The sequence below is a fragment of the Sciurus carolinensis genome, chromosome 4 (assembly GCF_902686445.1).
Source record: "Sciurus carolinensis chromosome 4, mSciCar1.2, whole genome shotgun sequence".
NCBI classification, from domain to species: Eukaryota; Metazoa; Chordata; class Mammalia; order Rodentia; family Sciuridae; genus Sciurus; species Sciurus carolinensis.
The window spans coordinates 36,756,666-36,900,844 of NC_062216.1; the positions used below are offsets into that span (position 1 = coordinate 36,756,666).

Sequence of the window (144,179 nt, forward strand, 5' to 3'; positions counted from 1 at the left end):
TGAAGAGTGCCTAACGTTAACACCTTGTGGTGCACATTTATCAAGGCCTTACTGGAGTTTTGAGATGAAATTCGATTCACTGTTTCTGCTGCCAGGTGGGGTCTGCACCAGCTGCAGCCTCTGTAGTCGACAAATGTTGCAGCTCTTAATGGCGGGCCATGACCTGGACCCCGGCAGCTCGCCATCAATTTCTTCTTCTTTCAGAGTTCTTGTCTCATGAATTTGAAGAATGAAATCCACAGACCAGGATGGGTCAGTGTAAGAGCAGGATCTATTGAAGAATAGAAATAGAACCAGAACTCTTGCAGAGTAAGAAGCAACTCAATAGCAGATTTTCACCCACGGAGTGTGCTAGACTAGGGGTTTATATAGCAATTGGGTCACTGCTCTTGGTTTAAACTTAGGCTAATTAGGGTTTGGAAACAAACTAGTGCTATTGGTCCAAGTTTATGCTAATTAGAGTTTGGAAATGTAGCAATGTTATTGGTCAACTTTCCAGTCCTGACTTCCACACAGGTGTGTCCCACTTTGATTTTCTCTCAGCAGGTTGGGAAGTGGGAGGTTAAGGATGTCAGATGGTCTATGCTTGCAAGTTCTGGGCTGCCACACTCGACAGAATGGGCTTCTGCAGCAGGTGTGTGTGTCCCATGTCTAGGCCTGGCCTAGGGTGATAGGTTGTAGCGCTTTTGCTTTGACATGCAGCACCTCAGGACCACCAGGCCTGCGTGGTACCCACCCAGGCTGCCAGTTCACCACACCAGTGCTCCATTGCTGCTTCTCAACAGGGCCCAATAGGCCAGCTGCACGGCTTGGTCACCAGGGAGTCACGTTACTACTTTTTGAAATGCACCAGGCATGAAATGATCAATTAAGTGACTTCTTCCATCCCATTTTGAATTGCAAATGGCATTATTTTCAGTCTTAGGAAGTGGAGTTGCTTTTTTCCATTATACATAGCACCATTTTACACTCTATACAGTTTGCTAAGTAATGGCTCTGTGGTGGTCTCCTCCCATTAGATTGTGGACTCCTTCATGACTGAAGCTTTTGTTCTTGTGGTTGTGATATGACTTTGCTTTTAAATTTTTGTATCCCAGTACTTATAACCATAGCAGGTGCCCTGTGAATATTAGTTCAATAAACTAAACAGCCTTTGTTCTTGAGGAGCTCATGAACCAGGAGGGCAGGCAGATGTTTTTCTATGGCATAACCTTGTACACCGAGGTAATGGAAGAGCACCTATTGTTGTATAAACAGACCAAGGACTTTTAATTGCAGGGAAATAGGAGTGCAAAGAAAGGAAGAGGGAAAATCTTTGGAGAACTGACCTTATTTTGAGTCTTGGAGGATGAATAAGGGTTTTCTAGGAGGCCCAGGAGGCAGTAGGCATCTCACGGAAACAGGGCAGCTTCCAAGAAGATTCGAGACAGGAAATGATACTATTGAGGAATGGGCCTCACTCTGTGTTTTTATATGTTGCAGCAAGTGCCCAAGATGGTTTTTGGGGCATCAGAGGAAGATGTGAGAACTTGATTTGTAGTAATTTTTTTAAGTAAAAACTACAAAAGAAATGGAAGCCTTAAAAATGGATATCTGAATGGATACTGGGTGGGCGAATCTTGTGGCTACATGTTCCACAGGGGAGTCTGGATGTATCAGTCAGGTAAAGGTGATTTCTGTGTGGTCCTAGGCCATGCTTTACTTTAGTATATTGCTTCCTATTGCAGTTTATCTGTGCTCATTAAGTGAATTTGCTTTCATGATTTTGTAATGAGGAGAGTAAACTTGGAAAAAAAAATCTCTACCACACAAAAGTCCACACTGATTGTGGCAAAATATGTTAAGGATCTGTTCAAATGAGATATGCATTTTTCTTTGTACAATGATGACAATTACATTTTTGCATACCTGTTTTGAATACAAAACATTGGTAGTGTCATGATCGTCTGAGGAACCCAGCTTTGTGATGTTAGGTGGACTTTGGGGGTCTTAGAAGGAGTGGTGTGAAGAAGCTCATGAAGACGTTGTGGCGAAGGTCCCATTTTACCTCCTGAAGTTTAGCAGTAGAAGCAAAAGTTAACCATGGTTATTTACACGCTGTAGACCTGAGATGCACATGGAAAATCCAAAAATGTACTTAATGGATTGTTAAAATTGTCAGACATGTAAATCAGGCAACTTAATGCCTACTTCCCCCTTTCAACTTGTGAAGTTTGTTGACTCTCAGCAAGTATTATTTCATTCAGAGGCTTATTTGATTTTATGAGAGGAAGCCTGGTATTTGTCTGTGTTTAGATGGACATGGGGTTTGTTCTCTCGGTGAGAGGACCTGCTTGCTCCTGGTTTTATTAATGATAATATTTTGGTGCTATTTTTGTCTGAAGACTGGTGATTATAACTTTAGGTTCTTCAAAATGAAGAAATACGGTGGCAGTATATGCTAATTTGCAAAGACTGTGTTTTAGAATGAGACACAGTTGGAAAGGCTGGTTGCGGAGTTGAACTTATGGGCCACACACTGGGAATGTGGTGGACTGGCTTCTTTTAGTTAGGTGAACAGCCAGATCATGGATTCTTCTTGTTTTAGAGAAAATATTTTAGCCATTTTGGAGACATGAAAGCTTGATAAAAGAGCCTCTTGGATATTTTTCTCCAAGAGGAAGGCAAAGATTTTATTAAATACCAGCATATGCAAAATAAATAGCGTCTGCTGCTCACTTCCAGTAACAAGGCTTATTGGCAGAAGTAAGTGGCTTCATCGTCAGTGTCCAACCTTGTCAGAGAAGATGTTTTAGTGTTTTTCATTATTCCCAACAGCGTCCACATATGAATTGGGGCTTCTCCATACCAGTTAATATAAAAACTGAAACATATAATCTTATCACACAGCCTGATCTTTGCCTTAAAGTGTTCAATAATGAACCCAGTGACTGATTCTCAAGTTCCTTTTTTTTAATTGAAATGCTTGTTTTGAAGTAAGCAGTTTTTATTTGTTCTAATTAGTTATAAATGACAGTAGAATGCACTTTGACACATCATACATAAATGGAGTATAACACTTCTCCTTCTCCTTCTTCTGATTATACATCAGTCCTACAGTCATATATGTATATAGTGTAATAATGTCTAATTCATTCTACTTCTCCTTCCCATGTCCCCTCCCCTCCCTTCACTAATCCCAATTAAGCACTTTTTAAAAAAAATTTTTATTTGCTCTAATTGGTTGTACCTGACAGTAGAATGCATTTATACATTATGATTTTGATAGATCATACATAAATGGAGTGTAATCTCTCATTTTTCTGATTATACACATTGTAGGATCACATCAGTCATGCAGTCATATATGTACACAAGGTAATAATGTCTGTTTCACTCTATTATCCTTCCTTCCCCCATACTCCTTCCACTCCCTTCACTCCCCTCTACCTAATATAAAGTAACTCTGTTCTTCCCTATCCCCACCACCGTCCCCACCCTATTGTGAATTAGCATCCATATATCAGAGAAAACATTCAGCCTTTGGTTTTTTGGATTTGGCTTATTTTGCTTAGCATGATATTCTCTAACTCTATCCATTTACCAATAAATGCCATAATTTCATTCTTCTTTAAAGCTGAGTAATAGTCCATCATATATATATATATATATATATATATATATATATATATGTGTGTGTGTGTGTGTGTGTGTGTGTACACACACACCACATTTTCTTTATCCATTCATCTGTTGAAGGGAATCTAGGTTGGTTCCATTTAGGTATATGATTATATGTAGTTTGTCATATATTTTGTTACAATTTTTAATATTTTAATTTTGTAGCATAGTCTGATTTCATTGAAGTTTTTGTTACTTTTTAATGTATCTTTGGTTAGCAGTGCTGATTTTCTGGCTAGGGGATCCCTCTCCTACCCCAGTGCCTTGGCTCAGGCCTTTAGGATATAGGAAGATGACAGAAACAGTCTGGTGACAGATTGAGTGGAGTGATGTCTCAGGAGACTGGATGGCGGGAATGTGCTAATCACCACATCTGGAAACATGTGCCGAGACCCAGAGATTGGAAGAGTGAGGGTAAGGTGATGAATGTCATGTAATGAGCAGCTTGAGTTTGATTGTTCATGGAGTATTCTGGGAAAGCTTACAATTGACAGAAGGAAATAAGAATTTGGAGATTCAGAGGAAAGGTCTGGGATAGTAAGAGGTATTTGGAAATCATCCACTAACGGAGGTGAAACAAAGCAGTGGATGTTGGACTTGGCTAGTGGGTTGCAAATGGGAAGAAAGGGTGATTGGAGATGCAACCCAGAGAACACCCAGTACTGAATGGGCAGAGGCATAATCAAGAAGTAGGAGAGGCAGTGGAGAGAGGCAATAAACAAGACCAGGAGGGGAAAGTTTTAAGACGAGAGAGTGGGGGTCAGCATCAGCAAGAAACCAAAAGAGGACCCAAGTTCTGCATGGATTTGGAACTAGACAAATTCTAGGTTATGTTAGCAAGAAGAAAAAAGTGAGCATATGTAATTAGGAATTACTTAACACCAAAAAGTTACGGTGAGAACAAGGGCCGAAGTCAGTAGCATGAATGATAAGGACTGCAAAGTTCGGAAGGGAGATCAAAATTAAAATGACTTCTCAGTTTCTGTGTGTGGAGTCACCCAGCCATCAAGACTGGAGATCTCTCCAACCTGTGTCCTCCCTGACCCTGCTCCCACCCCAGTGTGCTCAGCTGTCAAGGTCAGCAGGCTCTAGCTTGGCCGTACTTCCTGTCCATTCTCCTCCATTCTGTGGCTGGAATTCAAATCCAGACTCGCCTCATCTGTGGTACCGCTGTGTTTTCTATGTTAGTCTCCACACTGTGACTTGGTAACTTTTTCTTAAACAGCTCTATTGAGGCACAAGTATCATGACACTTATCATAAAACTCATCCATTTTTAAGTGTGCAGTTTGATGTGTTTTAACAGATTTATGCGATTGGGCATCCATCACCAAAATTCAGTTTTACAGCATTTGCTTCACCCCAGAGTTCCCTAGTGCCTGCATGCAGCCAATTCTCATTGGATTAAAATTTTAAATGCATGTCCAATTATGTCCCTCCTTTGCCTCGCAGTGCCCCCTTTCCTTTCTCATTATGCCCTGATTAGGTGGAAGCTTCAATGTGAGAAAGAATAAAATTGTAAAATAAGCGCCTCTCCTGAGACTTTAGAAGCCATTAAGAGATGATGGGCTAGTTTTGCTATCCAAAAACAAGGCAAACACTTCTTTCTTCCTGCCTGTGGTGAGCTCTAGGTCAGATAGGAAGCAGACACAGCCTACTCAGGATACTGTGCCCCTAAGTGATGAGACCTCAAGCCGTGGAGGAGAAAACCTCACGTGGCGGGGTGCAAGTGTCCCCAATTGGCTTCCATTCTTTTCACTGTTCCTCTTACTTTTTTTTCCCTCTTGCTATTCATATTCCAGAAGAGCAGTCTTTGAATTTTACGAGGTGCCCTAGATACTGTCCTGCTCACCACACCCCTGTGCTCTCTTGTATTCCATGCCAAGCCCCAGTGTAGGGAAATCTGGGTCATTACTGAAGCATGTGGTAAGGGGACCTCCTTGTCCCACACAAAGGAGATCTGGGAATTGCCCTGCACCCAACATAGCTGTACATCTTCAGCTCTGAGAGGGGTAAGGCCTGGACCAGAAGTGGAGCTTTGGGGACATGGATGATTCCAGGCTGTGCAGAGGACTGCTCTCTCTTCTTCAGGTCACAGCTCACGGCAGGTCATAGGTCACAGGACGAGACACACTTACGGGTATCTTTATTCAACTGGAAATGTGATAAGGTGCAGATTGGGCCAGCAAAAGTACACACGGTCCCATCTGCAAGTTGGCAGTTAGGATTTGATCAAATGTGAAGTGAAGTTTGTGTCAGGTCTTTAAAATAAATTTAATAATGTAGATTTGGCTTTAATTCAGCTTTAAAAAGTATGAGTTTATTAAATAAGAAGGGGATGTTTTTCATTTCATTTGTTAATGTATTTCTTAATGTAAAATTTAAAGAGCAATAATGTCAATGTCTATAAAGTTAAAAAAATACTTAAAACATTTTTCTACAGATCTTTTACAAATTCATTTTCTGGTACCAGTTGGGTGGAACCTGACCATGTTGGTTTGCCTTTGAGCTTCTTTTGTATTTATGAGCTGATACTAGGCTTTGCTTTTAGGCATAATAAGGGAAAGGACATGGGCCCCCAGTGTGTGCCAGTAAGGCTCAAAGAACAATTCACAACTCATCCTCCATACCATGCTCATCCCAAGCCCTTCTTGACTGCGACTTTGTTGCTTGGACTCTATTCTTATTTTTCTACTTCTGCTGAAATATACATGCATAATACTTACCATCTTCAACACACATTTTGTGGCGTTAAGTACATTTGCATCATTGTGCAACAGTCAGCCCCAGCCATCTCCAGAACTTCCCAACGGGATGTTCTGTAATCATCCTATATGAACTCCCCATCCCTGGAACCTGGTAGGGCTCTTTCTCCTTTGCATCTCTGAATTTGATTACTCTGGGCTCCGCATGGAAGTGGACTCATGCAACATTTGTCCTTTTGTGACCAGTTTATTTCACCTAGAAGAGTGACTTGCAGGTTCATCCATGTTGTAGCAATGTCGGAATTTTCTTCCTTTTGAAGGCTGAATAATGTTCCATTTTATACCACTGTGTGTATGTGTGTGTGTGTGTGTGTGTGAGTTGCTGGGGATGGAACCCAGGGTCTCACTGCATACTAGGCAAGCATTCTATCACTGAGCTACATTAAGCCCTATACCACTTTTTCTTGATCCATTTATCCATCAGTGGACATTTGGCTAGTTTTCACCTTTTCTAGACTCCATTCTTGATCCCTACTGAATGCCACAGCTGCTGAGCACACTCCAGCTAGCCTGGGTTTTACTTTCTTCTTTCTTTTTCTAAACCAAGCTTATGGATACTGTGTCTTTCAGCTTCCTAACTTAGCAGTACACGTAGTGTTAGTGTTACTAACTGGCAGCATCTCTGCATATCACTGGGATTTAGCCTGTTTAGTTATATAATATGACCATGGTTCACGGGTGACCTGAAGGATCTAGAAAGGATTCAGATTTTTAAAATGCTCCTTATCCTCTTAGAACTTGATTAGTATTTCACGGGGCAAGATTTACAATGTGCTCAGAGAGGTCCAGCAGGCCTGTTTTAACCTTAAAATATTTTCCAAATTTACTTGACAATAAACTCTCTTTTCAAGTCACATCTGTTACCAAGTCTTGGACAAGCATTCCCTGCAGCACATCTTTGGGAGGTGCACAGATAAATGCTAACCGTGTGACCACAATCAAGGTGTACACGTGGGGGTCCACAAGAGGAGAGAGTGTCTTCCGGGAAAGACTGTAAAGTGCTGGAATTTTCTGATGTTCTAACTGGGACTTGGGACCCAAAATCATACCTTTCAAATGTGCCTCAGGGACAAAACCTTGGTCATCTACCTTTCTGAGCTGCCTTAGAGGACATACATATGTGAATGTGGATATATGGGTGCAGATATTCATCTTGTAAGAGGTTCCCCACCTCACAAGCCTGTGAAAGCCCGGGTCTTCCAGGGGCTGGCTCTTTATCAGATGTCCTCTGTTTCATAACCTGGGCCACACAACCACCTAACAGCAAGGTATATATGTGTATGTCTTTATTTTCTGGGTTACTCAGTGTATTTGTAAAATTAAACTGCTAAATTTTTTTTTTTTTTTTTTTTTTGCAATTTGTGTTTCAGGAAGAAGCATAAGCATAAATTACTCTCAGATTCAGGACTCGGATTTTTATTCAACAAATATTTGAATCACAAAGTTCCATGCTTATGTAAATGCATTTATGCCTTTTTGCATGCTTAAGTCGTGTTACTGCATCAAAGCCATGCTTTGCCAGAGAAAAGGCCAGGGGCAATTTGGTTTCAGTTTCAACAGAATGTACTTGAAAATTCCAATTTGATGAATCTAATGCACTAATGGAAGTTGCCAGTACTGTATCCGTGAGCTTCCATGTATCCAGGGTGATGTGTGTTTGGAAGGTCCTGTACTGACATTTCATCTTCTGTGGGCTACATGTTCAAGGATCATCTCTATTACATTTATATGCTTACATTTATTTATTTATTTATTTTTACTCAAATCCACCTTTAAAAAAAAAAAAAAACTTCAGTAGTTCAGTTTTTTTCTGATCTATTTTATCCTATAGTTTTCAGTCGGTGTGGACTTTTCATTGAGGTAGGGAATCTATATACAGCAAAAATGTTTACAGATATTTAGACCATTAATTAATGTTCCATATATTAGTGATCCAAATTCAAATATTAAGGATTCCTTTACTAGTAACAAAATACCTGAGATATCAAATTAAAAAAATAATTTTTTTTTGGCTCACAAAATTTAGAGGTTTCCAAAATGTGGTTATTTTTTAAATAAGAAAAATAAAAACCATAACTCTTTAAAAAAAACATTTGATCAACTCAAATTGAAGACTAAATTCCCTTTATTCAACCATTAGCTCTATTTAGAAACACAATGAAATACATTCCCTTCAATACTTAATTTCACCTGTAAATTTGGTATTTTAATTTTTAAAATTTATTATTTTTATCAAGGAGTTTATGATTTTAATTACTTTAAGTATACATTTAGCAAAATTAAATGAATCCAGAACATTAGCATCTATCACCACCATCCATCTCCACAACTTTCTCCACCTCGTAAGATTCATACTTTCTACTCAACTCCCCGCAGCCACTTCCCGAGTCCTAACAAATGTCATTCTACTCTTGAGTCTCTTGATTTTGACTATTTGAGTCTTCATATATGTGGAATTATACATGATTAGTCTTTTTTTTTTTTTTTTTCTTTTTTTGACTAGGATTGAACCTAGAGACACGTAGCCACTGAGCCACATCCCCAACCCTTTTTATTATTATTTTTTTTTATTTTGGGACAGGGTCTCACTAAGTTGCTTAAGGCCTTGCTAAGTTGCTGAGGCTGGTCTTGATCTTGTAATCCTCCTGTTGCAGCCTACCAAGTCACTGGGATTGCATGCTTGTGTATTTGTCTTTTTGTGACTGATTCATTTCACTTAGCATAATGTCCTCAGGGCTCATCCATGTTGTAGCATGTATCAGAATTTCCTTCCTTTTGAAGGCTGAATGATATTCCATCGTATGTATGTACTGCATTTTATTTATCATCCATCCATTGATGAACACTTGGATTGCTTCCACATTTTAGGTATTGTGAATAATGCAGTTAGGAACATTGGTGTATAAATATATTTTTGATATTTTGCTTTCATTTTTGGGAGTAAATATCCAGAAGTAGAATTGCTAGATCATCTAGTAACTCTATTTTTAATTTTTGAGCAATCACAGCACAGTTTTCCCTGGCTGCTCTACTATCTTGCATTCCTTCTGTCCACGTCCAAGGGCCTGGTTTTCCCACATCACTGCCAGGCTTGTTGTTTTCTGTGTTGTTGATAGTAGCCATCCTAATGGGCGTGAGGTGGTGCTTTATTATAGTTTTAATCTGCACTTCTCTAATAATAAATGATGCTGAGCATTTTTCATGTGCTTTTTGGCCATTTGTGTATCTTCTTTGAAGAAATATCTTCTCAAGTTCTTTGCCCATTTTGGAATTGGATTATTTGCATATTTATTGCTGTTGCTGAGCTTTAGGCCTCCTCTCTATAGTCTGGATATCCATCATTTATGTTTACGATTTGCAAATATTTTCTCCCCTTCTGTGTCTTGCCTTTTTTCTGTTTCTGGTGAAAAGTGATGCACACAATTTCAAAATTTTCATTAAGTTCAATTCATCTGTTTTTTCTTCTGTTCTTAAAAGTTATACTCTTAGTATGTTTAATTTTTAAAAAGCAGTTGCTGTATCTGGGAAGCCTTCAATCCAAGTCTTCCCCAGTGTTTAACAGGCCCTACTTAATCACTCCCAGGTATTGCTAGCCACTGGAGCAATAATTATGAATAAAATAAGCACAAGGAGCAACAATGCCTAGAACAAACTCTTACTTTTGTGGAGTTCACATTTTTATATCTCTTAAATTCACTCAACTGTTACAAGCGTCATAAAGTTTTAAGTGAAGAGAATTTCAAAGTCAAAGTTCTTACACCTTTGGATTTAAGATTACAACTCGAAAATCAATTATACAATTGAATTAGAATCACAACGCTCATCATTAGTGTTGCTAATATGTCTGATATCTAAATATCAAATATACAAAAATTGTCCTTAAGCCTGATTAAATTATATTATTCTATAAAACCAATTTGCTTTATCATTTCTTTATTTAATGCTCAACTTTCCTGATAGTGAATACTGAGGTTGCAAAACTGAGCTTGCTTGATGGACAGCCAAACGTCCCAGATACAGGATTGGCTCAGGTAGACCAAGAGAGGTGAAACTGGGACTAAGGACGTAGAGGTTACGTATGACCAAAGTGAATCTTTTCCACATCGGAGATGGACACAGCGAGCTTAATTTTGACAGTGGCCACAAGTGTCCATTCTCTTCAGATACGACTCATTTCACAATATACTGCTTGCCAGATCAAAGCCTTCTATTTTAAATTACCTGATTAGATGAATGAATTACCTAACTGCCCCTCCTCTCCTACTTTACCTTCTGATGTGATTTAGCAAACCCAGCATATGACTGTCGGATTCTCCCGTCTCAGGTCGCTTGGCCGTGGCCACTGGATGATATGGCTCCTCTACCAGCTCTGCTTTCAGAGGTGGCTAAATGGAGCTGTAGCCCTCCTCCCCAAATATCCATCAGCCCACCCCCAGTTTCTCATATGAACAAGTTAATATTTTTGTAGTTGCAAGTCAAATGTGATTCATACTTTCTGGAAAATTCCTAGCTGATTCCTTCCTTCAAACAGACCCCCTTCCCTAAGCCCCTTCTGTATAGAAATCCTAAAACTATTGTTTTTTCTTTGGTTCACATTACACTTAAAGACTAGAGTACAAACCTCTAACATGGCCTGCAAGTCCTTGCATGATCTGACTCTCCCCTCCTTCATGATCTCATCACACGCCTCTCTTTCACTCCAATTCCAGCCACATTGGCCTTCTTTCACTTCTTCCAACAGTAGCTAAAACTCTTTCTACCTCAGGGCTTTTGCATGGGCTGTTCCCATGTTTGCAAACATCATTTCACCCACTCTTTGCTTAGGTAGTTCCTTATGCTGTAGGTCTCAGCCCAACTGTAATTTCCCAGAGGTTATTTTTTCTTCATAAAATTTATTGTATCTCTCAACACCCATCACAGTGCTAGCTAGCGTATACAAGAGAGTCAATAATTATTTGCTCAGTGAATGAATATCACAGTTGCCAAAGCTATCACCATTAACCTTAAATCAAACTATTAATAGCCATTCATATAACCACTTTTGGTTCATGGGAGGTACTAACTGTCAAATAGAGATATCTAAAGGTCAGTATCTTCTGCACTCATTAATGCAATTATTTTTATTATCCTTTTGGTTCTTTACACATTTAGCCTATAACTTCTAAAGCTGTAGTCTTTATGCTCTTAGAAGTTCTCTTACATTAAAGGAGACTTTTAGCAAAATGTGGCTTTTGGAGAACTATCCTAACTTTAAAATAAAATGTCACTGAGCATTAGCTAATTGGTTTACAGTTAATAAATACTGATTAGTGTAAATATAAGATCCATAAGAGACTTAGTGGTCATTTATTTACCCCTGGTATCCCAAGAGATAGATTATACTGGCCGCAGATTACAGAGGGCAGCCTTGACATACTGAAGGATGGGAGCTCTAGTTCTAGATTCTATAATGCCTCTGCCTGGTTTTCTAAGAATCTTGTTCCCTCCCAAAGAATTCAAGCCTTGGAATAGCACCAGATTGTGCTAGAACTTCCTGAATCTTAACCATTTAAAATCCGCTGGCTTTAGCACAGCATCAGCCTACAAAGCATATCCCTAGATTTATATCCTTGTCCCTGCACCTTGGCACCTGTGAATGTGACACAACAGCATAAAAAAGATTTTGAACGTTGCATTGTCACAGATGAAAAGAATACTCTAACCTGAAATAAAATACAACGTTAAAAGGGAAATCATTTACTTTTGTTGTTGTCCATAGCACGAAAGCATTTTTTGCAAAGCCAAATGGGGGCGTTTTGGAGAAGATGGCAGTAGCGGAGCGTGGTGGGGGTTCGCGGCGGTGTGACCGGGCGCCTTTAACTCGGCGTGACCTGGGCGTCCGGGGCCCAGAGCCCCGGCCCGGGCGGCGCATCGCCCCCTCCTCCCCTCGCGCGCCGCGCGCATTGTTGTCCTATACCGATTGGTTGTTGGACCAGAAACAGCTGTGCAGACCGTGCGGTGCACAGGGGCTGTGGACCCGGGTACAGCCCAGGCGGCTGGCAGTGACTTACACCGGGGATCCTGGGGGAGAGAGGAAGAAGCCGAGGCCACGGGCACTGCGCTTTCCAGGCGGCGTGAACCAAGGCCTCCGCGTTTGCCGCGGTCGGAGGAGCTCGCGCTGGCGCCCCCTCCCTCTGGCTCTGGCTTACTTCGGGGTTGGCGCAGGTGGGCAAGGCAGGGCACCGCAGCTCTTCTGTTCCCACGAAGCCTCGCTCTCCCTGCGAGCGGGAGGGACCATCCTGAAAATATGTAAATATCCTAGCGCTGTCTTAGGCTGGGGCACCAGCCAAGGTCCCCGCGCCGCCGCAGGGTGTTTTACATGAAAATGAGAAGCCTGACAGGATCTGTGCTTAACTCGGGGCAGCTTGGTGATTAGCATGAGACTGGGCGGCTGTCCTGCTTCCTGCCCTTCAATAACCGCTCTGCGTGCTCGCTTCTGAGCCGCGGTGCCAACGCGCGGGGTCGATCGGCGGGCTCGGCATCCTTGGCAGCCATGGCTCCCGTCGCCGCCTGGGCCAGTAAGTAGGAGCATGCCTGTGGAGGGGGGCACATGCGTGTCGCCGCGCACACCCACCCACCCACTCACCCACACCCACACGCGCGCACACCACCCCGAGCCTCGGAAGGAGGAAGATTGACGAGGCGCCGCAGTCGCCGGGACAACTGGGCTCTTCCTGGATTCCGCAGGAGCCCGCCTGCCTTGCCGCAGCTGCTGTCTGCAGAGCCTGCCGCGATCCCCGTGCTCACGCGCCCCCCGTTCGAGCCACGGTAATGAAGACTGCCTCCCAAAGACTGCAGGGGAGGCAGAGCCAGCCTACGCCGGGGACTGCGGGCCGCACGGCGGATAGGCCCGGGGGGACACGACTCGGACACTGTCATCCCCACGCCTCGCGCTGAGTCGCCGGGTGCGGCGGGGCTTCCCGGGAGCCCGCGCCCGGGTCAGCCTCGGAGGCCTGGGCTTCCTCGTTTGTTTGGGTCTTTTGTGCCGTGGCTCACAGTTGGCTAAGCACTCCTGCGCTGAATCGGGCCATTGTCTGCGCTCCCATTGCTTTCACGCTGCAAGTCTCGGCGCCCCCACCCCGCCCGCCCCCTCCCCGCCTCCTCCTGGCCAGGGAGCCTCCTAACGTGCCTTTCCCCCCAGGAATCTGGAAGCTATAAGCCGGGCGGATTGCAAATGAAGTGTAATGCATTGTGGGACGTGTGTAAAATCGGAGCCTTCGCCGTGGGGGTGTGGGGGGGTGTGGGGAGGGCCGGACCCGCCGCTGGCGGTGTAGACGCCGACGAGGAGGGGCTGGGAAAATGTGCGCAGAGTCCGCCCGGGTCGTGCCCGCCTTAGACGGATGAAGCAGCGCGCTGCGCCCCGGCGCTGAGGCCCCGAGGATCGGGGCAGCAGGTCGCCCTCCCCACCATGAAGAAGACCCGGAGCACAACATTGCGGCGAGCCTGGCCTAGCTCGGATTTCTCGGACCGGGCCTCGGACCGCATGAGGTCCCGCAGCGAGAAGGACTACCGCCTGCACAAGCGCTTCCCCGCGGCCTTCGCGCCCCAGGCTTCGCGGGGCTACATGACATCAGGTTGGTAACCGCGTTTCTGCCCCCGGGCCGGGTTCGCGGGGCGTGCTCAGTGCGCGGCCGCCGGGGTCCTTCCAGCAGAGGACCGGCGGTGATGGATGCGATAAGTTATGGGGAAAGCAGGGAAAAATTAGCTCACATCCACCATTTTGTACCTCCGTAGGATCCACAGCAGGCCCTCTCAATATGGGGTTTGGGAGCTATTAGTTAGGTAAAATCAGGGAGGGGGTACGAGCCGGGCGTTTTGGTTGCAGGGAGATAAATGACTGCAAGCTCCGGCGCTGCAGCCTCCTTGAGCTTTGTGAAAGAGCTTGCGTCCAGTGTTGTCCGCAGGACCAGGCTGGCTTGCTCCTGCATTGTGGCCAGTTCCCTTAGTGGGTATTTAAACGGCCCCTTTTTCTTCAAAGGGAACAGGTTCGCTGCGCCGTTCTGGATGGTTCGAGTCGGGGGAGAGCTCTGCATACATACGTCTCAGGCTTCTCCGAATTGCACGCAGGGAACTATGTTGGAGCTCATTGAGTGCATTCTGTGGGGTAATGGTGTGTATGCGGATTGAATACTCACATGATTCTGCGTGGATTTAACATATGTTGCTTTGAATTGGGTTGCATGGAAAGAATGGAGGCACTATCATGTATTTGCATGTCAGACAGGAGGACAAACAAAACGGTAAATGGAAGTGAAGCCTTCAAAATAGGTTTCATCTTAAAATGCCATGCGTTAAAAGCATTTCTGAATGAGCTGGTTCTTTGGAAATAGGATGGAATGGCTTTGGTTTGTGATTTGGGAACCCAGGAATGATATACTTGAGATGCTGAAGGAGGAAAATCCTGGAAATCTTTCTTTGCTCTCTCCTTACTTGTTGTTAACCACTTGTATGTAATGTTGTGTAAGACACCAATTTTTATTTATTTTTCATGTTGAAAAGAATTAATTTGCTTCTAAACACAGTGCAATGGAAAAAATCAGGATTTTATTTTAAACCACATACTATACCATCCTAAGCCTTGTCTTAAGTGGGAAGATTGTTTTAAGCTTGTGGTTGATACTTATAGTCCAGCTTTACTATCTTTCTCCTAAAACAGCAAGTCCTTTTAAACTGGGATCAGTATCTCATGCTTTAAAAATGTCTTGTGACCACATTTCCATGCATATAAAACCTAAATAAATAACTATCTTTTTTATTGCAAAATCAGGCTACATAAGGATGTTGTAGTACTTTTGGCAATAAGACCCCCATGATTTTCTCTTTCATGAAAAGCCAAATTTGTAAAGGAAGTAACAACTACAGTTTATACTTCAGTAATTTGAAAGTCACTGCTGTGGTTGCTGTATTCTTCAGACTTGTGGCAGAAAAAAATTGAAATACACCTAGATCCAAATCTAACCTCAAAACACAAACGTATATAAACCCTAGACTGTTCAGATAATCCTGGCTTTCATATTCTTAGTGTTTGAATGTCTTCATTCCACATTTAGCAGGCCCCTCTTTTCTGCCTGTCCTAAGGAAAGATTTAATTGTGAAGGTACAGGAGGGCAGGTGGCCCTAATTTCTTCAACAAACCTTCAAGACTCCAAAAATCTCAGGCTCATTCCGTGGAGACTATTTTTTATCTATTTTGGCATTGCTTCATTATTATCATCACATTGATACTTTTTGCAAAAGAACTTCTTTGCTATTGCCAGGACTACAAGACATTTTTGAGGGCAGGAGGAAAGAAACTTTTAATTTGATAGGATTTCATTTCTTGACCTGCAGCAGGTAAGATGGTCTTATGGTGATAAGGAAAGGTAGCCTGTTTCAGGTTGGTGGTGTTTTGCCCAGATTGTTCAGTTACAGATCACAAGAAGAGCTGTGTCATTCATTCAGCATTTTATGGAGTGCCTCCTAAGGGCAGAATGTCTTTCTGATTCTCATGGGTTATAGAGTTGGGTAAGATGGAATTTCTGCCCAGGGAGGGAGAGCTGTTATTTATTCTTTTATTTTAAATGTTAACTAATGCATGGAATAAAAAGCAGGTGTTGGTGCTAATGGGAAGAAACAGTAAATATTAAGACAGACACCTACAGTGAACATTGAGAGTAGGTAAAGTCTTTGCTCCTATGCAACTTTTTGGCAGGGTGAGGGGGAGTTGAGAGAGGGAGAGTCTTATCTATTTCCTTTCCAAATATGGCTCCTTTAACATGAGAGTGCTGATAGAAACAGATGCTATATTGAAACTCTTTGAGATCATTTGTAAGAAGTTCTCTTCCCTTTAGGAAATGTAAAGGAAATCCACTTGTATCCAGTCAGTTGCTCTGGCTACAAACAGGATTTGCCACATAAAATAGAAATAGAAAAGGAAGTAGCTTAGATACACGTGTGACTTTTCACATTTCTTTTTTCTATTTGTCCAGTCCTTTGCTTTAATTACTACTCATCATATTTCATTTTTAGTAAAAAGAGTTTTTGGTGTGGGTAAATTACTTGGGTTCAAAGGACAAGATATGCCTCCTTAGATATGTACTAAATAACTTAAAATAGCTTCAGCTATGAGACTATTTTTAGAACTCCCCCAGCAAATATTCTTGAAAAATAAGGGATTGTTTTTTTTTAAACTTTGGGAAATTAGGGATCCCTAGAAATTTTTAGAAGTAGATGTTACTGGCGGTCCTTTTGGTCTAGCATACTTATTGAGCACACAGTGGGTGCTTCAAGCAGAATCGTAGGCTTCTGTGATGGCTTTCTAATGAGGCAGCACCATTTCTAACCGGTAACAAGTAATTACCAGTGTGGAACGTGATTTATAGCAGTGGATTTGACATTTAGCCTTGGCCTTTCGTATCTCTTCAAGATAACCACATTTAAGAGGTTAGATTAGGCACACATAAAACTGAGTAGGTTTTGCAAAAGGACAGTTTTGGAAGATTCTGAAACTTTTAATCTTGAACACCATGGTTTCTATGACTGTTTTAAACTCCCAGTTCATACTACCCAGTCTAAAGTAATCCTAAGAATTCACAGGCCTCCTAGCAACCAGGAAGTTCACAGGCCAGGAGATGGGTTCATTGTTCCCCTTGCATATTAATTTCCCATTGGTAGTTTCTGAGCAGAAGGGGGAAAATCATGCCTTTTGTTCAAATCAAGACAAATAATAAAATGCACTGGGCATTATCTGAAGAAGAAAGGGTGTTGAATAAAACTGGATGTGGGATCATCCTTTTGCATGTTCTAAAACTAGAACTTGTGATATTGTCTAGAGATAGAAAACTCCCCTTGAAGAAGGCAATCTGTATAATGTTGAATATTTCATATATGCAAGCATGCTCATGTACTGCTGTGAAATGGTTTTGAAGGCCCCAAACCTGTTGTGGATGAAGCCATTAGAACCTTCTCTGTTACAACTGTGTGAACTATGACCTCTTTGTCCAAATGGTGCTAACTTTGAATTTCCTTCACTCTCTCTCTTTTAGCAGCATTGGGGATGAGTGCGACTTCATATTCTGTATATAGTACCACCAAAGTTTAGGGATCATTCTTATTGATCAAAATTGCAAAGTAAATTTTTTTTTTTTTTAACTTTACGAGTTCTACATGTTCATAAAAGGCTTTGTTGGTGAATGAGAAAGCAGAGTCGTGGCATATTTTGATTTGATACTTGTCATTTTAAACAGCATCTTCAAGGAATGAAGTGAATGTTTTTAATACTATGGTTTTAAAGGATTTGAAAAGAAATAAGACAAAAGCACCAAATTGACATCTTAAGGAAATTTAGATCAGTTTTGTCTGCCGATTTAATGAATATAATCAGTGGGAAGGAATGGCCAACATATCACTTGATTAGTTTACTAGTTTCCATTTTATAGAAACTAATTCTGGGGCACATTTGACTGTGTGTTCCAGTTCCTTATGCTCTGTTATTTTAAGAGACGTGAGAGTTTTTTGGGAACGGAGGATGGACGCTGGAGGTTCTAATCTGGGCCTGCCAGGAACCAGCTGTGTCCCCGGCGAGTAATATGACCTCCCTCCATCTGTAATGAGTCCTCTGTTTCCACACTTCCATTACAGAATTGGGCTCCACAGTGGCTCTGTAATGAACAAGTGCAAGACTTCTAAACACTAGCACAAAAATTGTTAGAAAAACCCTTTGCCCTTTTCTACTTATTGGAGTCATGTGCTTTTATGTGTGAGAATAGTGCTCAGGTTGCAGTGAAATCCTGTTTCATGTCATCTTCAAACCTTACATTAAATGATCGCATCTCAGGGCTCACCCTGGTGACCAGAACAGTGGGGAGAGGATGACAGATGAAGACCTGGCAGGTTATAACCATACTCAAGTTTTAATAAACAGCATCCCGTCACCTCGTTCCCCACTCTGCATAGATCCATTTTCATCTTAGTTGCTTCAACTGTGTTTTAATTTGAAACTATCTGTGTTGATTCCTTTCATCAGGCATGTGAAAGTGAGGAATATTGCACTTGGTGGTGAATGACTTTATTCTTTATTTCCCTAGAGAACATGAATGTGCTTACCAAAGGTCACCTCTCTTGGTATTTCAATATCTTGTATACTCTTGTGAAGGTTTTTATTTGAAAAAAGGAATATGAGTATATTGTATAAAAATCTTATAATTTTTACACCTCCAGAGCAATCCAGGCTTTTAATTCTTTGCACCCCAGAGATGATGGACAGTTCAGACGATATTATGTTTTTTGGTTCAGGATGGCTTATGTTGAATTCATGTAACCAGGGAGAAAAATCTGGTTAAGATCCTTGCCAGTGGCACAGTGCACTAACTTTTGAGTTTAGGACAAGCTTTTGTAGATCAGTCATAGAAACTGCCTAATCTATAAGGAATCAAGCAAAAGCTCTTGTAGTTTGTGAGAAGATAACTACAGTCAACTCTAAATTAACTTTAGCAATAATAACACAGAAATGAAATGACATGGGTAATTTTTAAAGTAGGTAATAAACTTTTCCTCAAGTAATAAATCCCTAGACTATTTTTATTTGACATTGGAATGCACAACCAGTCGGCCAGAAAATCCTGTTGATTTCTACCACCTAATTTTTTCCAAAATAGGTCTCTTCCTCTTCATCCCTGCTGTTTAAATCTTCTTCTGTTCTGTTAAAACATCTTCCAAACTGACCTCTTCCCCAGTCTAACCCATCTTCCATGTGTCCCAGAAGAATTTTTTGTTTTGTTTTGTTTTTGTTATTTTTGATCTTTCCTAAAGCAAAATTGATGTATGTGACGAGTGTCTGGGAGACCTGCTGGGAGGTGGTTGGGGGGCCCCTGTGGTGATCGCAAAGTAAGATGATGCGAGACCATCATGGAATCATGTTCCCCAACACTACTGGGCATTAGCATGCCATCCTGAAGATTTTTTTTTTTTAAATCATGCCCACATGCATGGTTTTACAGTGCCTCTGATGCATATGAAGTCACAGACTATGAAGTCTTCATGGTACGACTTCCTCTACCACTTCCACGTCTTCCTCTGTTCCTTCTCCCATCACCCTGTGTGTGCCCCAGGCTCTGGGGGCTCTTAACCTTCAGCTATACTTGCTGCCATTGTGTACCTTTGATACTTTATGTGCCCCTGCTTAGAACATACTCCCCTTCTCCTAGGTCTGATGGAATCCCATTTAACCTTCCAGAACCAGCACAGCCCTGGCCCCCTCTTTCAGTCTTTCTCCCGATCCTTTCTGGAGTGAATCACTCATGACATTTGTTTTTACTGGGTGTTATAGTAACACGGTCATGTGTTGTACCAGCTGTTTTACCTGCACACCTCCCGTCCGGGACAGTGAGCTCCTGGTGGCGTAGCTATTTTATTCACATCTCTATTTTTGCCAGCAACCACAGAGCTTGGCACTGTTCAGGACTCAGTAAATGTTTATTGGATGAATGATTAAAACATGAGTTCTCTTGAAAAGTTGGATGAAGAGATATCTTGAAGTCTTAATATGAGTCTTTTTGAAATAACCGTGTAAGTTAGAGATATATAGCTTACCCTAGGATCTGACCCTTGAAGAATCTCCTGCTCTGATTGGTAGGACCAGCTGTTCATCAGTCAGACATTGGAAAACAGTAAATGATAGAATATAATCGGGCATCAGGTGGTGTGATTGATAGGATTGGTGTTGGCTATATGGAGGGAGGACTTGCTGGGATCTTGATGGAGTAGGTAGGATTTAGACAGATAGAGAAGGACAAGAGTTAGGGGGAAATTGGAGTTTGAACAAAGGCTTGAAAAGAAAATGGGTATGTGAAATTTGTCATACTATAATTTTGGAATGTAACTAGAAGTAATGTTTAGATAGGCCAGGTGGGATCTTGAAATTTGGGTGGGTTCAGAGTTTACAGGGACTTTGTGAGGGAAACAATGAAAGAACATTTTAGGAAGTGATGTCTGGCAGCTGCTTGCAGGATAGAGGCATGCTAGGAGCCCAGGGGTGTTTGGGGGGCCATGTGGTAGATCACAGAGGGAAGGTGATGCAGGATCATCAAGAACCATGTTTCTCAATGCTGCAGGTACATGGCACCCTGAAGATTTTTCTTTTAACTATATCCACTTACCACCTAGTCTGTTTGGAGCTGCTGTATCAAACTACTTGAGTAACTTGTAAAGAGGTTTATTTGGCTTGTGATTCTGTTGACTAGAAAGTCCCAATGCCTGGCAAGGTCCCCCCCCCCACCCCCATGGCTTCATTACAATGTGTCTAGAGGGAACTGACTGCATACAGAAGAGATCATCACTTGGGGTTGTCTCACTTTATAACCCACTCTCAAGAGACCTAATCCAGTCACATGAGACCTAATGTACTCCTACTGGATAGGTAGTAGTCCCTTCCCAAGGGCAGTGACCTCATGATCTAATCATGTCTTAAAGATCCATCACCTTGTGGAACCATTACAATGGGGGCCAAGCTTCCAGCACATGAACCTTTGAGGAACAAATCCCACCCCAAACCTTATACACCTGTTCTGTTGTTTACTTAATAATTTTCCTTAAACCTGACCTACTTTTTTATCTAAATAAATTAAAGAGAAAATCCCCTTTCTGTGAAATTATGGGTTTTGCTAATTACATTTTTTCTAATCCCCACTAAAATGCATATATCACTATTTCAGTTAAAGAATATTTAACTAGGTACCACCTAAAATGAGCTCATGGACCTGATGGGAACTGCATAGTAGAACACCTGTGTAGCCCAAGGAAGTAGAGATGGGAGGAAAGAGGAGAGAGAGGACCTGGGAGAACAAAGGAGCTGGCTGTTCTTTGAAACTGATTGGATTTAAGAGGTGAAAGAAAATAAAAGGGGAACCAGACTTTTTTTTTTTTCTTTTAAAGAATGCAATAAATGACTAGGAAGCCGCGGAAAGTGGAACAGATGAACAGTTCTGTTCTGGACCAACAGATGAGCTAAGCAGAGGGGTCTTGCAGGCACACGGTGAATAGTAAAAGTTATGGGGACAGGTTGGAGGTCATCCATGCAGCAGTGTCAGTTGAGAACACGAGGAGCGCTTAGCTTTTTGTACTTTATGTTCTGCGTCTCAGAGGGGAACAGATGACTTAGGTTATTTTTATTTCCAGCAGATGGAGGGTCAATTGGATTCCATTGACTCTGAGTTCTTCTTGGGTTTTAAAAAACCTGGAGAATTGAGGTTAGGATTGCTCGGAGATGGCTCTTCTGTTTGTAGGCGCAAAGGGTGGTTTAATTTTTCGATTTGTTTTATTAGTGTTTGCTTTGATTCAGAAGCTGTTTTTTCCTTGGTAAAGGACTATGATTTTGATTATCTATAGTCAGATTTGGAAAGAGGTAGACTATTGCAAGTAGCTGCACAAAAGATGAGGACAGCTATGTAAATACTGTGCATTTCAAACATCTGTCATATTCAGGGGAAAAATTATGGCTCAGGTAACTCATACTCACAGCTAAAATCTCCATTTATCTTTCTACTTTAATCCATGATGGCTCCTCCAGGCCAAGTTTTCTCTTTTTGAAGATAAAAGAGATATTTGGCAGATGCCTGTGGGCACTCGGGTAGCAGGACGTATGCCTGGCCTTATCCTTCTGATGGCCGTAGTTTCAGAGGGAGGAACCAACTAGCTTGACGGTTCACACCCTCACCTCACCCCTACTGCAAATTCCTGTCTGATTGGCTCCCCTAAGACAACTAATAGACTCTTCATTGCTTTCAGCACATCCACCTTTTGCTTTGAAATCATTTCACCATTAGATAAAATGAAGACCCCTCCCCCCCGCCCATAGCAATTGAGATGTATTGGTTATTTGTTTTTTTTTTTTTTTTTCTACCCAGCATCTGAATCTCTCTTATGTCTGTGAAGTTCCTCCATTCTTAAGTATTGAATATGTCCTCCCAAAAGATACAGTCAAGCTCTAGTCTCTGGTACCTGTGAGTTTGACCTTATTTGGAAATAAAATATTTGCAGATGTGACCATATTCAGATGCAGTCATACTGGAGTAGTCCAATATAATTGGTGTCCTTAGAAGCAGAAAAGAAATAGAGACACCCACCACGTGAGGACAGAGACAGACAGGGCACATCTTGGAGAGAGTGGACACACCTGTCATCATTTTTCTGTTTGGCCCTCTTAGACTGGAAACTCTTTGAGGAACATGGCGAATGTCTCCCTTGGCTTGTATTCCCAGTGTCCAGCAAGTGCCCAGCGGGTAGTAGGTACCCAGTAGAAGTATAGACATATAGATGTGTTCTTGTGACTGTGTCTATTTCAGTGGAGTTTGCATGTTCCAGTTCTTTTTTAACTTTAGGCCTAGATGGCTCCCTGGGTTTCAGAGAAGAGACCTGCGAGGTAATTTTCCTTGTGTCAGTCATCATGCTGAACTCACACAGACTAAAGGAGCACACAGGTAAATTGGGGCAGTTTCGATGTCCACTGAGTTATGCAAATATGTGCTTCTGTCAGGATTTTAAAAATTCTACTCTGGATCTTTGACATAATCGTAGAACAATAGAACTTGTTTGAATCCACCAAACATCTTAGGTAAAACGTTCCTTTAGATTAGATGCTAGTTCTTGTAAGTGTGAGTGAGCTTCCTGTTAGCCTAGTGAAACTCATTTGAATTTTCATTTTGATTGGATTTCAAATAATTGAAAGAAGTATTTAGACATGTTTTTTCCACATTTACTGACTGGCTGTTTATCATGTAGACAACAGACATATGCTGATAAACTTTTAAAAAGTCTATTTAGTCAGAGAGTTAACAAGACCAGAAAAACAAAACAATGAGGATGGTCATCATGTCAGATGGATTTTTCTACATTTGTAATAGTGGCTTCTGTCTTAGGTCCACAAAATGCCTTTATATGTAGCTTAGAATGTTGTGATTTGGGGCTTTTTCATTTTATTTATTTTTTAAATTTTTTATGATGGTGTCTTAACAGCCACTTGCTGACTGGGTAATCTTGGCAACATATGTGATCAGTCTATTTTGTTTTCTTATCTGTAAGATGAGGATTGTGTGAACAAATGCATGCAGAATAATGAGCACAGTGCACCACACAGTGAGAACTCAAGCCACCTTCGCTATTTGATTTTTATTCTTTTGGAATGTAACAGTGTAGGCGTGGTCAAGCCTAAATGTTTTGCACCTGAGGATGCAGAAGGAGGTAGCCAACTTGTCCAGGGTCAGATAGAGTTCAAGGCACCTTTGAGTCAGATATTTAGCCTCATGCTTGATACTCATGTAACCGCAAATCAGATATTCCATTTCTTATTGATTTTGGTGTGTGATCGTCTAGGAAAACTCACAGAATTATTCATTTATCCAAGTGGACTCACTTGGCTTTGAATTTCCAACTTTGGAAAAATGGTAAAGAATCATGGTGTGTTCAATATTCCCGTGAAACATAAATCTAAGAGAATTTGGCTTCATTTAGAATCAGGGAAATTGTACCCTATCTAATCAGACACAGTTTAATCTGAGGTACTTATTTTGACTTTTCAGTTGAAAATAAAGAAAAAAAAATGCCTCTTGGGAGCGGGGAGTGTGCATGTGTGTGTGTGCACATTGTGTGCACGTGTGTGTGCAATAAAAATGGGTCTCGCAGAAACACAATATGAGAAAGGAAAGCTACGCAGCTGAGTGCTTCTTTCAGGGCCAGTTTGGAGAGGAAAGCCCATTGAACTCTCTTCGAAACCAAGTGCATTTTTCTTTCTTTAGTGAGTTTTTAAAAGTAATAATGGTCTCAGAGGAACCTCAGAGTTGTATAGGAAATAACAAGAGGCGCTAGTTTTGGGTCCACCTTTCACAGGTGTTAATATTTCATCCACTTTGCTGGGAGCAGAAGGTTTGGCAGCCATACTTAGGACCCTGGGATGACAGCCTGAGCTGGGGAGGCGTGAAGGGTAGCCCTCCTCTGCCGCTTTCAAAGCTGCCACCCCATGGAAACTCAGCTGACCAGGACCGGGGGGCTCTGAGCCACCTATATTTGCTGTGCCTACCCCAGTTTCCATTTTACCTAGTCATTTCAACATGTTTCCCCTCCCCAGTTTTTCCTTAATTCAAATCCAGGAGAAAATACCTAAGGGAAAACCTGAAGAGTATATGTGACTTGTTTTCTGTGGTAATGGCCAACGGATGAGGCTTCAAAAGCCATCTCCACTTGGGACTCCATAGCCTTAGCTTTTGCTAAGCCTGGTTTCTGGAGAGCACAGATCCTGTTTACTCTGTTTTATAGGGATGATTTAAACAGGGGGAACATCACCAAGAGAGTGTTTGGGCTCCCAAAGATGCACTAAGTTGTGGTGTGTACCCTCCTCCCATCAGTGCCTAAAGTTAGGTTGCCATTGTCAAATGCAGTCATCTGTGTGGAACTCTTTCCTCTCCAGTGAGGCACTGTCGTGTCCTTATGCTGGGAAGGATGCTGTGGGCTTGCTGGAGGTGTGGTCAGTGATGATGCAGTGTCCTGCAGGCTAAGAATGGCGGTGGGAAGCCAGAAGTTAAAGGGCCTGGGACATAAGCACTGGTCTTTTCTCTCAGTTGACAACATACTTTTTAAAAAAAATTTTTTTTTAATTATTTTATTTTATTTGTTCTAATTAATTGTGCATGACAGTAGAATGCATTTATACATTTTGATAGATGATACATAAATAGAGTGTAATCTCTCACTTTTCTGATTATACATATTGCAGGATCACATCGGTCATGCAGTCATACATGTACATGAGTTAATAATGTCTGTTTCACTCTTCTATCATTCCTTCCGCTTTCTAACAAGACATCAGAAATCTGGGGTGCTTCTGAGATTTAGATCCTACCAGAGGGAGCCTCCTTACCTTCAACTTACATTGCCCCCAGGGAAGAGAACCATTGCTTATTGAGCATGTACTTGGTACTAGGAACTGCAGAAGCATTACCTCATTTAGACCTCAGAACCATCCTCTGAAGCAACCACTAATATTGCAAGCAGCACAAATGACAAAACCGAGATTCTGTACATACATATGCACAAACTCATACACATACTTTTAAGCAAAAGTTTGATTCATATGCTATTATTAGTAAAATAAATTTCTTATTTTTTGAATAAAATGTTTATCTTATACATACCCAAAAGTGGGGGCATCCCATTTTAGAGACCAACTATTTAGAGAGGATAGATTTTAAGCATCTCTGCATATACTAATGAGTCTACCTTTAGATATTCCTATGCTATTTGAAAGTAATCTCTACATAACCAGCTGAAGTTCTAAGAACTACCCAAAGAACAAAAGAGCCTCCTCAAATCTGTCCAAGGGTGAGGAGGGGGACTTGCTGGAGTATTTCCCTAATGCCATTTCTTACCCTTCCTCCTCTTATCACGGTGGAGTGGGTTTTTCATGCCCTCTGAGCACTGCTGTCTTAGTTGTCTTGATGTTATCATGAACTGTCAATCATGCAGTCAACATCCCTGATTCTTGGAGGAGATGAGATGGTTGGCATTGCACAAGTTCGAGGTCTTAACTCATTTTGCACGAGGTGCCCGACAACAAAATGAGCAACTTCAAATGCAGAGAAGTCCCAAACATTCGCACGATTTCATTCATTTGCAAACCATTTTTTATTTTTACTACTTTCTCATTTTCTCTTGTACTGAGTGTATGGATCTTGACTTTTTTAGTTATGAAAAACTGCTGAAGAAACACTAGGTTTAGTGCAGTCTAGCTTTTACCATCTGTTGTAAGAATTTAGACTGAACATTATTCTGAAGATAACCATAGGCCAGGAATCCAAATAATTGAACAACTTGACAGAATGTGGCACATTAATTTAGAATGTAGCAGGGGGCAGAGAAGGAGGGGTTGTATGGGTCTGCCTGGTGTAAGATAAGATTAAACCCCAGATAATCAAGAAATTAATGTCCTAGGAGTTTTGGTGAATATGATAAAAATATAGGTGTTTAATATTGGGTGAATCAACCATATCTTTGATAAGAATCAGGTAACTGGTTTTGAGTACAATACATTAAATGTGTATTATAAAAACCTTCAATTTGGAAGGGAAAAAGTGTCCCTGTGACTCCCCAGAGGAGAGTCACTAGATTTGAGAAAATCCTTTACAGTTTTCCAGTGGCCAAAGAGCATGAGTTCAGTAACCCATGGCAACATAGTGAATGTGGATAATAAGAAAGCCTAATCTTCAATTAGCTTTGCTAGTAGGCGGACTTGCAAAATCTAGCACCTACATTATCCTTGGAGTGTGTAACACTTGAAGCAATACAAATACAGCAAACTCCTCCTCTTTAGACTATTTCAGAATAGTCAGAATGCATCAGAATATATAGTATATTTTCCAGAAAAGCCTCAATTACTTTAAACAATAGGTAATAGTTAGAAATTATTTCTTATTAACCCTTCCCTGGATATATGACTAACATCTCAGTTCTCTATTGTCCAAAGATACTTAAGAAGTACCGCATAACCTTGTTTAGAATCGAGACATCAAGATAGATGAGCTCGGGTTGGGGAGATAGCTCAGTCGGTAGAGTGCTTGCCTCGCAAGTGCAAGGCCCTGGGTTCGATCCCCAGCACCGCAAAAAAAAAAAAAAGATAGATGAGCTCTTATAATGTAAAAGGTCAAATTCATCTGTAGCCAGTTTCCTCATTTTAGAATTTTAAAAATTAACTCCATAGCTATTTTTTTTTTACTTCTCATTGCCTTCCTCTTTCTATTGATTTGCCAGTGACAGATTTAATTAGTAAACTACTTCTTTACAGAAAAAGAGGTCAACAATATACAGTAAATTCAATGTGTAGAAACTAGAGTTATCAGATCTAGAAGACTTTCACAAATGGATTATGCCCTGGTCCTTTGAGAAAATAGTTTGTTGCATAGGTGCAAGTATATTTCATTCTGCAGATGCATATTTAGTTATCTGCTTTTGTTTTTTAACAATAATTCCCATGTCCCCTTCCTTCTAGCCCCTGGAAGCCACCATGCTGTCTCTGTGAATTTGACTAATCTAGAAACCTCATCCAAGTGGAATGTACAATATTTATTTGTGACTGGCTTATTTCACTTAGCATAATGCCATCAAGGTTCATTCACACTGTAGCAATGTCAGACTTTTCTTCCTTTTTAATGAGAAATAATATTCCATTGTACGCATGGGTTCCCTCCATCTCTCAATGGACATTTGGGTTGTTCTGCCTTTTGGCTCTGGTGATTAGTATTCCATGAACTTGGGTATACTGATATCTCTGGGTCCCCACTTCTAATTCTTTTGGGTACATACCCAGAAAAGGAATTGCTGGCTCATATAGTACTTCTGTGTTGAATTTTTGTGAGGAACCACCAAGCTTTTCCACAGATGTTGTACTATTTTTCATTCCCACTAATAGTATACAGTTGCATTACTCTTTTCTAAAGTCTCAGCATCTCTGACAATGCTTATTATTTTCTAGATTGTTTTGGTAGTACCAATCCTAATGAGGGGAGTTGGCATCTTAAGAAGTGTGGATACTCGTAGCTTCACTGAATTGTTTCCCACACAGAGAAATGTGGTGAGTGTTGGAGGCTTTCTTTACAAGTAGGCTGTTGTTGCCCAATAATAACAACAGTAGAAGGTAAAAGCAGAGCTAATGTGTCCAAAAGGGATCCTAGTTTTTGTGTGTTTGTGTGTGTGTGTGTGTGTGTGTGCGCGCTTTTCCTTGAATACTATTTTCCTAGTTTTTTTTCCAAATGGGGGAAATATTTAAATATAACTTCTGACTATTCACATTTTATTCGGTTTGCAGCGATGCAGTGCTGTGGGTTTTAATGCTGTGAGCCCTTAGCTCGAGTCGCTTGAGAGGTAGTTAAGAGCATACAATGTACTTCGCAGTGCACTGCAGAAAGCAAAATGTTGGACTCGTGAAAAGTCACAAGTCCTTACCGAGGGGCTGTGAGAGGCGCGACATGAATTTTCAGGCTACATTTGGCAGGATCAGCACAGAGTTGTTACCATTCTCACATTTTAGATAGACCCGCCAGGAAGTAGCCAAGACTGGAACATTCTGTGTAGACTGAAGTTCCTAGACACCATCTGTGGACCAGCCTTGAGTTGGTTCCTTCCGAACGATCATCCAGGGAGCTTGTGAAGCAGCCACACATTTTGGCTTCGTTCCCCAAGTATTTGTAGGCTTGGGAGGCGGCCCAGAACCTTGTGTTTTTTAAAAACTCTCTTGATGATTCTGAGGTACCATCAGGTTTGGTGACCACTGATTTGCCCATTCCAGTTCCGTGAGCCTTTCAGTTCACTATGCATTTGTTCGTTCATTCTCTTCCTCACACATTCGGCCAGTATTGGTGCTTTTGGAAGAGCCGGGAGACACGTGCCTGTTCAAGAGATTTAAGATCTGTTCTTGCCTCCAGTGATCCCACAGCTCCTTGGAGACAGGCAACAATTACAGGCACTGGGTGAGGGTGAGATGGAGCTCTGTTGGCAGGGCTGGGACACCATGTGGCAGGAACTCTCCACAGAAGCCCAGGAGATGGGAAATGAACTCTGATCCACCCTAAAAGGTTCAGTGAGAGTCAGCCCTGCAGGTAGAGGCTGGAAGGAGAAGGGCTGAAGATCCCAGAGGTCATACAGGCGATTCTGTCCCTTTGGAGATGAGATGGGATGGTGAGAGAGGACAAAAGAGAAGCCAGGATCTAGGGAGACCTGGTATTCCAAGTTGAGGAGCTGTAATTATATCCTGAGTGTAATGAGTCACTCAAGAATTTTAAGTAGGGTGTGTGACGAGCTGGGATTTGCACTGGAGAGAGATTACCCTGGCTCTGGGTGGAACATTGATTGAGAGCCTTAGAGGAAGAAATTGATAGGCAGAGAGTAGAGTAGATATGCTTGTGAGAATAACAGAGGCCAAGATGTCGAGGAATTCCTCTCCAAAGGTGTCTGCCTCCTCCGGGAAGCAGGACATTGGCCGTCTTCTAGGAGAGGTGGATGTCAAAAAATCAAAGTAGCTATGAGGAGAGCTGTGTAGATAATTGACAAGCAACTTAGAGAACCCCGCTGAGGTGGACACTATGCATGCACGTGGCATCTGATTGGAATGATTGAGTGGTTTTCATCAGTAGTGTTCCACAGTCTGAGAACAAGAGTGGAAAAGCCACACATTTGGATTTTTCCAGGATTGGTGCTTTGGCCAAGTAGAAGAATCAAGAGCAAACCGAGCTTCCTTTGCCTCCGTGTCCTCTGACCTTCAAAAGAAGTCAGAGCTGGTAGAATGTCTCCTTTTGGGGGTTTGTTTCTGATGGAAGAGTATACACAAGGTGCCAGCTCAGGGGGGCCATCGGTTGGTCCTGCTTAGGATGACTTTCTTAAGATGTATTCTGAATACTCAGAAAGGGAATCTAAATGAGAAAGGAACACAGTAGGTACAAATTTGAATCTTATCCTCAAAGTCAACCAAAACTTACCTTGAAACTTGCCTCAAGAATAATTCAAATAGAGGCTGGAGTTGTGGCTCAGTGGCAGAGCACTTGCCTGGCACGTGTGAGGCACTGGGTTCGATTCTTAGCACCACACATAAATAAATAAAGGTCCATCAACAACATGGTTTTTTTAAAAAATAATAATTCAAATAGGACTGTATTATCATCAAGAATTATTTCTTAAAGATAATCGGTGCCCTTTTGTAGCTGAGAAAAATTGACATCTAATTATAAGCCTTTGTCAGATCTATCTATCTATCTATCAATCACTAGCCAATGTAAAAAATATAGTTAAGACTAAAATCTCACCAATTTGGGATAATTGGGAGGAAGACCTAAGTAAGTGAAAGATTTAAACTTTATAGAATGTTTAATGAAGTGGAGTCTTATTACTTGCATTTCATCAGTCTAATTATTTATAATTAGCAAATCAACTGTTTCCATGTAGGAGATTGTCCCTTTAGTATTTGAGAACAGGTTATTGTTTCCATCTTTGATAATTGATATAGTCCTGTGAAATTTTATTTATATCACTCAATTGCATCAACTTAAGGTAAAAGGAACTTTCAACCTGGCCTTGTCCATAATTCTCAAACTCCAAATTGGTAGATTTCAAATTAAATGAGATTTTGTTACATAGGAGGATAAAGTAATTCTGCATCTTTAAAGATGAGTGGGGTTATTTTTCTTTCTGTGTTCCTTCAATCCATTTGATAAAAGATATAATTTTAAAATTTAAGAGGGAGTAATACATAAGTAAATATTCAAGATAAACAGGTAAAATATTCATGATAAATTAAAAAGTAGAAATTGAAAATTAAGATAAACCCCAGTACCGCAAAAAAAAAGAAAATTAAGATAAAATATTCAAGATAATAAGCATTAAAATAAAAAATAAATAAAACATACAAAATGATAAATATCCAAGAAATAAGAAACATGTTTTTGTTCAGGACCCTTTTAGATTTCATAATAATAATGTTCTCACTTTATTGAGAACACTAATAGGTGCCAGATCATATTCTTTCATTTAATATAACAGCCAAGCCTGTGAGGTTAGTACTATTTTTATATGAATTGATAAAGAATTCCTGGGTGAATATGGTTAATCATTTGGTTATTTTTTTTAATTTTTTTATTTTTTTGGGTGCTGGGATCGAACCCAGGGCCTTGTGCTTACAAGGCAAGCACTCTACCGACTGAGCTACCTCCCCAACCCCATGGTTAATCATTTGGCAGAGCTAGTATTTGAATCCCGATCTGTGAAAAAAAAATTTTTTTTTTTTTAAGAATATACCCTTCCTGCTGCATTCTTCAGTTTAGTTAGAAAAAAGCAAGTGTAATTTCAAAGCAAATCTGTAGGAGAAGTAAGAGTTGGAAACTGGGCAATAAGGATCAATCAACTATTAATAGAAAGAAAAAAAAGTGTTATTGTGGCAAAAATGGCAGTGTGTGGTAAGAATCCAAACAGTGCACCCCATGACTCAGGTTATTCATTACTCCTTGACTTGGAGGGTTTTTGTAGTCAATACGAATTCTTTGCACATGCGTAGATTTTTCAGTTGCTTTTCTAAGAGTCAAGCCTGTGCTGAACAGTGTCTCAGGCCCAGTAGAGAAGGCAGCCTGAGTTGGGACAGGTGGTGTACGTGTAGCCGGCTCTGTACCCTGACCCTGGTGCCTGACCTCTCCATGTCACCTGTGTAAAATGGGACAATAATTGCACCTACTTCATGAGGTTGTTTTGAGGATTAAATGCCTTCATAAATTAAGACCTTGATGATAGCAATTTGCACATAATTGGTGCTCAACAGAAGTTAACATTTATTGTTATTAATAAACTTATAGTCTGAGCATACCAAAAAGCAGCTTTGATGGTGTAAAAAGGGGTCATTTATTTCTGAGGACTTTTTTCTCTTTTTTTAGAGGTAGAAGACACTCAACTGCTGGGTGATGACAATCCCCCTTGACCTGTAGGAGTGGTTTAAAAGAGTGTTGGAAACAGATTGGCTTTGCAGGACAGACGTGGTGCTTATTCAGTGCACGTGACTGATCTGGAAGTAGCAATTAAGACTTCAGAGTCACGAGGTTGCCAGCTGATGTTTTCTTATAGGAGGTAGGAGGGCGCGCGTGTGCTGGTGCGACATCCTAATTATTGCCTTTTCGGGGACTTACCCAGGGCTCCACATCTGTGTGGCACGACCATCAGTCTCTTCTCTCTTCTTCCTTAGGAGATATCCTGCTCTGTTGGCAGGTAAGCAAATCCCTCAGCAGGGCTTCCCACCAAGACCCCCAGAAATGAACTTGGCTCTCTGCACCTCTTCTTGCTCTTGAAGGATGTTCTTGCTGTGATAGGATCAGCATGGTGGTCAGGGTATTCTGCAGAGGGGACCAAACTGCAGGCTCGTGTCCGGTTGAGTCAGGGTCCAGAGGAGCCCTGCAGTGTACTGTGTGAGTGATTCCATTTGTTGATTTGCTCTGTGGCAGCCTTCTTCTGGTAGACTGGTTTCTAGTCCAGGTCATGTGTCTTTGTGCCTTTGTTCCTTTCCTCACGGGTAGGAAGGGGTGCAGCTGTAATGATGGACCATTTTTGTGGCTCATGTTGCCCTCCTGTTCATCTCTTCATCTTCTCAGAGTTGTTCACAAAATGCTGGTGGCCTCACTGTCTGCCTTTATGGGAAGAAGAGACACTGTTGGGATTAAAACCAAACAGAACCAACACGTACTTAGGAGGCTACTTCAGTGCCTGGAGGAGTTTGGATTTTGTCACCTGAAGGCTGTTGAGAAATTCGTGTTCGTTGGGAGAATGCTGTGGAGAGAGTGAATGAGGCGAGGGGGCGTATTAGGGCTTGCACTAACCAACCGGGGATCAGGAAGGAGGTGTAGGATCAACTTGTGGTTTTGCTGAGCCACAGATTTGAATTCTATGTCTTGTCACCATGGGCATGGTCCAGTGACCAGTGAGTAGGCCGAGCCTGTCACTCCTTGTCCACCTAGTGTGGGTCTGTAGGTCTGTCCTCTAAGGTTTTGAGACAGGAAATTAAAAATTTGACTTCTCTTTTGGAAATGGTCCTGAAAAGAACACCAACCACCACTGTTGGTGCATTTAAGAGAAAATGAAGACATTTAAGAGGGGTGAAGTTCTGATCCAGAGAAAGGAAAGCTTGGGATAAAGTATGAAATCCAAAATTAGCTCAGGGTTTGTATCACCAGAAAAAAGGAACTCCTATAACTGTCTCCAGAGTGCTCAAAAGAATGTGTTTACTTTCTGTCTTAAGGTTCATATACACAGTCTTTAAAGACGAAAAAGGGTAACTTGAATTTTGTAGTTATTGGGAAAATCGCATAGGATGTTGGTCTAATTGAAGACGTGGAGACTGGCCCAAAGCTTGGGACTTCTGCCTTACTAATGGCTAGTTTCTTTTGTGCAGCAGATAGGGTGAGACTCAAAGAGTTCAGAGCTGTACCCTGCACATCAAGTGTAGAGCTATCATTAAGTCAAATATGTTCTGCTATTTTCGATTCCATGGTGTTATTTGCCTTCCCTTGCATACTCTGGCACAGATTTAGATAAATGTTTGGGAAATTCAAGGAAAAGAATGGTGCTGGTCTGATGAACTTGGAAGAGGTACACATTCCATTTTTACTACACAGAATGTAATATGTTGGGTTATTGCCATACCTGAGTGCATATTGGGGACACAGTTTATATCAATTACCAATTAATTGTTGGGCATAATTCAAATATTTTACAAGAGGCAGAGAAAGTGGTTGACTCTGTGGCCATAGATCACACTAGGTTCTTTTGTAAACATTAAAACCAACTAAGCAATGAGACTCTGACTAAGGATCCGAAGCTCTCACTTCTCACGGCCACCCCCACACATAACCAGTGTCACTAAAGCAATGTTATGTGCTGGCAGCATTGATGAGTTCTCGGTTAAGTGTCTGTCTGAGGTACAACAGCTATCTTGTGGCATTATGTTCACTGCTCTGTGATTATTTTTGCACAGCTAGAAAATATTACAACTAATTATCCTAGCTACATAACTTTTGTTTTTCAGAAGGAAATGAATTTTTAATATCAGTTACAAAATTTACTCAAATAATACCAAGCTGTTCTTTTCTTTTTGGAGGGAGGAAGTCATATATTTTGGATGCTACAGGTTGGTGTTTTTGAATACCTGGCTCAAATATACTGATCCAGAGCTGCTGTGTTTTCTTTTTTTTCTTGCATGAAATACCCAGAATCACATGTGACTTCTGCCAGTGCTTCAGATCAAAGAGACTGACCATAAGCCATACCGATTAAAATAGAAATTTCTATTGGGGGATAATAAAAGTGTCTTCATTCGTATCAAAATAACTCTTCACAGAAATATTTGTCTAGAAACCATAGAGCTTATTATTAGTAGTACTGTTGTTGTTATTAAAATGGTTTTAAAACCAAATTCTAGCTTCTTAAATAGCTTTTATTTTTCAAAAGGTGTTTACTTATCATCTACTGCAATGTACCAGGAATAGGTGGCTCTATAGTTAGTACATCTTCTGTTGATTGATGTCTAGTGCCTACATGCAAGCAGTGTATTAGGTGTCAGATGTCTAGGGACAGTGAAAGACACAAGTGTATTGTTCTCATAGCGTGTACAGACCGCTGGGAAAGAGAGGAATGGAAAGGAATTTCCTGTGCCCGGAAGGTAGTACTTACTATAAGAGAAACTGAGTCTGGAGAGAAAGGCAAATCTGGAGAAGCCTTGTAGGTAGGGTGACCTCAGAAACTAGAAGACTTAGGCTGGTTTAAGGGGTTTCTGGATAGTTCCACCAACTGAGCAAGGATAAGCTGCAGCAGTCTCAAACTGAGACTCACAGTTGTTGTACTTTGCTTGTTGTTTGAGGCAGTAGAAGAACATCATAGAAGGTTTTTAATCTAGACAGTGATGTAAGAAAAGTCTATTGTGGAAGGCAGAGGTGGGTTGGAGAGGGCAAGAGAGGAGGCATGGAGATCAAGTGAGGGCTGTTTCAGGATCCTGGCATGAGAAACTGACTACCTGGAGCAGATGATGCCAGTGGAGGGAGATGATGATGTTGTGGAGGGGTCTGGAACATAACTGATAAAGGTTGGTGATTTCTGGGTAAGAGGGAGGTGCCCATTTACTGAGAGGGAAATGCCCGAGAGGAGCAGTTTGGGGTAAGTTTAGAGTAGGGAACGTTGGTTCCATTTTGGACATGTTAGTTGGAGGTACTTAGGCAGGTATACAGGTAGAAATATTTGATAGACCTGATTTTTTTCCTTTATGCGTTAATCTGAAAATCGACCTGCACATACCAGTATTGTTGTTTATGGCTTTTAATCCCCATTAAGATCTTGAGGGCATAGATTTGTTGTGATTCACTCAAGGGATCATGTCATTCTTGAATAATTGGTTACCATTTGAAGCCTGGTAAAAGTTTGCACGGCTGCTCCTCTGGAAGCAGCTTAAATTTGGCTCTGACATGGGGAACCCAGCTTCCTCCAGACACAGCATTCCCAGGCTCTCCATGAGAACCCTGAAGATGTAGGCGTTTTTGCAGCTTTAGGACTCAAGAAATGTCCCACATGAGAGCTCCTCATTTGAATGACATTTATAGCTACTTCAAAAATACCTTGTATTATAAAGCACTTATTCTAAAGAGCTTCCTTGGATTTTTCCACTCACCTTAGAACATACATAGGAAGTTTGCAAGAGGCAGATTCGTGTTCTAAATGACAATGAAAAATATTGAAATATGGCATTGCTTTCTGAATGATCAGAAAATGATTAGGTTAATGTTCAAATCAGCCTACTGTTTGTTTATTTGTTTGTTTATTTATTTATTTATTTATTTATTATTATTATTATTTTTTTGCAGTGCTGAGGATTGAACCCAGGGCCTGTGCTTGCAAGGCAAGCACTCTACCAACTGAGCTATCTCCCCAGCCCATGTTTACATTTTTAATGTGCATCAGTAGGAAAACTTCACCTTAAGGCTCTTGGGTGGTTTCCCCGAAGCAGATTATCAAGTTGGCCTGCAACATTTATTTGAGTGTGTGGACAGATAGAAATATCCTACTTCCCCAATGTGTTTTAAATGATACTGATTAAATTTGATCCTGTAGACTTAGCAAAAGACTTAATTGGGAGTGGCTTTTCTTAAGCATGTCTAAGTCTCGTGGAAGCTAACGTGTTTGCATAAAAATCTGTATAAAAAAAAAACAGGAAAGATTTATGGCATAATACCTTGTGCCCAACTCGGGTATTACTAATGATTTAAATTATGAATGTGACAGTTAAAATGATAATATCTTCTTACAATTTGGAAGGACGTTTGTTATTCACTTACACTCCATTCCATCCTCCCTCTCCCTAAAGGATTTGAGTGTCTTAGGGAGATATAGAAATACAATATGATTTTTAAAAATTAAATAAATGGAAAAATGGACAAAGGGAGAATAAAAGTACAAAAAGTAAGGTGAAGGTGGGGTGGGGAAGAATCTAAAAAACAAAACAAGATGTGCTGGAAGGTATAAGAGATTCAAATCTGATTGTAACCTCAAAGTTAAAATACAAATATGATATTTAATTGAATATAAATTAATAATTTCCTGAATGCCCTGCCCCACTCCCTTTCTTTTCAGCCAGGAAAAGGGAGAATTATTCAAGCACATCGATCTGTGTATATAACTTTTTAAAAACTTTTAGTCCATATTCTTAGATAGCTTCTCTTTATTCTTGTCTCCTTAAACTGACTTATCCACTTACACAGCAATTAGTGACAGTTAATTAAAACAAATATACGGAATCCTTTATTCAACAATTCCTTGATACCAGACCTCCTTTTAATTTAATTAAATTGATTAATTTATTTTTTACAACAATTACTTTGGAAAAGCTTCTTTACCTAACCCTACCTACACACATGACTGCAAAAACATCAGATGTTCTTGGTGAGGGCTTCACCTAGGAGATACAAGGAGGTTTGGTTGGGTGTTTGCACCTGTTGGGGCATCACCATGAATGCAAAAGTGGGCTGATCCATGGTGGCTGCAGGGGACGGAACCTCAGATACCATGATCACCATTGCCATTGGTGACCCAATTTTCTGAAATAAGAAATCATTTGAGGGAACTTCACAAACAAAACAAAGTTTAGTTTGTTGCATGTCCAGTTGTAATCCTGGGAAGTTCAGCTTTTATTAAAACTGGGCAAAGCAGTTTGTGTTTATATACAAAATGGAGCTGTGTTCTAAGTGTAGATAATTGCAAACAGATATTGTCCAATGTGGAAGTTCAATAAGACATTGGGAAGTGTGCTTGGGAACATGCATCCTGGGGTCTGTCCTAGGCGTGGCAGAGCCTGCAGCATCTTTGGAACCTGCCACCAAATACCAGTGGCAATTAAAGCAAAATTGCCTCATGCATCCTTCACCTCTCCAGTATGCTTGGGACTGAGGATGTACTTTAAAACTCCAAGTGTCCTCTGCTGCCTGCTTCTAGAGATTTATAGTAATGGTGTTGGTGTTTGCATTTTGGAAGGGAAGATGTGAGAATGATAATCATGTGAAAGTTTTTGTTCTTAATATTTAAGATAGAAAACCTGATACCCAGTGCATTATGTACCTTTTGGAATGAACCCTCTGCATTTTGCATTTGGATATTATGCTGCTTCAGAATATTTCTTGGAGAAAAAAAGACTACCTTTTAAAAATTATAAAATAAACACCTTTCCTTTAGGAACTTCAAATAATACATGTATAACCTGTATTTCAACCTGAAATCCTCACCACCTCTCATCCATCTTCCTAAGAGTAACCAAGCTATTCATCAAATTTAAACTTAAGTCTTCTCCAAGTCTTGGCAAACCGTTTATTCCGTTTGCACTGTCTCTGTGAGACCTTGTCTCTCATTTGTCCTGATGAAGCCAAGTTAGCATAAAATGCCACCTGAGTCTACTCATTCTGCTTCAGCACAGATTTTCTTTGTTTGTAGGACTGTGATTGATACACATCACTGAATATTTTCCCTGTAAGCTTTTTTTGCATATTTTCCTTTTTCTTACACAATGGAACATGAGTTGTTTTTTTTTTTAAACAAAGTATCTTATTTTATTCTAAAGTCTCAGTATTTTTTTTCTTGTATAACACAGTTGCTCAAAATGGAAAATATGATCAAAGTGCTGGATTGTGATTACACATGAATATTCTATAGGTAGAACCATGTCTACAGATGATCAATGAACAACTGAATTTTTAAGAAACTAAACTTTTGTGAGCATATGTAACCACAAATAAGCTTATTTATGTTTTTTTAAATTTTGATTCATTGTATACAAATGAGTTACAACTTTTGTTTCTCTGGTTGTACATGAAGTAGAGTCACACCATTTGTGTAATCATACATATACATCATACATATACGTAGGGTAATGATGTATGTCTCATTCCATTATCTTTCCTTTTCCCTGCCCCTCCCTGCCCCACCCCTCATTTTCCTCTATACAATCCATCCTTCCTCCATTCTTGCCTCCCCACAAATAAGCTTATTTAAAAGAAATGTAGGTACATGGAATTTTTAAGTACTTTGAATTGTCATCCTGCTTGCTTCTTAGAGGCATAGCATGACCAGCTGTGCGCTGTGTGACAATCCGTTTTATTTCATCACCTCACTCAGTATTATCTATAGTCACCATTTGCATGTCTTGCCAATTTTGGGTCACCTTATTTCTATTCTAATTAATAGGGTTTGTAAGAATGAACAACTCAAAACATTTGGAGATGTCATTTGGTGTCTAGAGGATTGAGACTTTTGTGTATTACGTGTTTTCTTTACAAAGGGATTATCTTACTAATGTGAACAAAATTTGAAATGGTCATTGGACATGTCTAGGATGTACAGATAAAGCACCCTTTGGTAGGGACTATGATGATCTCCATTCCATTTGACAGACGTTTGTTGGGACATTCCTTCCCTGTGAGTTAAGCCCTACCTAAGAGAGAGCTTAGTAACATGGGAGGAATGTTCAAAACACATTGAACCTGTTTAATGCATGTGATGCTTCAGTTGAGATTAAAAACCTGTCATTTGGGGCTGGGGTTGTTTCACAAGTGGTAGAGCACTTGCCTAGTATGTGTGAGGCACTGGGTTTGATTCTGAATACTGCATATGAATAAATAAAGGTCCATCAAAAAATAAAATAAATAAAAATAAATAAGTGAATTTCCAAGTTTAAAAAATTAAGAACCCTGTTATTTCAAAAAATTATGAATCCAGAATACTCCTAGTTAATTTCAGTTCCCCATTTAGACATAGCTCTCTTGAAAGGCTATAACTTCTTCATCTGCCCTGAGAGTTTCCAGTGGAGAGAAGACTGCTTCTCTCCTTTGCAACACTCAGGAGCTACATGTCCCTCTCTGTTACATGAGGCCAGGGGGCTTGCTTCTGGATGTTAGCCTGATTCAGACCCCCTCGGAGGTAGGGTGGGTGGACAGGTCCATGGCGCATAAATAAAATAAAGGATCAAGAGTAGGCAGCAAAAAACTGCTGACAGTTTGACATTTCAGCAACATCCAGGCACATGATTAGGGGACTCCAAGGTGCGCAGGTGTGGCATGAGCTGCAGACCAGTCATGCTCAGTGGGACCGTGTTACAGCATTCCACATCTTAAGATTAGTTTCCATGATCCAAAAACCTGGTACCCAGAAACCTGGAAACTATTGATTTCCCTAGTAGATGATGGAAACTTAATTCTAATTTGCAGGATAAATTGTTGGAACTGACTGCTGATAGATGATTAAAGATGAGTTTTGAAAATATTTATTTTTGAGTAAAAGTAAAAATAAAACAAACCAATAAACACCCCCACTCAGGCCTCGCATGGTGGTGCACATCTGTAATTCCAGCAGTTAGGGAGGCTGAGACAGGAGGACTGAGAGTTCAAAGCCAGCCTCAGCAACTTAGTGTGGCCCTAAGAAACTCGGTGAGACCCTGTCTCTAAATAAAATACAAAGTATGGCTGGGGATGTGGCTCAGAGGTTGAGTGTCACTGAGTTCCAATCCCCTGTACCCAACCTGCCCCCCCCAAACAACAACAACAACAACAACAACAAACCCACAACCCTGAGCTTAGGAAAATTGCTTTTAAATTGTCTCCCATTCTCAGTAAACTTTTGTGAGACTGGGTTTTCTATGACTGTTATTAAAACAAGTCATAGCAGCATTTTAGATCTATATCATTCCTTATAAGTAGTACTGTCATCATCCACATTAGATTAGTAAATTAATGGGCAGGAAGCAAACCCATGGGTCACATTAAAAACTTTATTGATACACTTTGTTTGGGGTATGCATATAGGCATTTACTATGAAGAATTCTACTTCTCATAAATTTTATTTCATTACCTTACAAAAAGACAAAGAATTGTGGGTATAAGAGCATTTCCCTAAATAGATCTGTGAACACACTTGAGCAATGTGCACTATTTGTAAGTCTTTAATTTTTCCTGTTTTATTTGATTTGATTATATTTATTGGTATTTAATTTTATATCTACATATAATAACAAAAGTTTGGGAGAAATTGGGCTTGCTTTTTTTTTTCCATTTCATTTTTTATTACATATCACAACAGTATCCTAGATTGTCACGTATAGTTTTTTTTTTAATTTCTTTTTATATATTTTTAATTTGTTCTTTTTAGGTAGACATACAGTAGAGTGTATTTTGACATATTTTACTATTTTATTCTAATTAGGATCCCATTTTTGCAGTTGTACATGATGTGGAGTTACACTGGTCGTGTATTCATGTACGAACATGGCAAAGTTATGTCTGATTCATTCTACTGGCTTTCCTATTCCCATCGCTCCTCCCTTCCCCTCATTCCCTTTGTCTAATCCAATGAATTTCTATTCTTCCCTCCCCCCTCCTTTATTGAGTGTTAGCATCAGAGAGAACATTGGGGCTTTTGGTTTTGGGGGAATTGGCTTATTTCTCTTAGAATGATAGTCTCCAGTTCCATCCATTTACTGGCAAATGCCATAATTTCATTCTTCTTTATGACTCAGTAATATTCCATGGTGTATATATATCACATTTTCTTTATTCATTTATCTGTTGAAGGTCATCTATGTTGTTCCCATAGCTTAGCTATTGTGAATTGAGCTGCTATAAACATTGAGGAGGCTGTGCCACGGTAGTATGTTGATTTTAAGTCCTTTGGGTATATACCAAGGAATGGGATAACTGGGACAAATGGTGGTTCCAGTCCAAGTTTTCTGAGGAATCATACTTTTTTCCAAGCATGATTGTACCAATTTGCAATCCCACCAGCAATGTATGAATGTACCTTTTCCCCACACCCTCACCAACATTTATTGTTATTTGTATTCTTAATAATTGCCATTCTGACTGGAGTGAGATGGAATCTCAGTGTAGTTTTGATTTGCATTTCTCTAATCGCTAGAGGTGTTGAACACTTTTTTATGTTTGTTGACCGATCATATTTCTTCTTCCATGAAATGTCTATTTAGTTCTTTTGCCCATTTATTGGTGGGTTATTTGTTTTTTTGAGTTCTTTAAATATCCTGGAGAATAATGCTCTGAGTTGCAGGTGCCACGTGTATTTTGAGAAGCACTGGAAAAATGAATTCATCTGAAGTTGATGAAACAAGAAGCCCATTTATTTATAAGCACATCTTACCAACACTTTATCTAGGAGCTTTTAGTAAATGCATGAACCTTGTTGATTTTTCCATGAAACATGTAGGGTACTCAACTTTTTTTTTCTGTTCTCTTTAAAGAATGACAGTTGACTTTTTGCAACCATTTTTTAGCAGTCAAAATCAATTCAATTCCCAAAGTTTGCTCTTCCAAATGCTAGACTTCTGTGTGATCACTTTGGTTTTCAAAACTCATCATTTTGGAGACAAAATTCTGCTTAATTTCAGCATGAGTGTTCCAAAATGCAGTTTCCATTTTTTTCTAGCCTTGAGCTTACAATCATATCAATTCTGATTAAAATGTTCATCTTTTAATAGGCTGCTAGTTATAAATGTTTCTTTTTAAATGGATTATTTTACAAATTAGAACCATATGATAACGCTGATCAAAAGAAGCAGCTCCTTGGTATATACTGAGTAGAAGACTATTTTCTGATTCTGGATTCATGAAAGGTGTAAGTAATTAACAAGGTAATTTGGATTTTTTTGAGTGGTTTCTATCAAACTTAGTCATTTGGTGACTTGAGGCTGTCCATTTCTGCAACAAAACACCATAATCTGGGTGGCTTAAAATCACAGACATTTATTCTCTCCCAGTTCTGGAGGCCACAAGTTCACAATGAAGGTTCTGTCCCTGGGAGTGGATCCTCCCTTGCCTCTTCTGCCTTCTGGTGGCTCCAGGCTCTGCTTGGCTTTGATTACAGAGCTCTAGTCTCTGCCTTGGTGTTCACAGGTGTTTTCCTCTTCTCTGTGTCTTTTCTGACTCATAAGGACACTTGCCACTGAACTCACCCCTGCCCGGCAACACACACACAAGTACTGCAGAATGATCCTCTCATCCTGAGAGCCTTAACTTAATCATATCTGTAAAGACCCTTTTACCCCCCAAAAGGCCATATACACAGTTTCAGAGGGTTACAACTGAGATGTATCCTTTTGGGGGCCACTGTTCAGCCCCCAGCAGGTGGGAAGATATGTTTTATTATTGCTGAGTATCTCTTGAGTGTTATCTGGAATTTGCTGGAAGGGTGTAGGGTGAGGGAAGAGTGCCAGCATAGGTTGCTGTTTTGGGGCTGCGTTCAGGCCCAGCGTTCTCCTAGCTGGGCGACCTGGGGAATGATGTTTAACATTGCCACATATCAGTTTCCTCATCTGCAAAATGACGTCATGGTGAGAAGGTGTAGTATGCTTAAAAAATCTGGACAGTGCTGGGCATGGTGGCAACACTAGTATTCCCAGCAACCTAGAAGGCTGAGGCAGGAAGATTGCGAGTTCAAAGCCAACCTCAGCAAAAGTGAGGCACTAAGCAACTCAGTGAGACCCATCTCTAAATAAAATACAAAAAAGGGCTGGGGATGTGGCTCAGTGGTTAATAGCTCCCTGGGTTCAATCCTGGTACCAAAATAAAATTCTGGACAGTGTTGATACATCAGGAGTGATCATCATTCCTCTTGAAATCAATCATTAGTTTCTTGATGGTTGGTTCACGGTACTTTTCTTGCCTTAGTAAAAATTTTCAGGGCATCACTAGGGCAAAAGAAACGTTTAGTGGTCCTGTTTAGTTTTTAGTGAGACCCATATCACTAAATAAGCATTTATGTACTACCAACCAAGTAGCACTTTGAAAAATATTTTATTTTATTCTTATATAAGTCTAGTTGCTTATTAAGGGAACGGGTGTACTTGCTGAGCACTGCTAAACTTCTCAAATCTGGGAATTAGATGGACTGTCCATCCTTATTCCTGTTCCACACTGGTATTTGCACAGTGCAACTTTTATCATAGGAGGCACCAAAAAGCCAGCTTCACAGAGATGTCATTAAAAGGAATGTAGCATGACCTTTTTGGATCTCTTAAGATAACCCATGCTGGTTGTTCCCACGATGTCCAACAGAAGTTAAGTATCATTTTCTAATTTGGTTGTACTAAATTTATCTCCTAATCAGCAAAGTTTGAAGGCCTGACTTCCTTTTCTTTAAGGCAATTTCCTGGTCCTCATTGAACTACATATTTGACATATTTTATTCTAAACCTTTTGCTCTTTCTTAATTTCCAACTCCACTTATTTTAACGTTTGAAATATTCTCTATTTCCTTTATCAGTTGTCCAGTAAATGCTTGTTGATGAATACCATGTCAAAAAAAGACCCATGTTTCACTCAGCCTGACACAGAACTAAGGCGTTCAGAAAACACAACACTTGCTATATTGTGTGTGTGTGTGTTTTAAAAAAAACTATTGTGCTTAACTCAGTTTAACTTGTTTACGAATCCAGTTCAGATCTTGTGCCTTTTGCAGAGGCCAGAGATAAGGATGACGAGTTAACATTAGGTTATATTGAGTTTGTCCTTTTTTTCTTTTTTAATTTTATTTAGTTGTAGATGGACACAATACCTTTATTTATTTATTTGTTTGTTTGTTTTATGTGGTGCTAAGATTCGAACCCAGTGCCTCACATGTACTAGGCAAGCACACTACCACTGAGCCACAACCCCAGTCTTAGAAAAGATGAGTAGATTCAATTATGAATTCCCTGAGCTGATGGAGTCTTAAGAGTAATATGGATTCATTCATATTCTTACTCATTTTTCTTGTTCTCCTGCTACTCTTCAGTTCTTTCATCCATTCCAAAGGTATTTCTTAAACACCCCAGTATTTGCTCACTGGGGCTGTATACCTACTAAGCATAGTGCACACATGGGGGTAAGAAAGATGGCCCTGATGTGCTCACACTACACATAGTAAGTCATCAGCCCATTACAGAATTAATGCCAGTCCTACTAAATTTAGGAACACAAACTGAAATAGAAATCAATAGATTGTGAATTTTTTATTTTACACTTTGACTAGAGGAAGGGTATGAGATTCTCTATGACAGGAGTCAGTTATTCTTCTGTTGACATTTGTCATATTGTCGGTGCCTGGAAACCTACTCGCACTCTCCAATTATTAGGTTGCTCATGTGTTGAAGGGTCTGTCCTCAACCCATTAAAAAATATGTATGGTTCTCAGGGGTATTTTGTGCCTGAAATGTGTTTAAAGCCCTCAAGGATTAGTAAGTAATTAGCCTTCATGCCTAATGTGTAAACAGCAGAGGGATCTTTGATTTTGGTTCAGTCAATGTAATTTTAATGTTAACAGCTCTGAGATCAGCAGCCAGCAGTTAAATAAACTTTGACACTGAGAGCAGACCTGTCAACAAAGGCATTATCCAATTTACTATTGATTGATCAACCAGTTAATTTATTTTGGTTTAGACATTTGTAAAATAGTTATTTCACACATGTGCAATGCTTCTTGTTAAAAAAACAAAAACAAAAACAAAAATTTTTAAAAAAATTGGACCATTGTAGAATGAATACTCATAACTCACCTAGCAGGACTAAACTTCTAGTTATCAGATCTGGATCCCTTCTGGTACCGAAGGTTCACTAGGAGGCTCTCCTGGATTTCAGATCTAGGAGATACTTTCACTTCCTCCTTCCATTTTAATGTAAACTTCTGGTTCTCAGGTTCCCCCTCTGTTTTATTCTTCATATCCCTCCCTCCTTTTTTTTTTTTTTTTTTTGTACTGGGGATTGTACCCAGGGCCATCACACATACTAGGCAAGCTCTCTACCATTGAGCTACATCCTTGGCCCATATTATACCTTTCTTTAAAAAAAGTCACACCATATGGCATGATTTACATTTATAAATTGATTTTTTGCCACTCCAAAAAGAGATTTAAAAATGCTCTTGTTTATAAAATATGGGCCAACTACTGTTTCAATTTAAGGAAGCGCATGTCAGAACCTTTGCAGAACCGTGAGGCTAGTGAGTGTCTGTTCGTGTGAGAAGGGAGAGGAGATCCTATTTATAAAGATTTTCTCTATAATGTGGTTAAAAAGAAAATCCAAGTTTCATTTTATAAGGAAAAAGGCCTATGCTTTGTATGACTGTATAAGCATTATTTATCAGTTCATCTGCTTGCTGGAGCCTTGAATTCCAGTTCTAGCAGTAGTGAGTTAAAACGTTTCTACAATATTTAGGACGCATTCAGCTTTCAGAATGACAGGACTGTGACCTTCCAAATTTATTAAGATTCATTCATTCGGATGGACTTTGGGGACTGGAAAAGAACACTGATCTTTCATTAGTAAATATATTGTATCATTTAACTAGTATTAATTTTAGTATTGGATAATATGGGACGATGACCTTGTGTTTGCAAATTTGACAACACAGGGACATTTCTTCAGGAACAGGACTGGTAACTAGTTGTTCAGTTGATAAAACTTAGCTAAAGTGAGGAATTTTTTTTTTTTTTTAATCTCAACTATCTTAACTGAAATCCCCTTTTTGATGTAGCGCCCAGGATTCTTCTTTGCATACGATTTTGCATAGTTTTCCTTGAACAAATCAGACCTACTATGTATCATCTATGCTTTCTAGTTTCAGTTTTTGTAAAGAGCAATGAAAATAAGTTAATTATTAAAGCTACTTTTAGGAACATGAGAGCTGAGAATGTTTTTCTGTGAGTTTTTGACCATGTTTGAAATTCCCCATGTTCAAGATATTTTAAAAATAAAAAAATAAAGAAAATGATCAAAAATTTAAAACATCCGAGGAGAAATGGAAGTGCAGAATCATTCTTGAGATTTATGATTATTAAAAAAAAAAAAAAAAAACAACAACACATGGTGCTAAGTGTTACAGATTCCAGATTGTTTAAAAATCAGTCCCCCCCCCCTTGAGAAGCTCATAGGCTGGAAATATAGAAGACAGACATGTAAATCTAAAAACATACATTACAGTTTCATAAAGGCTCTTACTGAGTATATATAGAAAGTATATAAATCTTCTGGGAAGCTTTGGAATACTTCACAGAATTGTTGGCAATACCAAATCAGGGTAAAAGGTAAAAGTTGTCATTATTCTTCAGTTCATCCTTATTGCTGAATTTTTTGGCCAGTCTATGTGGAATGAAGACAGGTTATACTACCCTACCATGTTCTGGAAAACATGCCTTTTTTTTTTTGGTGGTGCTGGAGATTGAACCCAGGGCCTTGTGCATGTGAGGCAAGCACTCTACCAACTGAGCTATATCCCCAACCGAACATGCCTTTTTTTGCATACCTCTACTTAACTGGAATAGTTCACGTGTAAATGATATTTGAGTTCTCCAAACTCTTGTGAATAACATTCAACTACTATGTTAAGAATATATCATGACTCATCATATATTTATTGAACATGCATTTAAAATATATAGGTGAAAAAGTCCTTTAGGTATAAATTCTCTGTTTGCACTTAAGAACCTTAAGACGACAACTAGTAAAGAGTATTTGGAAGGATATATTTATTCAGCAAATTATGGCACTTTCATATTATAAGTCCATCTTTTATTCATTCAACAAATATTTATTTAATATCTACCTTGTCTGGGCCTGGTGCTTGATACCACATCAACAAAGACACAGTTACAGAATGATATACAATATAATGCCATTTATTTAGGTCTTTTATTATGCACCTAAAAATACCATATATTGTTTGTGCATACATTTACATATGTAAAAAAGTCAGAAACATACTGGAAGGACTGATAGCCAGTTCATAAGAGGGAATGTCTCTCTATGGAGACTATGACTGGAAATTATTACCATTACTTGAAAGGTTTCATTTTTTTCTATAGAAAAAATTATGACAAAATTCCCACAATTGCTTGTTGTATACGTCTCTAAGTGCTTTTTTGTTTAAAGATTTTCTCCAAAAAGGGAACACGTGGGAGAATCCCAGCCACAGAATTTGGGTGATAGAGGCAGAGGAGATATGGACAGATGTCATTTAGCATACAGTCATGCTGAGCAGAGAGTTGTGATAGTGTACCCATTTGTTGGTGAGAAAGAAAAAGCAAAGTGGCTTATTGATTATTCACTGATTAGAACTGATTTGTTTCATTGTCTTTTAACAATAAGTAATTTTGTCCTTCAGATTTCATAGCTCCTTTCCAGGTTGCATCTGTAGTTGGAGCAAAAGTTAATTGTGCTCATGTTGGTTTGGCTGGTACAAGTTGCTATGAATGCCTGTGGGTTGCATTTGAAAATGCAACTCACAGCATTTCTCCAGAGAAAAAGTTTTGTGAAGACAAAGAAGGTTCCTTTTTCTCGGGGGATTATAAATGTGGCAAAGGGTCGAGGAAATCCATTTAACATGGTATAGCAAAGTTGTTTTACATCCCTGAAATCAAAGCACACCATTTTAGAGAAGACGAAAGGACACTTGTAATTTAGGTTTCTGACGAAGACTTTTGGAAATGTCACTTGTCCTCATTCAGTGTACTCTTTTATCTTCAGTTTGTTTTGCTAGGACGCATCATTTCCTCTCCTTGCTAAGAGCTCTAGTCATCTTATCCTCCTTTAGAACAGATTTCTTTAAGCTCTTTAAAAAACTTCAGTCACGAAATGCTTAATGTTCTCAATCTGAATAAAACCATTTTGAATGTAGCTGCATAGCTCCCTTAGGACCACAGTTTTTTAAATGGAACCATTTAAAATATTTTCTATATAAATGGGCGCTCCTGGTAAATGGTTTTGAAGAGAATGCAGTACTATTTTCTAGGTATAGCCAGTCTTGGTCAAAAACAAGTAAATACAAGATATTGGTAGAACTCAAGGCCACCAACACTTTCTGATTGTTTCACATGACCTCTCAGGGTTTAATAAAAATAGCCACGTTGCACAGTGATTAAAATTCTGGGCTTTCTCATCAGACTGACTTGATTTCAGGCTCTGAATCCAGCATTTATTTTATTCTGTGACCCCCAAGGAAATCACATACACACCTTTCCTTAGCCTCAGTTTCCTTATTTGTAAATGGTTGGCATAATAATAAATGCTTTCGGAGATGATCGTGGTGAGGATCGAGTGGGATTATGTGAAAAGTGCAAGCATTTAATAATAAGTAGTATTCAATTGTTGACCATGGCACTTACTAATGTGTTGAGTGTTTTGTTTGGGAGCAGGTCAATCTTCATATAATACTCTTCATATAATACTCATTCTAAAATATACCCCCTCCTTTTTTATTATTTATTTATTTATTTATTTATTTTGCAGTGCTGGGGATCAAACCCAGGGTCTTAGTGCTTGCAAGGCAAGCACTCTACCAACTGAGCTATATCCCCAGCACCCTGCCTTTTTTTGGCTCATTGATTATATACAGAACTCCACTAGCTGTCTTCATTTCTTTGTGCTTCAATTTCCCTATCAGTAAAAAGCAAAATAATAGTACTACCTGAATGAGTTATTAGAAGATTAAATAATATTTGCTGTATTATTCAGTACTTAATAATAAATGTTTGCTGTTTCTTTTCTTCCTCTCTCTCTTTCTCTCTCAATATTTTGCTTGGTTTTCATTGCTTGAATGCCTTCCCCCTTAGTCCCTTCTAAGGATTCTTTGTTATTTTTTGTTGTTTTGGGAATTCTCAGAAGCAGAGATGATGTTCCCCATTCTGTGTCTCAGTAAGGTTTTGCACGTACCAGAATTATTTCAGTTGGCCTGTGGTGTTGTAATGGGTTGGTTCTGGATCCTATTCTGTGCTACCCTTAAGTAGTTTACAACAAGGTTCCATTGTAACAAACTCACATTCAGGAGTTGGAGAATGTGTGACATGCATACAGAGCCTGATATTTTCTTTCAAAAGGGAGAAGCCAATAGATAGCCTGTTTTAAGATTGCACATTTATTATTTGTCCTTAAACTGACACATAGCTTTTCAAAATTGGCAGGTGGAGTGTTTTCCAATTTAGTTTCATGTTACTGTTAGTCAGTTCAACACAATTTGGGGAATGATTGCTAGGCAGGGATCCAGGTGCTGTTCGGGCTGTTGGTTTAGTGACTGTAGTGCTTGCACAAGCTATTACCTTGTTAATGCTCTATTCTTTTTTTTAAATTTTTTTTAGTTGTTGATGTATAATGCTCTATTTTTAAAAATAAAACAAGAGACTTAGTTTACTGGGTTGTTGCTGTGATTAAATGAGAGTACATGTAAGGTACTGTCCCTGATACTCAGTAATGATCTTGGAAGAGTCAACACTCACAGTGATTTAACTTCACTTAGTTTTATTTAATCCAACTTTTCTCAAAGTAATTTGACCATGGATTTTTTTTTTTTTTTTTAAACTCAAGAAGGCCAAGTGTCAAGTTCTGGGAACCACTGACAGATTTTTAAGACTGTGAAGATACTTTTACTTTACTTCTGTTGTTTTATAGCTTTAAAAAATTCCTTTGGTGTATCCCATTATTTTGGCAATTTTAAAAGCTTTCAAAGTTTTGCAGTGAAAATATTATTTAATAGAAAACTCCCTTGACTAAATTACTTTGGTGAAAAAGGACCTAATACATAATGATGAAACCTCTACATATTTTTGAAAGCAATCATAGTTGATTTCAGATAATTCCGAATCAAGAATTTAAAAGCTTCGGTTAGGGCTGGGGTTGGAGCTCAGTGGTAGAGTGCTTGCCTAGCCCATGTGAGGCACCGGGTTCGATCCTCAGCACCACATAAAAATAAATAAATAAAAGCTTCAATTAAAGATACTCAGAACAACAGTAGCATCAATAATAGACTGTTTACTCTTGTATTTAGAAGGATGTTGAGAATTTTGGATAATTGATAAGATGGAGTGTGTTCTGGTTTGAAAGTATATTTAACAATCTGTGTCATAAGACCTCTTAAATCATATCCTGTGGGCTGGGCAGCAGTTGTCCTGTTTTGAAGTGTGCCTGGCAGATTATTTCACATTCACTTGCTTCTCTTGCTTTTGGAGAAGACTCATCAGTGCATTCTTTCTGTACTCAAGTTTTCTGAGAGACTCTGGAAGCCCAGTTGTTTATCTCACAGAAAACCAAACTGCTTTAATGTGTGAAAACTGAAAAGAGCTCTAGGAAAGCATTGGACGGCAAAGACAGTCGCTCACCTACTTTTAAGAAATTGGATAAGAGACCTTCTTCCTCTGAATCATGAATGAGAATGTCTGTGGAGAGGCAGCGTGGTGAGTCCCCTTCCCAAGTCTGCTCAGCTTCCCTCTCCTCACCCCAGATCCTCACTCCTCGTCCCCTGGGAAGAGTGAGTTTCTGCAGGGCTTCCAGGTGACCTGCTCCTCCCCTGAGTAAAGCCTTCCCACTATTTGCCTTTGCCCTTCTTAGGAAAGGAACACCTTTCAGCATGGGTTGGAGGAGCTGTGTGCTGTGACTCCAGCTAACATCTCCTGCCGTCTCTTGGGAGTTCCCTCCTCTTGGGCTCTGTCCCTGCAGGACTCTGAGCTCCTGACTCCCTCCTGGGCTTCTCACAGCCTGCTCTCCTGAGACACTGAGGCTTGCCCATGTCTTGGCTGAAGGCTGCAGCACCCTGTAAGCCTCTCGGGACTGATAGGCTCAGTCTCTGCTGTGACCTCACCGTCTAGCTCCATGCCATCCCAGCTCCCTCTACTTGTTTGTGCCTCTTCCCTTGTTAAGGACTTCTGGTGACTTCCTTTGGCACTGGTCTCCTCTCCTCCCTGCCTCCCACAAATCTCCAGGGACTCCAGCCACACTGGCTTCCCTACTGCTGCCCCAGTGTCCTGCTCAGGTCACTGCTGTCTTCTGAGAGAGTTTTTGGTTCCAGGCTTTTTGTTGCCTTCGCAGTTGATTCTGTCTCTCTCCCTTTCCCACCAGACTGTAGATCCATGAAGGCAGGCACCATTTCACCTGTGCTCACCTGAGGATGTCCTCAGATAACCCACAGCACTTAGACTGTGGCCAGGGCAACATGAAGTACAGCAAATCACAAAACCAAACTTATAGGATTGTAACAGCAGTTTCTTGAAATAAACAGTGAAGGAAAATGATACTTTTGAATTTCAGTGTCGAAGGAATTCATATTGTGATTGATTGAAAATTTGCCTAAGTATTTGTTTAATCATTTGGCTCCCAGGTTTTTGTGACTTGAGATCATTTCCAGTACCTCCTTCTCTCCTCCTACTTTGTTTCTTTCTCTTCCTTTTGTTCTTCATTTTAGGTCTGGTTGGCGGTTGTAAACACTGCTTCCTTCCAACTTTGATATTGATAACTTCAATTTCTTCATGAGAACATTCAAAACAATTACAAAACCATAAACCCACTACTGTGTAGAACTTGAATTTGCAGATATCACATTATTTTTCTCATGATCTCTAAGAATTAGCAGGATAAATTAGAGACAAGGAGAAGACCCAAGATCATCACTGAGGACCATTTAAGTACCAGGGACAGTACTTTACATGTTCTCTTACTTTATCATAATAGCAACCCAGAAAGTCAGGTCTCCTTATTTCAATTTTAAGAATAAGGCATTAATGTCGGGTGCAGAGGTGCACATCTATAATCCTAGCGGAGGCTGAGGCAGGAGGATCACAGGTTCAAAACCAGCCTTAGCAATTCAGCAAGGCCCTCAACAACTTAGTGAGACCCTGTCTCAAAATTAAAAAGGGCTGGGGATATGACTCGGTGGTTAAGCACTCCTAGGTTCAGAAAAAAAAAATGAAGGAGTTAATAAGTTAATAACTTATCCATAGGCTACAGTCACTAAACCAAAAGCCTTAATAGCACCTGGATCCCTGCCTCTAGCTATCATTCCCCAAATTGTGTTGAACTGACTAACAGTAACATGAAACTAAATTGGAAAACACTCCACCTGCCAATTTTGAAAAGCTATGTATCAGTTTAAGGACAAATAATAAACGTGCACTCTCAAAATAGGCCATCTATTGGCTTCTCCCTTCTGAAAGGAAATATTAGGATCCACATACCTGTCAAACATCTCCTCTCTTTATTGGAGTGTGCTTGTTACAGCGAGACCTTGTAGCAGCTTAGGATAGCACAGAATCAAGTCCTCAGCCAAGGAACGTGAGTGTAATTCTCCCAAAGAGGTGTCATGGGTAGTATTTTCCAGACTGATTTTACTAATAATATAAAATAATGTTTTCTGGGACTAGTATTTTCTGGGGTTTACTTTGGAAATGGTCATCGTCACGTGGAGTTGGTGGTGAGGGGAAGTGAGTAGGGTACCGGGATCATGTCTCCTGGCCCCGTAATGCTATTACTCTTAGGGCTCTATGTTGTAATTGCCTACTTATTACCACCTTCCCCCACTCCCACTAGAGGACCTATGGAGCAGGGACTCTGTTCATGTTGTACCTTAGTGTCAAGTCCAGGGCCCCTTGGAATAGTATGAGTAACAGTTAGTTCAACTGAATAGTTTTTCAGTGCCATGTGCTGTTTATGAGATATGTATTATTATTTGCCATATTGCAGATGAGGAAACTAAGGCACTAAGACGTTAAAAAGTCACTTGATGGCAAACAGCTCATATATGATGCAGCCAGAATAGAAGTCCTCAATAAATATTTGCTAAATATTTGCATAAAATTTGTTAGACTCTTTGTAACTAGGATTCTGCACCTTTTATTTTCCTGATAGATGCTTGACAAAGACCCCTTTGTTTCTGTACAGGTAAAATTTTTCATGGTTTTTAATGAACACTTATTTACATGATAAATCTTTAATGTCATGAAAAAGATAGAAACTAAAAGAATATTTATCCCAGTACTATGGAATGCTTCTTGTCATGGTGCAGGGGCCCATGGGAAGTAATTATTAGAGGTCTGACTAGTAATTTGATTTCTGCCAGACCCAAGTCTTATTCATTAGTTTGGTTTTTATAATAATTTTTTACTTCGGCAAAGATTATATACCTAGCTTAAGAAGTCAGGTGATACAACTATTACAATACACACACACACTATCTAGTGTAATGAAAGACAGGCGCTGTACCCCACCACTCCCAATTCCCACTTTCCAGAGGCAGCCCCTTCAGATTTGTTTAACTGTTTCTTTGGTATTTTATCTAATTTCTAAATAATGTGGTTCTGTAATGTTTTTCCTGATTCATTACTTTTAGATTTTAATTTTGGTTTTCCTAGGAGGATAAATGAACTTGAGACCCCTCATGCACTCACTTCCCCTCCTCTAATCCTCTCAATATATGAATTTAAAGAATCCCAGCAATCAATGTTCACATTATGTTGGCCATGGAACTTTTATTCTTTGAAGGACCAGTTGTTATGAGTACACTTACTTTCTTGTGCAACCATTCCTTTTGCCTGGAGTTAATGCTTGCCTTTCTTTTTAAATTGCACACATTTTAGATGTCTTTAATTTTTTTTTCCAGAATGCTCCATCAGTTATGCTAGGTGCCCACCAGAATTTTCTCCCCGAGTTCTTTAGTCTCTCAAATTATCCATCCCTGTCTTTTCATGGAGACCTTCTTTTCCGAGTACTGTTTCTTCCTCATTTGATCTGGACTTAACTGCTTTCTAGGCTGACTTTAGTAACTGTTTTCTGGGAGTTCTCACTTTTCTTGTGTTGGATTTACTCTTTTATAGGCCCCTATGTCTTCCTGTTGCTTATTTGGCTGGGCCATATCTCTAGTAACTTCTTAGGATTATTAATTTTTAGGGGTTATGGAGGGTCCTTTTGCTCTGTACCTTGTCCCCATTTCTTTAAATTTCCTTTTCTAGCTTTTTTTCTTGTTTTGATCTCTAGAGGCACTTAAAGTGCCCTTTGGAAGTTCCATGGGGGAGATGGGACTTGTCCCCTGACAGGTCTACCTGCAGGGTGATCTGTAAGGGATACCGTGAGTCATTTATCTTGCACCATAGTCTCCCCAGAAAAGTCTGTCTCCAGACTGCCAGCATTCCAGAAACTGATTAGATTTGTTTTCACATAATCCCATCTTATTCAGTACTTGATTTCCCCTCTCCACCATGCTTGGTATCCCTAAGTTAACCTGTCTGGTTTTACCTCTCCAGAATGTAAAATGCCTCTCATCTGCCTAGGTTGAGTTATAACTGTATTAGAGGATCAGGACTGAGTGTTTAAATGCTTCTTATGAGGTTTTTAACAATATCTGAATCATAGAGACTTTCCAGCATTCCTTCCTTCCTGTAGCTTTTAACTTACTGCTTGCAACACCATAGTTGCAAAAGAAATAAATGAACACCAGTGAACTTTTCATCTAGATTTATTAATTAACATTTTGTCACGTTTGTTGGTGCTATCATGTCTCATCTATCTATCTATCTATCTATCTATCTATCTATCTATCTATATGTTCATCTAATGGCTATCTTCTTTATCATTTGGTAGTAGTGTAAACATCATGACACCTCACCACTAAATGTTTTAGGGGTACATTTCCCAAGAATAAGAACATTTTCTTACATAGTGAAAGTAGGATTACCAAATTAGGAAAGCAAACATGGATATACTATTATCAATATATAATAGATATAAATATATATTCAGTATACTATTTGTATTTAAATATTTCCTATTATCTCAGTAACATTCTGTTTTTTTTCCATTCTTATTTTTTCATTCCAAACTCTAAGAATCACATGTCAGATATCCACAGTTTCTTTTTATGTTGAACAATTCACTAGTCCCTTTTTATTTTTTATGACATTGACCTTTGTGAACATTACCTACTAGTTGTTTTGCACAATATTTCTATTCCTCAGTTTGAAATTGGTTATTTTCCCATGATTAGATTTAGATTAAGCAAATTTTTTTGTAAGAATACATTACATAGATTCACTGCATAGCATGGTGGTTCTTTGTTTCATTGGTGACACTAAGTATGATCACTTTGTTATGATGCTGTTGGCCTGGCTTCTCCATGGTCTTTTTCCTTTTGTAATTAAAAAGTAAACTAAGGAGGGGAGGTTCATTGCTTGTTCTCCAACAACCTTTTACCTCATGGTTTTATCAGACATCAGTAATTCTTGTTTGAATCTCTTATTACAATGGTGTGATATTTGAGTTCTGTTGTTTCTTCTAAAGTAATAAATTGATGTTCATTTGCTTAAAAAAGAAGTACTATTCCTTTCTGCACACTCTGTAACTTTTTGTTTGTTTTCATATCGTGATGGACTCATGGATTCTTTTTATTTCATTGGTTTTGGTCTTATGTAGACATTTTATGATGAGTTTGTTCCTTATTTGACAGCAGAAACCTTTTCAGTCTGGTCCCTATATCTTTTGAGGTGTCCCCATCAGATTTTGAAGCTTTCATGCTTTCAGGCATCAAAAAAAAAAAAAAAAAAAAAAAAAAAAAATAGAAAAGAAAAGAAACAGAAAAAAAGTTCTAGGTTCACTTATGCTTTTCCTACCTTGGACCTATCTATGAGGATCAGTTATTTCTCTAAAGAATCCTGGTTTCTTTTAGTGGTGAATATGCCATGTTCACTCATTGCTACTGGAGTGGCATTGCTTCTAGAATTTCCCCATGGACAGAGCTAGAGATACACACACACACACACACACACACACACACAGTATTCCCAGAATATGCATTTAAATCTAGAGTCCAGAGTAACATCACAGGGTTCTTCTTCCTCTAACCTGCCCCTGTATCTTCCTTCTCCCACAAGATATTTACTAACTTTCTCAGTCTCCACCATACACACAAAATTATTTTCAAATTATTACACCCACGCCACCTTTGGTGGTTGGCATTTCCTCTTGTGTGTATATTTAAACTTCCTTCATTCTCAATTCAGCTACCTCTCATCCATCTGCTTTTCCAGCTTCCAAAATTATTTGATGATTTCATCTGCTTCCATCTTCCCTCTCATTTTCTTCTCCTGTTTTCATCCCTCTCACTGTCATTTGAGTGGTGTTGGGAGGCACTGCTTGCTCTCTACCATGTTGAACCGAGAGCCCATCCTGGATGTCCTATCTGTCTGTTCCTGGAGGAGACAGGGAGGAAGAAAACAGGGATTACCTTTGCTAGCCAAGATAGTGCCACCAATCATCTCTGCCTCACTTTCTCAGACCTGCATTCCTCCCATGTCCCTCACCGAGCCCACAGAGTGTCCTTGAAGTTTCTAACCATCTCAGTAGGTGGGACTTCTTGTCAATGGTATGTGGCAGGAGACCTGAAATTTCAGGGGTGTAGACAGTGCTGGAGAGAATATAGCCAGCCTGTCTGATTATATATTTGTTTTGTGCTTGAGGACTAACTGCTATAAATCAGACAGCTCTGGATTATTTCACACTACAAAAAATTCATAGACCAACATGGGAGGAAACAGACCAAGCTCTATCTCCCAACCTGTTTTCGACATCTCAGCTTTCTCATTTAATTGAAATGAGTGAAGTCTTTTCCCATTAGCTGTAATACTTAAACCTTCAGAACTTTGATGTTTGCTATTTCCAATTATTTATAATGAACATAGTTTCAAATTATAATTTTCTTACTACTCCATTAAATCTGGTAAGGGACAATCTGAACTACCAAGCGAATTTTGTACCTTAGAATTCTAAGGAGACTTTTAGTATCAGCTCCAGTGATGAAGTAACCAAGGACAGAGGAGGAATTTTCAAAAAACTGATATATGTGAGGCAGCCATCACCTCTGAAACAGTTTGGGAGGTTTAATTTATTTCTCTCTGCTTTGGTAAACAAAAGCTGGCATTTTCTTTCCATGTTTTTTCAACTAAAGGCTGCTGTTTCTGTCCTTCCTCGGCCGTGGTACATTTTCGTGGTCAAATCTAAAACACATGGAAGCTTCACGGTCCTCTTTTTGGCCAGGAACCTCTTTAAGCACTTGCCATATTGGCAGTTACAGGATCTTCTCTCTGCTTTATTTATTTATTTACTCAGCTTGCATTGTGGAATTATGGGTAAAACTGCTTTAAATCAGAGTCATGTTAAATAAAAATGTATAAAAGAACGTTTCGGCCAAGAATAATGCGAATATTGCTACATAAATAATCTATGCCAAATTGGCTTATAAATTTCAAAACAGGAAGAACATCTTTAGCGATGTTCATGGTTTGGTTTTGCTTTGCTGCAGATTAGGTTTAGCGACAAATTCCATCTGGCTACAGCTACATGCAGTCTCTCTATTGATTGGTTATATTGGGACTTCATGGGAGTGTCCTGCAAATAGCTTTCCCAGCATTTTTTAAAGCTCCATTGAAAAAAAAAAGAGAGAGAAAAGAAGAGAGAAAAAGGACCCTGCATTGTTTCAATTTGCGTCCAACATGCAAAACATAGTTCTAAATTTTTAATTAGCTAAGTGAGTGGTGAAAAGGAAAAGTAATATAACAAGCCTCGGTGAGCAGCTGGGATGTGTTGCCATGACGACAAGTTCAGCAGGCTGCCAGCGAGCATGTCAATGGGTAATATTGGGAGAGGGCTTTGAAACAGTGCCTGCTAGCCACAATGTGATTGGTCACGCCTCTGTTGTCTTTGTGTGAACCGGTGGATGCTGGGTAAGACCTAGAGTGAATGCTCAGCTTGTCTCAAGGCTGCAATGAGGTAATGCTTCTGAATCTTTGGGGATTATGAGCTCCTGCCTCCAAAAGACTGCAGTCTAGAATGTTTTCATTCCTATTCGCGTTAATTACTGACTATGACATGTTAGGAAGTTTTACAGCTGCCTTTATTCATTCTTTTACATGTGCATGTGTATATTATAGATAACACGTGTGTTCGTGTCATATAGGATCTCAAGCGTTATTCTAAAAAAAGAGATAACCCTCCATATTAATCATCCTGCATAGAGTCAACATTTCATTTGATTTCTGGCATCAGTGACAATATCTCTTGGTGGATAAGTGATATATTAAAGTGCATTTATGTTGGGTAAGCAAACTTGTTCATTTCTAGAGAATATTTTGGCATTGATTACTTTTTAAAGTCTTTTATATGATTAGTGTTTATGATAGGCATAAAGGGGGTTGTAAAGAGGGTCGGATTTGCTTGGTCAGTAAGTTTAGCTCATTTTTTATTCCTTGAAATTGGCCAGTTTATATCCTAATATTGATCTTAGAGAGTATGTCATCAATTGAGCATACTGTCTGACTGCTTCAAAATTGTCTGCCGAATAATGCTTTGACAGTTTAAGCTTGAAACTGTAAAAGGAAGCTGTATTTACAGATGCAAAGATCTAGAAATGTTGATGGGTGGTTTGTGAAACAAATACATCAAGGTGCTGATGTGACAGAGACACACGAGCCAAACCCCTAAGCCCTAACCCTGGCTCTTCGTGACACAGTGACTTGGATTCTCTCCAGCGGTTTGTCGGGTGGTTAGAGTGTTTTATCACATTCATAAATAGTAACCTAGTGCCCTGGAAAGGTTAGGGCAGCATCTCCAACAGCCGGGTGTGTAACTCGGGGGGAAGGCTGAGTTGGACGATCTGGTGCATCGTGTCACAAATGGAAAGCATATGAGCTGGCTTTTGGACTGAGCTTGTCGAGCTGTCATATTGCCACCCTGTTGTATTTACCTCGCAAACAGTTCATAAAAATTTATAAGGCTTTAAATGTATAAACAAAGAATAAAAACACCTCGAATGACAAGGAATGGCTTCTGCTGCTGCTGCTACTGCTGCTGCTGCTGCTGCTGCTGCTGCTGTTTAGTGCAGCAAATTCTGCCAGCTACCTTGCTTTATTGGAGGTTAGGACACAGGCATGGCATTGAAACTGGTTTGATTATCCAGCCGACCATTGCCATTCAGGAAATTCGAGGCCCCGTAGCTGGGACTGGTAACCGGTCTTGCCTGTGCACCACACTTTCTTTATTCTTTTCAAGAATTTAAAGCCTGGTTTTTTTTTTACTCATCTATATGGTTTCTGTTTGTATGTCTTTGTAAAGAAATACCTTACCAAAGATAAGTAAATGGGATGGTGCTTCTAGTTTATCAATAATTGATTGAAAAATACTTGTGGCAAATATGATCTTGGGTTGTGACGTTCACCAACGTGTTGATTCTCTCCTGTGGTACAGATGCCACAGCCACACTGCCTAGACTTAGGCTCTTGAAGTAGGCTGGGGTCCTTTGTCTAATACAAAGCAGGTTGCAGTGACCTCTGGAAGAAAAATCCACCTGTTGATAAGAAAGAGACTTCTCACTGTAAACAGTTTAATATTCTGTTACTTTTCTTTCTCTGGGGAGAGGTTCTGTGGTTTCCAATCTCAAGCATGCCTTGCTAATTTAAGCAATTTTTAGGTTCATTAATGATTCAGAATTTACACAAGAGCAGATCCTATGCATCCAGTTATGCAGGCAGGATTCGTTGCTTTTCCAGGCTGTCCAGGCCCCCTACTTAGGGACAAGGCATATGTTTATTTGTCTTCATAGGAAGGCATCTTTATTTTGGGTCCTCTGTGCTAACTTGCTTTCCTTAATCAAGGGGCAAAATTCTCATCGTTGACACGATTTAGTATGTGTCAGTGGATCAGACTTGATAGGTCAAAGTCTTCATTGTTAAGTCCTCTTGGAGCACTTAACACAGGCAAAATTAACATGTTAAAAATTAAGTTAAATGGAAGGTAAGAAACATTCTGTGTCCTACAGTGCATTGCACACACTTTTTAGTATTTCAGAAGCTCTCTTGAAGAGGAGCAATGGCCAGTTCCTACTAGCGCCAGTCGTTATGTCCTATGACAGGTTCCACAATGAATGGCTTGCGATTGATGCGAAGCCTGATGCCTCGAGATTAATGGGAGATGCAGTGTTGTGGTGTTTCTCTGTCATCAGTAATATTATCCAACGCAGCCAGTAGCTTAGCAAAGGACTTTGCTCAGAAATAATGTGCTATCGATGACACTGATGCTCTGTAAAGTTTTCCAAAACCATGAGTCTTCGGGGAAGTCCAAGGGAAAAAAGATACGTGCATATCAATAATTTGAGGGGTTCAAGAAATTAAAAAATATTTTGCTTTAAAAAGTCACCCTTTGCAAACAAATCTGAAGCCTACCCTGTTTATAGAAGCGGGTTATTGAACAGTAAAAGCAAAAGTGTTTATGGGAAAAGCAAAACATTAAAGGAAGGGGAATAAAAGTAGAGAATCTGAAAGGTAAATATCAAGAGTATTAAGGCTTTGCAGTCAGACGAAAATCTTAATTCTACTCCTTCAGTGTAAATTTTGGTCACTTGTTCAGTTTAGAGCGATACTTTTCTCATTCACACCAGCCACAAAAGCAGGTGCTTCCCAGGTGTGAAGAACACAGGGGGAAGAACCGATGTGTGCACTGGAATCTTCACTGTTGAAGAAGCTTTTTTGGGTGGAAGCATGAGGAGCTGGAGAATATTTGTTTACCCCCAATAATAAAAACATGGTCTCTTTTGATCAAACTTCATTATGACATCAAAAAGTGGTATTTGTAAAATACTTAACTTCATTCATAAATTGCCACTCATATAACTCTAAGTGACACTAATGGTCATAAGAAACTCAGTGCTAAATGTCGATTTTGTCCATGCTAAAATGTTACATCATTTCTAAAATTGTCAAAACAAAACCTTACAGTGTTCCAATTCGGAATCCTAGTAATTGAAATAGGAACTAGTTTGAAATGTACTTGTATTTCATTCATGAAGAAAGAGTTTTCTGTTAAATTAATGACCCTGGAAAACTCACCAGGGAGAGTATCTGTGGTGGCCAGTAAGGTCCGCATATCACTCCAGCTTTTCAGATGGGCTGCAAATGAATATTTAGATGTGAAGTTTGAATGGGAGTGATTTTCAGATCTTTGTGACCTAGACTCCCCTTTCATATGGTGGATTTTACATGTGTGTGTGGTTTTAATATGGAGCTGATCTTATTTGGCTTGGATATGCGGTAAGGTTATATGTGATATATATAATGCTGGACTAGCAGATGCTGTCTTTACGAATTAGCCACGTTCATCTGGCACTCCTGAGCTGAAAGTTTGTTTATTGTGGTGGATGGTACTGTGGCTTTGTCTTCCTTTCCTCCTCAAAATACCTAGACCAATGCTAAGTTTGAAATAGATTCTGACACACATGTCTTATTTAGTGGTTAAAGTAGTGGTGGTTTTATGTGGGGAAGTTATGAACAGTTATTCCTGATCTCAGAAACAGGAAGTGGAATGGTTCTGTGAAATCTTGGATGGGTTATCTGTTGAATTTTCTTATCATCAAAGGGTGTTACTCATTTTTACCCCATCCTTCCTTCAATCAACATAAAAATTTATGGTTTTGAAATTTGAAATTTCAGTGGTAAAGGAAATGTTGTAGTTGAATTTAAATCAAAACAATTACACCATGTATATACCCTTTAAATACTCACTGTGCTTGTATGTCCAGTATGAATGGACCAGTGATCAGGCATAGGCTTTGGATATTGGATCGAACCCCATTTGAATATTGTTCCATTTACGTGCTAGGGTACACAGAGCACGTTAGTCATAATACTTTGAGAAATATACATACATCCCAGTGTTCTATGAATTTGGATGACCTACATAGAGTGCCTGCCATACATTAGGTGCTCAGTAGATCTTACTATCTATTTGCATTTAATTGCTCAAGTGATTAAATTCTTTTAGCCTTAATAGGACATCTTTGCTGATGGGATAGGAGGAATAATATTTTTTCTTCAACACAGATACATTATTCCGAAAGAATGTCTTTCCGATATGATTAGAAAATCTTATCACCTGTACTTATGTAATATCCTTGGTTTTATCAGTTTAAAAATAGCAATGCAGTTGGTATCAATGTATTTAGAGCATTAGCAGTTTGTCAGTGGAAAGCCATCAGGGAGGAGTTAGAAGGAGCTGGGTTGGGAAGCACATTCTGGCAGTCAGGCATGGGGTGCATGGAGGAGACCAGCATGTAGCTTCCCGGAGTCCAGGTGAAGACCTAAAGGGCAGTGGCTGGTGAAGAGAGAAGTCAAACAGAGGCATCCAGACTGTGAGTAGACTGGCCATGTTGACAGTTTAGATTATGAGGGCAAGAGGGTGGTTGCTGAAGAAAAGGTGGGAATTTGGGGAACTATGACCACCTCAAGGGTGGTGCTTCCCCTCCAAAGGTGCAAATTAGGAGATTCAAGAGGGAGAAGGATTTATGGGAAAGAAAACAAGTCTGGTTTCGGACATGCTGAGTTTCAGGTACTGGGACATCTAGGTGGGGAGAGAGAGAGATCTGGAAGTCAGAAGAGTTTCAGAACGGGTATGGAGCCCATGAACTCTGTGTAGCTAAGGATTAGGACTGGGAGGGGAGGTGGGAGTGTGTCGGGTGTGGCCGGAGCAGGGAGGAGGGCTAATGCTAGAGTCCTCGCGAGCATGCCTTTCTAGAGACCACTTGAGGAAACAGTTACAGAAAGAGGAAACTCAGATCCTAGTTGTGAGTTTAGAATTCAGATTTTCTTTTAATAATTTACACAGGACAGGTTTCCCCAAAGAAATGGGTAAGTCGTCTGTTTGGAACTGAAAAATCAGAACTGGAAAGAATGAAGTCACCTACTTGGGTTCTTGCAGGTTTGATTGGCAGACCGATGGGTCTGCTGAGTCCCCTGAGGCCTTTCTGTTTCATCTTGCCTGATCTTCCAGCAGCGTGCCCCTTCTGGAAGATGATCTCCTGGTGGTTAGTACTCAAGCCAAACCACACATTGGCTCTAACCGTTCAAAGTACTAGAAATGGCTATAGGAAGTAGGAGGAGGCATTGAACTCTCAAAACAGAAACTGGAATTCAAAATAGGTTTTACTCATCTTCGACAAGAGTGTTTAGATAAGTTTATTAGAGGAAATGACTTAGGACACATAGAAATCGTGACTTCATCTTCTAAGTACTCTTGGGAATTATTAATCAAGCAATTTGCTCTTTTCTTCTCCAAATTTTGCTTCAAACCTTTTTTCCTTTTCAACTATCGGTGTCATAGTTATTATGATTGTCTGTCCTTAAAGCTTTTTAACTGTGACCATAGACAAGTTGCCTAACTTTCCTATATTTTGCCCATAACTTGGAGGTAATAGTATCTATTGCATGAGATTCTTGTGAGACATGAATGGCATGCCATATGTAAAGCCCCTGTGATAATGTGTGGTTTACATTAGCACTCCATAGAGGATAGTGACTGTCATTAATAGAGGGAAGGAAGAAATACCCTGAAGGTCTGGAGGCATTAGAAGTGAGAGGAACGTGGTTCAAGATGGCAGGCCCTGGAATCATGGTCACATTATTGTCAGAAGGACGTGGTGTCCTTATGGAGGAATCAAAGAAGGGCGAGGAGGTGCTAGCCACCTGATGAGGAAGGGTGGTGACCACACCTGGCAGTTGGCTATTTGAGACCCAAGATGTGTCTAATTTGTTCAGTGTTGTATATTACAATTGATTGGTTTGTTTCATTTTAGTTTTCTGAAATCAAATTGTCATAGACTGGGGTGAAAACGGTGATCCTAAGGAGGAAAGTCGTTAGAACCCTATATGGGATTGAAAGAATCATCGCATGGGATTATGAAAAGTATAGTGCTGAAAAAGTATGGAAACATGAAAACTAAGGATGTTGTGATGCTGATCTAGGAAATTAATTATGGAGGGCTCTTTTAAAAAATTTTTTATTTGTAAATGGACCCAATACCTCTATTTTATTTATTTATTTGTATGTGGTGCTGAGGATGGAACCCAGTGCTTCCCACGTGCCAGGCGGTGTTCCACCACTGAGCCACAACCCCAGCCCTGGAAAAAACAAAAGGAGGTGTATAAAAACAAAAAAAGCAGGAAAATACAAAAGGAGGTGTATAAAACATAAGAAAAAACAGGGAGCTAGTAGAAAATTAATTGGTGAACACTAAAACTATAGCTGAAAGTTGATGGGCATTAGACTGTAAGTGTTAATACTTTTTTTATTAATCAAAAAAGGTATGGGGGTCTGGGGTTGTGGCTCAGTGGCAGAGCACTTGCCTAGCATGTGTGAGGCACTAGGTTCCATCCTCAGCACCACATAAAAATAAATAAATAAAATAAAAGGCATTGTGTCCATCTACAACTAAAAAAAACTTTTTTTAAAGGTATGGGGGAGGTAATACTTTGCTTTCAAAACTCTGGGTGTACCAAATGGGGTGGGGGTGGCTTCAGGGTATGTTAGGACTATCAGGACCTGTGTCTTTTCCCTCTCAGCTGCCTGAAATCTAGTCCAAGGATCCTCTGACTTTTGGATTTCACACAATGAGAACACTTTAGTAAAATTTGTGTGGAACAATGTAAGATTACCAGCTTGTAGTTCTGACAAATAAGTACTTTTTTTTTTAAAGCCTATGATCACCATTATTGCATCTAAAAAAAGAAGACACACACACACACACACACACACACACACACACACACACACTGAGCAAAAGGGCATAATAAAAGATAAGTTTTTAATCCAGCAAAGTTATCTTTGTAACAACTTTTTTGTGTTGTCCTGATTCATCCTTCTTTTCATGGGAACTGGTGAAATAATTGTTCACAAAAGCACAAACTCACCCACCAGAATTTGGAAAGTGCTGGTCCAGCTCTCAGGTGACCAGCCCCGGACAGCTCAGGAGACAGAGATCCTACCACCTCTGCTGCTACCGGTCACAGTGCTGAAAAGACCAACCCTTTTTCCGGACCACTTTGTGGCCCCGAGCCAATTTATCAAAAGGATCTTTGTTGCCAGGGGATTTTTTTCCTTCTTTTTAGAGAGTAGATTGGGTTGGGGAGGGAGTGAGGGTGGACAGGATAAAAGGTAAATAGTATAACCCAGGGAGGTGACACTTTAAATACTTACAGTGATTAAGTACATATGACTTTAAGCCATGTAGGCAAGAATATTTTAGATTCTAGCATAAAGTAATAGGATATAGTATCACATGGGGAATAATGTCTTTCTCCATCAGCCGTTTGTTCTTAAAACAAGCCTTTTATGAGGTGTGGAACTTTAAAGAGGCCAGTTTTGCTACTCCTGTGAGAATTGACTCCATTATTACAAAATATGAATGTGGTAGACATGCTGATTTTTGGAAAGGTAACAGAAAATTTACTAATCTGAACAGATCATTAGGAGCACAGTCTCCTTCATTAACATATGTGCTACTTGAAAAGACATTAAAGACTTGGTATGGCTGTGTCTTAGCAAGGAAAGGCATAAAAGGGGAAAATGCAGACGAAAACGTGCATCATGCTTCTTGTATTATAAAAGTGCTTACAGACAACTTCTGTTGCTAAGTTTTGTAGATTTAGAATTACATTAATAGTTCAGTATTCAGAAACATTTACTCTTTTGGGGGGGGTACCGGGGATTGAAATCAGGGCACTCAACCACTGAGCCACATCCCCAGCCCTATTTTGTATTTCATTTGGAGACAGGGTCTCACTGAGTTGCTTAGTGCCTCGCTTTTCCTGAGACTGACTTTGAACTTGAGATCCTCCTGTCTCAGCCTCCCAAGCCACTGGGTTTACAGGTGTGCACCACCATGCCCAGTTTACTTTTATTTATAAGATATAATTTTTAATTTTTTATTTACCCATATATTTACGATTTCAGAATTACTTCCATTTATGTGTTCTTTTTAGATATATATGACAGTAGAATGCATTTTGACATATTATGCATACATGAAGTATAACTGTCCACTCTTGTGGTTGTACATGGTGGGTTGTACAAGGTTACACTGGTCATGTATTCATATATGAGCGTAGGAAAGTTATGTTCATTTCATTCTACTGTCTTTCCTGTTCCCATCCCCTGTCCCTTCCCCTCATTCCCTTTTGTCTAATCCAATGAACTTTGCCACCGCCCCTGCCCCCAGCCTTATTGCATGTTAGCATCTACATATCAGAGAGAACATGGCTTTGGCAGAAACATGTACTTTTAAAAATCAGTTTGACTTGTATCATTCCTAAAATATCAACTCTGGTCTTCTGATTTTCAGGGTTTGCAGCTCTTATGTGTTAAATGTATGTCTGGTATTGGGGGCACTATTGATCTTGGACCACAGTTCTGATCACACCAAAGGATACAAGAGTTAATTGATCACTCCTTCCCTTCTCAGTATAGACTGTCACTTTGCACTTGGCCCAGAGATGAGAAAATGTTTTGTCCCACCTGTCCATCTATAACTCTCTGTCTGTCTCTCTCTGTCTCTCTCTCTGTCTTCCTCTCTCTCTCTCTCTCTCTCTCTCTCTCTCTCTCTCTCTCTGTGTGTGCATGTGTGTGTGTGTGTGTGTGTGTGTGGTTTTTGTCCAGAATTTGAATCAGAAACCAGCTTTTTCTCACTTTACAGATATTTCTTGTGGTTTCAGTAAACAATGGTAAGTGTGACATTCAGACATCTCCAGTGGCCTTTGCCCTCTGTGTCTCATCAGTGATGTTCATACTTACTGGTAATTTAGTTTCAGTGAAGGATAGCAAGTGGGTGGACAGTGAACACTGTTTTCTTGGTTGGGGAGGATGCTCCTCAGGGAGTCCCACTGTACAGAGCCAACCAAGCAGTTTGTCACTCACTGAGGAAGAACCCCTGGGGCCTCCAATCCGACCCAGGCCATATCACGTCCCCCACCAGATTCTTACCTTAAGCATGTCATTAAGACCAAAGAAGGTCACCACCACCTTGTGCATCAGGTGCACAAGGAAAGTGTTTGGGTGACTCCTGCTAACTATGGGGGGCCAGGGAGCACCTGCATGAAGCAATATGAGCTGCGTGGCCACCTTCTCTGTCTTCCTCTCTTGTTTCCCTCTCTCTCTCTCTCTCTCTCTTCCCCCACCAAAGTGCTGCTGCCAATAGCCAGAAATGCAAATCCTCATTTGGCTTGAGTAGGAAAGTTTATCCATTGTCCATAAACCTTTCTAGCAAATCTGCTCATGCTGTGTATATGACTTCCAGATTTCACTCTTTAATATGGTAGCATTAAAAAATATAACCTCGCCTGTTCATCAAGCTATCCACCCAAGATTTCTGTTGAGCAGGCATGTTGCTGTTCTGTTATGGATGAACTGCCCTGCACATGGAGCGCTTGATTGGACCCAGGAGCACTTAACCACTGAGCTACATCCCCGGCCCTTTTTATTTTTTATTTTGAGACAGGATCTCTCTAAGTTGCTTAGGGCCTCACTAAGTTGTTATGGCTGACTTTGAACTTGTAATCCTCATGGAGTTCATTTTAAGGTAACCACTTGGTCATACGCTGCAGTGGGAAGGCCATTAGAACACTGAGATTTTTTTATTTATAATTTTTGTTTATAATTGTCGAGATGTACAATTTGAGGGTTTTGTTTTGGGTGGAATTTTTTGAGTCAATAAAGCATAGAAGCCAGTTATGCGTATACACTGAGCATAAGTGATACACAAGTAACAACAATTTGAACTAAAAGTAGGAAGTCTGAAGATTCTTGGGGAAAAGTTCAGGCCCTGCTTGTTTCTCCTCTCAATTGTGATGGTTTCAGCCAAGACTAAGGAGGGAGTCTTTGAAAGCACCCATCACGCCTCTCTGTATGGTGGAGATAAAAGAAAGAGGGTCAAAAAGGGAAGCAATGAACTCCGTAATTACATTTGACGCTAATGATCTGGTTTGTGGGTAGTGTGGGTGCCTCATTCTCCTTCGGACACTGATGACAAAGCTCATTAGTACATGTGCCAGAGGGTGGACTTAGGGAATGGGAGATGGGGACTCCTGTCAATCAGGTTGGCTTCTCATTAGTAACTCTTAAGAACAGATTGTGCCAAAGAGGCCAGAATCACAATAAAGGAGGTAACTTTTAGTTAACCATGTCTGTCTATCCTTATCACAGAGGTGGGGAAAGAAAAATGTTTGGTATGTGACTGATGGATGAACTGAAAGAGAATCTTTTTGAGGCTGAAATAAAACTTTAAAAAGAAAATCTCAACTACATCAGCCCTAAAGTAAAAGTCAGTCTTGTAAAAAGACAACAAACGAAGTGAACATATTTGCTTCTCCTTTTAATAGCGCTATTTTAAACAGAAAGTTGTGTGGATTCTGCTTCTGGTAGGGCAGGTGGAGCGAGCATCCCTAAGCCTGTCTTTCACGATGAACACGGCAGTTAACCTGGACAGAGTGCACACAGCAACTGTTTGAGGACTCTGAAATGTGGGTGGTAGCAGGTACATTGGAGAAGGGGGTCAGAATTCGAAGAACCACCCAACTAGCACATAGGTTTTGAGTGCCCTGTTTGTCTACCCAGAATAGACTCAAGGGTGGCCAAAATCACACTGGTGTGGACAGAAGGATCATCAAGAGAAGCCCTTGCTTCTTATTTATTTATTTATTTATTTATTTGTTACAGACTGCATTTTGACTCATGGTACACAAATGGGGTACAACTTTTTTCATCTCTCTGGTTGTACACGATGTAGATTGGCACCATTCATGTAATCATACATGTACATAGGGTAATGCTGTCTCTCTCATTCCCCCATCTTTCATAACCCGGCCCCGCCCCTCCCCTCATTTCCCTCTACATAATCCAAAGTTCCTCCATTCTTCTCTTACTCCCACCCCCATTGTGTATCAGCATCTACCTATCAGAGAAAGTATTTGACCTTTGGTTTTTGGGGATTGGCTTATTTCACTTAGCCTGATATTCTCCAACTCCATTTACCTGCAAATGCCGTAATTTTTGTTCTTCTTTATGACTGAATAATATTCCATTGTGTATGTATACACCACAGTTTCTTTATCCATTCGTCTATTGAAGGGCATCTTGGTTGGTTCCACAATGTAGTTATTGTGAATTGAGCTGCTGTAAACATTGATGTGGCTGTGTTACTGTAGTATGCTGATTTTAAGTCCTTTGGGTATAAACTGAGGAGTGGGAAAACTGGGCCAAATGGTGGGTTCATTCCAAGTTTTCTGAGTTATCTCCATATTGCTTTCCAGAGTGACTGTACCAATTTGCAATCCCATCAGCAATGTATGAGTGTGCCTTTTCCCCTACATCCTCACCAACACCTATTATTGCTTGTATTCTTGATAATAGCCATTCTAATTGGAGTGAGATGAAATCTTTGGGTGGTTTTGATTTGCATTTCTGTAAGTACTAGAGATGTTGAACACTTTTTCATGTATTTGTCGATCGCTTGTATATCTTCTTCTGTGAAGTGTCTGCCAAGTTCCTAACCCCATTTGTTGATTGGGTTCTTTGCATTTTTAGTGTAAAGTTTTTTGAGTTCTTTATAAATTTTGGAGATGAGTGCTCTATCTGAAGTGCGTGTGGAAAGGATTTTCTCCCACTCTGTGGGCTCTCTTTTCACATTATTGATTGTTTCCTTTGAAGCCCTTGCTTCTTGACCTGAGGAGCAGAAAGGGGACTTCAAAGCACAGAGCAAGTGAGTAGAAGTTTCCATTTCATTTTCTTTTGTTCTCTCCTTCCTAAATTGGTGGTCAGTCCTGTAGATGAGTAGCAACAGTGGGGACTGAGCAAACCCTGAACTCTGAGGGGAGGGAATCTTTTCTGGTCAGAGGAATTGGTCCCAGTGGGAACAAATTTCCATTGCTTCTTTTCTCCCCCTGTCCTCCCAACACTGGGCAAGAGACTGAGATGCAATTGCTGGACATATATGGTGGAGCAAAGCAACTGAGGCCCCAGTCTTTTGGCAGAATGAAAAGCTACCACCACCCCCCAGAATTGAAACCACCATAGGACCCACTGACCCACTCCTTGGCATATGTCCAAAAGATCTAAAATCAGCATACGGGAGGGATATAACCACATCGGGGTTTATAACAGTGCAATTCACAATAGCCAAGCTTTGGAACCAGCCCAGATGCCCATCCACAAACAAATGGATAAAGGAAATGTGGCATTTATACACAATGGAGTTTTACTCATCCATAAAGAAGAATGATTATGATATTTAGTGGTAAATGGGCAAAACTGGAGAACATCATGCTAAGTGAAATAAGTCGTCAAGGGTCAAATGTCTTCCCAAAATAAGGGGGGAAAGAGAAGCAGGGATGGGGGTCTATGAAAATAAAAGAGAGATGAATGGAGTAGAAAAAGGGGATTGAAAGGGAAGAGGAACAAGAAAAGAGAGAAATGGTGGAATGAAACCAACCAAACTATTCTATGTACATATATGAATATACCCCAGTAAATTTTACCTTCATGTTTATCTATAATGCACTATTTAAGGAAAACTGGAAGTAAATAGAAGACCAGTAGAATAGAGGGAAAGGGACAGGTGGAGGGAGGAGGGAAGGGAAAGGGGAAGTACTGGTGACTGAATTGGAGTAAATTATATCCCATGCTTGTATAGTTATGTCAAAAAGAATCCCACTATAATTTATAGCTATAGATGCAGTAATAAAATTTTTTTGAAATAATGTATTAAAACACTGAGTAGGGAGGAAAGAATGAAAGGAAGGAAGAAAGAAAAGTATTGGGGATATCACAGAGAGGATCTTGTAGCAGACTGAGATGCAGTTGCTGGAAGTACATGCCTGAGCAAGCGGCTAATGCTTGTGACAAAAGGACCATAAAAGTCTTTCCCCCAACCCCGTCCCCAAACTGAAAAGTATTGGCAAGATCACAGAGTATCCAGAGCACTATTGCATAAAATACTGCATGAATGCCTGGGCTCACTTCTTACCTGTGCATGTTCAGACCTGACTCTAAGCAGCATTCCAAGCCTCTTAAGAGCTGAAAGTCAGACCTTCACACATGTCCCAGACTGACCACTGAATGGTATACATGGGGCACAGATCCAAATAGCACTGTAAAGACTTTGAGATTTCAATTCAGATCACACCTGATGGAGGTGGCTGGGAAATGGAACCTGAATTTAACCATGTTGATCAGCTGTTTAAAAAGAAAACTTCGGGCCACACACAGTGGTGCATGCCTTGTAATCCCAGCACCTCTGGAGGCTGAAGCAGGAGGATCGAGAGTTCAAAGCCAGCTTTAGCAACTTATCAAGGCCCTAAGCAAATCAGCAAGAACCTGTCTGTAAATAAAATACCAAAAAGGACTGGGAATGTGTCTCAGTGGTTAAGTGCCCTGGGTTCAAGCCCCGGTTTAAAAAAAAAAAAACTCAACATTGTTCCTTAGGATTTAAAGATTCGGAATCTCATAACATAGTAATCAACAGTACTCAAAATTATGGTAGCTTCTGAAGAACCTGGATAATCTCAATTTGTATGGGAAAGGACAATTAACAGTTGCAAATATTGGGATGTAGAGATGTTGGAGTTTTCAAAGACATTAAATTGACTGTTGTAATCATGGTTGCCGAAATGTGGGAATGGAAGATAATAATTCGGGAAGCAAGACAGGATTTTAAAACTGAAATATATAATAACCAATATTGAAAATGTATGGATGATCTCCATAACAGAGTAGAAAGTTGGAGAGTCAGTGGTTTTGAGGATGCGATCAATAGTCCAGTCTCAACAAAAGTGATAATAAGATTGAAAAAGAAAATAAACAGAGCTCCAGCAGTATGTGGTACAGTACTAAAAAGGTTCAACTTTTGTGTAGTCAGAGTTCCCAAAAGAGGATGATTTGAGAAAATAATGACCCAAAACTAAATTTGGTAAATGATCTAAACTTTCAGATTTAAGAAGCTGAACAAATCTACCCAGGATAAACTCCAAGAAATCCAGACTAGACACATCATAAACTGCTGAAAACAAAACAGAGAAAAATCTTGAAGACAACCAGAGAAGAATGATATACAATATGTAATAGAATAAGTTAAACGATTGCACATTTTTCATTAGAAACCACCAAGGCCACAGTGAAGTGGAACAATATTTTTGAAGTATCCAATGAACATAGCCTTCTGATTTGAAGGTGAAATAATGTCATCCTCAGATAAAAGAAGATTAAAATACTTTCATACCAGATGGTACTTCAAGAGAAATGCTGATCAACAGGGAATTATGCTAGAGGAAATTTTGGAACCTCAAGAATAAAGGAAAATCAAAGGCAAATGTTTTGGTAAATATAATTATTTTTTAGTTAGAAATGTTAATAATGATAGAAAGCAAACACAGAAGTTTTCATGTATATAAATGTAACACAGGTGGCAACTATAACATAAAGGGAGACATGGGAAAGGGTCTACTAGAATGACAAGGTTTACCAAATGAAAATGTGAATTCTCAGTGAACTGAAAAATTCAGTATAAAGACTGAAATGTCAGAACAACTAAAAACATTATGCAATAATGTTTTCAATAAATAAAGATAGAATCAAAAGTATTCAAATAATCCAAGTGAAAGTCAAAAGGGAAAAACAAAAGAACAGAATGAAGAAAGAAAAATAAATCATGTAATAAATGGTACTATAAAAATTATATTAAATATAAGTAATTTCAACATAGAAATTAAATAACAGAGATTTCCAGCCAGGCATGGTGGTGCACACCTGTAATCCCAGCACTCTGGAGACTTTAGCAGGAGGATCAAAAATTCAAAACCAGCCTTGTATTTTATTTAGAGACAGTGAGGACCTGTCTCTAAATAAAATACAAAATAGACGGGATGTGACTCAGTGGCCGAGTGCCCCTGAATTCAGTCCCTGGTACCGAAAAACCAAAACCAAAACCAAAGAACACCCCCGGAAACCTAGAGATTTCCAGGATAGATTTTTTTTAAAATGACTGAAGAATATGCTATCTGCCAGCAATACATTTTAAATATAATGATTTGAATAGCTCAAAACAAAAGATTTTTTTAAAATGCCATGCAAACACTAACCAAAAGAAATCTAGAGTGGCCATATTAATGTCAGAAAAAGCAGCCTTCAGGGTAAAAATATCACCAAGATAAAAAAGGAACATCACAGAGAGAAAAGTAGATAAATTCCCCACTAGAACATAACAGTCATTAAATGGTGCATATACATAACAGTAGAGCCTCAACATACATACAGAATAAAACTGAAAGGAGAAATGGGAGAACAAGTAATAGTAAGTAATTGTAAAAACAGTGGATAGAAAATCAGTAAGGATATAGAAAAATTGAACAATACTATCAAACAGCCTGATCTAAATGACATCTCTAAAATGTTCCCCTTCCAAATAGCAGAATACACATACCTTTCAAATCCTCAGGGAACATATGCCAAGATAGATGGTAGTTTAAAACTTAAAACAAACCTAAAAACTGTTAAAAGAATTGAAATCATCCAAAGTAAGTCTCTTACCATAATGGGATTTAACAGAAATCAACAACAGAAAGATAATTGATAATATTCCAAATACTAGTAAATTAAAGTCTACTTCTAAGTAATCCATGGATCAAAGAGAAAGCTTTAGAGAAAGTAGAAAATCTTTTTAAGTGAACAAAGATGAAAACACAGTATATCATAATTCATATGAAGCGGCTAAAGTAAGTCTTAGAGGGAAATACATAGATTAAATGCTTGTATTAGAAAAGAAAAAAGATCTATACTGTGCAAATCTATGCTAAAGTAGATAAAAGCAAAATAAATCCAGAGCAGGTAGAAGAAAGGAAATAATAAAGATAAGAGTATATATTAATGAATTTGAAAAATCATTGACAATAAGGAGAAAAACAGTGAAATCCAAAGTTGAGTCTTCAGAAGTATCAATAAAATTGCTAAACCTCTATCCAGATTGGCAAGAAACTGGAAAACACAAAATTAGCAATATAAGTAGTAAAAGAGGACATAACAGTACTATCCCCATTAGAAGTATAAGCAAATTCCAAAATCAGCTGTATGCACACAAATTCAGCAATTAGATGAAGTGAACCAAATCCTAGAAAGAATAAACTACCAAAGCTTACACAAAGAAAAATACATCGTCTGAAAAGTCCCGTGTCTTTTTAACAAATTTATTTTTCAGTTAAAACTTTACCAAAGGTTCAAAAGCCAAAATAGTTCAGGGTCCAAATAGTTCTACTGGAAAAGCATGTAAAACATTTATGGAAGAAATAACATCAGTTCTCAAAAAAAATAAATAAATAAATAAATAAAAGAGGAGGCAACACTTCCCAATTATCCTTATGTCCAACCAGACAAAGATAGTTCTATAGAAGAAAACTACACACATCAGTGTCCCTTCTGAATGTTGGTGAAAGAAATTCTCTACAGTATGTTAGCACATTGGATCCAGCAATATATAAAAATAATAAATCATGACCAAGTGAGATAAGACTTGGGACCTAAGGCTAATTCAGCATTTGAAAATCAATCAGTATAACCCACCACATTAACAGACTAAAGAAGAGAATCATAGGATTTTGATTCAGAAAAAGCAATTGACCGATTCACATATATTCATGATAAAAATCTCATGATAAAAACAACCTATGAAAAGAAGGCAAATTTCTTTACCTGGTAAGGAACATATGTGAATATGTGCAGCCAACATCAAATTTAATGAAGAAAGACTGAGTATCTCCTTTTAAGTGTGGGAAGGGGACAAGGGTGTCAGATTTCAGCATTTCTAGTCAACATTGTATTCAAATTTCTATCCATTGGAAGAAAGCAGGAAAAGCAATAAAAGGCTTGAAAGTTGTAATAAAACTCTCTCTGCAAACAACTTGATGGACCATGTAGAAAATTCCAAGAAGTTTACCAAAAAAACTACTAGAACTGTATTGCTAGTTGGATTGTAGAATTGTTTGTTTTTTAATTAATTGGTTCTTTTTAGTTATACATGACAGCAGAACCCATTTTGATATGATTATATCAGCATGGAGTTTATCTTATTCTAGTTAGGATCCCATTCTTATGGATGTACCTGATGGTAGGATTCACTGTGTTGTTTCATATATGTACATGAGAAGTCTGAAAAACAGGTCAGTAGTTTATGAGACTGAATATATCCATATCATAAGACCCAACAATCCCTTTCCTAGGACATGCAACATGGATGAATTTCAACATTATATTTAGTGAAGAAGCCAGTCTCAAAAGCGTACATCCTTTATGTCACTCACATGACATTCTAAAAAAGGCAAACCAATAGGAACTGAGAACATATCAGTGGTTTCTCCAGAATAGGGGTGTATAAGGCACAAGAATGAGGTAGTTTGCGGGATCGATAGAACTATTCCACACTAATGTGATCTCTAAAAATATTATGCTTTCACCTTTTTGCTTAAAGGAAGTGCTTTACAGTTTCTCTCTGGCATATCTGAATTGACAGCAATTACTACTTTTGTTCTTTTGGATCATTATTAAGTGAAATAGGGGCTACTTGAACACAAGACTGAGATACCAGAACAGTTGATCTGATAGCAGAGATAGTGACTCAGTGAATAATGGGCGGGTAGTGTATACAGTATGGATACACAGGACAAAGAGATGATTAACATCCCAGGCAGAATGGAGTGTGACAACAGGAGGTATCATCATATCATTCAGAACAGCTTGCAGTGTAAAACTTACGAATTGTTTATTTCTGGAATTTTGCACTTAATATATTCAGATTGTGGTTGACCACAGGTCAACCTCAGAATGAAATCACAAATAAGGGGATGACTACTGTATTGGACTGTTTTTAGATGCTGAACATGTAGGGGTGAACACAATAATGTGAACCTGTTCTTATTCTGGTTTGCAGGAACAGAGCCAGAGTAGATATTAGGAGTCAGTTCCAGGATCTATGGAGATCTAGAAACCACCCTGGAGTTTGTTAGATAAGGCTTTACCCTTTCTAACTGCTTTTTTTGGGACCTATAAGAAGTGTGAATTCAACCCAGATATGCCAACCTCAACTTTGTAATGGAAATTTGGGGGCAGTATTTCTTTACTTTAAACTTTATCTGGGCTGAGTTTGTAGTATTTTTCCCTCTTATTCATAACTTTTTTTGAGAAGTATTATGATACCTTCTTTTCATGTGTGTTTACTTTTCATTTCCTAAGTTAATCGGAAGCACCTTGAGGTCAGAGGTTAGTTCCATGGCTACGTCTCCTTTAAAAAAAAGAAATATGGCAGCCTTTGCAAACTTCATATTTTCCCCTTGATTTCTTCTTACAGAGGAGGAATGCAGTCCACAGAAAGGCTAACTTGGCCGTAATTAAATAAGCCAGCAATAAAGTAATTCAGCTTCTTACCTCTTTGACCTTATAACTAATTCCAGCTAAAAGAACTCAAAACTCAGTAATGGTATATCATTACCATTTACTTGTGATAGTTTTGAAACCTAGTTGGGAAATATCATTTTCAAGTATAGTTGTTGTTTTGCAAATTAGAGACACGTTTGCCCCCAGGAATAGGGACCATACTTTGGCAAATTTATTATTTGACCTCAAGATAAATTTGGACAGACAACCTACAGGGTCAGTTGACCTGTAAATTTTGGAACATAGTGTTGAACAGTGCCCAATGTAAACAAATTTAAATTTATTTTTTTTTACTATTAAAATAAGTAGCAATCTGTGAGAGAGTAGAATGCATAGCCTGCATGAATTTCAAGGAGTTTTCAAAATGGAATCTCTGTTTTACCCCCTGTATGTCGCCGCAGGCTTCTTTGGGCATACCATCACTCTCTGCAGTTGAAAATTTTAGGGAGGAACATTTGCTGTAGATTCAGGTATGTTTTAACCCAGTAGGTTGGAAATGAGTAGTCTGCAAATCCAAATGCTGTTGTAGTAATAATATAATGGAGAAAGGTGACATTTCAGTTTTTCACATTTTCCGAGTTTTTGTACTTAATATTAAAACAACTGAGAATGTGTCCTTTGAATTGAAAACCCATAGTCTCTCAGTTTTTCTCACTTTCATCTTTTCCCTCCTTTTCTTCTTTGGACATTGATTAGAAGGACTGAGGGCAAAATGTAATTCATACCATTGCTGTAGTGTACAACATTGGATATCTGCATATTTAATTTATAATTTCTTATCCAAAGTACATCTGGAGACTTGGAGTTTAATTTTTTAATGTAGTTTATTATACTTAGCATATTTTAGCATATATCTTCCCATTATCACAAGTTCAGATGTAATCGAGTCACAGAGAGATGTCTGCACTGAGAATCAAAGATCTGGGTATTGTTCCTGCTTTGCTGCAAACTCTTTGTCACCTTGAGCAAGTCACCTCCCCCACCAGGGCTCCAAGATTATCTTCTGTCAAATGATGTACTAGCTGACTTTCAGTGTCTCCTCTAGTTCCAAAATGTCATTATTTTAATCCTGTGAGAATTGATCTGATCAAAAGACTTACAAGAATTTCAGTAAGTAGCAGAATATCCATGTTCTTCACTTAAGGCTCCTATTGATGCTCTCACATGCTTGTAAGGATAGCAAGTGTATTTGCTGTTTAAATATTTAATTTTCTTGCCTATACTGTGCTGCATCTAATCCAGCTTTAATTGAAATTGTTTCTTCCCCATTAGAAAGATGCACTTAACTCAGTAGATCCTGAGCTGTATAGACCCAGAAAACTTTGGAACATTTTGTTTTCAAAACTGCTTTCTTCAAGTTTTTAATTTTTGTCTTTTTATCCAGTTTTATGCAACCAGGAAAATAGGATTTGTTATTGGTGCCCAGGGATTTCTTTTTAGAGTGTTTTTCTTTTTTCTTTCTTTCTTTCGTGTGTGTGTGTGTGTGTGTGTGTGTGTGTGTGTGTGTGAGAGAATTTCTCAATTTGAACTAATATTCTACCCTGGGCCTATTCCAAATGTCAAGCTACTGCTGTGGCACCATCTTTTGGGGAGGGTCTGGGAAATTAGTATTAAGTCCACATACTACTGTTGGAAATGCTTTCTGATGGTACCCTAATATTTCGTGCCGGAAATTTTGGATAATACATTCATGAAATAGAAGATTATCTCTTATATCCCTGTGCTTCTCTCTTTCCTGACTAGGCACTCTGCATCTTGTTCAAGCTTCCACAGTCTCCCTTTTACCTTGTCTCGGTCATCATCTCCTCTCTATGGATGCATCCTACACCCTGGTGCCAGCATATTCCAAACATTCAGCATCAAGAACTTCACTGCTCTGGAAAAACCTATAATGCTTTTGTCCACCAATTTAATTGTTCTTCAAAAGCGTATCCCAGCCCATCTCATAGGTCTTATCTTCGCCAATCTCCTGCATACACATCCTTCCATCCTAGCCAAGCCAGATAGCCCATCAGCCAGTCTCCAAAACATCTTGCACTTTCTGACTACATTGTCTCTGTTCATCCTGCTTTGCTGCCTGGAAAGATGTCTTTTCTCTTTCTTCTACTTTTACTTACCCATCCTGCATGGCCCACCTCAGATGCCTGTTCCCTCCCAAAGTGCTTCCCAGTTTCCGCCATGTTTCTTTGACATCTCTTCCTCAAAAGTAACTGTCTTTCTTCTACTTGTGCCACTCTTTCCCTCTTTACCTTGAGTGACTCAGATATTGATGCTAAACTATGAGGACAGGAGCTATAACTCATTTATTTTTATATTGACTCAAGCAACAAACATCATGTTTTGTGTGTTGTATTTAATAAATGTCTGTTGATTTGAATTAGGGTAGGGTTCATGTAATATTGTTACAGTCTAGGATCTTTTTCCTTCCCTATGGTTGTAGTCTTGCAAAGCAGAGAGAGTCTTGGCATCTCAGACTTCTGGTGGTGATGGGAGGCAAGAGAAGTACCAGAGGAAGCCATATCTCACCTGCCACCCTTCCTTCCCATAGCCAGCTGCCCAGAATTGATCAGTAATTGTTTTCTGGGTTTGTGGAGGTGTGCTGCTTCTTAAGCAGTAGACTTCCTAGTGGCTATAAAAAATGCCAAATGAAATGCGTTGCATATATATGTCACATCCTTTTCTGATCCATTTAAGACTTTCTCAATCTGATCTGGAGCCACCCTTCATGCTTCCTCTCCCTTTATGCCCCTGTATAAGAACTGTCTTATGATCCTCAACCTCCCTCCTCTCAATACTTCTCTACCTGAATTTATGCTTCCTCCCTCCAACTTCTTCCTTCCTTCCTTCCTCCTTTCCTTCCTTCCTTCCTTCTTTCAGCACATATTTATTTAGTGCTAAGCACTTTTTAGGAATACATTTGTAAATACAAAACATGCAAAAATCCCCCTGCGCGCGGAGTCGTCGATGATCTAACATGTGGGATATCCTTTCTTTTTTCTTTATAGCACAAGTTCACCTTTCCCTTGAAGCCATTCCTGACTGTTCTAACCCAGGTTCTTTTCTCCTGAATTTTCAGAGGCAGCTGTTTCCTGTTCCCTCCCCGTGACAGACACTGCCTTGTATTCTTTGCACTTGTTATGTGTGAGTATCTCATCTCCTTGAGTGCATTTTAAGCTCCTTGAAGGTAGAGACCATGGCGTCAGTTCTTGCAAAAGTACCAGTATACATACTTACATTATGTATACTACATTGCACATATTTAAATTCCCCATGGTACCATAGGACATTGCAATTAGGTACCCAGTAGATATTTTTAATTGATTTAAGGTATGTATTGCTTTCTGCTTTATCAAGTACAACAGCCCTAAGACTGTGCTAGACCATTAGTCATCAAACTGTTTATTAAGATTCCGCATGACTATGTCACTAAGTACTGCTACTATTTCATCTTCTGCCAAGGAACCAGTCAAGTGCCAAGCACAACCTCTGCCCACACCTCATCAACTGAGCAAATCACCTCTGGGATATTCTATATGAAGTTTGTAAATCTTTACTGTAACACCAAAGCTGTTATTAAAAGGAGCAGAGGTACTGGGGGCAGGAGGAGGGCTGCTAATTATGTCTGGAGTCCATTCTTAAGCTTCGCTGACTATCAGACACTGGGGTCAAAAACTTTCAGTGTGCCTTTCTTACCTGTATTTTTGAGTTGAAGCCAATGGGTACCCATCATAGAACCCATCTTGCTATTAGTAGGGCAGCAAGAAAAGCTTGTGATTATTGTTTTGACTGATCCTTTATACTCCTTTGCACGGTGGTTCAATATCAGTCTGTTGGCTGAGGTTGGAGAGCAGTCAGTCAGAGAACCAGGCACCTGCTAATGCAGGGATTCAAGCTGTGACTTTCACCCCATTAACCCCATGTGCCAAGTAAGCAATTGACTTCAAGTTAGGTTTAAAAATCGAGCAATAGTCCTGTAACTATTTTTCCCCTGTGGTTATTATAATAATTGAGAATTAGTATATGTGATGATTAAAATCAGATTCTGGAGCCAGCAATCCTGGTTCAGATCCTCCCTCTGATACATACAAGCTGTGCTGTGTCCACAGCACTGTGAGAGAGAAATTGACTGCCAGATCAGTAAAGAAGGGAACACAGGGCAGAGGATTTGGATGGTGGGAGGCACTGAAGAGGTGTTAACAATGTTCTGATCACATGTATTATTCACCAATAAGTGGAAGTATAATCTGCATGCTTACTAGGCTTCCAAAGGTGTAGGTGACCAGAGAAGAGATGATCTGGAAGGTGGAGACCAGATTGCTGTCTGTAGCTAGTGGATGAGTTAACAGTCTGAAGAGGGATGAATTAACAGCTTCCCTTGGGCAGAATGGGAATTGTTGTGTGGGGTGATGGGAGAGGCCAATTTGGGCTTACCAAAGCCAGTGTGTGACTTGAGATAGTGTCTGAGCTTTGTGGAAAGATATGTTGGAGAACAGGCTGAATCCCAGGAGTTAAGAGAGGTTCTGATTCTGGTGGGATTTGGGTTTGGGACCCAGTTGGGATCCTTCCAGCTCAGAGATCTGGCAGAGCCTGGCTAATGGTTCCTTGTGCTCTAGTGCTTCCTGTTTTGGGTGGTACCTCCACCTCATGCTCACTGTGACGGCTGATACCCAAATCTAGTAAGTTTCTGAGTGTGGGATAACCGATGGCTATTTCCTGAATTGAGATAGTGACGGGTGCTTGTTTGGTAATTACTTTTGGTTTGGGAGAGTCTGGATAATAGAACTACTATTACAGTAGAATTCATTTGTTTCTTAATTATTCTTTTCCACTGTGACTCCATTTTTCTCTGCTACTCCTGTCATTCTGTCCTCTCACGCTCAACTCCTGCCCTTCTTTCCTCTTGAGAGGTTGACGTGTTGTATCTTGTACTGTAAATAAAAGACCAAATACTTTCTCAATGCTTCTGCTGAAATGGGGTCCTATGTGTGTGTATGTGTGTGCGAAAATAACATATATGCATGAGTTATTCGGTGTGGGTTAATAATGCACATGGTACACATAATTGTCATGAAAAGGACATTTCGATGCAGATACGTAATTGATTTTTTTGCCTTACTGATCTTGGACATAGAAATTTAAAAAGAAAAAGAAAAGGCAGTTGAAGCAGCGACATAAAAATCCTATGACTCCTACCAGTTGTGTTGTAAGCTCAGAGAACCTCACGCTGAGAGCGAGTTCCTGACATAGTGACCTCATTCCCAACGCTGCCTTTATCGGCTGCGGCAGAGCTGCACGGGCTGCCCGGGCTGCAAGCCTGACGGGGATGTGTCGGGAATGACGAGACCCGGGCTTGCAAAGACTTGCACGGCAACTGGAATTCGTGACAAATAGCTCGCTGCAGCTAAACTTTGATCCACTGTACTGTAGAACTGCCTGTTACACACACGAGGGAGAGTCGTCCTTCATCACAATGAGAAGCCAGCCTTAAAAATATATAGGAAAATGTGTCAGGTTTATAATTACCGACTGGTGAGTATATGATGCCAGATCAATTTTAACGTGTGTGTTCTTTTCTTTTCTTTCTTTTTTTTTTTTTTTTTTTTTTTTTGATGATCAAAAAAAGATGAAATCTGTGCTAATGCATGTGAGGCACCTGGGCCCCTTGGAGAGAAGCATGTGCCCTGTGCAGCCCTGTGCCTGGGCTCCGTCCCTGACCCAGAGTCTCTGCACCGCACAGACAAAGGAGCTAGCCCAGACACACGGAGGCTGTAGCTTTTCTTGGAGCGATGACTCATTTCAGCTCACAAAGGATTCTGGGCAGGGTAGTGAGAAGTCAGGTTGGCTGATCCATCCCTATGACTTCACTTTGCAGAGAACAAGCAGAAGAGGAGTGACACTGCAGATTCCCGAGGCACTGCAGTGGGATGTTGGCTCATTGCGAGTGGCTATGATAGATGGGATAGGCATGGGACAGGATTCCAGCTGCTCCATGCAAATAGGATAAAAGAATGGTGAAGAGGATTCCTTTTTCTTTTTTTTTTTTCCTCCTTCCTAAAAATCGTTACCAGCAAAGTATATTCACAAAGCCTTTTAAAGGTGCTTTTTGCCAGCTTTTGAACTGAACTTGTGCCACTATCTCAAGCCCTGAATTATAAGAAGAGCTGAGCGTTCTGGAGCTCATTTTTAAAAAGTAGATCTACCAAGGTAAAGTACCCCATTCCTGTTGTGTTCCACGGGCCCTCAGCAGCCAACCTGAAGTGCTCATTTAGGATACTATGACTCGGAAGTTTACTCTTTCTTCTTATTACAGATTCTAGGACGTCCGTTTCTGTCACTGGCTCCTTCTAGTGCTTGGATGCAACCCCCTAGCATGCACCAGGCTTTAGCACCAAAACTACCTGGGGGGATGGAGCCAGTCCAGAACGGGTCAGGTAGGTGTCCCCTGCTTTTGTTCAAGAGTTGTTATGTGCAAAGAAATATGGTAAGATGTCTGTCACACCTGTGATGAGGGTGAGCGGTACCCCGAAAAGTGGACTTCCTGTTGAAGTCCTCCTGCAGCCTCAGTCTTAAAGCCCAAGTCCTCCCTGGAGGCTGCCCGCTGCCTGAGAACTCACCAGCGTGAGTCATTGTCACACCAGAATGAAGTCAACAGCTGTAGGACTTGCAGATAGGATATAAACTGCTTCACATTTCCATTAGCTGGGTTTCTCTCTCACTCCTTGGAGGGAGAATTCTAGTAAATACTATTAGAATTTTTTTTTTTCTCAATCAATGTGTAGTCCCTAACATTTTGCATGTTACTGTCCTGTGATCCTACATGCAATGCACTAAAACCCAAGAAAGCCTGATTTATATGTTCAGGGACTGTTTCCAAGACTAACATCATATTGGGACTACTCTGGACAGCTAAGGAAGTAAGCATATTTCACCATGGTCTGCCTCAGGATTCTGATTATGACAGCTGTTTTCTTACAACTTTTGTGGGCTTTTCACACAAAAGCTTTTTTTTTTTTTTTAATGATTGCAAATGGTAAATGTTGGTCCTCGACAGTATCATTACATGCTCCATTTCCAAAGTGAAACACGGCCCATCTGAAAACAGGGCTTTACCAGTTCATCCAACGTGTGGTTTTAGTGTTGCTGTTTATGAAAGGTATTTCTGAGAGTGTTGACTCCTTTACATAATCTGTAGGAATAATTAGCATTTTTAAATAGTGTTGGATAGGACCCTTGAGCATCTCTTTTCCTCTTATTGTTCCACCATCTCCGTGACTTGTCCTTTCATGGAAGAAAAGGAAGCATGTTCCCCTTCTTCTTTGTCAAGGACGCGCCTGTGCATACATAGCACTTTGCACCTTTAAAACAATGTTGAGGATGTTGAGTCTGTTTGAAGGATGTTCAGTCAGGAAAAAAACACAAGGGTAGTATGTTGAAATGTAACTGCATAGTATCCCTAAACCCAGCAATTCTACTCCTCCTCAGAAATCCTGTTCAAAGTCTCTCCCACTGGGAGAGACTACTCCCAATAGATGGTCATTTCTGAATCTTTGAAATCCCCGTCATAAAATCAGTTTGCTGGTCATTCCTGTATCTTTTTGTTACAGGTCTTCATAGGATATTTTGAACATTAATGTGAATATTTTATAATTAATTATATTTTCACATATTTATATCTTGTTTTCCCACTTAAATTTAAAACTTAATGAAGACAGGGATCAAGATTTGTGGATTTTCTGTAATTTATTTGTATCTCCTTGCAATTTCTTACATGTAGAAACTACTCAGTAATTAATTAAGAAGGGCAGCAGATGAGAAGCATTCATTGTTGTAGAGAGTTAAAATGATGTGCTCTGTTCATTTTGATGGAACTGGAGGAGATCTTGTTAAATGAAATAAGCCAGGCACAGAAAACCAAATATCGCATGTTCTCACTCATTTGAGGAAGCTAAAAAAAAAGGGTCTTAAAGACAATGAGAGTGCAACAGTGGTCACTGGAGACTGCAGAGGGGGAGGGGAGAAGGATGCAGAGGAGGGTAGATAGTTTGTACCAAGCTTCAGCTAGGTAGGAGGAATTAGCTCTGGCATTCTCTAGCACCATGGAGTAACCATCGTCTGCCGTAATTTATGACATTTCAGAATAACTGCAAGAGTCCAGAATTCCTCAGAATGCAGAAACAATAAATGTTTGAGGAAATAGAAATGCTAACTACCCTTATTTGATAATTACACACTACAAATACATATATCAAATTATTAGCTCAGTCCTCCATGAATATGTATAAATGCTATGTGCCAATTCAAAAATAATTAGATTTTTAAAAAAGAATCTTCACAGGTAATGATGAGGTAAACCTTGGGAGTTATGTAAATCTCTCTAGAAATTATGGTTGTTCTCACTTTGAGAGACCTTCACACCTGGGAAAGCCTCCCATATGCTTCTTGTAAAGGACTGTTACCGTTAAGAACAAGTTGTGAGAGTGAGACACTCAATATGGACATGGATTATGGTTTGCTTGAATTTTGTTGGACAGGCCTTCCTTAAGGAAGGGGGATGTTAAACTCTAAAGGTGTGTGAAAGTCACTTTTTTTAAAGCCTACGGGGCATATTCCTAAGAAAAGAGCACCTTGATGGCCAGGAACATTCCAGCTCCCTTGGGAAACCCTTTAACTCCTAGTGCCATTTTGATCTTTGCGCTACCAGATCTTACTTCAGCACTGAGACTCCTTTCCCTTTTGTAGGTGAAGGATTGGCCCAGCCAAAATTTTGAAGCTGACCAACATTCCTCTGACAACCTTACTACTATGACATGCTCTTCCCCAGCTTCTTCCCCTAAAGTCCCTGGTGCCTTAAGACCATTCTCTTCCAGCCTAGTGATAAATCCCAAAAGTTATAAGTTAATATATCTTCACTTTTCTTGCCTTTCAGTTACTATTCCATTCTCTCAGTGCAGGTGCTCACAGCTAAGAATCAGGAGGAAAGCAATCCGATTAAACTCATTTAAACAAGTATAAGAAAGACCACACAGCCCTCTTAGCCTTCCCAAAGATGTTTCAGTTTCTTCAAAAGGCTTCTTTTTTGGAATAAATGAAATTTTTATTGGTATAGATTCAAACAGTGTGAAAGAGTAAGTTGGTGAAACTTATAGACTTGGGGGGAGATATTTTTTAATACTCACTACTCTATTAAATATTTCTTATGTCTTAGGGACAGTACAGCACTCAATATTCACTACCTCATTTAATCCCATCCATGACTCTGACATAAACATCACTACGTACACTTTGCAGAAGAAGAAATGGAGGTTCAAAAATTAAACAATTTGCCCAAATCATACAACCAGTGAGGAGCAGAACTGGGCTCTGAATTTACTGTTTTGATGATGAAGCATGTGGTCTTTACCACTGTCTTGTAATTCCAAACTTAGGAGAGAAAAGCGGCTCAATGGTACAGGAAGTTGGAAGTTTTCTGTGTGTGTCTGTTCTGACCTTCCATTCATCCCTGTAAATTCTTACACATTTCTTTCATAACCACCTCTATACCTACTGGAACGAGTTGTAGGGTTTCTGTTGTGGGGGGGGGGGTTCTGTAGCCGTGGTTCAATAAAAGTTTGCTGTAATTTTGGAACTGTCAGTCTGTACACATTTGAATTGTAATTAGGCCTAGTTCCGTTACAGTTGAATTTTACAGAAGTCAATCAGAGTATAGTCTTGATATCTAAACTGCTGAAGCAGAGATTACAAAGGTGGAGAAACAGGTAAGAAGACTTTAACCTCTAAAGAGAGGGGCAGAGAATGACCCGGGAGAAATTAACCTGCTTTATTAAATCATAGCTGGGAAACCTCATCAGTGGGAGTTGGAGTCTGTCCTACAGTCTGTCCTGCATCTCCAGAGCGGAGTAGGTTCTGTGGTATCATGGAGTAGGGAGAGCAGTATGCGATGGCTTCAAATAGGATTTCAGATTCTGTTCTACGTAAGGCACTTATTACAAAGGAAAAGAAGATGACTTCTTCCATAGGAGCTCTGGTTAGCCAGAATCCTTGCACGACTGCAGGGCATCTGAGAGATCTCACCAACTGTTGTCTGCTAAGACTGGTATTTCATCATGATTTTATCCCAGGTGATAAATGACTGTAATGTAATTCGAGGTGAGGAACTAGAGGTCAGGGTAGCAGCTGGTGTTGAGAATATCCTGGCAGATCACAGGGCCTTGCCTTGTCTTGCCTTTATGCGTAGGACTGTTTGTTTCAATAAACATTTGCGTGCCTGCTACATAAGTAACACTCTGCTAGGTTTTAGTCCACCATGCCTCACTAACACCACCCTTGTGGTAGTTGTTGGGTTATAATGTGAATGAAACCTTAGCAGAGGTTTAGTGCTAAAGCGCGTAATTGCTCTGATGGCTTGTATTTCCTTCCTAACTTTTCAGCTGCAAATCTATTGCAAAGAGCCAAGTGGTCCAGAAAGGTTAGATGTTATGGATCATAATGAGATGTCAGGAATCATCTCTGGGGGTGGGGAGGGCAACTCCCTAGCAGGGCAGTTGTCACCCATTGCCCTTCTCTCCCTGCTTCTCTGCCCTTCCTGGCTTGTCTGCCTCTTACTCAATGACACATTTTCATCAGGAGTCAACTCTCAGTGATAGAGCAAAGGCTGTTGTGACCGAAAAACGTGTGTAGACTGGGACGATGACGGTTCCCTCTGTACACCCGCGAACTGATTGATTTGTCATTTCTCCAGCTGCCCAGCTCCACATCAGACAGCTGATAAGCAGAGTCAAGTGACATGGGGGACATGGACTCATTTTGGTGTGTGCGCCTTAAACCACAATAATTAGTGTTCTTGACTCAGCTCTTACTAGACGTTTCTTAATGGACACCATTAATAGAAGCCTTCTGTGTATGTTCACTTTTGAATTAAAAGTTTATTCAAATTAACAGCTTAGAAATGGACCTTCTTTAAAAGACCCTTCCCATGTTGAAATAAAGCATTTGGAAACCTTAGAAAAGCTGTTATAGAATTTCTAAATATTCTAAAATCCCCCCCCCCTTTTTTTTTTTTTTTTTTTTTAAGGTCAAGTCTCTTTCCACTGACTATTTCAATAAAGGCCCAGCCTTAAGGTTTTGAAATCAGTGGCATTTAAAACATACCTACAGTAAACTGGTAAAGGTTCCTTTTTCAATTCCAGTTTTCTTGCAGATTTCAAAAGCAAACATTTGAAAGTCAAGTACAGTAATCTGGTTTCAAAGGAAACTCAGCAGCAAGGAGCTAAGGGAGCCATATGCTCCCCCACACCAAGGGTGTTGTGGTCTTCCAGAGAACGTGTAGGAAAGGAATACATGTTCTTTCAGAACAGCTCTTTAAAAAACATTGTAGTAGGCCTTCTGTCATAAGAACCAAACAGCATTTATACATAAAATTGGGGTCAACAAATTGAATTAAATTGTAAAACACAAGATTTGTCTGATGCTCTGCATCAGAGAAACTGTTCACTTAACTATAACCTCAGAGAGCTTATGATTTCCCCAAGCCCAAGGGCATTTAAGATAAAACTTGGCAAGTTGGTAGTTCTGTGAATAGTTTGTTGAAAGGAATAGAGTTGTATTGTCCCTGTGACCTCTGTGCATTTTACAGACACAGGTGACCATTTTTATGAGGAGTCACAGTATCAGCTCCATGTGGTAATTTTATTGGAATCCATAATTTTTACTTAGTGTTAATTTTGGTAGTGTGGAGAAAAAAAAAGTCACATTTGTCCTGAGGAAAAAACTGAATAAGATTTTGAATTAGAAAGAAACCTTTATTATAAGGGAAAAATTAATAGCTAGTATATTTAGCCATTTCTTTTAAAATTTCAGATCAGGTGAGATTAAAATGTTTCCCCCAAAACATGGAAATAGAACTGGATATAAGTACTGTATTATGATTTCCTGCCAAAATTCTGCTGCATTGATATAGGATCATAGAACTTTGGAGCCTGAAGGAATCTTTGAAATAATTTCATCTGAACCCTCATTTTACAGATGAGGAAACAGGCACAGAGTGGGTAATTGTATTTTGTTTTAAGAGACTGGGTCCTTATCAGCATATCTCTTGCATGCTTTCTTATATTGGGAATTTCTCAATTATAATTTAGTACCATTTCAAAATCATATTTGTGATCAGATTGTTTTGGTATATGAACTTCATTAGAGGCGGAGATAACTCTTCAGCGCAGAGTATAGATTAACATTTGCAGTGAAAAACAGTACCTAAAATAAAGGAAAACAGGATAATTGATACTAAGTGCAAAATTGGGTGGGGGACCCAGATTATTGAAAGAAGGCTATGATGGAAGACGGATGTTGGAGTGCTTTTAATATTGTCATTTATGATGATGTAATTCACTTGGGAAAATTAGGGCTTTTTTTTTCTTACAATTACATGAAGATGAATATTTCAAGATGGAAATAGGTTTTTGCTTTTTTTAAGTAGATATCTTTGGGAAAGTTATGGATCTCATCCAAGAGGGGATGAATGTACATTGTCACGGAAGTCACATCTTAAGAGTTGTGTTGTTCTCCCTGACATGCAAAGGTTTGGGAGTATAGAGAACAATGAATTAATGACTGAACAGGACAAAAATGGAATTCATAAAAGACAGTACTTTTTTTGAACCCACGAATAGAATGATATAGGAATACTTTTGGAACTTGAGCGCCTACAAGTATTTGATATATTATAGGCATTCGGGTATTTCTTGAAAGGATGAATTATAGAGAATTTAAGAAATCAAAATTCCAAATAAAGTAACTGGCCAACTGCTCAAAGGGAAAATAGATGTAGGGGTTTAAGTAGTAAAAATGGATGTGCCAGATATTATTTCCCCAGGTAAAAAGGACGAGCTATATAGATAATGAGACAGAGCAAGTTGGCATCTGCAGGATTTCCACTTGTTGTCTCAGGCCCCTTGTTGGCAGTTGTGTGAGCAGAGGTAGCTGTCACCAGTTTGTTCTCCACAGTTGCTCAAGAGGGATTTTCTAACACAAAAAGGTCATGTGATTCCTCTGTATCAAAACATGGCCAGTGACCCATAGTCAACGAGAATAAGATCTAAACCTCCTGGTCTACCAAGATCTGGCCTCAGCTTTTCTTTCCACCTTACCACCAGCCTGCTCCAGCTGAGCTCCCAGCACACCCAGCTCTGGAGACTCAGCATGCTGCTTCTTGCTGTGCATGCTCTTACTCCTGCCTCCAGTGGGGGGATCATCTTTCACTCACCTCATGGTCCACCCCAATAATTCTTTTCTTCTCATACAGATCAGTTGCCAGAGCACTTTACAGAAAGCAGGAGTCCAAATTTTCATTGACCTGTTTTAAATATATAAAGTCTTTTAAACCTAAATTTAGCCAGGCGTGACACATGACTATAATCCCAGCAGTTGGGAGACTGAGGCAGGAGAATTGCAATGTCAAGGCCAATCTCAGCAGTTTAGCAAGGCCCTAAACAACTGTGTGAGATCCTGTCTCAAAATAAAATCATAGCGGGGCACAGTGGACACTCCTGTAATCCCAGCGGCTCTGGAGGCTGAGGCAGGAGGATTGCATGTTCAAAACCAGCCTCAGGAATCTAAGCACCTCAGTGAGACCATGTCTTTAAATAAAATGCAAAAAAGGGCTGGGGTATGGCTCAGTGGTACAAATAAATAAATGTAAATAAAAATAAAAACAAAGGGGATGGGAGTGTAATTCAGGGTTAAGTGCTCCGGGGTTCAATCTCCAGTACCAAAATTAAGTTTGCTTACTATTTTCATATTTTCATGTCCTTCTACACTTTAAGTCCACCTAGAAGTTTATTGACTGCTTACTCAGTACAAAGTACTGTGTTTGGTGTTTTCTGAATTATCCTAGATTTGGCAATGTCCCCTGAGGACTGTACTTAAATGGATATTTAGAAGAAAATAAAGCATTTGCTCCAATTTTTTTAGTACAGTAGGGCAGAATGATAGCAGTTTAGAAAGACTTCATTAGCTCACAAAGTACCTATGAGCTTGTAGTTAGCTTTATGAGTGTGTTCAGAACTCATTTGACAGTAAGTTATAATTCATAATTCATGCAAAATGCTGTAGATCTGTAGATTACCTAGATTATGCTGACCAAAGAAATTTTAGCAATATTTACATTCTCTTATTTTCTTATTTGAAGAAATAAATGAGATCTAGTTGTTGGAAGAATTTCTTGTATCATACTTTAAAATGACTAGTTGGTTCATTAAACAGGTTTGTATAAGATCCACAAAAATCTTGGTAAATCTGAATGTGTTATGCTGTGTCAAGAGATACCTATGATTTCTTTAATGTAGATCCTTAATGCATGTTATAACCTCACTCAGTGTTTAATTGTTTTTCTGTGGTAACTACTGTGTTTTGGGGGACTATTAATGAAATGAATCTGGGAGAGGTCTTAAAAATTGCCTGGTTAAGTATATTTGGTCTCTTTTGTTTTTCAATTATTTAGCTGAAAATATGAATAAAACCACTATCTTTTAAAATGCCCCAAGAAATTCCTTGAAGTATAATGTTATAAACGGCTGTTCATTCATTCAGCAACATGTCCTGGGTGTCCAGTGTAAGCACTACTTTATTGTCAGCACTGGGAAGGTGGCGATCATGTCCATGTCAGGGAGTTTACATGCTAGTGAGTGAGACAGACAGTTAAGTAGTAAACACAGGCATACAAGCACACATTCAGAGAATGGTCACAGTGAACTCGAGTCATGGTGGAACAGCATTAGACAGGATCAAGATAGGGCTCCCTCCCGGAACTGCAGATGTGGCTGCATGGTTGAGCGCTCACCTAGCATGTGCAAAATCCTGGGTTTAATCCCCATACTATTAAAACATCATGAGGACACAATGTTTCACCTGAGACCTAAAGGATGAGAAGGAGCCAATCCTGACAAGGTCTGTCTGAGGAACATCCCAGGCTAACAGCGCAAAAATTAAAAAGGCTCTGGCCTGAGTTCAGAAGAAGCCTTGTGTGTTCTAAGAACAGAGGAGGTTGTGAGTGTGGAACAGGAAGGGAGATGGTGAGAGGTGGGTGAACAGGTGCAAACCCTGCAGACCCTTGCAGCTCTAGTAAGGAATTCAGATTTCCCTCTACAGGCAACAGGCAGTCACTGTAAGGTTTTATGCAGAAAAGTGGCCCGTTTTATGTTTTCCCAAGAGGACCCTGGCTGCTCTGTGGAGAAGCGGGTGTCAAGAGCAGGAAGGAAGGCTGAGTATCACCGAAGCATTGGCATGGGCCAATTTGGACTTGGGGTGTGAGTGGACAGGGTTGGGGGTTGTTAACCATGGAGATGGAAAAGAGGGAACAGGTCCAGGAAGCATTTGGATGTAGAGTGGATAGGATTGCTGATGGAGGTGGGGATGGAAAGGGAGTAGAAAATCATTTTTCTTGATGGAGTATAAAACAAAATGACAGGGAGATACTTAAGTATCCAAATTCCATTTTTGTTCCATACCCTGAGTTAAGAGTTATTGCATATATTCATAATTACAACGAAACTCCGCTTTTCCAGAGCACATGCAATGCTGACACACTGGAAGGATGCTGCTTCTTATAGTTGACTGCAGTACATGAACAGAAATTAACCAAGAAGATGGCAGTGAAACTAAGCAAATAGTTTCGGCCGAAAGCATAAGGACATGCATGACCTAAAGTGTTAATTTTGCTATCATTTCTTTTTAAGAGAAATTTCCTCTTGCAACCCACACAAAATCAGGAAATATTTCAACCTGCCTCTTTCAATCACATGTAATCATTCTGGAATCTTGAGTCTTCTGAAAAGTTCTCAGGGAAATTTTAGACAGTATTAAACTCCCATGATATATAAATCAAAAGGTCCTAGAGTCTGCTTTGATCTCCCCCTTGGACAGCTGATCTCATTCTCCTTGTCAACTGACATTTCAGATCTTTCCGGGGGAGACTTTGGACATGGGTACCTAGCAACTCTGCAAGAAAGCTGGCCTCGGTGCCCCTCATCCTCTACTGTAGAGATGGAGCTAGAGAGCGGGAGCCCAGGAGAGTCTGAGAGTCTGTGACTGAGGACTCACCACGAGAAGGAAGAATTGAGCAGGTGAAATTCCCAGCTCCCACGTCTACTGCATCTGGTCACCAGCATTAGTTCATTTGTTACATACCGGACTTTAGAATACGATTTTCTTGGAACCAATTCTTTTAAAAGGTTTAAACATGGTTCTAGGCAGTGGCAAAGTTGCCCACTTAGAGGGGCCCAGCCTACATGATTCTGTTATTTTTGAGTCTTCATTGTGAATTGAGCTTCTCTAGCCGTTGAGCAAAACTCATGTCCCTAGTAACAGCCCCAAATTCCATGTGATAGCTTCCATCTGTTGCCTACCAAAATACTGTAGGACTTTTGCAGTGGGCTTCTCTTTTAATACTTATGTCTCAGAAGTCTGTGAGTTCTAAGTTAGATCAGTTCTGGTTTCTGCTGATTTTTATCTCATGGACCTTCTCCTTTTCTGAATTTGGGTAGCTCTTTCTTCCTTTGGTCATTGAAACATTGTACTATTCCTCTTCTCACGTCTGTCTTGCAGAGAGTGGCCACATCGGAGCTGATGGAGCCTCCTGTGACACAGGGAAGGGGAGGGAGGGCTGCACTGTGCTGGACTTGGCAGAGTTTCAGGCCTCAACCTTGGACACAGTCCTACTGCCCTGTCCGATGCACATGCTGGAGTGTCCCCACACGTGGTGATCTGCAACTCTGTCACCTGGTTTTGTCCATCAAACCATTTCCCTTCTAGTTCATCCAAGTGGGTTCAGGTTCTCCCAGAGGACCACTGTACAGTCCTACAAGCAAGGGGTTTTGCTTGGGCACAGCTTTAAGGGACAGTGAAGACAGTGAGCCGATCCATCCCAGAGTCCCCACCATCTGACCCTGGTCTCAACTCTGGGCAGCTACAGTAGCTTACGATGTGAGAAAGCATGCTTAAGAAACACAAAGGGAGAGGTTATGTAAATACATGTGGGAAATAAGAGAAGGAGCTCACAGATACCCTGCTCGGTTGATAGTGTTCACCTTCCTTCTGTGGGACTTCTTTTCAGTTGACATCATAGAGAATCTCAAAGTATAAACCAGGTGGCACTCAGGTTACTTAGGGCAGACTCTCCTGCTCTCTCAGCCTCTCCCTTTGCTGGGGTCACCGCTACCCCAGAAATCTCCAGAAAAATCTGGGGCTCTGGGAGCTTTACTTGGTGTAAAGATTTTTTAGATGAAGATAGATATTTGCCTTGCAGGTTGACACCTCCTGAAGAATTGTCTCCCTCGCCCCTTTGACACACTGGGTCTTCAGCAGCTCTGCTCCCACACCTTCTTTTAGGGGCCATGTGTGTGCGGGAGGCCACAGTCTCCTAGTGCCTTGAAATCTGCTCGTCTTGCTCCCCGCCGGCTGTTATCCATGTGGCCCCCTCAGGCATCTTTCTGCTATTCCATCTGCCTATGTCATTCCTTAAGTTCCTCCCATGGCTCGCCATTCCTCATAGGATGAAGACTTCCAGCACTCAGCTCTTTCCTCTTGGTTTTATTTATATTCCTGTCTGCCTTGTCTGCTCCTCCCCAGAAAACACCTGCTTACAGCTCCTACCAGCCCCGGGGCCTCCCCACCTCCCAGCACCCTCCCAGCAGATGGTGGGGCTCCGGGAGGGACTGGGACTCACTGTCTTCACTGTCACTTAAAACTGTGCCCAACCAAAACCCCTTGCTTGTAGGACTTACAGTGGTCCTCTGGAGAACCTGAACCCACTTGGATGGATTAGAAGGGAAATGGTTTGATGGACAAAACCAGGTGACAGGGTTAGCACCCTCCTGCTCCTTAGTACTGAATTCATATTGTAAAGCCTTGGATAAACTTCACAACTTCCTGTTTTGTTTTCTTCTTTTGGTGGAGGGTGGTGGTGGTGCGGGGGATCGAATCCAGGGCCTTGTGCGTGCTAGGCAAGTGCTCTACCACTGAGTTACATCCCTGGCACAACGTGCGGTCACCCCCAGGTGATGGTGTACCACCCTCCTCTCTCTGCTCTGAGCAGTCTTCTCTGTGCACCAGTCACACAGCACTGTGACCTTTGACCTCATTGTCTCCTCCACTAAAATAGAAACTAGAGATGCTAGTGGGAAGGGAGCCTACTCATTTTCTATCTGCAGTTCCCAGTCCCCCAACAGATGTGTGACACATAAAGGCACTCAGCATTTGAATGAATGAATCATCAAGTTACCACGGATGAATTTGTGAAGATGTGAATGGCAGTTATTAAGTAAACCAGCTCCGAGTTAATAAAAATATAAACCATTCTTCAAAGCCTCATTGCTGCAAGACTTTCAGTACTCTATTCAAATGAGCTCTCAGGTCTTAAAAGGAAAGTTTTATTTGTTGGGACTACTGGAGCATCTGCTGTGTGTGGAGCTCTCTCCACCTGTGTGGAATTGGCTGTGACCATAACCAGTTTCAGCCTTCAGAGCTGATTGTATTCATAATCCAAGGGATAGAGAGTAGACGTGGGCAGGCGGCTACATGTGAAGGTGCGTGTGTGTGACAAATGACTGGATGTTTTAATGAACTGCCCTCACTTGAAAATTGTCTTTCTGCAGGTGATGTATCACCAATCAGTATGTCTCCCATCAGTCAATCTCAGTTTATTCCACTCGGGGAAATCCTCTGCTGGCGATATCGGCAATGAACTCGGCAAGAAAACCTGTCACCCAAGAAGCACTGATGGAACACCTGACAACGTGTTTCCCAGGTAATGAGAAACGAACAGAGCAGTTGCCACATGGATGTGTGTGCTGGTGGCTCTTGGACTTCAAAGGGACTCTTCTGTTCTTGACATATTTAACCATAACAGGGGGAAAAAGAAAATAAAAAAACACTTGACCAAAACTACCCTGAAGCCTTTCTTTCTGCTGTCATTAAAGTCAAGGTACCTAAGTTACCTCAAAAATAAGTTCACTGCTTCATCCCTGATATCTTAAATTGGCACTGAGCAAAAGAAATTCACTCGGAATCTGTGAAGAACCTGGCAAAAATGACCAGGATCTCATTCAACCTTTGCCATCCAGCCTTCCTTATATACATGAACATGAGTCGTCAAGGGGCTGGGTCAGAACAACCAGAAATTTCTCATCCAAAGTGGTTAAACTATAGAATGAGTAATATTCAAAATAAGCATATTTCACAAGTTCATGTTATGGCTTGGTGAGCTTTAAGAATGTATTGTTTGATAAGTTAGTTTTAAATTAATTTTAATTAATTAGTTAATTTTAAAAGAAAAAATAAAAATATTTGCTTTCCTCTTAAATATTATAGAGAAGGCAATAACCCAGCTACTATAGGATGACACTTGATGCTTCCAGGGCTAGAAGATGTCAGGAATGGTAATAAGCTAAAGAATGCATGCCTCATCTCAACACAGCCCCTTCTCAGCTCCAGTGTATTGTTACCACCTGCAAGGCACAGAATCCTGCCAGAGTTGCCACATCTAATTTTTCAAGAAGAATCTGGAAACTCATTTTATGTGAAATCCCTAAATTTCCTTAAATTTTCAATTGCCGCCATTGTGTGTGTGTATGTTCAAATATGCGCGCGCACACAAATCATATGTATCCCAGCAACATGCAGGCCAAGTAAAATACAGTATTAGGCCACCAGTTTGCCAAACTCAGTATGGACAGAGCCTGTTCCTAGGTTGAAAAAGAAGTGACATTAAAAACGAATGCTTGCCCTATGTAGTGGTGCACACCTGTAATTCCAGCAACTCGAGAGGCTGAGGCAGGAGGATCGCAAATTCAAAGCCAGTCTCAGCAACTTAGCAAGACCCTGTCCAAAGTAAAAAAAAAAATTAAAAAAGAATGTTTGATAGATTGTTCATTTCAGCTTAGAAGGAAACCTTAGTTAAATATAAGCTATTGGCTGTATCATTCAGCTTGTGCTAGAGAGAATGCTGGGTAACAAAGAATACAGAACATCGGGGTCACGTAGCAATGACTGCTTATTTAGCTCCTTGTCTGTGGGTTCCCGGGAGTCAGCTAATTCAAACTGAGGCCTAACAGGGTGGCCCCCCGCTCTGCCCGTACCCCATCCTATTTAGAAAGAGGCAAGCAGAGGCCTCCTCTGATAGGAATGGCAGAGGCACAAAAACACAAGTCCATTCCACAAGGGCTCTTCAACCCTTTGGTCTCACTCTGTCTATTAGCATTGCGTGAGCGAGAGCAAAGCTGACCAATCCCAAAGTCAAGGTGGTTTGTACCCCACACATGTGGAAATGATTGGAAGTGCCAAGGCTAATAGTAATCTACTTGACCATACTGGGTTTTCTAAAGAAACTTCAGGTTTTTCTCCTAGGGATTCTTCCTTCATTTTCAATTACCTGAGTAATATATTTTTGATATCAGATGTAATGTTTAAAAACTCTAATATGAACCCACCCTTGCAACCTATAAATTACCTTAAATTTTGTAACATTATCAGTGCATTTTCTTCACTGATTGTTTCTTTTTGTTAACTTCCAGGCAGAACTTTTTCTTTCAGTAGTAAGATAAGCAGAATCCCAGGGGACTGCTTTCTTGGAGGGGACAGATGCTGTTGGCAGATTCTGTGCTCTTGTGAAGGATGGCCCTTCTTTCTACCTTATTCCTGGGTAGCCACATCTGCTATCAAACAACCCAGCAGCTTTTGAAACCCTTGTTTTTATATAGCTTCATGAGAGATCATGTAGCTTTTTCAGAAAAGGTTACTCACTTCCCATTTCTGAGAAAGAAGAGAAAAAAACACACAGTCAGTATGTAATAGTGAAATGCTCATCACTGTCAAGCAGCTGGAAACAATATCACTAAGGTGAAATACCTCATAGAGAAATTCATAGATTATCTATACTTGAAAGAATAACACTTTGCTAATCTTTATGGTAGGTAAAAATAAATCCCAAGGCCTTGGTCTTGAGAGGAACTGAGAGGAGCTAACTAAACTCTCTCTGTGATTCTGGTAACTATTGACCAGCTCCAGAAGTTTGGAAGGACACTGTTCAAACTTAAGTCTAGGACAGGGGTTTACAGACTATATCCTACAGGCCTAGTGTGGCCCATCGCTTGTTTCTATAAATAAAGTTTTATTGGAACACAACCATGCCTATTTGATTATGTACTGGCTTTGGCGCTCCATATTGCAATGGTGGAGTTGAGTAATTGGAACACAGATCATATAGCTCAGAAAACCTAAAATATGTACTGTCTGAATCTTTACAGGTAAGGGTTTGCCAGCCCTTGGCTTAGGGCATGATGATAGTTATTTAAAATTTTGTTCAGCAGTAGTTCCTAATTTTAAACTATTATTTCATAAAAAATGAGATTTTGTGTCCTGCCTGCTTTTTTTTTTTCTTACCTCCTTTCCTCCATTCTTTTCTTTCCCTCCTTTGATTTTTTTTTTACTTTCTTTTGCTTTCACTTAAGCTATGTCAGAACAAAACACTTTCAAAAACTCAACACTGCTTAAATTCTACTTGAAAAAAGATTTTTTAATGATAATGCTAAAGCTGAAGGGATTTGAGTGTCACATTTATATTTTTTGTTTTTCAAAGGTAAGAGTGTTTATTTCTTTAATACCTTATTTGAAAATACAATTTTGAAGTCTAATTAAATATGAAAATATTTGAATTCTCATATTTAGCACATAGTTTATAAATACAAAGAATAGTCTAAAATTGGGCCTCTGTTCCTGTTGTGGAAATCCATATTATAAAGAGTTTCCAGTGACAATTCTTCTAGAAAAAAAGATATGCTATACTGAAAAATTTTTATTATCACCTTTTTATATAGGTTGAATTTTTGAAATCCAACTCAACAACTTTTTTTTGATATGTGTTTTTAGTCATAGATGGACATGATACCTTTATTTTATTTATTTATTTTCATGTGGTGCTGAGGATCAGACCCAGTGCTTTACACATGCTAGGCGAGTGCTCTACCACTGAGCCACAACCCCAGCCCCCAACTCAACAACTTTTATATACCAGTTTCCATTTCAGAATTAAAGAATATTTCTTAAAGTGTTTAAAAAGGATATATACTTGCTTCTCATATTTTTCAGGGAAAGGAATTAAACTCAGGGGCACTTAACCACTGAGTAACATTCCCAGCCCTTTTTATTTGTTATTTTTGAGACTGGACTTAAGTCCTCACTAAGTTGCTGGGGCTTGTAATCCTCCTGCCTCAGCCTCCCAAGTGGCTGGGATTACAGATATGTACCATGCCCTACTGCTTATATTTTTAAAGACCTTCTCATCCATTCATGCAGAATGAGTTATTGTTTAAATTGTTAGGTTAGAACTGGATCTTTCTGGGAGGACGGCTGGCCTTGAGTGAAATGCAGTTAGACCTATATTAGGTTGAGTGTGGGAGTCAAGTTCCTTTTTTTTTTTTTTTTTTTTTTTTTTTGGTACTAGGAATTGAACTCAGGGGCATTCAACCACTAAGCCACATCCCCAGCCCTATTTTTTTAAATCTTTTTTAGAGACAGGGTCTCACTGAGTTGCTTAGTGCCTCACTTTTGCTGAGGCTGGCTTTAAACTTGTGATCCTCCTGCCTCAGCCTCCTGAGCCATTGGGATTACAGGCGTGGGCTACTGTGCCTGGCTCACATTCATTTTTAAATATGTTTTTGCTTTGGAAGATGTTAAGGTGTGCAAAGGAGAGAAGTCGAGTTTCAGCTCTGTTAGTATGCAAAGCTTTTCCTGTTCTTTAAGCACTCAAAATTCAACGTGGACTTCAGGAGTAGAATCTGGAAGTGATGGAATACATAGACATTCCTGGTAGCCATCATTTTTCCAGGTTAGCCCTGCAGATTACTGGTAGAACTCAGGATTTCATGACAATTGAAAATATTAGTCATGAGACAAGGGCTTAATAATAAAATAGTAGTAATAAATATCAATAATTTTCAATTCAATCTTTGAAAACACAAGGTAGAAGTATGGAAAATGGATTGGATGGAGAGAAACGAATGTTTATGGTTTCTTTTTCTTTCCAAGTAAACATGATTTGATTTATGAACCGAAAATCCAAAACAAAAAGCAGAGGTGCAAATGCTCTATGGAATTCTTTCTTATCTCTTCTTTTGGAACAACCAGAGAACTTGTTCTTCATGGTAAGTAAAGATGGCTGAATTGTAGTCTTGATTCTCTATAGTTCCATGAGTTTTCCGAGATCATCATTTAAAAGGCCTGTACCGTAATCAGCACATCCTATAACAATTCAGTTCTTGTTTTAGAGTAATGGCTGCTCTTAGGAATTACACCTCAGCTTTCCTTTAGTAGCAGCCATAGTAAATTAGTCCATCCTGAGTCTCAGACCATTGAGGGTACAGCCAGTTTTAAACAGGGTGGTGTTTTCTTAATTACTGTGCCAACAACTGCACCTTTCTTGACACTACAGTGTGGGGAGTGTGTCCTCCCCTCAGGAATAGCATTTTGTGTGAATTAAGTCTTCTTTCTGTTATTGGTTAGAAGGCCCTAATTGTTAGTAGGGTGGAGAAGTTCTTTTAAAAATGGTTACCTGTGACCATTTTTTTTTTTCATTTTATGATAGTGCTCAAAAATGGCATGTGTATGGTTTAGGTTATATCACTAATAAAATTAAAATGCACTTTTGTATGGAAAGTTTCACAAAATTTAAAATGACTTTTATTTTACCGGTCTTAAAATCATTTGTACAAAATAACCCATGTACATTTGTCAAAAGTTAAGCATTAGCCGGCGTGGTGGCACACGCCTTAATCCCAGAGACTCGAGAGGCTGAGGCAGGAGGATCGAGAGTTCAAAGCCAGCCTCAGCAACGGCAAGGTGCTAAGTAACTCAGTGAGACCGTGTCTCTAAATAAAATACAAAATAGGGCTGGGGATGTGGTTCAGTGGCCAAGTGCCCCTGAGTTCAATCTCTGGTACTCCCGCTGCCACAAAAAAAAGTTAAATTAGGGCTGGGAATATAACTCAGTGGTAGCATGCTTGCCTAGTACGTGCAAGGACCTACATTTGAAAAATAAATAAAAAGAGTAGAACATTAGATTAAAAGGAAGCAATGCAATTCAGAAATTAAGTAATTATGTCAATCAATACATTATCTATGAACAGTGTTATCTTTTCTACCTTGATCTCTAAGGAGACTTTCTAAGGGAGGATAACATAAATGTGTGTGTATGTTACATCACATTTGTGGACTCTCTGTCTTTGAGACTGCAGACCTTTTCTAATATCTTTATATCCCACTTTCATAGTTTTGGAAGGATTCGGGGATCCTAAACTTCTCAGGTCATCCAGCTGTTCTACACAACATTCTGAGAAGGTAATCTGGGTTTTCATGGATCCTGACCCAAAGTTTACTACTAACTAATATTTGTTGAACACTCACTATACATCAGGCACTGTTGTACAGGCACCAGACTCAGACAACAGCACTGTGAATGTAGGCACCATGATTATCCACATTTTGGTGACAGTGAACAGAAGCTCAGAGATATTAAGTTGCCAGCTACACTAATGACACCAGCCACATTAGTTTTCTAGGGCTGCTTAACAGAAGTTTCTCATCCTACATTCTGGAAGCCAGATGTCTAAAATCAAGATGTCAACGAGGTTGGTTGGTCCATTCTGAAGTCTGTGAGGGAATAATCTGTTTCAGGCATCTGTCTTTGGTTTGTGGATGGCCATCTTCTACTGGTGTCTCTTTATATTATTTTCTCCCTATTCATGTCTCTGTGTCTAAATTTTCCCTTTTTGGAAGGACATCACTTATATTGGATTAGGGCCCTTCCTGGTGATCTGTTTGAACTTGAATACAGTTATAAAGATTTACAAAAAAGGTCACACTGGGAGGAGTTACCACAGAATTAGAATTTCAACATATGAATTTGGGAGAGCAGTGTGAGTTGACTTCCCATTATAACATATAACTGAAGTGACTGACTTGGAAGGGGCTTATTGTGACCCCCAGGTTTAGAGGTTTCGGCCCATAATCATTTGACCTCTTTACTTACAGGCTTGTACTGAGGCAGGACTTTGTAGGAGCACCTAATGGAGCAAAACCGCTCTCCTCATGACCAGAAAGAGAGAGGAGGAGGCAGGGTCCCACAATCTTCTTCCAGGCCACACCTCCAGTGACCTCAAGACTTCCTACTAGGCTCCACCACTCAAAGGTTCCGTTACCTCCCCAGAGCACCAATCTGGAGACTGAGTCTTTAACACATGGGCCTTTTGGAGGCAGACATTCCAGATCCAAACTACAGCAGGGAGTGAGGGAAGGGAGCAAGGTGCATAATTCATCCGTTAACACCAGCTATCAATGACAGAGCTCCACCTTCCATCCAGGAATCTGGCCGCAGGACCCAAACTTTCAGTCTCCACATTACACTGCCTTAACCACGTTTGGTTGACAATGTGAAATTGCCATTTTGTGGGTCAGACATGGCTGAATATTGGCAGTTATTCATATAATTCAACCTGACCTGTTTCTAAATGATATCATTCAGATCAATTTTATAAGTTTATCACCCTTTATGTGATGAGAAATGCAGAATACCCAGGAAATAAAGTAAATGGACTATAGCCTGACAAATTTTTACTCCCTTAAGGATTTATACTCTTGATTCTGCCTCTTAAGGTGGAGAAGACATAAACATGCACACAAAACCCTTTGAAAACATCATCATTGTACAAAGAAGCATCGATCATCTTTATTCCTGGTGTTTCTATTCTAGAAAATAAAGGGATTTGGGACTTAGTGATCAACCTGATGGTCTTTTACGAGTGTGTTTATTTAGGGACCGCTGGTTAGAGACTAGGAGAAACACCTCTACCTGCTGACTTATGACAAAAAGTAGAATGTTCTCACCTGACTTTGACCAGGGCTGCAGTCAAAATTGAAGGTGATGATGATTTAAAAATTAGAGGGTACGTCAGAAATAATGACCAAGTCTAATTGCCCTTTTATATAATTCATAAAATTAAGTTTAAGTAAACATAATCCTTTTTTTTAAAACGGGGGTATATGAAGTAGTTCCAATATATAGTCCTCTACATATGTTAGATTTGTTTTTCATATCAAGGTAGCTGTTCTAACATTGCTTTCCTAATTACTTTTATTGAAGATGCCTTTTCTGTAAGTTGATATCACATTATGTAATATTTTATTATTTTTCTCTCACTTAAAAATAGCCTGTTTTTTCTTTTTTTTTTAATATATTTATTTATTTTTTTTAAATTGTATACAAATGGGATACATGTTGTTTCTCTATTTGTACATAGAGTCAAGGCATACCATTTGTGTAATCATACGTTTACATAGGGCAATGATGTTTATTTTTTTTTCCCTTCCCCCCCACCCCTCCCACCCCTCTTTTCCCTCTATACAGTCCTTCTTTCCTTCATTCTTATCGCTCTCCTTATCCCTAACCCTAAACCTAACCCTAAACCTAATGCTAACCCCTCCCACCCCCCATTATTGATTGAGTTCAGTGAAGGTTTGTATCAACAAACCGGATGTAATGGCACATGCCCATAATTCCAGTGGCTTGGGAGGCTAAGGCAGGAGAATCGCAAGTTCAAAACCAGCCTCAGCTGGGGAGATAGCTCAGTTGGTAGAGTGCTTGCCTTGTAAGCACTAAGGCCCTGGGTTCGATCCCCAGCACAAAAAAAAAAAAAAAGTTAAACTGCAAAACCAGCCTCAGCAATTTAACAAGGCTCTAAGCAACTCAATGAGACCCTGTCTCTAAATAAAAAATTTTAAAAGGGCTGGGGATGTGCCTCAGTGGTTAAGTGTCCCTGGGTTCAATTCCTGGGACCAAAACAAAACAAACAAAAAAATTGCAATCTCACCTAACTTCCATCTTTCTCTTCCAGCCTTCCCCTGACACCCTTAGTACTAGAAATGGAACCCAGGGCCTCATGCATGCTAGGCAAGTGCCCCACCCCTGAGATATATCCCCAGCCCTCTTTGAACTCTTATATTTTCTCACTGTATAACCAGTAATAGCAATAGACATTATCAGAGGAGACTAAGATGCATACTAAACTTAACGGCCAACCTCGTCTGGTTCCTGCTTACACGCCCTGAGATGGTACTTGGGAGCTTGTCATTACTAATAGGATTCTGAAAATTAGGAATCAAGAACAATGTTCCCGCTTCATTCTCACAAGTGTTGTTTGTTTGTTTGCTTTTTGGTTTCAGGTGTTCCAACCCCAAGCCAAGAAATCCTGCGGCACACGCTGAACACGCTGGTACGGGAGAGGAAGATCTATCCCACTCCGGATGGCTATTTCATTGTGACCCCACAGACTTACTTCATAACTCCTTCCCTCATAAGAACTAACAGTAAATGGTACCATTTGGATGAGAGGATACCTGACAGGTCTCAGTGTACCTCTCCACAACCTGGAACCATAACGCCCTCTGCCTCAGGCTGTGTCAGGGAAAGGACATTGCCCAGAAACCACTGCGACTCTTGCCACTGCTGCCGGGAAGACATGCACAGCATGCATGCGTCAACTCTGCAGAGGAAATCTGCCAAGGACTGCAAGGACCCTTACTGCCCTCCTTCTCTGTGCCAGGTGCCACCCACTGAAAAGAGCAAAAGTACTGTAAATTTTTCTTATAAGACAGAAACTCTCTCGAAACCTAAAGATAGTGAAAAGCAGTCAAAAAAATTTGGGCTCAAGTTATTCCGGCTAAGTTTTAAGAAAGACAAGACCAAACAGCTGGCCAATTTTTCTGCCCAGTTTCCTCCAGAAGAGTGGCCCCTGCGAGACGAAGACACGCCAACTACCATCCCTCGGGAGGTGGAGATGGAAATCATTCGGCGGATTAACCCGGACTTGACCGTGGAAAATGTCATGAGGCACACTGCACTAATGAAGAAACTTGAAGAAGAGAAAGCTCATCGGAGTAAAGCAGGATCCTCTGCCCACCACAGTGGAAGAAGTAAAAAGAGCAGGACTCATCGAAAGTCCCACGGGAAGTCTCGGTCACACAGCAAGACGCGGGTGTCTAAAGGAGACCCTTCAGACGGCTCGCATCTGGACATTCCTGGTGAAAGAGAGTATGACTTTTGTGACCCTCTGACCAGGGCACCCAGGGAGGGCTGCTTCATCATCGAACATAAAGGTGACAACTTCATCATGCACAGTAACACGAACGTGATTGAGTCCCATTTCCCCATGACACCAGAATGGGATGTGTCTGGTGAATTGGCCAAAAGAAGAACTGAGATGCCTTTTCCTGAACCTTCCAGGGGAAGCTCCCACTCAAAAGTGCACCGAAGCCACAGCCATACCCAGGACCGAAGGTCCAGGAATGAGAGACCCAGCAAAGCCAAGGAGAGGTCCAGATCCATGGACAACTCCAAAGGCCCCCTGGGTGCTTCTTCTCTCGGCACACCTGAAGACCTGGCTGAAGGCTGTAGTCAGGACGACCAGACCCCCAGCCAGTCCTACATCGATGATAGTACTTTAAGGCCTGCTCAGGCTGTTGGTCATCAAAGGGCTCACCTCTCATCCACAAGCTATAAAGAGGTATGTATCCCAGAAATAGTTGGTGGCAGCAAGGAACCTTCCAGTGCTTGTAGCCTTTTGGAGCCAGGCAAACCACCTGAGAGTTTGCCATCCTATGGGGAACTCAACTCCTGTCCAACCAAAACAACTGCAGATGACTATTTCCAGTGCAACACCTCTAGTGAGACAGTACTCACCGCACCGTCACCTCTGGGGAAGAGTAAGGAGGACCATGACACGCTGACCCTGGCGGAAGGGGTGAAAAAGCTGTCTCCATCTGATAGGCAGGCCCCGCATTCCTCCAGGGAGCCTGTCAGCCACAAGGAGGAGTCACCGAAAGGGTCAGGCGCAGGCCCTGCTGCTTCGGGTGGAGTGGCTGAAGGCATTGCCAACGGACGCCTGGTCCAGCACCACGGTGCGGAACCCAGCAGCCTGGACAAGAGGAAAGAGATATTCAGCAAAGACACACTGTTCAAACCTCTTCACAGCACCTTGTCTGTAAACAGCTATCACAAATCAAGCCTGTCCCTCCTCAAATCTCACCCGAAGACACCTGCTGACACTTTGCCAGGCCGATGCGAGAAACTGGAACCGACCCTGGGGACCTCGGCAGCACAAGCCATGCCAGCTTCCCAGCGTCAGCAGGAGTCTGGAGGGAACCAGGAAGCCTCTTTTGACTATTACAACGTCTCCGATGACGACGACTCTGAGGAAGGAGCAAACAAAAACGCTGAGGAGGAGAAAAATAGAGATGACGTAGGCACCATGCAGTGGCTTCTTGAGAGGGAGAAGGAAAGAGACTTGCAGAGGAAATTTGAGAAGAACCTCACCCTCCTCACCCCAAAAGAAACCGACAGCAGCAGCAACCAGAGAGCCACCCATTCAGCCCGGCTCGACAGCATGGACAGCAGCAGCATCACCGTGGACAGTGGATTCAACTCCCCACGGTAGGGAGAGGTGTCTCTGCACACATACACCTATCAGGGCCTGGGGCTTTATGCAGATACCGTGAGAAGTTTCTGATTTCACAGTCTCAGTTCTGTGAATGAGGGTTAAGAGTTGTGTGTGTTGTGTTGTTAACAGCCTGTTTCTGACTTCTTTTTCAGGAATTGAAAAAAAAAGTTTCTGCAGCTGTAGAGATCACCAATCTGGACTGGTGGGTTGGCTCCTTCCCTCAGACTTACATCAGTCTGGTCTAACTAAGACCAACACGTCCCCATATTTTTTCTTCTATTCCTGTTGCCATCATGCTAAAGGAAGTGTTTTTTTTTTTTTTTTTTTTTTTTATCTTTCAAAAATAGTAACTTTTTGAAGAAATGAATAGTCAATGGGGAACAGGGATGGGGAGTTACCTAATGCCACTAGAGGGGTCCCTCTAGTGAGAATGTTAATCACAGACCTTAAAACCTTTCCAGAGGACCTGGAATCTTGCTGCCACCCCCACTTTACGCAGCCTGCCCACTTGGCTAAGGCATCTTCCTCTCACTGCCCTCTTGTCTGCAAAGAAATGGAAACCTGTTCCTCTCAGAAAGGTCAGGGGCCTGTGCGCTAATGAGTCAAGACACGCACCAGCACTGTTACTTTTCTTCCTGCGGAATTGGTGACAACCCATTAGGCCCATCACAGTCGCTTCCTTTTGCAGGTATTGATAATTCAGAAGAGTTGATAATTGAGAGTATAATACCTGATGGTCACGCCCAAAGCACCGAAGTTGTTCAGGGGTTACAAAGGCAAACCAAGGAGTCTGTGCAACTTCCTTTTTTCTCCTTAACTCTTTCTTCTCCTTAAAAGGGTAACTTGGGTCCTAAATCTCCTTCTAAATTCTACTCCAGATTGGTGACTCTGAGATGCAGAAATAACTTCGAAGAGATTGACATTCCTCATCAACTGTGATTCCCAAGATCTTATAGTACTTATAATTTTAACGAGTACCCAGATAGGATTATGGACTTCATATGTTTATTTTAATTATTAAGAATTAAAATTAATTCTGTTGTGATCATTTTCACCATTTCTCTGGATACTTTGGGGATGGAGCATCCCAAAGTCAGAACTGGGAATCATTAATCTGTTTGTCCCATATCAGGCCTTTGTTATTTCTTAAAAGGGCTAGTTCCTTATTATAATTATAATAGTTATTATTATTATTATTATTTTGGTCATGTGAACGTTTGCAAGTTAACCTGTGTAAGTCTAATGTCCAAACAGGCCACAGAGATGGCACTCTGGTTACAGTTGGTGGGAGACCAGGAATCCCAGGTCTCCTCTACCTGTCCCTTGAGGATGGATCCCTGAGAAACCTCAGTCATCACACCCAGTCTTTAAATCACTGGGTCTATATAGTGACTTTTCTAAGAAATTGTTTTTGCTAAATCACTTTTTATCCCAAACCAAATTTTTATTTATTTTCCAATTTATCTTCTCTATCCTTTTCTTCCTATTTTCCTGTTCTACTCTTTTTTTCCTCTGGAAATCCATGGAGTGGGTACCAGATATACATAATTAAAGGTCTGTAGTCTGTGGCCAAAGCTCCACATCATTGCTTATTGAAGACATGTTTTATCTTCCTGTATCTTTGTGTTCCACTGTTTCTTTTTATGTAGACTCTACTGCCTGGTGCTTCTCATACAATAGTTTCAGACCCTATGTGTTGTCCCCTTGACCTCTAGACTTCCACAGGCAGAAAACTGTAAAACTCCATTTTATAAGGACACATTGGGAGTGGTTTAGTGGATTCTAATATAAAACCCTACTACTATATAATATTAAAAGATTTTGTTTGTTTAGGGGTTAACAGAAATACTCATAAAATAGTAGAGCCAGTATCTCTGCATAATATATTATCTTGAAACTTGGGGTGCAGAATATAGAATTTATGATTGGGATTATTTCTTAAAGTAAATTATTTTCATTTTTTAAATAACATATTCAAGGGTTAAATGCTTTGTTATAGTAGAAGGTAAAGTTTGTTCTACGGAGACTGCCTTCACACATTAGCCACATGTCTATACTAGCACTATTACGAGGTAGAATTTTCTCTACGGTAGCATGCAGATCGCCCATAAATTTCATGCAGTTAGAGAACCTACAGAACAATTCCTAATTTTACCTCTTTCATATTTAATATCATTGGTTAGAAGCCAGATGACAAACTTTATTTCTATACGCCTCAATAAAGTCACAAAGTTGCCTAATGCATGAGGATGTGCAAGAGAATATTTGATTTACAGAGTTTTCAGCATGAGTAGTGTAGTAGCTAAGTAGCATTATCATGCTGATCCCTTCCCATTGCTAGACATGGGAATCTTCAGTGCACCGTTCATTCAGATCTTTCAGTGAAATATTTCACTAAGCAACTAAGATGCAAGCAAGCAAGATGATTTTTCCCTACACTTAAAGGCTTCAGTCCTGTCCCAGTGGTCCCATTCAGCCACATTTCCAAAATTTTTTTAGTCCAGTCTTTTGGAAATGAAAGGATATTGAAAAAACAAAAAGATTAGAAACTTATCTATGCTATGAGGTCTCATATTGATGAAAAATCTTGACATGAAAAGCCTACAAATCCATATCTAAGGCCAAAAAATGTTGAGCAACATAATATGAAAATCAGGGAGACCAAAGGCTACCAGGGTGTGTCTGCTTAATGTATGGCATGGACATGGGCTATAGAAGCCTAGGGCCAAGGGAACGCTCGCCAGTAGAAGGATGAACAACAGAGCTACTTGGTTCACTTCTCCTACCTATTACTTCCTGGGAATTTTATTTTTAAGGTTGCTTTCCATTAGCTCCCTCTAAAAAATAATTAAATTTGAGAAATATGTTTTATTGCTAACAGTCCATTTCTATTAACTGTTTATCATCATATCCAGAGTCCTCAATATGAATGTCATTCTCGTTATTACAATGGTAATGAAATATTTTCTTTATAGAAACTGGACTATTACATATATTTATCACTATCAGTACATTGTACTGGTCAGACATCTTACAGCAGAGACAGCTCCCAATTTAGATGATGTGTTGGGGATGAAGAGGGAAAGAGAGACATCTCCACCACAATTCTTGACCTGTTGACCACACGGAGCAGGCTTACAAGCTAAAGAGGTTCTTACAGCCACTCTGAGGACCTTGAACATGAAATCTGCTCAGTTCCCCTGGATCAGGCTCAGTCATCTGCATTTCTGTTCTTGCCCTGCTTGTTTGAAATGTTAAATGTTCTACATCTCTTAAAGCATTTAAATAGGTTCAAGGATTTCTAATTTAGAAAAATTATAAGAGAAATGGGAATAATAGAGCTTTTAACCTCTCTTCTATAAGAATCCTTTTAAGAAGAAAATATTTCTACCAAAGGGAGGCAGAAATGAATGTAAACTTGATGAATAAACGGGAAAAAAACCTAAGGTCCTTTGTCAGAAAATACGTTTTAACTAAAGTGTTAAAATTTGACACAGAGGTATACAGTGTTTAAAAAGAATTTCATCCCCATCAGTGTGGGAAATTAGCTAGTGGCATGCTTCAAGTCCACCAAAGTCAAACTCTTCTAATGGACGAGGCGAATGCGGTCATTAGGGTAAAATTACTGAGTTTATTCAGGAGCAGTTATGCCCAATGAATTTCTAGCCTGAAATGAAATCATTACACTGGTATGAGTATTCACTTCTAAAACTAATGTGATAGCTTCTCCATCACATCAGATTTTGAAGTAGTTTCTGTGAATATGAAAAGAAGGCACAGTCATTTCAAAGTGTACTTGGTGATTGAGAAAGCCTTTATTCATTCCGCGTGCTGCAGATCGTAATGTGTCTGTTAAAGCTCCGGGAGCCCCGGCTGGAAGAGCGGATGCGAGTAATCAGTGGAGATGTATATTGATATGACATTGTGAACCGACAGAGGAAATCCATTAACGACATCATTCGCTCTTCCTCTGGGGCTCGATGTAGAACTATTTATGTTCAAAGCAAAACAAAACCAAACCTTTTTACTCTTTTAGTACTCGGGAGAGCCTGGCTTCCAACACATCAAGCATTGTTGAGAGTAACCGTCGTCAGAACCCCGCTTTGAGTCCAGCCCACGGTGTCGCTGGTTCAGCCTTCAACTTCCGTGCGAGTACAGATCCCCCGACCAACGAAGCTGAGAAATTACAGAAACCTTCCAACTGCTTGCAAGCTTCTGTTACTAGTGTGTGATAGTCCTTCTGCCTCAGATCTTCTGTCTCATTCAGTACAGCAAAGTTTACGACACTGGGACTGATGTTTACATCTTTGGAAAGACAAGCATCTCAAGCACAGTTTTTGTGTTTACTTAAACTGTGCAGCTAAGTAGGCTAGGGCAAAAAAACAAAAATCTTTATTTCAGAGTATTGCTTTTCACATTTATGGCTCTGTAGCAACTGAATAGCAGTAGGGGTGATATGTATACTTTGGCTTCACTAATTGTATCTGAGCACACATAGGAAAGTCTAGACACTGTAAGTGGAATATGCGTTTTCAATGTCATGCAGTTGCCAATTCCATTTTAAAATGCCACAGATGTGTGTTGCTCCCAGTCTGTGGTTCAGTGGGGCCACAGAACTGATCCTTGATACTTCCAAAACAAACAAACTAACAAAAACCCATGCCACCACAAAAATGTCAAATGCAAGGGTCCACCTTAAGGGAAATCAATGCCAAACTGACCAGAGGGACCCCAGCCCTTTGCGTGTGAACCGTTTATGCACCTGTCATTTTTCACTGTGAGTTTCGTGGTACTGTTTTGCAGGAGTCGATGGAAGTATGTCAGAAGGGGTGGCGATGGAAATACTGGGAGTGTCTGTTTTCAGGATTTTATTTTCAAGTGTGACAGATGCTTGTCTTGATTTTAAACCTTCCATGATCACAAACAGGAATATAGGCCTTTGAATCAGAAGTGGATAAAGGAAGGGAATCCCCAATCTGGCTGGGGCACAGCACTAAGTGAGGGAAGAGGTGATGTGGACTTTTTTAAAGGTATTAATCAAATATTGAAGGAAGATAATTTCCTCCTTGTGATACTTATGATGATCCTATCTTACTATAATAGATACAATAATTAGTTTGTTTAAAAGCAAAATGTTCTTTGTGATACAAATGGAGAGTATGGCCTGGGGATGTTATTCTTTCTAATGGAAGGACATAAATCTATTTTATGTAGTTTTAAATAGAATGCCTAAATTAGGCTGTGGGAGATAATTTTTAGTGGTTATAGGAAAGAGCAAATTTAGGGAGAGTTGAACTTCAGGCCTTTTATTCCTGGGAAGATATCTATAGAGAAAACTTTTAAAGTAATTTTTGATTAGAAATATACATGCCCATGTAATAAGCCACAGAATGAGCTCATTCTGCTAGTGTGGTATAATCATAATTTGTACTCCCCTAAAGTTTATCAGAATAACAATTATGCATAATGAACTATGCCAGAGTAATGTTTACAGATACTTTGTAACCAATTTCAGGAGGTGTTTTTAGGCAGATGTATAGTCATTAGCCCAGCTTATTTCAAAATGATTTGTTAACATTTTGCTTCGGTTTACAATGTCATGTCGAACACAAAGAGGGCTCAGCAGCAAAGGATTACAAATAATTAAGCGTCAGTCTTATAGGAAAGAGACATTTCAAAGTTTCTGAGCTTTACTTTCTGAGAACGATGGAATACATCTATAGATAATGGAAAACTATTTGCAAAAGGGTTTCATCTGACCCAAGTAAATGGTCTGACATAAAGTTATATTTGTATGTCTAGTGGCATGTGCTATTTGGAGCCAAACACCATTTTTTAAAAAAGTTTTATATATATATATTTTTTTCAACTTAGATTTAAATAATTGGCATAAAATTTGTGAGACACTTCTGTTCCCAGCTTAGATTTAATCACTAGCAATCAGTTTAAGGAATACAGTGAGATACATAGTCGGACTCATTGTTGAAACATGAATACTCGCTCATGCTTTATCAGCTATTTGAAAGTTGCATTGGGTCAAACTGGACTCCTCAAGTTTGGCATAATTCCCTTTTAGTGCTTATTATGGTGAAACTTAAGCACATTTCTTAGTGAACTGCCACCCTATTGAAATGCTTAAGCCAGTTGACTTTTAATCTCATGTCTTATTTCCTCCAAGGCATGCCTCAACTGCTCAGAAATGCACCGTCTGTCTCATTGCTTAAATATGTCCAGAAGGAATGACAATGAATCTAGTAGACTACATAATCTGTTTCTTTGGGGAGTTGTATACCATACAGTTACTAAATTTTTCTGTCTAAATTTATTTTTTCCAAAAACCTGCTCACAAATTTTTGTCATCCTCAATTCATAAATAACATAACCATTGTAACAGTACATTGGCCTCTGATTGACCCTCTGAAAGTAGCCATTGGAATAATCAAATGCTAGTGTGAGCAGGAAAAGAAATCATTAACCTTTAAGAGAAGCTTTAAAATATGAACTTATCGATATTTCACAAGAAATAGGTTTACAAGAAACGTTATTCAAATAAAACGTGTTCACCATTTGCCTGACACCCTGGGGTACATGATTTTTTAAAAGAAAACTTCCTTAGACCAGTAGCCATTTAGCATAGAAACAATGGACAGTGAAGGTGATATACCATGTAAGCAGACGTTCCGTGTAGAAATACTCTCCTGAATTTAATCTGGATTCTTGATTGGAGGAGAGGTGGTAGCGGGAAGCGCATGACATACGTGGCATGTGACATGTGACAACTGTGCATGTCCAGGTTGATCTCACCCAGATGGTGAGGTTCTCCATGCCCAAGCCCTCGGGCCCTCTCCAAGCTTTGCATACTTTTCCTCCAGTGATACCAGAGCTTCGTGTCACACAACTGCTTCTCTAGTCTTAGAGTTTATCAACTGAAAGGTTTACAAAACTGAATCTGGTTGAATCTCTGTGAGGCGTTCAACTTTAAAGGGTCAACACATCTGTCGGCATTTTGCACACTTATGTATTATTATGATACAGCATATTACTTTATGGTAATTTTTATTTTTACATATAACTACCTCCATGAATTTGATGAAATGGCAGCAGTGTGTTAAAGTGTATTGTTTAGAAAAGCAACATTTAAAACTTTCTTAAACATGAGGCCATGCGTTGTGTGTGTGTCGGTGATTGCCTCTGGGGACTCATGACTATCCCATTGCCATGGTTTTCTTTCACAGCATCCTTTGGCTTTCAGATGGAATTCTGTCTTCTCCTCTCTTCCCCATGAAAGCACACTTGATTTTGTCACAAAGGAACGGAAGTTTAAAGATTCTTGCCTTTCCCCCACTCTCCATTCCTGCTAAAAGTTCTCTCTGGCCAAGAGCCAATTGGTAAACATAATTTGGCAAGCTATTCACTCCTATGGAAATCTGATTTGATGGCTAGGTTTTCAGTAACACAAGGCACACAAGAAATTAGAACTGCCAGCTCTGAAGCACTTTGGGCCTCTCCGCCTTTATCGTATGCCACCCTTTTGAGCCCCAACTTCATCTTCATTAAAGGAGCTCTGCCACGTGTTCCATAACTTCTGTTAGATAATTTGTATTCCATTTGATATAATTTTGCACATCTCAGGGGACCTTAATGAGCATATGAAAAGGGTGTGCATCCAATAGCGAAAACAAATAGAAGAGCTAAAAAGGGACTAACTGGGTAAAAGTAGCACATGAATGCCTCTCTGTGTTGGGGAGCTCAAGTTCAGGAAACCTAAATTGAAAGAATCTGCAGTAACATTGATCAGAACACCAGCTGTTCCCAAGTCTCTATTTTTCGTAACCCAACCAGCATTTCTAAAATGTAAACTTAAATTTTATTGCAGTCACCATCAGAAGAAACCTGTTTTGTGGAAACAGAAGCTTCGTTCCCCTTTCTGTTTGGCACAGCTTGGTAAAATTCTACCCAGGATAAACCACTGATCACCACAAAGTGTACTTGAAAATAAAGTTTTTAACTTAAATGTAGGCATATTTCTCACAATACAATAGGGATCATTTTGGGAAAAGTCTCACTGTTTGTAACATGGGTAGGATTCGGAGCTTCATTTAAAACCCAACAACCAATGATGATGTTGCTCAGTTCATTTTGGGATCTCAAAGTGCTTCCAAAGCATTAGTTAACAGTTAATAAGGCAGGTCATATTTGTAATACCCATACTTGGGATGACTTAGATTACCCAGAAACACAGTGGCAGCTATCAATGACCTATTTTCTATCTGTTTGATAGACCATCATGAGAAATCACTAAATACAATGCTCTTTTTCTGATGTGTGCTAATAAAGTTTAAAAAAAAAAAAAGTACAATCTTACACCTTGGTCTATTTTAATTCAAAAAAGTTCAGGGTGTTTGGAATCTTGCACCTCAGCACACATTTCCGGTATTGAATGATCAAGTGGGAGAGTAGCAGATTCACCCAGATGCCCTTGCAGTCCAAGGCCGATCCAGACGTCCACCCCTGTTTACAGTGTCATACTGGGTTTCTATAATTCCCGTGCTAAAATACCATCTTCAGGAACAAGACTGCTTCAGGCAGTGGAAGGTGCTGAAACAAACTTCAATTAAAAACTTTATCAAGTAACTCTTCACAGTGCTCCATGGCACAATAGAATTTCAGTACACCACATATCGAGTCCTACTTTGTAGGATCTGACCCAGTTCTAAGTGTTTTCACAAATTAGGAGACAGAAAACCCTTTACAGGAATCTTCTCCATTACCATAGGCCTGTCCCCAAACCAACTAGCAGTGCTGTCAGATCACAGTGGACCCCAGCAAGTGATTGCTTCTCCTCCTTCTTCCTTCCACCTTCCCCCAGAACAGTCCTGCCCATTGCCAAAGCCATCCAGTACTCTCCTATTAGTGAGAGACTCTTCTGTACATGTTTAGGGCTCCGGGAAGCTGGAATACAGGAAAAAATGAATGTGAAACCTGGGAGACATTGTTTTGCTTTGGGTTAGTAAAATATGAGCAGGAAAGAGATTACTATCAGACTGAGCTTTGCCAAGAAAGAGAAAGAATCAGCTGTCACCCCAGCCTTCTTGCAGAGGTTTTAGGGTATTAAGGTTACATCCAATATTTTCCTACAGATTTTTATTTAGGAGACATTTCATAAATTATATGTATATGAAAAAATGATTATTAAATTCCCTCATGTGTTTGAAACAGGCATTGGCATCTCTCTGATTGAGTTAATGTCTGCATGTTTTGCAGCAGCATCCAGAGAGACATTCCCCAGTGATCACTCTTAACACATAATCCTGTGTTTTTACAGTTGTTCTATGACTTAACAATTGATGATTTGTAAGATTCAGAATTCTACAAAGCTTAAGGGGGGCTGAACCTTCTTCTTATGATTGTATATTATCAGTTCTCGGGCTTTAATTGCTACTTATTGGCTCTGCGTGTGAATATGCACACACACACACACACACACACACACACACACACACAATGCCAACAAGGGAATAGGGTGTTTCCAAGTAGGCAGCGATGACTCTGGAGATGGAAACGCATGGTTAGAATGTAAGGTTAGAAGCTGGACAGGGCCATGTGCACTTGCCTATCTTCCTGTGCAAAGGCTGACCTTGGGATCCCCCATTTCCTCCTCCCACCAAAAAGAGGTACCAAGTCTGAGACCTGAGATCTCCTCCAATACCAATCCTCCACAGTTCCGGGAAGTCAATCTTGCAGTATTCACTCAGCAACCCCTCCCCTTCCTTCCCTCGAGAGTCTCCCTCCCTGCCTCCTTCCCATCCCCCCACCTAGGCACTGACACCGCCACGGTTTCCACATTGGAAGGGCAGAATACTGTGCAGTATTGTGCACACATGCTGGTTAGAAATAGAGCTGCCCTAGGGTCACCTTTATGTAAGTATTGACAGCTACAAATTAAAGTCCTTAGAGCAGTTGACAGAGATACTACTTTCTGGAAGAGAATTAAATTTGAACATCAAGTTTAAAGGGATCATAATTCTGCAGGTATCTTTCTCTGAGTGACTGAATGTGACTATTGCATTAGGGTAAATGAATTAAGAAGTGCAAGTGGGATTTACTGTATGTTAGAAAGGAGTTTTGCAGCCAAGACTGCCTTGAATAAAATGTGTTTGCACTGAAAAAAAAAAATTTAAATTACTTGGTCTCTGGTTGCTGTAAAGGTCATCCAAGATGGATGTTCTGTTTATATTGTATAGTATTTCATATGAAATAATTACAGTTCATGAAATGTCTTCCCTAATGTTACTGATTTATAACAGCACATTTGTAACATGGTTTTTATTGTGTCAGTGTACCATATTGTAAATGATGATTACTTGTCATGCTTAGTATAATAACTTAAAAGAAAAAAAGGACAGGGATTTTTGTAAGTCTATATTTGAAAGTCCCTCCATATGGTAATATTGTGTTCATGTTGTTTATGTAGTGTTGTGTGAAATATCCATTTTGGATTGTGTTACTTTTTAAGATATTAAATAACATTTGGTTATATGTCTAAGTGGATTTTTTTTTTGATACTTGTGAGCAAATATTTTAGGTAAGATCAATTTATTTCTTCAGTAACAAATTTCAACTGTACACTCTTTATTTTTAGGGTTTTTGAGTGAACTACAAACGGAAATTTCTGATCGAAATTCTTTTTCCCAGGAATGTTGAAAGGTCACATACTGCACTGTGAATTTGAAACAGTGAGGGCTAGGGGTGGATGTAACTAAGTTTTTTATATGAAAGTATAAAGCAACACAGTTGGTTTGGGGAGTTGCTTTGTATTAGCACTCCTATTATAGCTTTTATCCCCAGCTGAATGTGACCCCCTCCCAGGTAAACACTAGGAGGCTGTTAATGTTTCCGTGAGGCACTTGCATGACTTCGGAATGCCTGTTCAGTTGCCTTCGAAATCTATAGACTGGGCCTTCCGTGTCCATAGGCTCCAAATTCCAACTGTGTTCAACTGTGGGATTGAAAATATTTTTAAAAATTGTGCCTGTACTGAGTATGTACAGACTTTTTCCCTTACCATTTTCTCCTGAACAATATAGTATAACATCTACTTAAACAGCATTTACATTTTACTAGGTATTACAAGTAATCAAGAGATGATTTGAGGGTGTATGTAAATACAATGCCATTTTACATAAGGCACCTGAGCATTTGCAGGGTTTGATATCCTGGAACCAGTCCCTTGAAGATACGGAGGGACAACTGCACATTTTATTCTCCTTGGTGGTGGCAAATCTTTGTCTGAGAATGGATACTGGTTTTTTATTGTCATTTTTGTGTTTTTTTCAAACGAAAAGTGGTTTGCTGTCAAGTAAACGATTAAACTGGGAAAAAGCACTTTTAGTCAAAACCACTATGGAGCTGTATCCAGTTGAGCCTGGTTTTCTTGCAAAGGCAATTCCCAGAGCAAACTTTCCAAACCAATTTTACACAGTGACTGTGTCTTTTGAAATGGCATGGAGACCCCCCAGGTGAAGATCTTGAAGAGCAAGTCTTTCTTTCCTTGTGTAAAATTGTCTATAATTTTTTAGGCACGAAGTTAGGAGAACAAATCCATTGTGTTCAACTCTAGAACCACAGGCCTCTGTGGTAAAGGGAGGGTCATTGTGTGTTCCTTTCAGAAAGATCCAGTGAACTTGGCGCACAGAGGAAATGTGGCAACTTTCTGGCTCCTGTGAGAGAATGGTCACAGTTCATAAAAATCTTTTCTTTCCAAAGGAAATGGTATGGTTTTAACTTATTTTTAAGTGTTTAGTGTGGTGGGAATTTTTTTCCTTCTCTTCATAAAGAAAATCCAAGGGAGGTGCTCAATATTTGCCTCCTACCCTGTTTGCGACTGTGAAATTGAGAACCATTGAATAATAAAAAGGAGTTATTCACCTGACTTTCAAATTTTTTTAATTGTAAAATCTTATTCCTACTATGGGAATATTTGGTTTACTGATAGTCTCCTCTCTTCAGGCGAAGTGACTCCAGATTTTTCCTGTCAAGTAAATAGTTCCTCCTCTAACACACAAATCAAGTGTACAATGAATATATTCACATTGCGCATTGCCCTGTGCAAGAGTTTCAAGAAAAAGCAAGGCACCTACACTTGAGAGACTGGATAGGATTTTTTATTTATTTATTTATTTATTTTTTGATGAACTTCTTTTAAAAAAATGCAATGAGAGTATAAAGTAAGAGAGATGAAATTTTAGATGAGATTAGTGCATGTTAGACAAGAGAACTAAGGCCAGAGAAGTTAGTTTGGAATCCAAAGGGCAAAATTGATCTATGGACGACAGGCATGGTGGCACAGGCCTGTAATCCCAGTGACTCGGGAGGCTGAGACAGTTCAAAGTCAGCCTCAGCAACTTAGTGAGGCCCTAGGCAATTTAGTGGACCCCGTCTTAAAATAAAATACAAAAAGGGCTGAGGATGTGGTTCAGTGGTTAAGAGCTCTTGGGTTCAATCACTGATCCAAAAAATTAAAAATTGATCTATTGATGTTTGATTAAAAGTAAATTCTTTGCTCCACAGGTAGGTCTAGGGCATTGGGCTGTTATCTACCCAAAACCTGTATGCACTTGTCTGGGAGACCATTTAGGTGGATTATTTGTTCATCCCTCAAATTCCATCAGATAAACTCCCTGATCATCTCCCTTCACATTTCCCTTGTTTGTCTTTAGTGTGAAGTTCCATGCATTATTTTTCTATTCTACTACCTTGACTTTCTTTTACTTTACTGCTTTTTCTAAAGATATTTGTTTTATTTTATGCTATTAGCATTTGGACTCAGTCCTGATCTCAATCACTGATAACCACAATTGATTACTAGTGTTTTAAAATTTGCATTTATATTTATATTGCCTTATCCCTCTTGTGCCTGCCCGCTGTCCGCCCCATCTTATTTCCATTTGGTTTTGCGTTAGGAACCTATTGACATCCAATACTTCTGTAGGAATCTGCCACTCATTGCTTCATCAAAGGTCTGATAAGTAACTAGCAACTTGCAGACAGGCGTAGATAGATGGTTTGATGACAGATGTTGCATTAACCAAAGAATTCTCTATATTCTTATTTGCAGACAAAGTTGAATAGTTTTCTTTATTGCAAAATTACTCAAAACATGTTTTGTTTATTTGCATTTTAAGTCTCCAAGAAAAGGGAATTGCTCTGCTCCCTTACAGAATTTCTATCTATCATGTACCTACCTCTCTGCATTCTTATAGCCTATAAATGACAATGAAACAAAAGGAGATGTCATGCACAGAGATACTTGGTTTTTATGTCACTTGCTTTTAAAGATGTGTTGAGAATTTAGGTTTTTGCTTTGTTTGTTTTTTACCAGGGTTTGAACCCAGGGTTGCTTAATCATGTAGCCACATACCCAATCCTTTTTTTTATTTTTTGTTTGAGATGGTGTCTTGCTAAGTTGCTTAGGGCCTCCATAAGTTGCTGAGACTGGCTTTGAACTTGCAATTCTTCTGCCTCTGTCTCCCAAGGGAAGTTTTGAGCCTGTTTATCTGTGCTGCAAGTCAACACCTGCCACTGTTTACTCTGTACCATATTGTCGGATAAGTTTTGCCCCTGAAAATCACCTCCTTTAAAGTTAGATAATGGTGCAGGGGTCTTGGCATTATAGGTCTGCACAGCACATCTTCGTGTTTTTTGTCATTACTGATAAGACAAGTGCTATAGATAAATAACAAATCTTCAATGGATTGGAGAAGGCAGGAGTTTTTCTCCTTTTTTTTTTTTTTTTTTTTTTAATGTGTTATTTGAAGGTAGCCTGTGAGAAGACATTTGTCTTTAATGTCAAAGGATTGACATTCAAAATAGGAAAGTTTCACCATCTTTGGGATAGGGCCATGAACTTGGAAACAGAAGGTTTCAGTTCCACAGTGGTGATCCTTCCATATCTCCTGTCTTTAAAAATGACCTCATTAGGGGAATCAAGGGGCTACTGGTGGTCTCATAAGATGTCAGCAAATGGGTATGATGGAGGGTATCTTTTATAATGGACTTCTGCACTAGCCAATTGGTAGAACTACCAGTACTTTAGAGACTTGTCTGAGGATTTCAGCAGTCAGTGTATTTTGTTGACAACTTTTGAGAATAAAGCACTTGCACTGCATTTTAAAAACAAACCTTTTATTTTGTAGCAGTTTTAGATTTTTAGAATGGCAATGAGTTGTATAAAGAGTCCTTACATGCCCTATGAAAAGGTTCTTCTATTATTAACATCTTACATTCATACAGTATGTTGGTCACAATTAACGAACATTGGTACATACTTTTAAATTTCCTTAGTTTGTTGCTACTGTCAATTTTCTGTTCCAGGAAATCATCTAAGACACCATATTACATTATCACATGTCGTTAGTTTCAGATAGTTTGTTTATTCTCTTTTTTTCTTTACTTTTGTGTGGCTGTGCATGTGTGTGTGTGTGTGTGTGTGTGCGCGCGCACTGGAGACTGAACCCAGGGTTTCACACATGCTAAGCATGTGTTCTACCAATGAGCTAAAACCCCAGTCCTGAAATTGTTTTTAATGACCTTGAGAGTTTTGAGTAGGACCATTCAGGTATTTTGTGTGATGAGCCTCCATTTGGGTATATCTTGTGCTTTTCCCATGATTAGGCTGGGGTGATGTACTGTGGGAAACAGAACCACAGAGATAAAGTCCTGTCCTCCTCATATTTCATGAGTATATACTATTTAGTATGACTGACTACTCTTGATACTAACCTTGACTGCCTGTGTTGAGGTGACACCTATTGACTTTCTTCAATGTGAAATTACTACTCTTTTTTCCATTTTCATACTATCCTCTCTGGAAGAAAGTCATTATGTACAGCTTGCACTTAAACAGTAGAGAGCTATGTCCACAGATTCTTTGGAATTCTGTACAGGATACTTGTATCTTTTCCCCCCTTTACTTCTTTATTAAATCATTTATTCACATAGGTATAGACTTATGGATGTTTATTTTATACTTCAGGTTATAGTCCATATACTTTGTGTCTCTGCTTGTCCATTTGTTTGTGAGCACTTCCTGAATCTCTGACACTAAAAGAGGCTCTAGGCTTATTTTAGGTATTTCCTGCCCTAGCCTTGGAATCATTCATTTCACCTTGGAGCCCTGGTTTCTTATTGGAGAACAGTATTAGAAACCAAAATCTGGGTGCTAGCTAAGTGCAATACTTCTGGGAATTCATTGCTTCTTAGTCTTCTCTTTCCTGACAGAGCAAGGAGACATTTGTCTGCTTCCTAACCTATGTCCATACACAATCTGTAGATATTTCCATCTCTGTCTCTATTACAGGCTAACTGTGAGTTCACACCAATATCTTCACTTGTAATCCTGACTGACACAGATCATTCTAGCCTCCTTCCTTCACCCGTCTGCTGACTCCCACTCCAACAGTTAGAAAACTGATTCCCACCAGCGCAGTGGCCCACGCCTGTAATTACAGCAGCTCGGGAGGCTGAGGCAGGAGGATCATGAGTTGAAAGCCAGCCTCAGCAACTTAGCAAGGCCCCAAGCAACTCAGTGAGACTCTGTCTTTAAATAAAGTATAAAAAGGCACTTGAAATGTGGTCCAGTGGTGAATGCCCCAGAGATCAATCCCTGGGTACCTTAAAAAAAAAAAAAATTAAAAACTGGCTCCCACCACCCACCATCTCTTGACTCAATTGTTCAATTGCATCCATAGCATTTTATAAAACTGATTTGATAGATACAAATAAACACAGAAAGGCAAAACCTGGAAAAAATGTACTTATCCTAGTAGGTGAATATTCCAGCATAGTGAAGATCATAAACTTATTAGTGGACTTATTGGCACCAAATGGGACTGTTCTAAAGAATTTTAGGGTTCAGAGGGAAAAGAGGCACTGTAACTATTATTTGAAGTGTCTGTTTCCTTATGTCGCACTGTTAGTACTGGGAAAGTAAGCAACGTATTGACTTTAGTAACATGTCAGCAAGTCCCTGCCTTCTCCCTACTTCCAATCCCTGCATATCTAAATTTTTGCCCTATTTCAAGGCCCAAGTCAAGTGCCATGTCTTTCTCAGGGGCTTCTCTGAACACCCCTCTCCAGTCCCAGGCCCTGACAAAAGTAGCGCCTCTTTCCCTCCCTTACAACACCCATCATTTCCAACCCTGCTCCTATGAGCCTTGAAATCTTCTGGCTTCACAAGAAGTGGGCTTGGCGTGATGGAGTCAACCAAGACTTTGAAAATGTTCAGTACTTTGGTCAAGGCTGATCGTAATCTAGTGACCTTCTGGAAATATCCTCACTGGCTGCTGCTTCCCGGCTGCCTTGGTGTCTTCCTTAGCACCAAAGAAGCCCAGGGACAAAGCCATGGCTTTCAAATAATTTTCTGAACTATTAGAAGCTGAAGGGGAAACTTGCTGTGGGAGGGGAGTTCAAGAGGTGGGGACAGCACCGAGCAGGAGGCCAGGAGGAGCGAGCCACTGATCACTGGAGGGGATCAGTTTTGTTCAAGAGATGCAGACCACAGGCGGGGGAGTCTGAGGCTGTGTGCTGTGCAGGGCTGCAGCCGAGGAGGAGGATCTTCCCAAAGCCACTGGAGTATTTATGCCCACGGTCACAGTGAGTTCCCTTTAGCTGTGTCTTAAATCTACAGACAGCTGACTATTGTTTATGCAAACTTTCCATAAAAGTATAACAAAAAATTTATTCTCTCTTTCCTGATTTAAGCATGCCCCCATCTTAGCCACATGTTTGTCTTTCTGTTTCTTGTCATTTCTTCTCCCCCAACCTTCTGCTCTTTCTCTGGGATTTGCCTCCAGCTAATTTTTCACTTTGATGTTCTCATTTCTCTCCCCTCAACTGTGCTGCAAACTTTTCAAACAAGTACTTGAATATGATTTCTTTATAACCTTCTTCATATCTTCCTACAAGTTTCCCCAATGATTGTTACTAACTCATTGGCAGCCATCCCCTGTGCTGTTTTTTGGGGGGATGGGGACTGGGGACTGAACTCAGGGCACTTGTTCACTGAGCCACATCCCTAGCCCTATTTCGTATTTTATTTAGAGACAGAGTCTCACTGAGTTGCTTAGTGCCTTGCTTTTGCTGAGGCTGGCTTTGAACTCTCGATCCTCCTACCTCAGTCTCCTGAGCCTCTGGGATTACAGGCGTGCACCATTGCGCCCAGCACGTGTGCTATTTAAAGAGCTTAAGCGGAGTTCAACTACTGACAAACTACTTGTTCTTACTACCAAGTATAAAGGTTAGCTTTGTAAAAAAGGTTTTTTTCAAAGCCAACTTCTCTGCTTAAACTTTGCTGAGGATGAGATAATACCAGAAATCTCCCAAAGTTCTAGTTTACCTGGGGTATTGGGAAATGGAGTCTTCAAAGGGATTGCTAGACAGTTCTCTGTGGCCCCAGGTTTCAATGCAGTAGTTGTGGCCCTGCCCCGGGGTTGGTTTGCATCTCAAGTTGAATTGAAAGACTGCAAAGCCAAGTTCTGTCTGAGAGATGTGATTTCACAGGCAAATCAAACAAGGACTTCCAATTCACACCTCTTAGAAGTCTTGCCTTTGTGAAAACACTTCTCTTCATTTTAGTTGTTGTATACTCCAACTTTTCTACGATAAGAAAACTGTTCATGGACAAATAAAATATTTAAGAAGGCAATAAATAGAAGAAAACCCAGAGATGGTGGCTTATACCCATCTTCTCTTTGAATGCTCTCAAGCTCAGCGGGCGGAATTTGATGAAGTCCTTCTTTTCTCCACAGTAGCTTCTGGCCACTCCACCTCTGACGAAGGCTGAATTTGGAAGCTTGCAGATTTTTCTTGAAAATAAAAAAGCCTTATTAATCGCTTCGAGTTGCAAATTGATGTGCTTCTTGTTATCCAGAGTAAAAGCATTATCGGTCTCAGTAAAGAAAAATCCAGAATTTTTAAATATGAGATAGGATTAAGAGGGGCAAAGGGACTGAAGACAACAATCTCCAACCATACCCAGCTTGTTCTTATTGTTTTCTTCCAAACTGAAACATTTTCTCCAGATGATATGTCACAACTAACTCATTCCCCTTTGGATCAAAACAAAAATCTTCACACACTTCCTACATACCCAGAAATCTAGTGCTTATCAACTAATGTTGTGCTTAATTGATTCTTATCATGATGTGTAATATATCAAAACCATACTTACAAATGTCATCCCTAAAAGGTAGTCCATCGTGGGGAAAGCATTTTAAATATTTAAGACCTTGTAGAGTAGGATTCTAAAAATCTAAATTTAAATTCGATTTCAGATTGAGTATTCCTTATCCTAAATTCTTGAGATGGAAAGTGCTAAGGACTTGTAATTTTCAAACTAGGGTAGCTCATCCTATACCTTGAATACTGTGGTCCAAATTCAGAAATTAATAATCACTGAGAAAGGAGCTGAAGTCAATAGAAAGATAATAAAAATCTGCCTTCACATATTGTAATACTACTTGGGATCTAAATCTTGTTACAATGGATATTTTAAATAGCAAATTATCAGTGCTTTCCTCCTAGCTGCTGGGCATCCTGACTGGTTCTGGGAACACAAAGTTAAAGGACATGATTATTGCCTTCTAGAAGATTTAGAAGGGAAGGTCAACCCTGTGAATGGAAAGTATTGATGGAAACTGGTTGCAAAATGTTCCAGATACCGTGGGAAAGTGCACCTGTCTGGAGTAGATCCAGTTTCCAGAACTCTCCCACCTGCTGGCCAACTGTGGGATTTGGCAGCCAACATCACTCATCTGACTGCCGGGGCTTAGTATTATGGTCTGTTACCAAAATGGGGATGGATCCTGCTTTCTCTGCCTCACAATGACTTCTATGAGAATCAGTGAGACACTTGAAAACTAGGATGTATCAGGTACAAAACCACCATTGGGCTATTGTGTGGGTTTGGGAAGAGGAGCTCATTTTGCACTCTTGTGGCAGGGATAGTCTTAACGACAATTAGGACTTGAGCCAGGTCTTTAAAGAAGAGTGAGATATTGGTAAGGGCAGAGGGATTTGAATGTATTCCAGGCATGGATCACAAAGCTTGAAAGCAGGAATGGCAAAGAAAACATTTGCAAGACAGGGTGTACATATAATTAATCTTCCTCTGGGGTTATGTGTGTGTAAGGGGTGAGAGGGTTAACACTGCAAGTAATTTTCCTACAGAATATTAAAGATGAACATCAGAATGTGACACATTAGAAGTTTGTCATATGCTATTGCTCCATGCCTTATCTGCAGATGTAGTTGCTACCCATCCCCACTTTCAATTCCACTTTCAATAGGAAGCCCTCTGTCTTAACCCACTGCCCCCCATCATTTTAACACTCTTGTGTTCTTTTTTTTTTTTTTTTTTTTTTTTCACTCTTGTGTTCTTTGTTTTTCTTCTTTTCCCCATGGACACAGTGTTGTGTCGCCCAACTGGATTATAAAGTCCTTGAGTTTGGGATCATTTTTCAATCATATTACCCACAGGTTGTTAACTGATGCTGACAAACTGTTCTTTTTTCTTGAAGTTAATCAGGTCACTAATTCTAACAGACAAATCCACTTGGAGTTCTGTGGGTAGATGTCAAAGTATCATTCACAAAGTAATGTACTTGCACCTGAGTAGAGATATATTTTTAAGACTTCAAAAAAACCTGATTTGGGCTGTGACCACACCATTGTTGTCAATGCAAAGATGCAATGATCCTACTATATCTTATGTTTGACTTGACATGGTTAAATAGCAAAACTGTATTCTCAGCCAAACTTCCAAACCACACTTTTCTGATATTTTTTTCCCAATTATTTTGGCTCTTTTTCCTAAGGTCCTCTGTTTACCCCTTTATTGACTGGCGTTCCTGGAGGATCTTAGGGCCTCTTTCCTTCCTGTCCCTGGGCCTCTTTTCTTTAATTCCCATGTCGAACATTTTAGTGTCTTAATCTCCATCCCAAACTTCCTCCCTGGATTTCAAATGAATTGTTTCTTGTTTCTTCCAAACCAATATTTCAAGCTAAATTTGTATCTTTCTCATAAGCACTTGGCCTTTCTGCCTGTGTCCCCAGTCTCACCAAAGGATCTCATTAGCCACCCATTTACCAAAGTACAAACCTAAGATTCCTCTCTGACCCCTTCATCTCTTCCCACATATCATGGAATCCATCACTGGGTCATCTTTGTTTACCTACTAAATATCTCCTGGATCAGTCCCCTGATCTCCAACCCCACCGCTATGGCTGTGCTAGTTCCATGGTCTCTACATTGGTTTCCTGCTTCCTGTTTTTACCATGCCATAGCTGGAGGCATCTTTCTGAAATGCAAATTTAGTTACGGTGGCCTTATATTTGATGATACATGAGCTAGGTCTTTTTTCTTTTTTCTTTCTCTCCTAGCACATGCCAGTCACATGCTGTTGAATTTATTTATTAGCTCTGAAACCTAAATCCTTCAATGGTCAAAGTTAGGTAAATTGGATCCACCTCTTTTCTAGGGCTTCTAAGTCTCTCAGACCTGCTCCTTGCCTTCAATTGTCTCCCTTCTCTCTCTTCACTGGCCTTCCAGCACTCCAGCCAAAACCTTTGCTCAGGTTCTTACTGTCTCCAGATCATCTCAAAGACTCGTATAGAGATCTGGAATTGTCTTTCCTGCCCTCTTCACTCCCATCATAGCGCCTGACCACTATAAAATCTTTATGTTTCACTCATTTGAACTGTAAGAAATTTGTCCCGTCTTGATGAATCTGGAGAAGGGTTCTTTTTAACACTCTTACTGAGAGGCCCTCAGTAGTGCAGGGTGTGTGTTCTGCCTCACTGGGGTGTTTGGCACAGAAGGTGATTTCTTGGTGGTTTTTAGCATCTTTCTGAAAAGATTCTTTCTTTCTTTCTTTCTTTCTTTCTTTCTTTCTTTCTTTCTTTCTTTCTTTCTTTCTTTCTTTCGGTACTGGAATTAAACCCAGGGGTGCTTTACCATGGAGCCACATCCCTAGCCCTTTTTGTGTTTTATTTTGAGACAAGTTCTTACTAAATTGCTAGGACTTCACTAAGCTGCTAAGGTCAGCCTTGAACTTACAATCCTCCTGCCTCAGCTTCCTGAGTTGCTGGGATTATAGTCCTATGCTGTGCCCTGTGAGAGGGGATCTCATATATGTCCCCTTAACCCCAACAGTTACTGCTCAGAGTTGGGGATTATTTTTTATCACAGCCTAGGTTTCCTGGGATGTAGACTCTGAGATTAAAATATGTGTGGGGAGAATGCCTTGGAATGCATCCCCATGGGGAAAGAGGAGCGAAAGAAGTGCGCCTAGTCAAGGGGAGATTGAACTGTGTCAGCACCCTTGGTCAAAGACCACCAAGAAAGTACCTGCTGCACCAAACACCCCAGTGAGGTAGAACACCCACCCTGCACTCCTGAGGGCCTCTCAGTAAGAGTGTTAAAAAGAACCTATTATGGGATGTGGGCTTCACATGGGTGATTTGGAAGATCTAAGGTTCAATCGAGGACAGATGCTGCCAGAAAGTGGGAACTCTTCTATAAATGGACATCTCCATAAAGTTTGCATATAGGGTAAATTTGTAATTGGGTTACAAAAAAATAGCAGTCACACATACTAGCGAAGAAGGAGTGGGGTAGCACTATATATATACCTACACACACACACATATACATATAAATATATATATTTGCTAGTGCATTATAGTTTTACATAATAGTGGGGTTCATTTTGACATAGTCATACGTGCATGGAATATAATTTGCCCCATTTAAGTCCCCAGTAGTTCCTTTTTATCCCCTACTCACTCCCCCATTCCCCTTCTTCTACTCCACTGATCTTATTTCTATTTATTTATTATTCCTTTAATTGGTGCTTTATACACACACACACACACACACACACACACATAAAAGCAAAATTCACTGTGGTAGATTCATATATGTTCATACCATAATTTGGTCAATTTCATTCCGCTGTTCCTCTCTTTTTCCATCCCTCTTCCCTCCCCTCTACCGGCTTCCTCTACTCCACTGATCCTCTGTCTAAGAATTTAGTATCTTTTGAGTGGCACCATGTCCTTGCATTTATCTGTGTTTAGACAAAGTTATGAAGAGAACTTTCTTCTAAGCAGAATTCACAACTGCAGCACAGATAAATTTCTTAGGAAGGCACCATCATCAGTGTTCCCAAGGAAGTCTTATTAGCAGTAACTTTTTAAACAAAACAATGGAGATTTGAAAAATGTTTGCAATAGAACATATTTGTATATTTGGAAAATAACCTGAGTAAAATTAAGATGTTTCTAGTATGAGTTTTAAGTGTTTGGTTTCAATATGATTTTATCCTGAAATGTCTCTAGCCTTGTCATCAAACTACTCAGCCCTGTTCCAATTCACCACTGAATTCTGCATGGCCTGACAGGCCCCGAAGTACATACACATATTTGCAAATAGAGAGAAGAGGTGGGAAAGAGATAAACTTTTGGACTAACTCTTGGCATGCCTCGCCAATTAACATTTTTATTAAAAATGTATAATTGTTTATTATCAGAAATCTGAAAATTATAGGAAAGCAGAAAAATAGCAAACAAGAATTAACCATTATTATATCAACCAAAGATGATCATAATTAATTTTTCAATAAACTATTTTTTTAATAAATGTGTGTGTGCGTGTGTGTGTGTGTTTAAACAAAATTGGGATCATAATATCCAAACAATTTTGGAAACTGCTTTTTTCCCACAGTCATCCTGAACATTTCTCATGACTTTAAATATTTTTCTGCCACATTACTCTAAATGGCTGCATCGTGGTGTCTTTGAATAATTTTCCTTCTGTTTCTCATTGTTGGATATTTCTTTAAACATTTTCCTGATGTTGAATTTTTAATCTGCAACAAACATCCTGGAAGAAATCTGAATGTGTCCTGGAACTAGAATTGCTAAATCAAAAACTGTACACATAAGACTTTTAAAAATACATGGTTGAATTACTTTTCCTAATTTGTTGTGACCAGTTACAACAGTTCACATTTATACTGCATCTAAAAGTCACTTTCATTTCATACTTTTACACCTATATTCATTTATCTACTATTTGTATGTAAGGGTTAATTTCCAATGTGTAATCCGGGAAATCATTGTGCCTATTGAGTGATTGAGTCTTTACCAGGGAAAGTATCGATCTCCTAATTAAATCTTAGCAAATAGTATTATGCTACAGGGATTCTTGACTTCTGCATCTCAGAAAGTACCAAGGAAAACAGAATTAATAATTACGGATCATAAAGATTTTGAAAGAAAATAACTCACTTGTACAATTTTTTTTGGCCTGGATATCCAGAAACAGCATATTCAAATTCAAAATTGTTTCTGCTTTCTTGTTCCCAAGTACTCAGGCACAATTCAAGTATGATTGGTCTCCAGCTTGGCAGGGAAACATTTACAATTCGACCCAGACATTTTCTTCCTGTGTGTATGGGTTGAATGAAAAGCATCTCTAATTCCCCATGAAGATGCAACCTCTCACATAAGATGCTTTTTGTTTTAAACCAGAGTGAGGGCTGCACACAGAAGATGTGACAGTATTCTTCTCTGTGGGTGACATTAGATTCCCATGATGCAACAGGTTTGAATTTTTATTATTCCTCCATAATGAGGAAACTCAAGGACACTTAAACCTGAGGAAGCTTTTGATTTGACATCATTCTTTCAAGGTAACAGTTCTGCTGCAGTTTGTTTGGTATGCACCAGCCTATTAGTAGTAGCTCTTCGTGAAAATGTCGTTATCAAAAAAGATGATATATAGTGAGGACCAGCTGCTGCAAATCACAAACTATTCATAAATAGCTTCCCTCACCTCCAGTAAGACCCTCTATTCTTTGGTTATAACAGTCAGCAGAAAATTAAAACCCTGTAGGATGATAAATTGCTCAAAAAATATTTCTCCCCTGTGTTTTGAATGCTGTCTTGTAATGCAGTGCACTTTCCCTGAACCAGAAATTGTCTGTAGTAAAAGAATATTGGGGAAAATGTTTAGATTCCCAATGAATTCTAGAACTTAGAAGGAATGTTCTGGTTTCACTATTAAAGGTTAACAGCTGAGTATATGTCTAAGCTGCAATAAAATGAGAGTTTGGGGTCTCTCGTGTCCAATAAATAATTACAATTTTTAACACGTAAAAACTGGAGACCTTTTTTCCTTAATTTAAAATAACAGTCAAATGAATTTCTTGGCAATAAGCAAATGATTGCTTTTAAAAATCCCATAAGTATTTCAATTTGTAAGTCATCTAAAAGAAAAGATCACTTCTTCTGGCTGTCTTTTGACACAAAACCATCTTTTCTGTATACACAGGGAACAAATGTTATTGTTCTGGTTAATTACATTGATCTTGTTTCGAGCTATTCACTCATCTGTTTACATGCGGTGTGGACCATTCCCTCACAGCCTAATGGACCTGAGGTTCCCCGTCCTTTAGAAAAGGAAGCCAGGCATCACAAGAATAATTTCAGAATTTCCCCAAGACCTTTTGAGACTAAAGTGAATTCAAAGTGAACCATGACAGTAAGTTCATTGTCAGTTCTAGTTTGTGACGTTCTACTTAAACCAACTTGCTTCTGCCAGAGGTTAATTGAATGTCAGTCTTCCCCATAGGGGACTCTTTTCAAACTATTAGCAATCCTCAGTGTCTAGGAAAGAGAATGTCAGTCGTAAGGGCTTGACTGTGTCTAGAAAATACAACTTTGTTCTTACTCTCGCTGACTAAGGTGTCCAAAGTGTGTGCACAAAACAAAGAATATGAGCTTGTTTTCTGCAGCCTGAGTCTTCCATAGAACAGATGGGGCTCCTCCTTATCTGAATAAGGAGAGTTTTGAGGACTCCCACCTTGACATTGCAAGGAGAACTTTCCCTAGAATCTCTAAATTCTCTCATCTGGCACAATAAATTAGAAGAGCCTGCTGTTCCCTTTGGTAGGCTTATAAAGTGCCCCCTTGTTAGATTAATATCCAGAAACCATCTCTTCTCTGGTGTAGCAGAAGGCACATGATGAGTCCCAGATGTCTCTGCAGGGCCGTCATCCCCAGACGGAATAGATTACATCAGGGAGACCAACAATAAGGACTTGAGAACTCTCTTTCTCTCTGTTCCTTCTCTCTCTCTCTCCCTCCCCCATTTCTTTTCTAAATGATTGGGAGATTTTGAAGGCTGACTAGTAACCTCATTTTATGGAAACTCACCCCACACTTAAGTAACTACAACTCGCTCAGAGAGCCGAAAAACTTTGGTTGGTCGGGAATATTTCAGATGTCACAAACTTCAGCATCAGACAAGAATGCAGAGGGGACTGTGGCATGAATAGCACCTAGGGGCAGTGGCTCACTGACACCCTGCAGCTTTCATGGCTTAACCTCCTGCAGTTCAAGGTTGATTAGTTCCTATGGGATTTATCCCTCCTTGCCTTAGCATAAGAGAGAAAACGAACAGAACTGCCTAGAAAATTCCAGAGTCTCCAACTGCGTTATGGAGATTGTGTTCGTTTTTCATTATTATGGCCAAAATACTGGACAAGAACAACTTAGAGGAGAATAGGTTTATTTGGGGCTCATCTTTTCAGAAGTTTTGATCCACAGTTGGCTGATTTCATCGCTCTGGGCCTGAGATGAGGCAGAACATCATGACAGAAGGGTGTGGTGAAGGAAAGCTGCTTTTCTCAGGGCAGCCAGGAAGCAGAAAGAGAGAAAGAGAGAGAGACAGACAGACAGACAGACAGACACAGACACAGACACAGAGAGAAACAGGGAAAGAGAAGGAAAAATAGAGAAGAGCCAGGGACAAGATATACACACACTCCCAGTGACCACTTCTTCCTGCCATGCCCCAGCTACCCCCAGTCACTACTTACTAGTGCATTCACCTTGTCAATCCAGCAAGTGAATTCATCCACTGATTAGGTCATGTCTCTCATAATCTATTCATCTTACCTCCGAACATTCCTGCATTGCCTAACACATGAGATTTTGAGGGGAGGCCTCCTAGCCAAGCCATAACAATGACCTTTACTGATAACTAAACCTCTATCATTTCTCCAGTCCTGTACTGGGCACTTTTCATAGATTAGAGAGAATGGCCTTCAGGATAGATTCATCACCTGATTTCATAGACAGGGGGCCAGAGATTGGTGGGAGCACATGGTCCTGATTGTACAAAGTTAAGAAGAAGGTGAGGCCATGCTCCAAATCCAAATCTATCTGACTCCCTAGTACGTGTGCCATGGCAGGTTGGTGGTACGTACTCTCATCACGGCTGATTCCCTGCTTGCAATGTGACCTCACGGCATCCCCTGGAGCTGGGTGCTCCAAGATATGCCCACAAGTCGCTCTTGGTAGCTGCAAGGGTGACTGCAACACACTGCCTGCCGGTGTCCTGCAGCGTCAGATTCTACAAGGCTCCTTGTTACATGGGAAGAACATGGACCAGAGAGAGAGAAAGAAAAGCTGTAGGATTTCCTATGCTTGTGGAGTTTGGAAAATGCCTTTCTAACTGTAAGTCTGTCTGTTTTATTGCTTTCAGACCTCAGTCTGCCTGAGACTTGCTAGAGTTTGTGTTTCTCAAATTAAAGTGTTCCCTAAGTGAAAGTGGAGAACCAAGAGGGAGGCAAGCGCCATGCTGCGGCTGCTCCTGGTGGCTCTGCTGGAGTAGGCTGGCCTGGCCATCTGGGCCCTGGACACTGCTCTCCTCTGCTGTGGCTTCCCATCCCACTTCAGGAAAACTATATTTGACTGGAGATCCCTTCTCATTCATGGTTGAGTGTCATCCTACTGAGAAACTGGGACTCGAGGGAGGAGAGAGTCCCTCACAAGGGTCCATAGCCCTCTCTTTCAACTAGTCACCCTGTTTATGAGTTAGTTGATCATGGATCTAAATGGACACTTTTGACTACCTTTCTTGCCCAAGAAAGAGACCAGTCCTTTAGATCCAGGAAAGAATTGAGACAGCTCCTTGTTCCATCCACATTATAAACTCATCCTCGCCAAACATGGGATGTATGTAGACTTCCTACCATGAGCTCAGCACTGGTAGAGAGCTGTCTTCCATGACCCATCACTTTCAATCATTTTGACCACACTGTAAGGACAACATAAGGTGGTTAGCTTCCTCCCCTTTTAGCATAAGGGAAATTTGAACTTGGAGGTCAATTGTGTTGTCCCAAGTCATATGGTTAGTAAACAACAGCATCAGGAACCAAATACTAGTCCAGTTCACTCCAAAACCTGTTTCTCTAGTGACACCAGTCTGCCTTGTGTACTTTTAGATGAACAGAAAGCCTCTCATTTTGCATTCTATTTATACAACTGAATCAGTATAAAGATCATGGTTCCACTGTCTTTGTTATATAGCATGCCAAACCAGGGTCATAATGGAATGTGTCCACAGACTCACCACAACGTTGCTTATGGAAGACAGACTTTGGAGCAAATAAACTCCACAAAGCATGGCGAACACTTCTATGATGCCAAGTCATAAGAAAGTTTCTTTTTAAAATAATATTTTTTTCCCTGTTTATAAAAATAATACACAATCATTGAAAAAAGGTGTAGGAAAATATAAAAGAGAAAATGGAAACCAACCATCATGTTAACATTATGGCACACAGGTTCAATTTTAAAATTGTACATGTGTACATTTTTTAACAAAAGCAAGCTAAAACGTGTGTGTGTGTGTGTGTGTGCCTTTTCAATTTTTTTTAATCCCTAACATTGTCTAGGACCATATGACCAGCTGTTAGCTACTCCACAGATCAATACAGGGCCTAGTCCAGAACATCTCTTCTTAATAGCAGAGTCCTGCCCACTGGGAGGATTTCTTTCCCCTAGTGTTCAGGGATCCCCTTAAATGGGGCCATAATGATGCAACAGTTCATTTAGGGCTGGTTAAAACATATGGTACAGAGCCATCTGCAAATATGGCTTCAATTGTTTCTCTCCTCTGTCAGGAATTTGCTAGGAGGCCATCCATGGGAGTAGACTGAGAGCATGTCACCAGTATGTCCAGAGTAAACCTTCTGGGCTTGTGAGCATCTTACTCAAATGACTTTTTAAAAAAAATATTTTCAGGAATTACTAGGCATTCACATGCATATGTCATCTTTTTATAATGGTTGAGCATTTCTTGGAATTTCCAACTTCATGGTCAAATAGATCAGATAACCCCCAGTTCATGAATGATCTGTATCAGGTTTTTGGTCACCTGGTATCCCATGGTCAGGACTCTCCACCAGGATCTGGTGGTAAGCCAGTACCTATTACCCTCAAAAGGAAGAGTTATGTGTTGGGAGAATGATTTTACTCATCAAGCTTAAAGTCTTTCTTCTTCTTTTTAAAATAGTTTTTATTGTGGTAAAATACACATAACATGGATTTACCATCTTAGCCACTTTAATGTACATCATTCAGCAATATTAAGTACATTTGTATTATTGTACAATCATCTTCACCCTCCCTCTCCAGAACTCTTCATCTTGCAAAATTGAAACTTTGTACCCAGTAACTAATAATTTCCTATTCTCCTCTCCCCCTAGCCTTTAGCAAATACCATGCTGTGTAATGACACATGCTCATGTAGCATGTATCAGAACTTACTTCCTTTTGAAGGCTGAATAAGATTCCATTGTCTATATAGGCCACATTTTGCTTATCCACTCAACCATTAATGGAACTTGGATTGCTTCTACATTTTAGCTATAGTAAATAAAGGTACTATGAATATAGATGTACAAACATCTCTTCAAGATCTTCTTTCAATTATTTTGAGTGTATATCCAGAAGTAGGATTGCTAGATCATAAGATAGTTTTCTTTTGAATTTTTTGAAGAATGATCATACTGGTTTCTAGTGACTATACCATTTTACATTCCCACCAATAGTGCATAGAGATTCCAATTTCTTTATAACCTTGTCAAAAGTGTATTTTCTGTTTTTATGATAGCAGCCATCCTAATGGGAATGAAGGGGTATCTCATTATAGTTTTGTTTTGCATTTCCCTAAGGATTAATGACATTGAGCATCTTTTCATGTGCTTATTGGCCATTTATATGTCTTCTTTGAAGAAAAATCTATGTAAGTTCTTTGACCATTTATAAATCAGGTTTCCTTCCTCCCTCCCTCTCTCCCTCATTCCTTCCCTTCCTCCTTTCTTTATTCAGTTCTTTTAGCAACAATATCTACTACAGTACAACCCTGACTGTAAGAGCTTTCCTCGGCTCTGAGTCTTATAGCACCTGTTCAAAGTGCAGCAGAAACTTGCCTTTTTATTACATTTTTAAATGTACTGTGTTTTCCCAGCTTACTTTTCACCAATTATCAAAACCAAGAGTCTGCATTATCTTCTGATCTCACCAATACAAAATGAGAAATTCAGTTCATTTATTTTTGCCCTTCCATCATCCCCTGCCTCACCAATTGTCCAGACTTTGCTAATAAGTTCCAACTTGTAGTTTCTTATATTGTTTTATTTTATATATTTTCTCTATCCATGAAAATCTAAATTCCATTTGCATTCACGTATTTAGGATGATATTTTGAGCTTTATATTGATTTGTTTCAGTGACAACAGCCAGTTCTTTTATTCACCACTCATTAATATATATTTGGGATGATAATTTTCTCTGAAGTCTGCTTGAATGTACCTTCAGATAAATTTTTAAGAACACATAGAGGGTGTATTTTCTGATCTCTTGAATTTGCAAGACAGTTTATTTTTGATGCTTTCGCAAAAGAAAAATAATTTGACTGAAAATAAAAAGTATTATCAGCCCTAGGATATTACCCCTAACTTCTATAACTATTTTTTCATTTCTTCTGGTTCAGAGTATGGCAGAAAACAGTCCAAATCCAGGTTGCTGTCCAGTTTGACTTTTGATCTTTTTCGAGGGAACATTTCTATAACTAAAGAAGCTTAGAATTGTTTGCTGTTCAGATCACTTCTACAAATATATTTTTTACCATTTTTTAAAAAAGCAATTTCAAATTTACAAAAAAGAAGTTGTAAGAAAAGATCAATACAAAGAACACCCACGTACACTTCACCCAATACTTGACACCAGTATGTGCACCAATACCTAACATTTGCTCATTTGTTTTTGTTTTTCTCTCTCTTTCTCTCTCTGTCTCTTTCTCTCACTCTCTCTCTGCAACCCCCACACACCTATTTTCTGAACTATTGAGATAAATTATGTACATCATGACCATTTATCCCTGAATACTTCAATGTGTATTTCCTAAGACTAGGGAAAGTATATTTTCCAGATCAGCAAATTTAGCATATATATGTATATATGCATATATATATGTGCTATATATATTTTAATATAATATAAATATATATGTATATGTATGTTTTTCCCCCTAACATAACCCTCCATTTTTGAGGTTGCCAGTTGGTCTCCCTTATAGCATACTTCCCTCCAGCATGGTATCCTGCCTAGAGTTACATACTGTGATTGCTGAGTCTCGTTAGCCTCCTTCAGTCTGGAATGTTCCCACAGCCTTTTGTTGTTTTAAGTCACATCAACATATTTTGAAGAATGCAGTCCTCTTCCCTCCTTTCTTAATGGAATATTCTTCATCTTGGCTTTGTCTGAAGTGGTCTCATGGGTTGACTTAGGTTATATATTCTTGGATGGATGCCACATACCCTTCTTAGGGTACCTCACTTAGAGGTAAATGATATCCATCTGCCCCTCATACTCAACAGAACTTCTGCATTGGATATTTCAGGTAGTTTCCCGTGGTTTACAACGACCAATACTATCTCAATGAAGAGTGCACGTCTATTCCTGTGTATCTCCATTACCATTTGTTGGAGATATACTTTCAGGGCAAATTCTTAGAAGTGGAACTTGTGGGTTGAAGGAAAAATGAATATGTTGTTTAGATAGATATTCACATTTTCTCAATTCCTTTCATAGGAGTTGTGCTACTTTGTTTTCCTACCAGTAATGTTTCAAAGTGCCTCTCTCTTCATAGACTTGCCAAGGAGAACATCTTTTCACCTATTTAAGAATCATTTTTTAATCTCTTTATGAAATGCTTGCTCATGTCTTTTGCACATTTTTCTAAGTGCCTTCGGATGCCCCTTCCCCAATTTAGAAAGGTCCTCTGGTTTTTCCTAATACTAGTCCTTTAACGTTGATGTTTATTACAAATATTTTCTCCTAGTTTGTCATTTGTCTTTGTTTATACTGTTTTCTGCCATTTAAGTGTATTTAATTTTTTTATAACAGTCTTTTAATGTGTACAAATGTTTAGCTACACAGAGCTTTCTCCAATAAACCTGTTATAGGATTCACCAATATTTTCCTAAAGTGCTTGCAGAGTTTTGGTTTTTAAACTTTTAAATCTCTGATCCACTGAATGTACCAGGTCATGGAATGAATCTCTTTATTTTTACTCTTTTTCTGTATCATTGTAAGTGTATCTAAATCAAAGAGTAGGATTTTGTTTATAAGCCAGTTTGAAAATATTTTTCCTTGAATAGGTAAGTTAAACCAATTCACCTTTATTGATATGCCTGGTGGGCTTGATCTAAATTCTGTCACATTAATGTATGTTCTAATTACTTTTTGTATTATATTTATTGTATTTGCTTTTTATTCATTTGGGGACTTTTAGGAAGATTTGTTTTATGATTCAAGTGATTACTTTTTATTAATACTATTTAGAGGAGCTTTAATCCTAGTTTTTTTTTTTTTTTAGTACTAACATGATAGTTTTAAGTGACATCTTAGACTCTTGTCTACTATCTATGGAGCGGTCTCATTCAATTTTTCCATTTTTTCACATTTTTTGGTTGAATTCTTTTCACTTTGTCAAAGCATGGAATGTCCATGCATTCTCTTTTGACCCAGGACCTTGTGTTTGTTTTGGCATTTGCTCTACATCAATTATGAAATGCTCACATCAGACTCTTTGCCAGATTTTTCCCTTGTCCACTTTTGGTTGGATTAAGCTTACCATTTAGCAGATTCAACAGAAAGGGCATGCACATAACACCACTATCTGAGCTCTGTCACACTCAAACTGCCTTTCTGTTACTCTTTACCTGGATGACAGTTTGTCTAGATATAATAGCCTTGGTTCAATGTACTTTTTGTTTGTTTGTTTGTTTGTTTGTTTCCAGGGGCACTTTACCACCAAGCTCCATCCCCAGCCATTTAAAAAAAAATTATTTAGATTTGGGCATGGTGGCGCACACCTGTAATCCTAGTGGCAGGGGAGACTGAGGCAGGATGATCGTGAGTTCAAAGCCAGCCTCAGTAAAAGTGAGACCCTAAGCAACTCGTTGAGACCCTGTTTCTAAATAAAATACAAAAAAGGGATGGAGATATACCTCAGTGGTTGCGTGCCCATGGGTTCAATCCCTGGTACCCAAAAAGAAAAAAAATTATTTATAGACAGGCCAGCTTTGAACTTGCAATTCTCCTGCCTCAGCCTTCTTGAGCTGCTGGGATAAAAATGTCTGCTATCTGAGGAAATTTCTCAACACATCTCTCTGCTTTGGTTTTCCACAGCATCACTTTATATTAATTAATATAGCAGTACCAAAATTTTAAAAGTTAAGTATAGCATAATAGTTGTTTATCTCTCACTTAAAGTCAAACCAGGTATTCCAGAATAGTGAGAAACTCTTTCATAAGCAATGAGTTAAGGATTTAAATCTCTACCCATCTTCTTGCTGCACTACCCCTAGGATCTCTGTGTTCTTTGCTCAATTATTAGTATCTGATTGCCAAATAAAGAGTATTTATGAGCCCAGCTTGAAAGCAGTCAGACTTCCTTCAACTCACAAATTCTGTTGGCCAGTACTCAGTCAGGTGACCATTCGTAACTTCAAGGGAGACTGGGAAATGTGCTGTGTGCACATATTGAAATAGATGCAGCTTGAGTGAGCACGTAGCTGTGTTGGTCAAAATCTCTTGGTACTGACTCCATTTCAGACTTTAATTCTATTGTGGTTATAATTTTGAAATGATGACTTTGTATCATCTATTTCTGCTTTATTTTTAGCTTGTTCCTTTTGCAACTTATTGTTAACTATTTTGTCTTTCTAAGTCATCTTGTTACTTTTTGAATCCTATTATAAATTATTATTGCATCAATTATTTTTCTGGTTCCTGTAATAATAATTATAGAACACAATAATGGGTCAAAGACAAAATTTATAGCTATGTAAAATGTGTAGCCTTTCAAACATGTATTTGTTTCAAACACATATTCTTGTGTTTTTAAAATATTGTTCCATTTATTGGGTTCTGTAATTATTTTCCATAGTAACTATCTATGTTAGATATTTTCTTTTCATTCATTATCCAAGAGAATAAACTCTAGAATTTTGAGTCTTAGATGAATGAATTTCTCTCTGTTGATTACTTAATGTTCTTTCAATAACCAGTGCTGGAGAGCATTTTGATATATGCAATTCTCAATTTAATTTGGGTTGTGTTATTTATTCCTCTAGTATAATTCTGTTTCATTAAACTGTGGTCATGCACTTCACAGAAGAAGATCTACAAGCAATCAACAAACATGAAAAATGTTCAACATCTCTAGTAATAAGAGAAATGCAAATCAAAACCACCCTAAGATTCCATCTCACCCCAATCAGAATGGCGATTATCAAGAATACAAGCAACAACAGGTGTTGGCCAGGATGTGGGGAGAAAGGTACACTCATACATTGCTGGTGGGGCTGCAAATTAGTGCAGTCACTCTGGAAAGCAGTGTGGAGACTCCTTAGAAAACTTGGAATGGAACCACCATTTGAGCCAGCTATCCTCCTCTTTGGCCTATACCCAAAGGACTTACAATCAGCATACTACAGAGATACAGTCACATCAATGTTCATAGCTGCTCAGTTCACAATAGCCAGATTGTGGAACCAACCTAGATGTCCTTCAATTGATGAATGGATAAAGAAACTGTGGTATATATACACAATGGAATATTACTCAGCCATAAAGAATGATAAAATTATGGCATTTGCAGACAAATGGATGAAATTGGAGAATATCATGCTAAGTGAGATAAGCCAATCTCAAAAATCCAAAGGACGAATGATATCACTAATAAGTGGATGATGACACATAATCGGGGGTGGGAGGGGTTAGTGTTAGGGTTAGAGTTAGGGTTAGGGAGGGTGGTAAGAATGGAGGAAGGAAGGACTGTATAGAGGGAAAAGAGTGGTGGGAGGGGTGGGGGGAAGGGAAAAAATAACAGAATTAATCAAACAACATTACCCTATGTAAATTTATGATTACACAAATGGTATGCCTTTACGCCATGTACAAACAGAGAAACAACATGTATCCCATTTGTTTACAATTAAAAAAAAAAAAAAAAAACCCGTGGTCATGTTCCTACCTTGCTACCTGATTCTCCTGTAGAATTCTCCAGGATTCTTCAGCAGGTTCAGGCTTCAGACTATCTGATGTTCACCTGTGCAAGTGCTTAACTTGTTATGAATAAGGAATAATTATTCATTACAAAGTCCCACGGTCACATGAGCAACACTACACACCAAATGACCTAACAGACAAAATACAGAACACTCCACACAACAGCAGAATGTATGTTCTCTTAAGTGCACACAATATTCTCTGAGGTAGACTATATGTTAGACCATGAAATAAGTCTTAATGCATTTTAAAATATTGAAATTATGCAATGTATCTTCTCTTACCAGAATGAAAAATATAAATAAGTAACATAAGGAAAACTGGAAAATTCACAAAGATGTCAGATTTTTAAACAACCAGTGGGTCAAACACAAAATTTATAGCCTTATAAAATGTACAGTCTTTCAAATATATAGCTCTATTTTGAAAATAAGGAAAATCTCAAATCAATAACTTTATACCTTAACGAACTAAGAAAAAGAAAGAAAAAACCTAAACTAGTAGAAAGAAGGAAACAAATAAAAATAAATTTAAGTGAAGATATGTGAAATATAAAGTGGAAAAACAATGGAATTCATGAAACCAAGTTTTTAACTTTTTTGTGTATGGTACTGGGGATGGAACCCAGAGTTTCTCTGACACTGAGGGGCAACCAGAACCTTTTTCATTTTATTTTGATACAGGGCCTCACTACGTTGCTCAGAGTGGCCTTGAACTTGAGACCCTCCTGCCTCAGCTTCACGAGTAGCTAGGATTACATGACTGTGCCACCATGCCTAGCAAGAGTTTTTTTTTTTTTTTTTTTTTTTCTCAATAGATTAAACAAAATTAACAAACCGTAGCTAGAAAAGGAAAAAAGAGAGAGGGAGAGAAAGTCTCAAATTTGTAAAACCAGAAATGAAAGTGGGAAGATTATTACTTGACATGAACAAAAGTAATTATAAAAAAATATTATGAACAATCCTATGCCAACAAATTAGACAACCCAAGTGAAATAGTCCTATTTCTAAAAACACACAAGCAAAGTGCCAAAAGTGACTCAAGAAGTAAAAACTCTAAGCAGAACTAAGTCAAAGAGACTTAATCAGTCACCTCCACAGGGAAAAGCTCAAGACTTTTCGACAGACTCACTGGTAAATTTTTCGAAACATATGAGGAAAACTTAACACAAATCCCTCTCTAAGTCTTCCAAAGTATTGAAGGGAGAAAGCGCCATAACTCATTCTGTCAGACCAGTGTTTCTCTGATACTGAAGCCAGGCAAAGACATTAGAAAAACACTACGGACCAAAATCCCTTATGAACACAGATGCAGAAATCCTCAATGAGATTCAACCAGATCCAACAGTAGGTTAAAAGGAGTATACACCATGAGGAAAGAGGATTTATCTCAAAATACAAGGGTGACACACATACAAAATTCAATCTATGGAATAAAACACATTGTCATCTCCATGGATGCAAAAAATGCTTTTGACAAAATTCAACACCTTCATATGATAAAAATAATACTCAATAAAAATAGGAATGGAAGGAAACTTAACATGATAAATGACATTTATAAAAACATAATATTTAATGATGAAAGACTGAAGGCTTTCCTCCTCCCATCAGGGAAGAGACAAAGATGCTACTTCTACCACTTCTATTCAAAATTGTACTATGAGTTCTAACCAGAGAAATTAGACAAGAGAAAGGAAGGTATTAAGGCATTCATACCGAAAAAGAGAGATATCTCTATTTGCAGATGATGCGATCTTACAGACAATCCTAAAAACAAACACACACACTAATTTAAACTAAAAAATAAATTCAGCAAGATACAAGATCAATGCACAAAAGTCAGTTGTCTTTTTGTACATTAGTGGTGAACAATCTGGAAGGTAAAGAAACAATTTCATTTATAATAAAACAGCAATAAAAAATAAAATAAAATACCCAGGAATTGATTTAACAAAGGAAGTACAAGACTCATATGCTACAAACTATAAAATATTGTTGACATAAATCAAAATAAATGAAAGACATCTTGTGCTCATGAATTGGAAAAGTTACTACTGCCAAAGATGGCAGCATTATCTAACTTGGGTTCCTGATTCAATACAATCCCTATGAAAATCCCAAAGGTCTTTATTATTTATAAAAAAAAAAATAGAAAAGTTGATCTTTAAATTCTTTTTTATTGTTTCTCTGCTTGTACATGGAGTAAAGGCATACCATTTGTGTAATCATAAATTTACATAGGGTAATGTGGTTGATTCATTCTGTTATTTTTTCCCTTCCCCCCACCCCTCCCACCACTCTTTTCCCTCTATACAGTCCTTCCTTCCTCCATTCTTGCCCCCCTCCCTAACCCTAACTCTAATCCTAAAACTAATCCCTCCCATGCCCCATTATGTGTCATCATCCACTTATCAGCGAGATCATTCGTCCTTTGGTTTTTTGAGATTCGCTTATCTCAATTAGCATGATATTCTCCAATTTCATCCATTTGCCTGCAAATGCCATAATTTTATCATTCTTTATACCCGAGTAATATTCCATTGTATATATATACCCACAGTTTCTTCATCCATTCATCAATTGAAGGACATCTAGGTTGGTTCCACAATCTGGCTATTGTGAACTGAGCAGCTATGAACATTGATGTGACTGTATCTCTGTAATATGCTGATTTTAAGTCCTTTGGGTATAGGCCAAGGAGTGGGATAGCTGGGTCAAATGGTGGTTCCATTCCAAGTTTTCTAAGGAGTCTCCACACTGCTTTCTAGAGTGGCTGCACTAATTTGCAGCCCCACCAGCAATGTAAGAGTGTACCTTTCTCCCCACATCCTCGCCAACACCTGTTGTTGCTTCTATTCTTGATGATCGCCATTCTAATTGGGGTGAGATGGAATCTTAGGGTGGTTTTGATTTGCATTTCTCTTATTACTAGAGATGTTGAACATTTTTCCATATGTTTGCTGATTGCTTGTAGGTCTTCTTCTGTGAAGTGTCTGTTCATTTCCTGAGCCCATTTGTCGATTGGGTTATTTGCATTCTTGGTGTAGAGTTTTTTGAGTTCTTTATAGATTCTGGAGATTAGTGCTCTATCTGAAGTATGATTGGCAAAGATTTTCTCCCACTCTGTAGGTTCTTTCTTTGCATTGCTGATAGTTTCCTTTGCTGAGAGAAAGCTTTTTAGTTTGAATCTATCCCAGTTATTGATTCTTGCTTTTATTTCTTGTGCTATGGGAGTCCTGTTGAGGAAGTCTGGCCCTAAGCCGACATGTTGAAGATCTGGACCTACTTTTTCTTCTATAAGATGCAGGGTCTCTGGTCTGATTCCGAGATCCTTAATCCATTTTGAGTTGAGTTTCGTGCATGGTGAGAGATATGGGTTTAGTTTCATTCTGTTGCATATAGATTTCCAATTTTCTCAGCACCATTTGTTGAAGAGGCTATCTTTTCTCCATTGCATATTTTTGGCCCCTTTGTCTAGTATGAGAAAATTGTATTTATTTGCTTTGTGTCCGTGTCCTCTATTCTGTACGATTGATCTACCTATCT

General features: G+C 39.6%; 1 protein-coding gene across 1 annotated transcript; it reads left to right on the top strand.

Annotated features, from left to right (window-relative positions):
- Positions 1-12,376: 12,376 nt before the first annotated feature.
- On the top strand, positions 12,377-116,680 carry Stox2 (storkhead box 2). The gene is given in 5 exon segments (XM_047549986.1): positions 12,377-14,037; positions 95,248-95,316; positions 95,319-95,399; positions 103,865-106,130; positions 110,174-116,680. Coding segments are annotated over 5 exon segments (2,778 nt in total). The 5' UTR covers positions 12,377-13,871; the 3' UTR covers positions 110,370-116,680.
- The last annotated feature ends 27,499 nt before the right edge of the window (positions 116,681-144,179 follow it).